General features: G+C 33.4%; 1 protein-coding gene and 8 non-coding genes across 9 annotated transcripts; 4 read left to right on the forward strand and 5 right to left on the reverse strand.

Annotated features, from left to right (window-relative positions):
- Nucleotides 1-7943: 7943 nt before the first annotated feature.
- On the forward strand, nucleotides 7944-8015 carry Trnap-ugg. Its single transcript has one exon. It is a non-coding gene; the product is annotated as a tRNA-Pro (tRNA).
- Nucleotides 8016-13427: 5412 nt separating this feature from the next.
- Nucleotides 13428-13499, forward strand: Trnap-ugg. Its single transcript has one exon. It is a non-coding gene; the product is annotated as a tRNA-Pro (tRNA).
- A 1594-nt stretch (nucleotides 13500-15093) lies between these two features.
- Trnap-ugg lies at nucleotides 15094-15165 on the reverse strand. Its single transcript has one exon. It is a non-coding gene; the product is annotated as a tRNA-Pro (tRNA).
- Nucleotides 15166-16167: 1002 nt separating this feature from the next.
- Nucleotides 16168-16239, reverse strand: Trnap-ugg. The gene has a single exon. It is a non-coding gene; the product is annotated as a tRNA-Pro (tRNA).
- Nucleotides 16240-17259: 1020 nt separating this feature from the next.
- Trnap-ugg lies at nucleotides 17260-17331 on the reverse strand. Its single transcript has one exon. It is a non-coding gene; the product is annotated as a tRNA-Pro (tRNA).
- Nucleotides 17332-18974: 1643 nt separating this feature from the next.
- Trnap-ugg lies at nucleotides 18975-19046 on the reverse strand. Its single transcript has one exon. It is a non-coding gene; the product is annotated as a tRNA-Pro (tRNA).
- A 6029-nt stretch (nucleotides 19047-25075) lies between these two features.
- Nucleotides 25076-25147, reverse strand: Trnap-ugg. Its single transcript has one exon. It is a non-coding gene; the product is annotated as a tRNA-Pro (tRNA).
- A 1901-nt stretch (nucleotides 25148-27048) lies between these two features.
- Trnap-ugg lies at nucleotides 27049-27120 on the forward strand. Its single transcript has one exon. It is a non-coding gene; the product is annotated as a tRNA-Pro (tRNA).
- Nucleotides 27121-38816: 11696 nt separating this feature from the next.
- LOC125067075 (homeobox protein dve-1) lies at nucleotides 38817-116075 on the forward strand. Its single transcript, XM_047675458.1, has 6 exons — nucleotides 38817-39005; nucleotides 76961-77141; nucleotides 108694-108882; nucleotides 109153-109382; nucleotides 112936-113757; nucleotides 114009-116075. Exons 1-6 carry the CDS (start codon nucleotides 38916-38918, stop codon nucleotides 114672-114674), a joined length of 2178 nt encoding a protein of 725 aa, XP_047531414.1. The 5' UTR covers nucleotides 38817-38915; the 3' UTR covers nucleotides 114675-116075.
- The last annotated feature ends 28104 nt before the right edge of the window (nucleotides 116076-144179 follow it).

The following is a 144179-nucleotide window of genomic DNA, read 5'->3' on the forward strand; positions in this document are numbered from 1 at the left end:
CGGTCTACTATTTCTGCAGTTAAGAAAATTTAACTTTTTGGGAATTGTTACAGGCTTCGGACCACAGCTCATCCTTCAAAAACGGTGAACCCATTCGATCGCGGAGACGAACTAAACGAAAGCTTTCCTTTGAACAGTCGCAGAATAAGGAAAAGTTGAGAAGTATCCAGGGGGACGCGACCACAACCCCACCTGGGTCTCAAAAAATATCGCATAAACGAGCAGAAGGGCCCGCCTCCTCAGCCGCGAAATTTCAGCCATACTTCCAAACCTATAATCCCTCATAATCACCTTTACAAAGCAAAGATTAAAAACGATTCTCGCCCCAGCCTCCCCTCTCCTCGCTGCTTTTATATGCGAGACGGCGAAAAGTAAGATTAAATCATTATTTTTCTTAAGCTCCTCTCGTTTTTTCTCCGCTCTAGTGGAAGTTTTTTGCTTGGACTTTTGATGCGGACGATCAAAGACTTGTGTTCAAATTTACATAACATTCTTAAATAAATTGCGGGGAGGTTGGGGTGGCGCAATTTAACACGAATCGCCCGGTGTATAAACTTATTAATGCGAATACCGCGATTGATGGTTAATGTACTATTAATTTATTCTGAGGATTACTCGAATGTTAGCGCGAAATTTAAAACATCGCTTTCACGCTTGTCAGATCTTGACAAATCGCATATAAAAAAAAACACGAGAAACGAATAATTCATAATTAAGAAAGATTTAAAATTCGATCTCGGGATTTATTTAATAATTAGATTTTAGACAAAGAAATATTTTGTCGATATCTTTCTTAATTAATGATTTTAAAGTTGAGCAACATCGGAGGAGACTGTGATTATTAATACTGCTTTAATGATGTTTCTTAATTAATGAACAAACGTTTTTGGGTACTAATTTGTTTTTGACTTACTATCAGAAATAGTATTCGATACAGGCTCAACACTAGAGCAACAGGGTATTTAATTTCTTAGATTCCAAGTAGTCGGGCACTAATTTTCTCGTTAGCAATCATTAAAAGAAAACCTATGAATATATATCTAGTCGTAATGTTCAAACGACATTTTACAAGAATATAAAGTGATCGCTGGGTCGTTCCATCAATTCAATTACATGCGTTTTTAATTAAATACAATTAATTACAATTACAGTTATTATCCTGCATCAATTCCAACAAATACTATTACCAACTTTTTCATCATCCATTTCACCCTTTAGGAGTTTAATATTGAAAAAATCATTCTTAGTACTTAATTTCATTCCATAACGAATTCCTGTGCAAACTTACCTGATCTGTCTGTGGCTAAGGCTCTGCGTTGTATTACAGTCAGTCATGTTAAAATTTTATAAAGTTGACAAGAAGTCGTTGTTTTCTATTGCAATCGGGCATTAACCCGGTTTTACCTTTTACGAGATTGTTTATAACTTATCTTACTTAAGCTGAACTTAGTATTTAGTTAAATCTAAGCCCCGCTAAGTTGTTTGCCTCAAGTGGTTGTTTGATTGTTTTAGGCGCAGGTAGCAAAGCCCGTGTGAAATATGTCGCTACTTACTTAAGCCAAGTTTACACTGGTGAGCTTAAGTTTTACTACTTGGAAACGTGTGTATCGTGAACTATTTGGTAACAGGATGTAAGCATACGAGCCGATTCATTTCCTCGTAAAGTTGCAATTCATTGAGAAGAGTGTTTATCTTGTGTGTAATTTTATTCTTAATTATTTCTTTTCCGAAAGCCCAAGGTTCTATGCCCATAAAAAGTCATTGATTTTATCTAATGACAAAATTTCATTAGCAGCCTGGTGTTTGAAATTTGCAGTGTTTACAATTACTTGTATCGGAAAGGACGTTAAGTCGTTGGTCCTGCGCCTGAATTCTTTATTTCTTTCCGGTCATGTCGGATTTGATGTCACGTTGGCTTGTAAGTTAGGAGCAGATCATCGTCGTTAATACCACCGTCCTTATTCCGACCAAGCAGCTTCAACACATTTGGTTTTCATCCATCACGTCCCGATGAAGAAAATCTTCTTCGCGGCTGTAGACACATTTATTTATTTATTCAAACATCATACAAAAGTAACAATAGTTATAATATATAAAACATATGAAAAGAAAGTTAATTGCAATTCCAATTACAAATTGCGACTTGAAATAGTTTGCTACGGCCACAACCAGAAGAATAACAGTTTATTTTATAATATAAAACCTTTTTGAACGTAAATTCGAACTAACGAAATAACTACTAACTTATAAAAGCAGAAACTTTGAATTCCCGGGTTGAACTCGATCATCGATTAAGATTTACCACATCGGTGATACAAATTATAATTACTTGTTATATATATATATATAGTCTTTATTATAATTGTATACTTAACTAGATTTTTACGTTGCCCGCGGCTTTGTTTGCTTTTTAGGGGTTGGTCGTCAGATGTAAGGCATAAAAAGTTGCCTTTATACTTCCTTGGAGTTCAAGCTTGCCTCATACCGTCTTATCAAACCATTTAATCAAATTGGTTTCAGTGGTTTCGCCGTGAGCAACAGACAGATAGATAGAACTACTTTGACATTTATGATATTAGTATATATTATTAATTATCAGATCATATTATGTTATTAAAAATATATATAGTCTTAATTATATAATATTGATATTTAATTATTATAAATTCGTTGATTCTATCTTGTTTTTAATATTTATAAAATGATTGTTTAATTATCAATGAGCATGTCGATGTAGTTTATTATGTTCAAATTATATAGTAATTTTGTTGTATCTACTTATTCGAAAATAATTGGCCTATTATTATAGTAATGTGTTTTTTTAATGTAACTATTTATATAATGTGTTTTTTTAAATATATGACATTCATATTATAAATGTTTTAAGTACGGGGAAATGGATCGCCCGATCTAAGTGTTCACCACTGTGTGAAGTTTAAACCTTTACTTACATAACCAATAATCCACGCACTTTGCGAACTGTTAGGTGTCTTGTACCAGTGGTTACATTGACCCACACAAACTGTAACACTAAATACTAAGTACCTATTGCCTTTTAGCGGTAGGATACAATATAATCAGTAGGTTGTACCTAACAAGACGAACTTGAACATTCGTTGTACCGATTACAAAAAAAAAAATAACAACTACATAAAGAATAGTTTCTTAGTATTATTAAATTATTTTATGAGTTAATTATATTATATTAATTCATCATCTGATTGTGATGATAATTTTGTGTATTCAAAATGGTGGCCTGGTCCAAAAGAACGAGTGATTAATCTTTGTATGTTTATTCTTCGATAAAAACTTTATTTTTATTATTATCAATTAAATAAAACAATGACTTTAATACGTTGGAAAAAAGGCAGTATAAGTAATTATATATATTTATTGATTGCACAATTTAATAAAAATCATGCTCTCCTAGCAACTGAAGCGGCTGCTCTCTATATATTCGATGAGAAAAACGAACCGTATTGATTTACACGGACGACACAAAAAAATAAATAAAACGAACTCGTCTCGCATAAAACTTACCCCGTATCAGTCCCAGGGGAGTTTTAATTTACGAAGTTATGATCGTCAATTGCCAATAAGTAAACACTGGCAAAGTCGGAGTATTTAACTTAATTTTTGAGCTTCCAGCCAGGGTTAATTGGGATAGCGGAATGTCGTTATAAAAGAAGCACTTAAACAGAACGAACAACGGCACTCGACTGGCTCAAAATAAACTTATCTACGACGGGCAAGGGTTAAAATTATATGAAAGGAACGTTCGGTAAATCAGGTGGGCGCCACGAGGGTTGATAGATGATTCAATCAGGCGCTACTGTACCGATAATAATGTTACTTAATGAATTTTTGAATGCAGGATGCCGGCGTTTCCCGAGGCGCTGTCACATGACGGCACGCGGCTTCAACTGCTGATAATAACATTAATGATAATTTATTTATATATTAAAATCCAGTAGACCATATTTTCCTATGATATGATATGTGGACTAATTAATATTTCTTAAAGTAAATAATACCTAGTCGGAATCAAGATATTATGACGTAACTTTTTAAGAATAATTCAAATTGAAAAAGTGGCTCGATTTAAGTATTTGTTGTAAACGTCTGTATTCCGATTGATGATGTTTTAAATATATATTTTTCTAAGAACGAAAAGGTCTTTCGGAACCATTAATAAGTATTATTAAAACTTTTAAAAAGCAATTACAAACGGAATGGAAATTCACTATTGTTTGCACAACAATGATTTCTTTTATTCCTTAAATATAATGCAAAATTCATTAAAAGTATTCTTAGCAGAGGCCTCAAAGAATTAACATAATAAATCTGCGGCGCCATCAATCAAATGGGTCAGATGACTTCTTTTAAAGGGCTTCATAAGCCCTCACTTTCATCTGTACTTCTCCAAAGTAGCAATAATTACATTGTCCTCAATATGAGTTAGGTTAGATTAACTAATGATATACTCCGGGTTTGTCTTATTTATGTATGTAAAATTAACGATTTAATGTGTACCTTTTATTAAAAGTATGAAATTTTATCGTCATCGTTCTCATGTAAACATAGTATATCAATATTGAGCAACATATAGGGCTTATTATGCCTCTCGGCATATATATGCCCTGATGTTAAAAAAAATTATAAAACATCATTTTACTTTAAAAATTGAATATAGTTTATATTAAATGTAAAACAAATACCAGTTCAGAATGTAGGTGGAGTTCCCGTTATCCCCTCCATCAATAATAATAATAATCATTTACATATATTTTATTGTTCAATTATTAAATTTCTATTCGTTAGACTGCATTACTGTAAAAAAGTATTGACAGCTTACGAAACAGAAAGATTATTACAAAAGACTCACTGTGACACACTCTTAATTTTGGTCAAGTTATTTGTACTCTTACTAATGCTTCGAATTAATCGTACATATATATAATATTGTGATAAAGAGAAGAGAGGAGAGGAGCCAAGTAACTAGTTTTTTTTTTTAAATATATTCTGCTTCAAATGAAGGTCAAGGAATATTTCTTAACTTAACGCTTTTTGTGTTTAATATAATTTTGTATAGAATTTTATGCCACATTTTTACTCTTAAATATAGATTGAAATTAAATTGAAACTTAAATATATATTTAAACTTAGATATAGTTAAATAATGTCCTTAAAACTTAGGTATATATAATTTAGATATAGGCTATGTGTATACTTTAGTTGTAAACTTAACATCTTGCGTGAAGATTATTAGTGCCAATTTTTTTCCGCTGATAACCTGTGACGTCATGTAGATTTCCTTTCTTAATTCTGAGGAACTTACGTTGCATTGACGCAAGAAATGCGATCACTAGTCACTCCAATAAAGGTTAAAATACTTTTTCAGCGCTGCAACATACAACAAATTATGTGTAAAAATTTTCTTTCCTCGTCCTCCACCTTGTGTTGAGTGCATTGTTTTCTAGTTTTAGCAAACGTATCTTAATTTTATCATAATAATATGGGTGAATTGTTATTCAAACTGGCTTATTACGAGCTTTGTGTACTAGATGTTTTTATATACTAGATCGGTAGATGAAGGAAATATAAGTTTTACGATGTGTGGATAAGTGTTTGTGTTAAAGAATTAAACTGTTCCCCAATACTGGTACTATTTATAATATCATAAGGGCACTTTAAATTTTATTCTTCGTGTGACAGTACTGAATTAAATGTAAAGCTGCCATCGGTTTAGAGTGTACGAGTTGTTGTGTGTAGAAGTTAGTATTTTTAATTTAATAAAAAAAATATTATTTTTATTGTAGAATAATAATATGCATAATTCGGTAAAGGGTTTTTCCCTTTACCGAATTATGCATATTATTCATTTATTTCACAATATATTTCAAAATACATGATATTAAATTACCAAAAAACAAAATATGAATAAGTATCACATTACGGCAATAGAATTTAATGTTTTGAAGGATTAAAATAAATTTCATTAATAATTTGTCATTGAATAAAAAATAACGAATTTCATGTAGCGATACTTATTATTACTTAAGAATAACTGCGAATTGTTATTCGATAACATAATACGAGTATAGGTAACCGAAATAGATTTATATATATTTATCTTTAATAACCACATAATTGTACTTACGCAATTAGTACAAACTGTACTTAATATTTGCAGGTGTTAAAATGTTAAGCAATGAAATACTAAAATAAATAATAAAACGCCTGATAAAACTAATTTACAATTTTTGTTTCGTCAATATTTTCTCTGAAATTACCTACAGGTAATGTCTGAAGGATATTTATACAAACATTTTAAGTATGCAGATGGCAAAATGTTCGTGTATTCAATTCTTGTATAATAAAACGAACAGATTAAATCTCAGAGCGCCGTTTCGCATCAAAAATTATTTAAACCGGTCGTAGCTTATAAATACGACAGATTTTTGTTTCTCAAAAGTCCTTATGACAAAAGAAAACTTGATATAGCACAGACGAAGTATCAAGACTATTCAAAATAACAGTTCGAGAATGATGCAAAATTATGAACGCCACAAAGACGGAGAGACCGAAGAATCATTTAAGCTTCGGAGTTTTCCGTTTGGCGCGGGTTCATTTATGTAGTTTTAATTCCACCATTCCTTAGCTGCGAGCTGGGATCTTATTTCATTAGCTGGCCGCGACTGTGCTAGTCATTTAGCTAGAAAGCCAACATAATAAGGATGTAACCACATTAATTAAAAACGCGACCGGTATTATATATACTTGTGTATTGTTTTAATAACTATATGGTAACGACACGATAAGTGATTTCGTCACGCTGATAAACATTTGACGATATGGAAAATATTTAATAATGTGTGTTTTTTATTCGATTATTATCCATTATTAAAATAACACTTTGAATAGGGATAACTTAACATTATTATAATTATTTAATATAGTGGTTTATGCGGATTAACTCATACCGCTTAGTTGAATTTATGTTTGATTGAATTTAAATAATATATAGTGTCTATTACTTAGACACTGGAGTCCGATACCGAACTCAATAAAACAAAATTTGCTTCAAAAACTAGTATAATATCTTCTTGTAATCTAGTACAGCTTGTATCGTTAGTTAATAAGATGGCTTATAAGTAAGTAAAAAAAAACAAAAGAAGGAAAACAACACTCTCTTTGACACATTCTTTTTTTATAAAAATGTTGTAAAAAAAGGTTGATTATATAGAAAATAAAGCTATTTAAAATTAAATCAATGATCTGTATTATAAATACAGATAAATTAGTTGTCGTAGGCGCGAACATATAGGTATAATATAAACACAAATTAAATACAAAATAGAATACGTAAAGAGCAAACAGAGTCTTAGAGCAAGTTAGGCAGTAACTAAGAAGAATATATTTATGTTATTAAACATTTAACCGCTAGGAATAAAGTCGTAGAGTAAAAGGAGAAATTAGATAATGGTGTAAACTAAACTAAGCTAGATGAGCGACACCATTACTAGTAGAGGTTAGAATCAGGCAATGTCATGTTTATTTTGAACTTTTTTTTATATTTAATATTCACCCTTTGGTATTTCTAATTTAATTAGTTATATAATAATATTGAATATAAATATATATAATATATCATAAACGTTTACTTAGTAAGTATTTAGTATATTTGAAATAGCTACTAAATTTTTTGCCATATTCGAAAGCTAAAGTTCTCAGCTAAGCATTATGATAATAAAGATTTTAAATACAAATCTTAAAATTACAATTCGAGTTTTTTAATAATGAATTAAAGTGGTTCAAGTTTATAAAATATTTACGAAGTAAAGATTATATTATCACAAATAAAATTTTATTATATTATTGATACGTCATAAAAAAAAAACTTAAAATGTATCTAAATTATATTTTCTTCACTCTCGTCAGCCGGCTCGTTGGTCTAGGGGTATGATTCTCGCTTTGGGTGCGAGAGGTCCCGGGTTCAAATCCCGGACGAGCCCGACTTTTTTAAAATTTATTTATTATATAATACATACAAGAAAAATAGATTTAAAATTATCATTCTAAAGATTAGTTCTACAAGTAATTATGTAGCTCACGCGCACAATAATTTTTTGTATTGAGCGCGAAGGATTGTACATATGTGTGCAGTGTGTTTACGGATACGTCTCTTTGTACTTGTGTTTGTGAACGTTTCCTCGCATAGCGTGTTAACAAATAATGATATCTGATTAACTTTTTATTAAATTAATTCCAGACTTTATTATATATAATTAAAATACTATAACTAATATTTAATCTGGGCGAGTTAAAAGCATTTTTTATATTAGTTTTTTTTTTTACTTACAACTAGTTGTCACAAGCGGTTTCGCTCGTGTTTAAGGAGTTGATTGTCAGGTGTTAGGTATAAAAAGTAAACTATGTCCTTCCTTCAAGGAAGGGTTCAAGCTTCATACCCAATACGATTTAGTTGTTTGGTCGTGAAAGCGTAACAGACGTACAGACAGAGTTACTTTCGCATTTATAATATTAAGATAGATAAATATATCTTTAACTTTTAAAATCTCTATCTTACTAAAACAATACCCTTATGTTATCTTAACTAAAAATACGATAACGTTGTACGACTGGATGACAGACTCGTTCTTTTCGGTCTCCTAACGTTCATTAAAATAATGTTGCCATAATATTTCACTTTAATATTATAAGAATTCTTAATTTGAAAATCATATGAATTCTATATATGTGTTTGTGTAAATGAAAAAAATTTAACCATTGAGTGGTATTTTTGACAGAAGTGACAGCTATTAAATAATAAAGTTGATGCCTCAGAAAGACTGTTAATACGTGTTTAATCCGAGCGCGATGAGAGTGATATGTGACGTTTTGGAATGGAAGCAAGCGCAGTCTGCTCGGTAGTGTCTTGTTCGTTAGTGTGGATTTGTTAATGCATTATTTTATAGACATATAGTACTATTATATTAATAATTAATTTAATAATAGGTAGAAAGTTAATTGTTAAATAAAAGTGTCACGAAATATTTCTTGCTGTTGTATATAAAAAAAAAAACATACGTAAAACACCTTTATGAGTGAGATGGTAAAGAGATTATGCAGGACTGTCGGTCGTTGTTGGTAAAGATTAATATGATAAGCGACATTATATTTGGATTACAATTAACGTTGCTAAGTTTTTTATAATATTATTAAAACGAAAGACTATTTATTAATTGCAGATTTCGACGAAGCGCTGCAAACTTTATTAATTCTACTCGTAGGTTAAAACAGAACACACTCAGAACAGTTTCAGCAATCGATGTCTACTTATTTTATTAAATAGTAATTTATAATTAAAAAAAATTTTACTTTATTAGTAGGCGGGCAGGAAAATTTGTCAGCCGATGGTAAGAGGTCATCGCTGCCCATAGGTATTAGTACTGTGATAAGTTTACCCTTGAGAGCTATGTTCCTTGTGCCTGTAATTACAATGAATCACGCACCCTATAAATTCAAAACCTCGGAACACATCAAAACTTAACACTGCTGTCCTACTGCAAGTAAACGTTCAACGTCAGTTTCAAGACTGACTGACTGAAAATGATACTTTTTTAAAGTCTTCCCATATTTCATGTAAAAACCTGGACCTGGTCCGGTTACATATTTATACAAGACAAATAGTTTAAAAAAACGGTTGCAATATACCCAATTAGATTTCTTCAAAGGCATGCAGGTTTCCTCACGTTGCCATTCACCGCAGAGTACGTGATTATTTGTTAACCACTCATTTAAGGTCATAGAAACTTTAGCTTACTTGCTCCGATTTCATTAAAAGACGTCGGTGATCTTATTAATATTATTCAATCGAATATCACCGTTGAAAATTATCTCGATGAAAAATATAATGAGAGGATGGTACCTACCCAGAGTTTGCACCAAGCCCTAACACCAAGCGTTGTTGCACAAATATTAATGCAACAAAGCTAAGTGTTAGCAGTGATATAGCACAAACCACAATGAAGATATTACTTAAACTAACAATGGGATTCTTATAATATTAAATCAATTAATAATTACTGCGTAAGTAATTACTAAACAACGATAACCGTGTACTAAGTAAGCTTGTACTATATTTTTATGCAATTTATATTATTATAACAATTGAAAGTATGTAATAGTAAAAAGATTAATTATTAATTATCAATATCTTATAAGAAATAATACAAAGAGGATAGCCAATAGAGAATAGTGTTGCCAGCATAAACATCACATTGGGTTCGGGATCCAACGCTGATTTTCAGAATAAGTATATCAAAAACTGACACCTACAAAGGACCATGACAACTGCTTAAATACTAACTGAACAAAATCATTTTTTTATTCCACAGAATGATACTTCTAAATTCGTTCATATTTAAGTCCATAAACATAATTCGTTATTGGTTACTATTGGAAATTAAAATTGGATGTTAAAATAGTAAAATCAACAGATATCAATTGAAAGGACCTAGAAATGATAATGGCCGACTCACGGTGACACGCTATTTCGATCGACGCGTATATGTGGTTGTCGACAATATTGCTTTAATTGACATTAATTCTGAACTTAGTTACAAAGTCACGTCATATTAAATAATAAAGTTTATATATCAATGTTTAAGCAATCATACGATCAAAGTTTGATCTCTTTTTTATATGTTCTTTAAAGGCATACGGCATATACCCTAAAAATCTCTCTCAAAGTTAACGTTGCTCATCACTAATAAAAATGGCTTCGAAGTCATAACGTCGCTCATGTGGTACTAATAAAACTGGTTTTTAATATAAATAAAGCTAATTCTAAATCCGAAGTCGAAGTTCCCCCTAAAATTGATTCAGAAATTGTATACTATATCAAAATAATATTAAGGACGAAGTTCTCTAGGTGTTTCTGACACGATTGAAGTTGATGATTCAAACCGACACAATATAATTTACAAGTAAGTTTCGCTCAAATATAAATATTAATGTTTAAAATAATAACCTAGTAATTGTGTTTTCAGTTTCGGAGTAAAGAGGGGGAATAAAAACAAGGCAAGAGCTACGCCGAGTTTCTCGGAGATACGCCCGCGAAATTTACGATTGTAAATAGGGCATTTCATTTGTTTACTTATGGCCGAGTAATTCGTTGAATCCGTATAATTACTGGCATTAAGATGATTCTGTTCCCCCGAACAAAAGCATGCCAACTTAGGTATTTTAAGTAGGTAATGTTAAAACATTCAAATGTCCGAATGCAAAGTCGAGTTTGAAAGTGGCTGTAAATTGTGTTTTGGACTGTCATTAAGAGGTTCCTTCGAAATTTTAACAGAACTCTGGTCTATATTTTGTACATAAGTTTGCGAATAATTTAATTTATTTTATGGTGTATTGTAACGTGTTTTATGTAAACAAATATTGTTCCGCTAAACATCCGTACCTTATATTGATGTAAGCTTCGATTTGAAGGTTGATTAAGACAAAGTAATTAAACTATAGGCCAAAACGCGTAACTTCTTAGCATTTATCGTTGGCATATCTTTAGCAGTGTTAAGAATAGTTTCTATTTTTGTTGATATCTATAAGCCTTTATCGCACTTACATTCATTCTGGATTAAAAAATATGGCGGAAATATTAATGCTCTCCAAATTATTCCAATTATTTCGTCAAATCGCTCATCATAATTTATTTTATTTAAAACACATAGATATGAATCAAAGAAGGCAGACAACCTTTAGGCTAAACAGAAATGTATTAAATTCATAAAATTGTGTTTAAGTTTACATATAATTATTTAGGTCTACTACAATAGTTCTGTGTTCTGTTTGTGTATTTATATTCTTTGAGTTTATTTTTTATTCCCTTCGGTTTTCAATCTTTCGAACGACGTGGCCTACATAATATATACATATACATTCAATAAGCTCACGCTCCAACCTACTATCAGTGTTTTCAACTGTTGGGAATTTTAAATTCATTAAGTATTTGAATATAAAACATCAGAAAACATTCTGATTATTGATCGTAGTTGATTCGATTATGCGCCGAATTCACTTTAATTCGACATGAAGACTCTTTTGTCAGTGTCAGAAGGAGGAAACAGTTACTTACGTTACTGTTGCTTTTAGTAAATTCAAAGCAAAAACCACTAATGCTTAGTTTTATTTATAGTTAAAAAACCCAGTAGTACTATTCTGTAAAAAACTTATGTAACATTCGTGAATTGTTGACAACAGAATTACGGTGATAAGTTATTGTAGTACGTGTAAATTTAATTTATAATGATTAAAATCCATAAATATAATCACTCTCGTATTCTGTGATTTTTAAGTTTCTTCTTACGTAATAGCTTTACAATAACAATAAAATAATAGTATAATTATCGTATGATTTAGCCATAAAAATATTTACTTCATTTAAATATCGAATTTATCTAAATCTTCATATTAATTCCCACCAGATCATTATATTTAAAACCTCCTTCGCCAAGTTTCCGACATTAGTTGAACGGAATCGTTTGCGATTGATAGGAAGTGAAGCGATCCTTCAGAGGAAAAATGTACCGGCTAATGATTTGCTAACGACGATGTTTATATTTTAATGCATCGAGGACACAGATTATTTCCTTTGAGGGTTTTGATCGAGATGTTACAGGATTCGTTCGGGTCGTCGCGTTCCATTTATAAAATACAGACGTTTTTTAAATACATTTTAAGGACCTCAATTTTGTTGAGTACTGTTATTGATAAAAAAATACTCTGCCATTTAAAAAGAAGTATAGAGTATTTGAAAATTAGAATTTTGGCAAAATATTTCGAGATTTGTTTCTTAATTTTTCTCTTTTAGTATAATTTGTTGCCCATGAACACAATTAGTATAAGGTGTAGTGTCTTGAATTTTTTTAAATGAGATTAATTATATTGTCTTGCTTTGTAAGATATGAGCGCTAAAATAATAGTATTCACTATAGATTATTTATAATAAAAAGAAAACCGGTTTCAGAAATTTGTCAGCAACGTTAACAACAGAGTATATGAGCATATTGGTTGAATAAGCTTTGAATCTTTTCAATAAGACGAGAGCGGAGGCCGTTGCCCAACAGTGTCACATTAATGGCCTGTTTTTGTTACTCCTAGCTAGGTTGAAATTAGATTAATACCTACTTCTTAATCCCGAACTGATCTGAACCTGACTCCTTACCCAGTGATAAAATATTATAATATGTCTGCAAATAGTCAAGCACTTGTCTAAACACACGTTTACGAAATTGTAAATCAGAACTGTTGAAGCTAATTTGAACCTTATTACTATTATATTTACGTATCGAATTAATATCAATATGTGAATGTACTTTCGAAAAATGTTATCAAGCCTTATTTCTTTATTTTAGTCAAGCGGCTCGTTGGTCTAGGGGTATGATTCTCGCTTTGGGTGCGAGAGGTCCCGGGTTCAAATCCCGGACGAGCCCTCTTTTGTAATCAAGGAATAAATTTGTCACACTAAAAAATCTAAAAAATGATATGGAATTGAACTGTATATAACTAAAAAGACGTCTGTATATAGAAAAGATTTAACTAAATTTTCGTATAATGTATTTTTGTCTTTAAGTTGCTAGTGTGTCTTTGTGTTAAAATAATGCACAAGCATTGGCGTTTTTTAAATATGTTAATTGTGCAATTAGTAATTCATTAACATCACCTTTGAGAAATCTCAGTTCAATTGATAAAAACAAAACACAACGTTGACCTTAGATTATTTATACTTATAATAAAATTGGAGTGTCTGTTTGTAATATTATATATAGTAAAAAAACATTTTTACTAAATGCATATGTATGTATACAAGGTACATATACCAAAATAACATTTTTTACAACTTTTGTCTGTCTGTTTGTTCCGGCTAATGTCTGGAACGGCTGAACCGATTTCGACGGGACTTTCACTGGCAGATAGCGGATGTAATAAGGAGTAGTTTAGGCTACTTTTATTAGAATTATATATAGAATAAAAATAAAATCACGCTACAATATCCAAATAACTTAAATTCAAACAAACACGCCAAACGTCATACTACTTTACTAGAGTGCGTGTACATAGTGGCCAAAAGTTAGCCACAATTTTTTAGACCCCCGACACAAGAATGTCCTCCGATGCACAGTATAGAAATAAAAAATCTTTACATTACATTTATTTTTAGAAGTGTTGAGTACGGAATATTTCTCTAGATTCCTAAACGTTATGAATATATAATATTAAATAATTTCTAGTATTATATAAGATTTTAAATTAACATGGTTATTTTTTTTACTAACAGTATTTAAAACGGGATATTTACCATGTTTTTTATTTTTATTTGTTGGAGCTCGATATTTCGACATTATCTACGAATGTCTTGTTCACGAGATATATATTGGAATAGAGATATTTTTAAAATAAATTGTCATGCTTGGAATCGGTTTGACTTAATTTGGTACATCGATATTTTTCCTTGAATTTCATTAACGTTTGCCAAAATTTTTGTTGGCAATTTTTGTTTTTTAATATTTTATTATATTCGTATACAAATTCAGAAAATTATATCTAGACGTTTAAATTTGTTTCAAGTCATTAAATATACCTGAAAAATATATTATTATTTTATTATAAGACATATAAGAATAAAATAATGCGGTCAATTATAATAGATAATAATTAATAATGATGTAGAGTAGCGATTCGAAATGAGCAATCAAACAAGTTTCAAGGCATTTTTGTCAGACTAAAGACACAACCTTTTCATATGCTTGCCTTTTTTAAGTCTAGAATAATTACGTTTTATTATGATTGATTTTCTGAGTCGTGCATTCAGGGTCAATAATAAACGTCTAAAATAAAACACCAAACTCGGTAAGTGAGCTTATAGACTGTCGTCATGTATCAAACCGTATTAAAATACTTTAAATTTATAATAACAGCCTAACTTTTCACGTAGATAGAGATAAATTTAAAATTGGAATATGTATTTTAAGACTCTTTAAATTGACAGAGCTATTTCTGAACTGTGTACAACTTATAAAAAAAGTCGGGCTCGTCCGGGATTTGAACCCGGGACCTCTCGCACCCAAAGCGAGAATCATACCCCTAGACCAACGAGCCGCGTGACTAAGATCAAGAATATAAGGCTTAATAATAAGGCAATTAGACACATGCGTGCATTAACACAAGTGTTTTTAAATTATATAATACATAATTAATATGACATAGTTATTTATTTCAAAGTTGGTTTAGAATATATTTACGTACATATACATATACATACACATAACCTCATCATCATCAGCCAATTGCATTTCTCTATAGGACATAGGCTTCTTCCAAGGTCTGAAGCATCCATTAGTCGACCTCCCGCAAAAACGGACCTAATTATAATATACTATTTATGGTTTTTTAAAACCACTCCAAAGTTATGAATTGTGAGGTCAGTGTTCCAAATAAGGTTGCAAAATTGTCATTGCAATCGGCCATCTAACATTATGATACCAGAGGTAAAACGTGGATATATGAAGAGCATATTAAACTATTAAGTAATCAGTTTGCGCTCTGTGCAAGCCCGTCTGGGTTTGTACCACCCACATCACATATTCTACCGTCAAAAAATAATACTTAGTGTTTTTATATTCCGGTTTACAGGGTGAGTGAGCTAGTGTATATAGGCACAAGGGACATGACATTTTCGTACCCAAGGCTGGTGGCGAATAGGCGATGTAAGGAGTAAGGACTGGTTAATATTTCTAACAGCGCCATTGTACATGTGTAGTGGTGACTATTTACTATCAGGTGGTTCATTTGCATGTCCACATACCTTTATCATAAAAAAATAATGATAATCTCAAGTAATCAATAAATTTACATGAACTATTTCATTTTATGGAAATTAAAGGGGGTAAATATTTAATCACACAAAGTAAGACCAAGTTTTTGCTTTTTCAATGACGCACAGACAGACAGTAAAACAATTTAACAACATACCAGACAAAAAACATTTTACTAAAAGAAAATGGATTCGTATATTACTCTAACTATATATAGTATGAAGTATCACCATGTCATTTATTTTGATTATCTAGTGTGATAAATTTAATCCTAGACTACAAAAGAGGGCTCGTCCGGGATTTGAACCCGGGACCTCTCGCACCCAAAGCGAGAATCATACCCCTAGACCAACGAGCCGCTTGACTGGAACCAAGAAATAAAGCTTAATAACATTTATAGAAAGTATATATTCTCATATTAACATGAATTTGATGCGTTAACATGATATTAATAAGGCTTAAATTAGCTTCAACATTTCTGATTTATAATTTCTTTACAGTGTGTTTAGATAAGTGCTTAACTATTTGCAGACAGCATATTACCTATATCGTATTACTGGGTAAAAATCAGGTTCAAATCAGTTCGGGATTTAAAAGCAGGTATAATTAGATGTTATTCTCAATCCAGCTAGAAATTGCAATAACAGTAACTGCCCGTAAATATCAGCTGTAGGTCTCAGTTGCATGATCCCTTTCTTATCCAGAAGGTTTGAAGTTTATTCGACCACGCCGCTCTAATGCGGCTTACCAACCCGATACGTATACACCTTTGCCAGATATTCATTCCACGCATGTAGTCTTCCTGTTAATGTCTTCTTTTCGACTACGAAATTATTACATATTGTAGAACAAAACCACTCCTCGCAACGCCTGTCTGTCTGTCGGTCAGAACGCGATAAACTCAAAAACTACCGGATGGATTTTCACATGGTTCTCTCTATTGGACGCAGTGATTTATGAGGAACATTTAGGTGTAAATTCAATTGTTTTTGTGTTAATTCACTGATTAAATTAAATTAAATTTCCATGTAATTTTATTGGTAACAAAAGCATTCCTGCGTCCTTACAAATTTTAGCTCCTGTTAAATGCTTAAAACGTTATAAATATTTAATCAGGGTTTACTTAAAGCTTCCTTAAATCAGGATTAAAAATAACTAACCTAACACGTTCGAGGACGATAGAGAGGAGGAAACAACTCTTGGACGTAAGAATGAAGTAGGTCGTAAGTACAAAATTATGTAATTAATGTGGCTACCATTTTCAATCGTATCTTTTATTATCGATCAGTGATTACGATCGAATATAATATAAATATATACCGACGTATAACAAAATCTGTTCCATAATAATATAAGAGTTCTTGCTAAACAAAAAGTCGGGCTCGTCCGGGATTTGAACCCGGGACCTCTCGCACCCAAAGCGAGAATCATACCCCTAGACCAACGAGCCGGATGACTAAGTTGTGAGAAGATACGGACTAATTTGGCGTAAATTAATAATTAATTAATTGTTAGTGTCTGTTTGAATAGCTGTTTTATAACGTACTAGTTTCCATCCGCATGTGAGAGATGGCGGTATGCAAGTGTTAGGTCTCTTATTTAAGGGATGAAAAGTACTACAAGACTGTGTGCTGTTTCAGACTATAATCTATCTCTGTGCCGAATTTAATACAGATCCGTTCAGCCGCTCTGGCGTGATTTCATTCATTAACTAAACTGAAATGTGTGCATGACGCAAATCACACTTTTGCTGAATGCTTATAACTGAATACATCCAACAACGAACTCGGGCTTACATGTGTGTTTTTGTAATGAAGATTATAATATATTTATCTTTTGTTTAAAAACTCAGTCACTGATGACATGTTTTTCATCTGGTGCTTGGCTGGGTAGCAGTTCCTTCTTAATTTCAATCCATTGAGGGTTTCTTATTTGTTACAATTTTTTCTCCATAGCCATTCTGTCCGTGCCTTTGCGGTATTTAATCTAAAATTTGTGTTTTTCTATTTTTGTGTGCCTGTATGTTTTAATTACCAAGCAGCATCACAATTTAAGTTTAAGGTTTAATAATAATTATTATTTACTTTGACGGATGAATATATGCTTTCGTAGAGTGGTATTCATTTGTGTACAACAGTTCTTCTGATATGGTGGACCTGAGATTTGCACCTAAAGTGATTGTCTCTGTCAATGTATTGGAGTTGATTGACGTCTTCGATGAGTAAGATCTCGTGAGCTTTGATAAATTGCTATAACATCAGGATGACTCCAAAGTGGTTCATGAGTGCCTAACGAGTGTAAAGCGTTTACACTCTTTTGGACTTGTTCTTTTAATATCATTCGCGAGGATCGACGCTATTGTACATATTTGGTTCGCCGTGCCCGTTCCCGCTGGTGATCTATCTCTTAAGATTTCTTTTTTAATCCATTGAGGGTTAAAATTTACAGATAAATATTATGAATAGATCTGTGCGGCTATATTTTCTAAAATAGGACAGCGACTCTTGCGCATATTTTTACATGTGTCTTGCTGGCAGGTGAATTTGAAAACCTCAATGCTTAGCGATGATACAAGCCTTCCTGCCACGAGATGGCTCAGTGGCAGGAATGCTTGTATCTTAACTGATGATTTTGGGTTCAAACCAAGGTAAGCACCACTGAATTTTGATGTGCTTAATTTGTGGAATAATCTTTTGCTCGGAGATGTGAGAAAAATTCGTTAGGAACCCTGCTTTTTTATTATTATTTAATGCACGGGTGAAATAACAATTTTGTATGTATAGTACTGCGAAAATTAAATTATGTGTTAAAATTAAATTATCTGTTAAAAGTTCAATGTAGTAATTATACGAGGTGAATTTATTTACTAAATTATCAACTTTATTTTTCGATTATTTAGCTGTGCCTTTGGGTTGTCGCTATTTTTTTTTTTTTTTTTAGACGACCGCCGTATCCAATAGAAATAAAAAAAAAATGAGTTTTATCGAGACTAACGAAAGGTAATTTATTTTTATATACGTACATATAGTACCAACTCCATATCATTTAATTTGATTATCAAGTTTAGAAAATTCAATCCTAGACTTCAAAAGAGGGCTCGTCCGGGATTTGAACCCGGGACCTCTCGCACCCAAAGCGAGAATCATACCCCTAGACCAACGAGCCGCTTGACTGTTAACTGGAAATCAAGCTTAACACCGTTTATTGAAAGTATACAATCTCTTACTTTGATACATAAGTATAATATTAATAAGGTTTAAATTAGCTTCAGCATTTCTGATTTATAATTTCTTTATCGTGTGTTTAGACAAGTGCTTAACTATTTGCAAACAGAATATTAATTATATTGTATCACTGGTTAAAACTCAGGTTCATCCCACACATGTGGTTTCCTCCTCCTAATATCTTCTTTCCGATAACGAAATTATTAGGTATATATCAGTACCTATGTATATTGTACAAAAAGTCCCATAATATATTACACAACAAAAACACAACAAACACTCAATTCACTGCCCGCGCCGCCTCTTTTCTGTCCGACTGTCTGAACTCAAAAACTACCAGACGAATTTTTATATGGTTGTTATTTCTATTGGACACAGTGATTTATGCGGAAGATTTAAGTGTCAAATCAATTAATTGTGTTAATTGGCTGAATTCGGTAGCTAGATAATAAATAGCACAAATAAAAAATATTTGTTGCTTGTTTGAATTAGAATCTGCGCTCGTCAATTAAGTTCCACGTGTTGCATCTACTGAGTCATTATACCTTTTAGGTTGGAGTAGGTACACCACAATTTGGAAGTACATTTTTCAAAATTTTTTCTCCATTTCTTGTCGTAAAAATCTGAAAAAAATACCTCACTCAGTTCTCACTATTGCGCGATTGTGGGGCCCTCTGCTCTGCATCCGTTGACATTTCAATCTCCCGGATCGGCCTATCCGTTCGAGAGTTATCGGTCGAAAACCGAAAAATTGTGATGCGGCCCAGATACGAGAGGTCGCTCTTAAATCCTCCAACTTGAAAGGAGGGTTTATTAAAAAGCTAAAGGACGCAGCGACCTCTCTGGAGGGTGTGGTCGAGGCCCTCGCATCTCGGACGGAGGCCGAGGAGAGCAGGAGGCTCCGGGCGGATAACAACCGCCTGCACAGGGAGGTTGAAAACCTCAAGGCGGAGCTAAAGGCCCACCGCCGTGAGTACGCGGAGATGCGTACCACGGTGGCAGCGGCGACCGAGGCGGCCAACACCCCGCGAGGCGCTCCTTCGATGGAGGAGCTCAAGGACTTCATCGTCAGGTCGATCGGCGCGGCGATGAAGGACCAATTGGCGGGCCTGGAGGAGCGCCTCCCTGCGAGGATGCAGCGACCTCCCTCCGCGGCAGATAAACCGCAAGAGGTGACGCTGTCTCACGCGCCGGCGGCCCGTCAGCCGGCGATACCGAAAAAGGCCAGGAAAACGGCCCCACCAGTGGCACAATCGCCGACCGCAGGCCCTCCATGTGCGACGGTAAGCGCCCCGGTTGCACCGGCGACGTCCCAGACACCACCGAACAAGGAAACGTCCTGGTCCACGGTGGTGAAGAAGGGCAGGAAGGGGAGCAAGACCACCCCTTCCGCCGACGCTACGGCCGCAAAGGCGCCGCCGAAGACGCCCCAGCCAGCCAAATCGAAGCTGGCCACCCCTCGCTCGGCTGCAATCGTTCTCACGTTGCAGCCGGAAGCAGTAGGAAAGGGCGTCACCTACGCGCAGGTCCTGGAGAGAGCGGAGCAAAGTGTCAAGCTCCAGGACCTAGGAATCAGCGGTGGGCTGAAGGTGCGACGCACGGCGACCGGAGCCAGGGCTCTCGAGCTGCCGAAAGCCCAAGCGGAGCAGGCCGATAGGTTGGCGGCGAAGCTACGCACAGTGCTCGACGGGGTCGCTGACGTAGTGCGCCCGGTCAAGAAGGCCGACCTGAAGGTGACGGGGCTCGACGACTCCGTCACCTTGGAGAAACTGGCCGCGGCGATCGCGCGCGCCGGTGACTGCTCCTCTATGCGCTGCTACAAGTGTATGGGCCTGGGCCATACACGGGCGCTCTGCCCGTCGAAGGCGGAGAGGGGAGGCCTGTGCTACCGCTGTGGCTCGGACGGCCACAAGTCAGCGGAATGCACGGCCAAGATGCGCTGCGCGGTCTGCGCGGAGGCCGGCAAGCCTTCAGGGCACCTGATGGGGGCCAGGGATTGCAACCCCCCCATCACGAAGGGTAAAGCGGTCCAAGGAACCAGGACCGCCCCGCGCGAGGAAAGCCGCCAGGCTACGGAGGAAGCTCAGAAGAATCAAGTATGCCAGCACACCTGAGCTTCCTACAATCGAACGTGAACCACTCCGCCGGAGCGCAGGACCTTCTGCTGCAGTCCATGGCGGAGTGGCAGGTAGACCTGGCGGTGGCCTGCGAGCCCTACTTCGTCCCTCCCCTACCTCACTGGCTGGGGGACTCGGACGACACCGTGGCGGTTCTCACGAGGAGCGGAACGGGCCCCCCCCTCTCACTCATCGAGAGGGGCTCGGGCTACGTAGTGGCGGGGTGGGGGGAGTACGTCGTCGTCGGTACGTACTTCTCCCCTAATCGCAGCCTGGCTGAGTTCGAGACTTACCTCGGCTTAGTCAGAGCTGCGGTGGCCAGGCAGTCGCCGAAACCGATACTGGTTCTCGGCGACTTAAACGCAAAGTCGCGTGCCTGGGGCAACCCCGCCACGAATCCGCGAGGGAGGGCCGTCCAGGTGTGGGCCCTGCTCTCCGACCTGTCCCTTCTCAACAGGGGGCAGGTTCACACCTGCGTGCGACATCAGGGGGTTCCGTGGTGGACGTTTCGTTCGCCACCCCCGTCGTTGCACGCAGAGTGGTCGACTGGAGAGTGGAGGAGGAGGTGGAGACTCTATCGGATCACCGGTACATCCGATTCGAGATCTCCACCTCTCGCAGGCCGGCGGAACCCCAGAGGGTGCCGACTACGCTGCCGAGGTGGTCTCTCGGCCAGGTCGATCGAGAGCTGGTCAAGGAGGCCGCCATCGTGCAGCGGTGGGGTTCCGCGGAGAGGACGGAGGGCGCCAGCGCAGAGGAGCTGGCGGGCCGCATGCGCAGTTCGCTCAAGGAGGTCTGCGATGCGGCCATGCCTCGGACCCGGCGCAGGGTTCCGCGCCGGCACGTCTATTGGTGGTCGCCCGAAATCGCCGACCTTCGGGCGACGTGCTGCCGGGCGCGGAGGGCCTACGTCCGCTGTCGAAGGCGCAACGGCCTCGACACGGACCTGGAGGGACAGATGCTGGACGCTTATCGCCAGTTGAAAAAAGATCTGCAGCTGGCGATAAGCAAGGCCAAGGAGAAGGCCAGGGAGGAGCTTCTGGCGGGTCTCAATCGAGACCCGTGGGGGCGCCCGTACCGCGGCGTACGCGGAAAGTTCCGCACTCAAGGCGCCCCCGTCACTGAGACGCTGCCGCCGGAACTCCTCCTGCGCCTGGTCGGGGAACTCTTTCCCCATCCAGGCGAGCATGTCCCTCCGCAGATGGCCCCCCGCTCCGTGATCGAAGACGCAGTGGCTCCACCACTGATCACGGAGCGGGAGATGGAGATGGCCCTCGGCCACTTGAGGGCCAAGAACACGGCGCCGGGTCCGGACGGGGTTCCAGGGCGTGTTCTGTGCGACGCCCTGGAATTCCTGGGTGCAAGGCTTCGGGAGCTGTTCGACGAGTGCCTGTGCAGCGGGCAGTTTCCGAAGCCTTGGAAGGAAGGAAAGTTGGTCCTGTTGCCGAAGGAAGGTCGGCCGATGGATTCCCCTTCGGCATACAGGCCAATAGTGCTGCTGAACGAGACGGGCAAACTCTTCGAGAAGGTCCTCGCAGCCCGTCTCGTTCAGCACCTCGAGGAGGTCGGTCCGGGTCTCTCAGAGGCTCAGTACGGGTTCAGGGCGGGCAGGTCGACGGTCGACGCCCTGGACGCCCTGAAGACTCGGACGACGGAAGCGGTGGCCCGGGGGCAAGTCGTCCTGGCGGTGTCGCTCGACGTGGCGAACGCCTTCAACAGTCTCCCTTTCGAGACGATACGGGAGGCACTCCGATACCATGGGGTGCCGACCTATCTCAGGAGGCTGCTGGAGGCGTACCTCCAGGACAGGGAGGTCCTCTGGGCGGGGGTCGATGGGAGGCTGGTCCGGCGTCGGGTAGGCTGCGGCGTTCCACAGGGGTCGGTTCTCGGCCCAATCCTGTGGAACGTCGGTTTCGACTGGCTCCTGCTAGCTCCCGTCCTTCCCGGGATGGGGGTGTTGTGCTACGCTGACGACACCCTCGTCACGGCGACTGGGCGGGACTTTCGGGAGGCGGCACGCCTCGCCGAGGTCGGAACGGCTCTCACCGTGGACCGTATGGGAATGCTGGGCTTGAGGGTCTCCATATCCAAAACGGAGGCCCTCCTGTTCCACGGTCCACGGCAAGGACCCCCACGAGGGGCGAGTATCACCGTCCGGGGGACGGTGATCAAGGTGCAGGCCCAGATGAAGTATCTGGGCCTCATCCTGGACGGTCGATGGAGCTTCGGGCAGCATTTTGTCCATCTCGGCCCGAGGCTCATCAACGCCGCCGCCGCTCTCGGCCGCCTCCTTCCGAATGTGGGGGGGCCGGGATCGCTATGCCGGCGTCTATATTCCGGTGTAGTGAGGTCGATGGCGCTGTACGGTGCCCCGATCTGGGTCGACGCCCTCACCGCTGACAACCGGGCCCTGCTGCGTAAGCCGCAGAGGGTCATAGCGGTGAGAGGCATCAGAGGGTACCGTACGGTGTCGTGGGCTGCGGCGACACTTCTCGCGGGCGATCCGCCCTGGGAGCTCCAGGCGGAGGTGCTCGCGGAAGTGTACCGGTTCCGGGTCGAGGCGAGGAACCGCGGCGACCGTCCAGGGTCAGCGGAGGTCGGGCGGATCAGGGCTCTAGCCCAGCGAGCCCTGATCGCCCGATGGCAGGAGGATCTGGGGTCACCCACGGCGGGCCTGGCGACAGTGGAGGCGATCCGGCCCCACTTGAGTCGCTGGGTCGAGAGAAAGAAGGGCACACTCACCTTCAGGATGACGCAGGTACTTACCGGGCACGGATGCTTCGGTAAGTACCTGCACGGGATAGCGCGGCGGGAGGTGTCACCCTCCTGCCACGAGTGTGGTGCGCCAGTCGACACGGCGCACCACACCCTGAGTGAGTGTGCTGCGTGGGGGCCCCAGAGGCACACCCTTGCGGCGACTATGGGCGGAGACCTCTCGCTGCCGAGCATCGTCAACGAAATGCTCGGTAGTGAGACGTGTTGGTCGGAGATGCGCTCCTTCTGCGAAAGCGTAATGTCGCAGAAGGAAGCCGCGGAGCGGGAGCGGGAAGAGGATGCCGCTGCAGACCCGCTCCGCCGAAGACGACCGGGGAGGAGGAAGAAGCGCTACGCGCACCTTCTCCCCCCGCCTCAATAGGCGTCGCAGGGACTAGGGGGGGTCTCAGTACCCCGAGAACGCCCTCTAGGTGTTGGAGGCCCGCATAGGCGGGCCGACCGTCAGGGCGTCACGGTAGCATGCGCAAGCGATCCCGTGGCGCCCGCCGAAAGACGGAGAGGGTACCGCTGGTTTTTTAGTGGGTAAACCCGGCGTACCTGGGCGCACTCGACGTCCAGGGCTCCGGGGAGTCCCACACACCCCCCCACCTTCCATCACGTGGGGGAAGCGCGTAACGCGTTTTTCCAGCGAGAAAAAAAAAAAAAAAAAAGGTACACCACAATTTCCATGTATTTTGATTGCATTTTTATTTTTATTTGCAAAAGTGTTCCTACGTCCTTACAACTTTCAGCTCCTGAAAAGTGCTTACAGCATTGTGTAATTTAAAATAGGCTTAGTTTAAAGTTTTCCTAAGCATGTATTAAAAGAAAAATATTTTTATTTTCTTAAGCTTCTTGGCTTCAAGAGGTTTATTTGGCTGTGAGAGTAACGTTACCTATGCGAGGAGTTCCTATACTCTTCGAAAGAATACTAAAGTAGGTATTAAGTACAAAATGATGCAATTAGTATGGCTATAATTTATATTTTAATGGTATCTTCTATTATCGATCAGTGATTGCGATTAAATATAACATATATGCTGACGTGTAGTAAAATCTGTTAAATAACCATATAAGAGTTCTTGCTAAGCAAAAACACGGGCTCGTCCGGGATTTGAACCCGGGACCTCTCGCACCCAAAGCGAGAATCATACCCCTAGACCAACGAGCCGGTTGACTAACATAGACAAAGTAATAAATCGATTATAAGTCAAATTTATGTGTGCTACGACTTCAAACATTCGAATATGGAATGTAAGTTATATAAAGATACGGACTAATTTAGCGTAAATTAAAAATTAATTATTAGTGTCTGTTTGATTAGCTGTTTTATAAGGTACTAGTTTCCGTCTGCGTTTTTAGGTATCGGTGACAAATAAACAGGAAGCGCACCTGATGCAAATTGACTACGAACGCCCATGGATATCTGCAACACCCTATTCTCCTGGGGTTTGCAGATTCGTTGCCGGCCTTTTAGAAAGGTGTGTGTTTCTTGAAGATTCCCAAGTCTTATCGGTTCGGAAAAACTGCCGGCGAAAGCTGGTTCCACAGAATGGTTGTGCGAGGCAGTAAATGCCTGAATAATCGCGTTTTTGTTGATTTTTGGACATCTTGGTGGCGCGGATGAAACTTGGAATTTAGATGAGATGTCCGAAGATGAAATTCAGCTGCCGGGATTAATCCAAACAAACAATTCCACTTGAAAAATTCGATAGATATAGCAGAGTGATCCACCATATCTGCGCAAAGCCAAAGGATCAAGCAGGTCAGAAAGGGCTGATCGTCGATAATTCTGCGTTGAATACGCTCAAATGGAAAGAAGCTGGTACTGCAGAGCACCCGTCCAGAGGTAAGAAGAGCTACTCTATATGGGGCCGAGTTTACGCCTTTTATAGTTTTAGGCGTTTCGCCGACGTGAAGTACTGTCCTGCTGAGCACACCAAGCTTTTTTGATGCCAATTTAATTTTTCCTCCAATTGACCGCGAAACTGAACGAGGTTGAATTTGAATGGTATTTTTTTAGTGGTTAACGCTCATACTTGTGTCTTTTTGGGGTTAAATTAGAATAAGCTTAGACGGCCCCAGACCATGACTTTGTTTAACAAATACACGATTTCAGACACAAGTTTGTTTCAGTTTTCGTCGACGATTTTTCTGAGATTTATTAGCACGGTCGGTGTATAAGATGTCTATGGAGTCTTCTACATAGCAGTGAATGTTGCTGATTTGCAACAAGTCAAAAAACAGAGTGGGTAGAAGAACGCAGAATCAAGGAACACCAGAATTGACAAATTTTAAGTCAGAGCATGATAATGATAATCTCCTCTAGGTACCGCGGTATATTGGAGTTTATAATGAACTTTATTACCTTGGAGAACAAGGAGGTGATGGCTATATGCCTATAATAGGACATGTCTGAGCGTGTGAGGGATGTGGTATTCCAATTTTAGGCACATTATTTACAGGATAAAAAGTAACGTGTGTGCTATTCCAGGGGTGTATACAGCCAGGTCAATATATATCTCTGTAACAAAATTAATTGAGATCCGTTCAGCCGTTCTGGCGTGACTGATTAACAGACATTAAAATATAACCATAACGCAATATACTCGAAATTGAATTGAAATTATTTTAATAAAAATAGCGACCAAGATGAAACACGAGAAATAAATAGACGGACTGAAAACAAAAAGTTTCAGAGAGGGACAAAATATTCCCACATGGAACCCATCTTATTAATATTATAAATGTGAAAGTTTGGTTGAATAGATGTGTGTGTGTGTGCATTAAATCCTGTACAGAGATAGGTTATAATCTGGAATAGCACATACATTACTTATTATCTCATAAATAAGGGGCCTAACACCTGCATACCGCCATCTCTCACAAGTGGACGGAACCTAGTACCTTATAAAACAGCTAATCAAACAGACACTAATAATTAATTATTAATTTACGCTAAATTAGTCCGTATCTTCATATAACTTACATTCCACATTCGAATGTTTGAAGTCGTAGCTTACATAAATTTGACTTATAATCGATTTATTACTTTGTCTATGTTAGTCAACCGGCTCGTTGGTCTAGGGGTATGATTCTCGCTTTGGGTGCGAGAGGTCCCGGGTTCAAATCCCGGACGAGCCCTTTTTTAAGACCTTACCTTTTTATATGTTGCTATATTACACGACGTCATACATAGACAATTTAATCTTTGTTTTGCATATTAAGTATACATAGTAAAGTAAGTCTCTGGAAATGTCCCACTGCTGGGCTTATGCCTCTTCTCCTTAAGGAGGTTCGGAGCCTATATCACCACGCTACTCCAATTTTGATTTAGTGAATATGCGTGGCAGAATTTAATTCATTCACGAATTTCACATTATCTTTCAAGCAACATTACAGAGGAACTATAAACACATTTTTGTTTATAGTCTATATAATATTTATACTCACGACGAACACTTTAAAATTCAGTGAAATTAGGAATTTTTGAACCAGCAATCTTTGGTTAAAATTCACATGTTCTAACCAGTGCGCCATCGGTTCTTAAATGTACATATTTAGATTTAAACGAGAAAATTCTTATTGCGAACGTATCGGTTCATAGCATCGTATATGGAAATTATTCAAGGCCCACATCTGCGCCCGCTACGCTTTTGAAAATAATAAAGTCCCGTTTAAACGCAATTCGTATGAGATACAACGAATGAGGCGTAATAAAATGTATTAGGAAACGTATCGAATAGAAATATACGCTCTGACGAATACGTTCGTCGTTCGAGATAATTCAAGTACGTAATTTGTAATTTATGTTAAGTTTTATTTATTGAGAGGTGGAATTTTTTTGTTTTTTTTTTTTACTGTTATTTGTTTGGTAAGCAAACACGTACACGTACAATAATAGATGTATTACTAACTTTAAATCCTATAATATATATGTAACACCCTGTCTTAACGCAACTGGTGACAGAAGAGCTGGTTCATTTTTCGCGTAGAGGATTGCCATTGCTATTCAACGAGGAAATACTTCATCCTGGCCTTTGTACACGTCATTATTTGTACAGTAGTAGTATTTCTAGATCTAGAAAATCTAGATCGCGATATTGTAAATTGTCGAAAAACTGTGAAATGTGATTCAACTTACAATAAAAGGTATTAAATTTAGATATCTTATACCGAAAAATAATGCTTTAGTTTGTAAGCAGTGTGTTATGGTTCACAATCCTTAGACAGTTTATATCACACCATACCATATTTTGCAAATGAAAATAGTATTATACTATCGTTTAATGGATTTGAATTGTTCTTATTGATGTCATGTTTCCTTTTAGTCTATGTAGTGAGGTACCTACGTAAAAATTGAGAAGAAATATGAATAGTATCAATTTATTTTTTTATCATATTATATGTGTGTGTGTATGTGTATGTATATATATGTATATGTATATATGTACATTGTATAAGTATTGTATAGATATTTGTATGCAAGTGTAGTTATAATACCGCCTTAGCACCACCTTTTTTTTTTTTTTTTTTTTTTTTTCTCGCTGGAAAAACGCGTTACGCGCTTCCCCCACGTGATGGAAGGTGGGGGGGGTGTGTGGGACTCCCCGGAGCCCTGGACGCCGAGTGCGCCCAGGTACGCCGGGTTTACCCACTAAAAAACCAGCGGTACCCTCTCCGTCTTTCGGCGGGCGCCACGGGATCGCTTGCGCATGCTACCGTGACGCCCTGACGGTCGGCCCGCCTATGCGGGCCTCCAACACCTAGAGGGGGTTCTCGGGGTACTGAGACCCCCCCTAGTCCCTGCGACGCCTATTGAGGCGGGGGGAGAAGGTGCGCGTAGCGCGCCTTAGCACCACCTACCCAACTTCCATACAACCTCTCTCTTTATTGGGTTGTCTGGAAGAAATGGCTACTTAGCCATAAGGCCGCCCGTTGTATTCTACAATAATATCTAAATTTTTCTTGTAACATATTTTAATCTGTATCTTGTGGTGTACAATAAAGTATAAATAAATAAATAAATATTGGTAGACGGACGAGCATATATGTTCCACTTGATGGTAAGTGGTCACAACCGCTCATAGACAATGGCGCTGTAAGAAATATTAACCATTCCTTATGCCAATCGCCAATGTGAAACCTACTTTGGGAACTAAGATGTTATGTGTAAGGTTTAGACGGCGCTAGCCATGTAAGCGTACGAAAACTTTTTTTTTTTTTATAAAACAGCGTCATAGTGCAGCCTTTATGTATTAAATGATATACACAAACCTTCGTTTATCGCTCTTTCTGGTGTAAACCGCATCTAAATCTTGTGACTGGATTAGGAGAAGTTAACAGAGATACAGAAAGAAAAAGAAAGCGACATTGTTTTATATTATTTATGTAATTAGTAAAGAGAAATATCGAAGAAGTAGTGGTGTCTACGTCGTGTGATGCGAGACAGAGACAACCATATGGGGAACCGCTCGCTGTCACTGCAGTTTTACTACAGATCGCATAATTACCATTGTCTCGTAAGTCGATCCTTTTACTTCGTGTTTGGTTAGGATGCGTGTCCCCGCACCTGTCTTATATCCCTCGGTTATTAGTGTTTTATTTTCGCTTGGTTGTAAGTTATGTACAAAGCTTTGAGATTATAGTTGGTATATTTTAACGCTTCCTTTTCCATTTTAGGAGCTACTTAGCTGGTTTAAACAATTGTATTTCCGTTAGATATTTATTGAGCAAAACAAAAATTATAAACGGCAATCAATATGAAACAAATTACACATTAACAGCCTGTAAATTTTTGTTGGGCTGAGGCCTCCTCTACCTTTAAGTAGATTTTACCTACGACACATGTAGGTTTCCTCACGACATTTTTCTTCACTTTGCGCGGGCTTGACCCCGCAATTATTGGTTAAGGTACACGCGTTTTAACTACTAGGCCATCTCGGCTCTTGACAATGTGTCAAACGGTATCAATTAGCGTGTACTTACCTAAAAAAACGAGTCAAGCCGCGTGCCACATCAACAATTATTACTATCGTGTACAACTACAAATATAATTAAAATTGGAAATTATATATACATTTGAAATGAGAACGTGACATGACAACGACAATGTTGTCTCAAATTGTTTGTCGAGAAGTTACACAGTAATTTTATATCCAGTCGATGTTATGAAATTTTAAAGTCAAAATAATATATATCAAATCTATTTATTTAATATATCAAATTTATTTAATTAATTCTATTTAAGTATAGATCTTAGATAGGTAATATAAATATTATTTGCAAGTAACAATTTCAAGTAAGCTTTTTTCGATAATACGATATCTTCAAAATACTCTCTAGTGCAAACATTGCGTGGGTTCAGATAATATCATAGACGGAGGCTATACTGTTCCGCGAAGTCGTAATCCCTCGTCAAACGGAAACATTATGGAGTTGTATTAATTTTAGATTCGCGCGGTCATTTCTTATTTGCTTAAGGGTGAGTTGGGTTGGGATCAACACTGAATGCAACTCGGCCACGGTCAAAAAGCAAGTCATATTTCCATAGACATAAAAATCAATAGAGATACCTACCCATTTATTTTTATATTAGGTTTTAATATTTTGATTAACCTCATTATATTTATTTCCTATTGAATATGAATAGAAATAAATAAAAGTTTTTTTATTGTTTATCAATTCACGTCGCGTACAAAAACCAAACTGGAGAACCGAGCAGATTGATAGAACATTATCCAAACCTTCTTACGTTTAAACTTTCGACCTTCAGAGGAGGAAAATTCATCGTCCGTCATTGGTACATTAACAGGAATTTCTTTTACTTTTTAAGTAATGTAGTGTATTGTAATAATTTAATATAAATAGAGTATATCAACATAACAATACCTTTAAAATCTACTGACTCCTCTAAAACTTGCTAACTCGCGATATTACCTGTAAATGCAGGTATTCACGCGGGGCGAATTTCCCGGAATCCAGTGATGATCCGAAGTATTCAGCCATCGCTCTGCGTTAAATTTTGAAAATCCAAGTCGAATTAATATTTTACTACAAAGTAATAAGGCTTCAAATTAATTGTAATTTTATCAGGAGATATAACGTTTATATTCTGAGAAAATCATAGTTACCTCGATAAGATTGATCGAGTGGGGTAAGACGACTAGATAATCTGGTAGGAAAAAATCAATGACTTGTCAAATTCGTCGCATTCTAAATTTGATTTTTGGTTTAGGCGTCGATGTTAGTTACAGATTCTAACGCGTAAAGTGACTTACTAATTTGAAAAGGATTTTGAATTCGAAATTTGAATCTTAAAAATAATAATTATATCTTTGCTTTAAAACTGTATTGTTTTACGTAAAATAAAACTGTTAATTTTGTTCAAGAAACAAAAGAAAACATAAACAACACCAGGTAAATATTGTTGCAGATTATAAAAAGTAGCGACGATTGTTCGACAAAGCTTCAATTGTCGTTACATTGGATTTGTGTACTTAAAAGTATAATCTTTCTAAATTGTTTACAAACAATATAAGGAGATTACCTTTTTGAAGATAAAAGCGGCTATCATAGCAAGAGGCGAAATCTTTTTGATATTTCGGCATTCTTGTTTAATAAAACATGTAATAAAGGTACAAGCGTCATTAAATACAACTCTTATAAATAAATATGAATTAGTTTGAATCGTAAGTGTATAGTAAATATATATAAAATGATTTGCTTATAAAAATAAAAGATAGGTATACAGACAAAGCTATAGAGAACAAACGAAGCTAGTATTCATATTTTATTCCAATTTAGGGCTTTGTTTGATTTGTAGTTTAAAACAGTTAGACCTTGGAGTAATAGTGCAAAAACCTTTATTGGTAGTATAACACTCTGTCTCATTGGCTCCACTGGTGACAGGAGGGATGCTTCTAGAAGATCTGATATACGATTCAACTGGAAAATGCTATTTTTGCCACCATTCCACGCGGACACGATTTGTAATACAAAATAGTAGGAAAAATTAATAAACCTCCCCATATCAATTGAAATTTGTCGACTAACCATTCTCGTGGAATCGTCGTAGTACTTATCCGAACTAAACAGCCATATATGTAATTTTTCATAATGTTTAAAGTAGAGTTGATTTTAGAATTCCATATTTACAAAAGTTTAAACCAATTAAATAATTTCCTTGAAAAGCAACTATTTACTCTACAGAAACACCAGCACAGGTAAAATTCGAATTTGAGTGACGTAACATTAATAATAATCCTAAAATCTCACCATCGATGATCTCCAATTCACAGCGGGTTGCGATATAGTCGAATCTTATCTATTTCGTCTAAGCTTTATACTCTATTACGTTGTAGTAAGGTTGAGAATACATTGCATAATTGCAGATCAGTATGAATACCAGCGATAGTTATCCGTTTTGGCGTTTTTTGGATTATTGATGATTATACGATTACTCGACGTTATGTTCGTTTTTGCTTACGTTCTAAATTTAAACCTTACCCACGCTGTAGAGATTTACAATTTTTTATTATCTAAGCCTATATTGATATTCAAATGCAAAAGTAGCTCTGTTGGGTCATCTGTCTGTTACGCGTTAACGGCTAAGCCACTGAAGCAAATTTGGTATGAAGCAAGCTTGAACCCCAAAGAAGGACATAGGCTTGTTTTATATATAAGGTTTCAATATTATTAATAAAAAAAGCAAAGTGAAGTTTTTAAATAAATAAGTGGCTCTAGCAAAAAAAACTGAAGATATACGATTTAGAAGAAAATAATGGTGACACAGACAAAAACAGAAAGCGATTTTGTTGTACTATTCATAGACAATTGAGAATAGAACAAATTCAAATTAAAAAAAAAATATAGGTACTTTATTAAAGTATGGTTAACAAGCACTTTTGAATCGTCATTTTTCAGAACTACTTATATTAAGTTAAGATACCTACCACCGGTTCGGAATTAAGATTCTACCGGCAAGAAACTCAATCGTTACTCTTTTTAAACATCTAAAATACAAAGTTATGTTAGTTAAATATCATTATATATAATATATCCTGTCAATAGGTATCATCTTTTAGTATCTAATAATCTTGTGTTGAATCATATGCTTTTTTATTCTATTTTTTAAAGCAGAGTTAATATCTAGATGGATATAATTAAATACCTACATATAATACCTAAGTAGTCAAGATATATACTCTATATGTAAACACAATAGTCATTATATTCAATATAGTTTCTTGCTTTATAATACAAAATAAATACGTATCCTACTTGTATTCGCCGTGTTTCATAAATAGTCAATATTCAGATCAGTTGAGAGCGTCTATCATGTCGTAAGAATTAATCTTCCATCGTATTACTTTGCCAAGATAACAAATTCCTATCGGAGGGAGGCCTCCTGCCTCCCACTTCGCCTCCTCATTAAGGCAAGGTCACATTAGAAATTCGTTTAAAATATTACTTTGTTTAAAAATCTTTAAATTTGGTACGCCCATAGACGTTATACAAATAAGTTTAGTTTAGTTTAGTAATTGTGTCTAGGGTTGGTAGGTACTGTACTGTGAAAGTGTTAGAAACATACGTTGGTATTTAAAAAATCAGCCAATACACATTTATGAAGAGGTGACTCACTATAAAGTAGAGTAGGTACTGTAGGTTTTTGTGTGTACTTTTGCTGTAAGGAACTAGAATGTTGATTAATTTAAATTGTAATGAGCAACACCGAACGCGCACCTGTTACCAGCAGATATCAGCTAATGAATACGATTTTGTAATGTTTTAATTTGAAACTTAATCGTTATTTCAGGAATTAATTAATTAATACACTATTCAATATACAGGTATGTTGATACGTATACTTTATTTTATTTAGATTAATTTATTGATATATAATAATATGTTCGTCGGATATATGTTATTAATTGTAGTTTAAAGCAAACTGTATCGCATGGTAGGTTAATATTGGAGGGAGGGTGGTCACCCACTCGTTCACGGTAAAGCGCTCTCCTTACGTGGAGATTAGAATAAGTCTGTTCAGTAACTAGCTAAGGTAATGTATTTTTCTTTTACAATTAAATTTACTTCATGAATTTATAAGAAAAATAATTGAGTTTATTTATTAACTTAAGTAATCTAAAACGTTATATTATTGTGTAATGTTTAATTTGCGAGTCTATTCACGAACAATTTGTCTACTTGAAACGCTTTATTTCAAACGTATTTGCTTATAATTATATCCGCCTTAATATTAATATCACAACAGCGAAGGTCGTTATTATTACGAATATCTTAATATTTAAGTCGGGATCACATTTTGAATATAATTAAAATCTTAATTCTTAGTTTTATATTTATAATCGTATGTCGTGTTGGCATGCGTCGATTTCGACGGCTGTATGTGGTTCGCATGTCGTGTGACGTCACAAACCAGAGTTACCGGTGCTTATCTGTGACGGCCGGATGAGCGTGCTGCGTCTCTGATAGATAACGGCACAATGAGCCAAGTCTGCCGGTGGTCGCCGCATCGACCGGTGGGCGTGGCGCGACCCCGCCCCCCGCCAGACAGAGAGCACCTAATCTACCGGATAAAGGATAAACCTAACCCGAACACACCCGTATTGGAGGAGGCTTTGCCGAATGCCGACGCCTAGCGATCGCTATTGGTATCTCGGATATAGGCGGATTAGGATATGTAAGAAAATTATATGTAAAATCCGCTTTCAGCGCTTCAGGAGGTGTGAGGTTGGTTCGTTTTTGAATTTACTAGCGCTTTCGATTTATAAGGAACTTCAACGTTTGTGTTAAACGTAGTACGTGAGATTACAAATTGATCTTCATTATAAATAACTGTTTAAGTATTCATATCATTTAAGTATAATTATAGTAAATAAAATGAGAATACAACTTTTGTAACACTTAATACCTATATTTTGTGTGCAATTTATAATTCAAGCCTTTGTATCTATATTTAAATTATGTAAAAAAAAAAGTCGGAGGAAAGGAGTTATCTGTGACGTCACAATGCTTACCTTACTTAATTTAGTCTACACTCATGTTTTATTTTATACACAGTTTGGCTACTGGAATCAATCTCATAATCAAAATTCGATATAATTTTTTTATGATATTCTTAACTATTACCTCCGTAGGTACCTATCTATATTATTCTAAAATATACCTTAACCACATCTTTACTATCTTTATTAAGTACATTAGACCGACTTATTGCGATCAGGGTTGGGTGAGCTCAATTTAGCATGTCGTTGTCCTCCTGACCGATTTCTGTTACGGTGGTCATTCCCAATGGAGAATGGAGACCAGACCTCCATCTAATGCAACGTTAGGATGACAATCTGACGCGAACGAAGAGAGCTCAGGGCTTTCCTAATTTACAGAGTCACGAGAGTGTAACACAGCCAACTTCTTAACTACGCTGGTAATAATTTCTTGACAGAGGATACCAATATATTGTATTCACTACCTTAAAAAACGATTTTGCATAATTTATACAATTAGGTAGTACTTAGATATAGCTACTGATTGGTAAATTGATAATAGTGTATCTATAAAAGAAGGAAGGATATATATACCTATGTTGTTTACTAATATTATTAGCTGATTTTGGATAATGAATGTATAATTCTTTGATATATCAACTTGAGAAAGGTAGCTAACTGCTTTAATCGTGTTAGGAGTTCAAGTTTAACTCCACGTGTCGACGTGAACTGATTCAATCTCCATATGTCATTGGCCTCCGTATCAACTATTATATAAAATCTTTGGTTTCGCTTACAAAAACATGACAATGGGAAAACCGGAGGATGCGCGTGAATTAGCATTGATCTACTGCTTAAGGGAGCTAAGCGGGCTGTTCTTAAAGAGTACACGAGAACCTTAAATCAATGACATAAGACATAAAATTGCATGTAAATTTAAAAATAATAACAATACTAAGTGTGTGAGTAAATATTTTACTAAAATAGAAATCGGGAGTCGCTAAATAGATAAAAGATTTCGTTCATATGATAATTGGGTACAGTTATACGAGATGTGTTCATACAATTAGGCGACTTGTGTTTTTCAATCGTGAGTCAATTGATTTTTTATACCTATCACTGTGACGTTTTTCTTTTGAACGGAAAATATATTGCCAACGTCACATAGGCAATGGATTGGTTAAAAATTTTGTATATTTTATTAATCAATGTTGAAACAATGCAACGTAACAGTTGATATCTAAAACAGTATTTTAAATACAATATAATTATTTTTTAAAACACAGGTTCGCCCTATCAATATTAAAAAATATATATATATTGACTCGAAACATAAGAACAATTAGGTCCAGCTGGACGGACGATACCTTGCCATTATTACAATAAAAAAAACTTAAATGTCAAAAAGAACGTCAGTAATTTTTAACATAACTTTGACATGACGATACGACGTTGTTGTCATTGGCAATACGACCGTTTTATTGTTTGTGTATAACATATACCTACCTATCGAAGGAAGGAAATTGATATATCAAAACTATTTTTACAACTTTTTACTCTTGTAGAAAGAGATAGAGCATTTTTTTCTGTTAAATTACTTAAATCGTTTATGCCTACTGTAACATTGTTTATTTAACGCTATTTAATTTATTGTATAAAAATAAATTATTTATGTTTGTTAGTTCGTTTACATTTTCCAATAGATCATATACCTATTCGTAAATAATCCTTATTTATTACCCACACCCTTTAGGTAAGTGTGTCTTTCAATAAAATTTTAAATCACCTCCAACGCACAGTTTTTGCTGAAATTATTAACACTGGTGTTGTTCACAGCATAATCCAGTACAGTACAATATTTGTAGATATATAAAATTGTATTTTTTTAAAGGTGAGCCCCAAATAAAGCGCTCCAAAAAAAAATTATATGTTTTTTTTTTTTAAATAATAACTTTATAAAATTTTGGCGAACGCTGGTAATTGTATTCTTAGAAATAATATTTATAAAATGTCTCTTTGCTAAAATGTCGAAATTTCATTAATGAGAAATCCAATATTCTAATTTTAAATCAATACGTAATCATCTTCAACTATCTTCAATTTAAAAATATAATATAACGATCTACGTTCCTTAAACTTTGACAGCAACAATACAATTCCAATATTAAAATAATTAAAAAAAAATACAAAAAACTAAAATACAGATTGGATTCTAGAACGTTATGTTATTATAATTTTATTAAGACATCATTTCATTTATATCTCCTTCATTTTTTAATTCTCTTTTTGCATGTCTCATCCTTCACACACCCATCTATCTATTTCTAATTTCTCTCTTTGTTCTTGTTTTACAGTTATTCACAGTAATACGTAAAACTAATCATGGATATTCATTACAACTACTATCTATCTACAGAACATGCTATATACGAGAAAAATCTCAAATTTTTCGTTTTAGTGGCAGATGACGATCGCTCGTTTGATATAAGTAAATAATCTAATTGTTTTGCATTTTTCTTTTTAGTAGGTTTATACGTATATATAATTTAAAAAAACTATTACGCAACTATTTAAATATAGTATCCATTTTTAGTAGAAACGTATTATACTAAAAAGTGCTTATAGCAGTACATTTCTTAAATATACAAATTCATTTCGTAATATTTCTCATAAATCATGTTAGGAAAATACATAAAGCACTGACTATCAAGTAGATACATCCACTCGTTCATTCATTCGTTCATCATTCAATCGCTCCGATACTTCACAGAACCCAAGTTGTACATTGTTTTATCCACAAAGAATGTCGGTCGATACAAAGCTCCAATGCCCTACTTACTGGACCAACACATAAATGTATCTCCTGAGGTACCTCTTACCTATATATTATTAGATTAGATATTATTTAAAGCGTTTCATGACGTATTGTTACGATTTATTCTGTTAAACCTTTTGACCAGGTCAAAATAAAAAAATATGTATCCCTTTAAAATATACTCTCAATTACGAAACATATGGAGCAAGCAAATATGTGTGTGAGTGTTCTTTTATTAAAATATTTTCCTATTTTATATTGCAATGTAGGTATAACATAAAACGAAAAGATATATTTTAATAAAAATCGTTGGAAGTATTTAAGTATTAAGTCGAACATTACAATTTGTCAAAGCCAGCAGTTAATATCGTGAAAGCTATAGAAATTAAGATAAAATGCCGCTTGCCGGAAGGTAATTCTGCTTAAACGGCCACGTACAAAATTATAGGAAGCCGTGACAATTTTTTCTTACATCGCAGAGTCTGAAAGCCGCCGTGATTTATTTAATGAATAAAAATGCCTTCTAACATCGGCCATTCGCTAGGATATTGCAATTAGCTACTTTTATAGCTTTTTAAATTGCTAAATTGGGACTATATTCACGACCTAATTAACTGTCGAATGCCCGCAGCGTCGCACCCGACGAACGTCAATGCGTTTAAGAAATTATTGTAATCACCGATACGGCGATAATATCAATCATAACAATGAGCGTATTGTCTCATACGTAACGAGATCCGACGTAAAGACGCCTATCTCGGAGCATAATCACGTAACAAGATAACGCCTAACACCCTCTCGGCACAACAAATTAAATATCAGTGTAGCAATCTCTGAATTACAAGTGTAAATAATCCGAAGGACGCCCAACCACCACCGTGGGCTGGGCTTTGGGTGAAAAAAAACTCGTTAAAATAGCGGCTTAAAAAGAAAAGCGCTGAAACGGGAGGCTCGGGTGGTATCGGTTTTTCTCGACGCGGGCGGTTCGCTGGGCGGGGCCGAGCGCCAGTAGCGCGCCGCCGGCCGGCTGGAGCGAACGTGTTGAGTTGTTGACTCTGCTCGCCGTGTCGGGCACATGTGTGAAATTTCGGTATGTTGATGTCGTGAATCGTAACAAGATGGACTTTCAGAGTGCTATGGAGACGTTCGCGGAAGCATGGGCAGCGGCCAATAGCGCCAAGTCGGAAGCTCCGAGCGATCTTTCACAGGTCAGTTTTTTTATATCCCTATTATTAATTTCTAAAAAAAAATCGCCGGTAATTTAATAATACTGAGAACTCTTTATGTTAAGATAACTTATGAAAATATTTATAAAATATTATAGAGAGTGTTTAGTAATAGAAAGGAATCTGTTAGTTGAATGTCATAATTATATTGACTAAGTTGTTTTGTTGCTAATTAGGAATTATAAACAATGAAGTAATAAGATGTATATTATAGATGCAGTTTGTCTAATTGTTCTACTCGGACAATAAGTCCTATTGCCAAGTTCATCTTGATAACCAAAATTAGCATAAATATAATGAAACACTTACATACATAATTGAATTATTAATTTGAACAGTATTGATCGATTTTTGGACAAGGTCACTTTAATAAATATTATCGGACAAAATTTGGTGCTTGAATATTTATTAAAAGTGACGTATACGTTTAGTTACGTTAAATTAACGATTATTAACATAATAAGGCAAATCGTTCTAAATTCGAATTCATTTATTTTGTTCATTACAAGTAACATTTTATATCTATAAAATATTGTATTAAAGACTACTTCGCTTGTTTTTGAATTGGAATCGATTCTTATTTGTTTTAATTTTAATAAATATTAAACAATAAATAAGGCCTTGACGCCTTTGATAGTAAATTAAAAAATATATTATGCTAATATATATATATATATCTATATATCTATATATCTATATATTATACATTGTTAACTGAATGACAAATGAATGGATTTGAATGAAGTTTTGTATAATATATTGTTTTCAATGAATTTGATTTATTGTTTTGGTTATTTTTTATTGTAACATTAAATATTTTAACTGTCACAGCCGTTGATAGTGAATCTAATTTCATACAGTTAACTAGTTTATCATCGGAAGTCGTTAGGTAATCCATATTAAAGCATTTTCGAAGAGGACAGAGTAGTTAATTATCATTAAAACGATAAATATTTCTAAACGGCACTATGTTTGTTATTTTTTTTTTGCATTTTGCGATAAGAAATTTAAATATTATTCACATATTATCATTTATATTTTGATATTGTCAAAAATGTTAATGTATTATTTATATTTTCAAAGAAGGAAACTTTGATGGTGCTTATATTATAAATTTGAATTTATATTATCTCGTTCGAAAATCATTGATAAGCAGTTTAAAACTTATAATCTAGTCAACTCAACTAATACTGAAGACAAGGCCGAATAGTGCAATACATGAACACCTTCCTCAAGAAAAAAAAAAAACAATCTAAATTTAAATTTTTATGGTGGACTGCGAGTTTTTATTTTTCTTATCAATCTTTTAATCTAATAAGTAATTTATATTAATACAAGCATTTACCGTTAAACATAAAATTATGAAATAACATTTATTAAAAAAATATTGCACTTCATAATTATTACACAATACAATAACTTTTTAATATTATTGTATTGTATGTGATGTGCATTACGTTAATGATAAAATATTTGCAGTAATGCCATATAAGTTAGGCTTAATAACACGAATTAGAGATAAACCTGAACAAAGAAGTATATAATGATACAAAATAAAAATGTATAGTATATTAGCGAATTTAATTAGTTTATAGGCAAAAAAAGTAGACGACATCTTTTATTTTTTTAGGTATAACAGTGCTCATGTACTCGGTACCTAACAGTAGAATTAGTGGCTAGGCTAGTATATAGGCCTTAGGTAGTAGATTCCAAATGTTTTTGTAGGAGAAATTCACAGTTAGGACGTTGCGGCGCGTTGAATTGCGCGTAAAGCTGTCCTGTCTTGATGGGGTGATCAAGGGTGTCACTGTATCAGCTTGCCGTTCCATCAGATTATAATTTTTAGGGAATACAGAGATGTGTTGCACACATATACCTAAGATATTTTGCGCAGTTAGTCAGTCCTTACGACTGTCCTCTACAGACATTTCGGCTACGAGGACAACATCCTCATATACCATGGGATGTATGCCACAATTGAATACTCCTAAGAATCAAGACGAAGGGAGTGATGGCTTGAGCTTAGTATTATTTTCTAAAAAAAAATGTTTTTTTTTGTGTCCTATGGTTCAATAATTATTTAATGCGGAAATTAAATTACTTTAACAAATACATGAATGGAATAAATTAGACGATGACTATACATAAGTATTTTCTTGATTAATGTTGTCTTCTCGTCAGAATTCGGTATTTTTTATGAATCTCTGGAGTAATTTATATTAACATTAGTAGTTAACACGTATTAATTACACTAATTTCCACTACGAAATGCAATTTTAATGGGACATGGTTCTATAATAAGCTATCAGCATTTTTATTTGAATTCAAAATATCTTTAACAGAAAGGCCTTTGCCAAGTAATTGAATCAATTATAAACGGAACATTACTCCTTTTAAATGGTGGATATGGCTTATCATCTAGAACTAAATTTAAGTCGTTTCAACCGTGCTTAGAAATCCTTCTAAGCACGGTTTTATTTAGTTCTAGTATATCCATACTTGAATGTTGTTAAAAAAAAAAACTAAATTAAAACCGATTTACGGCTATGCGGTATTACAATTATTAGATATTTACCCACCAAACAAAATTAATTTGCTATTTTTTTTTGTATTACAATAAAACTTACTTATATTAATTACGTTCAAGAATTTTTAACATTTTTATTTTGTACCTTAGTTAATTGTATTAAATAATTTATAATTATAAGCAAGTACAATGTCAAGCAAAAGTAGCAAATATAATTAGATAATTACGTTTACAGTATTTTTAATAGATAGATAAATTAATCATTTATTCAAAGAACTACTAACTACTAAAATAATCTTTAATCGATACTAGTTTCGCTGTTGTTTTGCGTGAAATGAATTAGATATACAGGTTACTCGCGTCTCTTGGAAGTCGTTTCGTATTTATTGTAATAATAATACTAACGATTTTATTAAACTTTTTAAATAACATTTCCCGCCAGTCATGCAACTAAGATATTTTTTTTGACATAATTGATGCTTCAGACTTTAGGCTTTGCAGCCAAACATGTTTAGTACGCTTCTATGATATTTCATCAGCGGTTTCCGAACGTTATCGCTCTTTATATGTAAAGGCGATAACGTTTCAATATGAAAAGTATAATTTATTTAAAATGACTACGATTTTTTTCAGGTGATATTATATCGAATTGCGTTATAGTATTTAATTTACTTCTTTTATTTCGTTTTACCTTGTGTGTGTACTTATGTATGTGTGTGTATATTGCATATCCTGCAATTGCACGTTAAACCAGTTTGAGACAACGGATTGAGCTGAAATTTTGCACTTTTCGGTACAGGTGACAATACAACATCATACTTTATTCGTTTTAGTGCACAGATAAATACTTTAACTTTTGTTATATTTTTTTTTAATGTCACGAGTAAATATACGCTACTGAAACATTATTTTAAATAAATAAAAAAAAGCGTATTTATTAGTTTTTTTTGCTTATAAGCTCATATAAGCTTTCAATACAATTAAATATCGTTAATGAATAACATTTAATACGTTTTTAATAGAGATGTCTTTTGTTTTGAAAATGGAAGTAGTCACTTTTTTTTTCGTAAATAGTTAAGGTTGTATAAACCGCATTCTTCAGCCAAAGAAATATAACAATAACATTAATTAGCTTCTATCTGAGTAACGGCGTCGGAAGTAAATGGTTTATGACATTAGTAAATTATTTATCGGTTATACTAGGAATTATTTGCAAACACGATTTTTAATAATGTTAATATTCTTAATAATTGTTTTTATAGTTTGTGCTTAATTAGGTACCTACTTGTTAAGTTGTTGGACAAAGGAATTGACTTCAATTCAAATAAAAAAAAATTACAGTAATTACAGGTCTTATTGTTAGCCGCATTTCAAAATCGTATTTACGTTTTTTTTTTTTTTTTAATAATATGAACGCAAAGATATATCAAATATTATAACTATCCATAAGTTACGTCTACCTACAAAAAAAAACATAATATTTAACATATATATATATAATAAAATGTTAAATAAATAAATAAATGTTATTGTGCAATAACGCAGCGGGTGAAATTACTTTTGAGTTATCATATGCGAGACGAAACAAGCATCACGTATTTATATACACATCTACATATGTATAAAAACACACATGCACATGCTTTAGTTCTACACATAATCGAATTCTGGCCATATTCTGTATTGCTATAATCTATAAATGAAGAAAAAATCATAATAGCGTTCGACTTCAACCGATTTGGCGATACCTAGTGTTTATAAATATTCACCATTGCGCTAATCCATTATCGCGGATTATGGTTCCGAGCGATAACTCAGAACTACCTATTACTGATAGTGGCCACCCGGAATATATAGTTTGAAATAATAAAATGCATTCACATTTAAACGCCGCTGAAATATTGAAGGATAAAATTTGTTACGATTTTTTTGTAAAATATAATCGTAATTATAATCTGGGTAGTTACTTCCGGGTACGAATTTATTGATTTTCAAAATTTTATATTAAAATTGACACATTATTGGCATACATGATAATATCATGTACTGGCAGTTAAAAAGTCCTGACAGGGGATCATAGTTTGAATGATATCATGTATTTATTGTATTTTGTCTGTATAATATATATTCAGAAACATAGAACGTCTAAAGTGAACATTACTTATTGAACACCGTTACGGAAGTTTGACGATGACTCGGATAATTTTAATCGAGAAAAAAAAAACCTCGACAAATTACATCTCCAGGTAGTTACATAGAAAGTGGGCGCGTGCCAAACTAGTACTACAAAAACTCGAGTTTACAGTGGATAAATCCGTGCAATTACACACGTACGACACTGTCAGGTGAAATATTGCGTGGTTCAATTTGCCTTGGATTCGGGCACAAAGCACGGGTTCAGATCTAATTATGCGCCACGCGCGCCAGTTTCTTTGTGATAATATAATCGATCTATATTTGACGCGGATCATTTTTTTATGGTTTTCAAGTGAAGTATCATATTTTTTGCGTCTCACAGCAATAAGTTGTCTTGCTCTTATTGCCTCAAAGTCGATTGACTTAAAGATATTGTAATATTCTGTTTTTGCAGACATGGCCAAAACCATCAGTTAAGACTGGGCATGAATGTTTGAATCGAACTGTGTAATAGACATGAAAAGATTAATCTATATTTTGATTAACAAATCGATTTCATTATAGGTAAGTCTATTTGTCGGTCGAGTAGCCTTGTCGTTAGACACGCGCTGCGCTCCGCGGCTGCGCTGGGCCGGCTGCCGCTTGCGTCGCCGCTAATGGGCTCCATCTCGCGGATAATGCGGCGACACCGTTACCTTTCTCAAATCACGTACACTATTGTAATATCCAATCGGCCAGAAATGAGATTGCGGCTAACAAGTTATTTACATTGACGTTTTAATATGTTGAGTGACTGAAAAAACTATTTAAAAAGGTAATTATAAAGTGGTGTCCGTAATAGCCACCGTACGCGCCGGCATGCCGCCTTTGTGACGCAGCTAAACCCTCGAGATTAATTTTGGCGGTACAATGAACGGCTCATAGTTAAAATACATGCTTCGATAAATATAAGTTGCGATATCGGTTTGTCAATTCTAAAGTTTCGAAAGCGTTCGCGCAAAGGTCCCAGCTGAGACGATAGGATCTTTATTGCGCCTCGTTTTTTGGAAAAATGATTAATATAAGGGATCGGTGCGGACGGATAAGTAGTTGAGATTGACGAAATGATGCGAGGTCTGTGACCGGGTGAGGCTGGCACAGCGGGGCGGGAGGGCGAAGCGAAAAGCCGCGAGGCTGCATTGCGCGAGCGTGCCCAAAAACTAACCATAATTTACGGACTACTTGCTGGACGGCTGCCGACGACACGCGCGGAACTTTTTTACTGTGCCCTGATCCTGTTACAAAGTAAATTTCTCACGAACATCAGAAGCACATCTTTGAGGAATTGCGCGTTAATGATGTTCGAAAATTAAGAGCAACCACGATTCGTTACTGATAAATTTTCGAGCAAATTTGCCTTAAGTATAGTTGATTTCCCGAACGATCTTGAACCCTGTTACGTCTCGTAAAATTATTAAATATGAGGAGTATAAGGCTTTTTAAATAATGACGAAAGATAAGGAGTTGGAAAAAACGGTGTGTTGCGCGGATGTGGAATTTCGGTAGCCCACGGCTAACCAGGGTTGGACTGAAAGAAGAAAATATAAATCAGTTATGAATATCTTGATTATAATTTAACATTAGAGTAACATAGATATAAATTATGAATATTAAATATGGTCATAATATGTTACTTGAAAATATCTTATCAAAACGTCATAAATCTAACATCACATATTTTTGATGTTTACGCGTTTCATACTCGTAATTAATTGTAAATCTTTCTGATACATATTTTTAATCTGCAATATCAATATCAGACATTATGATATCAATTATGCAGAGTTCGTCCCAATGTAAACTGTATTGATGTTAAGGGTGCGTGCAAACGTAATGCGATTGTTCACTTTTAGCATGTTGACGTGAGAGGATCTCCAGCTTTAGGCGATCATGATATCTTCGTTACTTTAAAATATAACCATAACATACACACATCGCCTTTAAGACGGTCGATGCCTCGCTATGACAAGAAATAATCACGTGTAATCGTCTGGCTTCACATTAACCTAAAAAATAAAATGTGTAACACTTCTTAAAATATTCATCAAAATGTAGACAGGTACCTACAGCAGCAATATATTGCCTTTCTCCAGGGTAAGGCGACGTGCAATCTAGCGATTACGTGCCTTTTTTGCCCCCCTCATTATGCAGATTCTGGCGAAAAAGGAATAAATTTAATAACATGCATTCGTGCGCATGCGTTATCGAACGCACTTGCTTCTGATAATCTGCGCGCGCGCCGCCCGCAATTACAGTGGGAGGGAGGGGGGAACGCCTGAACACGGTGCGGCGAACCAAAAGCCAATTCGATTTTTAATTTACCTTTCGCAATTCCTAGCAGTTTTGCAATCTTTGTTCACTTAAATACTTATTACTTAATCCGCTCTATTAAATTCCTTTGTAATAGTAAAACTTATTTGTCAGTCGGTTAGGAAAAATAAAGACCGAGCTGTTAATTTGAATGGCACACTTTCAGTTAATATCAACATTGCTCAAGTGACATTAAATTATAAAATAATATCAATTTTATTTTCCATCGGCACGTAATGATTTAATATAGGCTGTACATAACATTTATTTAAAAGTTTACGGTAGATGAGAGGGAATGATGAGATGAAGATCGGTTAAGCATACCTAATTTGGGATTTCCTCAATCGGCTTATTTAACTACTGTTCAGATACTTAGTCTACCCTCCCGATAAGTTCCGGATCGCGTAAGGAGATGCATGTGTCAGCCCTGCGGTACCATAATAAGGATAATCTTCGCACCTGAGAAGTGCAATTAATAATGGACGAGCTTACGTACTCAAGATCTGCGCAAATACTGTTAAGATTATCATAAGGGTGAAGGAATTACAACGTTTGCGGAATCTAATGGGTTGGTACCTGTTCTCGGGAGCTGCGTCGGTTAATTGTTAATGTATTCATTTTAAGCCTATACAACGTTAATTCGAATGATATTTCATCGATTCTGTATTTAAAATAACTCGATTCATTAAAGAGTAATTAATGAATCGAAGCTAATGCTACCAACCGCGGTCGAACTCCTTGGGGAGCTGCGAAAGAACGTCATATATTTTCGAAGAGCAAGCGTGGTATGTTACACTGGTCCGATTGGTTTTGTCAACCACTCTTGAATCTGGGAGACGAACGTGTGAGGCGCGTTGGCACGTCGCGGGCGCAGGGGTGTCGTGGATCAAGTCGACCAAAAACTGGCCCCCGTGTCTTAGCCTTGAATGGCTTAGCCCTCTGGTCACGAGCAAATAGCTGACGTGGCCTGCGGCCAGCCGCGCCCTGCATACATAATGTGTACGCATAAGAACTACAGCGATATGGAGTCGTTTCGAAAAAATTTAACTATCATTATTGATAACAACATATAAAATCTATTAAATAACATTTTAAGCTAATTATTTATTAAAGTGGTGAATTTTCTATAATTGTTAGTGTCGTAATTGCCTGTTCTGAGTTTCTGAAAAATTAAAAAAAGAAACATATATTAAGTTGCACGCAAAGCATGATGTTTTTACTAGCAATATCGTATCTATTATTTGCGTAAAATATTAACTATAAAATAAACTATTAACTAAAGTAATAAATATGTATAATTGCTGATAAAATAATTTAGTCTAAGGTCAAACAATAATCAAGATTTATGATTTTAATACAATATTATATTGTGCTTCTCCGGTGAAAGGATGTGAATATTTTTTTCACAACTACATCTGACATTAACCCTTGAGAATACTTTTGATAGTGGATTGGTTCCCCATGTGTGGTTGAGGAGCTTAAGGGCTCGGGTGATGATAGCGGATCTCTGTTAATCTGCTCTTCCACCAACACGTAAATAAGTAGCTCTTTCCAACTCAAACCCAAACATATATATATATATATAAAGAATGTACATCAGAAAGTGTCCTTTGAGTTTTTGTCGTATCGTATGACTGTCTCATACGGCTGAGTTACAAAATTGTACCCCCCACGTTTGTAAGAGAAGGTCCGCGACAGAAAGCTAGTTTTTGTATAAACATTTTAATAATAACCGCATTAAAATCTTTTGGATAACATATCTTGTTTTGCACACATATCTAAGCAAGCGTTTCATATATTTTTCATTTGAACATTACACGGTTAGTTTTTCTCGACTTACATTAAAATGTGAACCGACTACCTGACAATTGTCCCCAATCACCTTTGAATTCGGTCACTACGTATTAAGAGAACAATATATCTCGTCGCAAAACGTCTCCATAGCTGCCCGCGTGCCAGTAATGGAGTATTTCGTATTTGTTTCATTTTTTGTTTTTTGCCGGTTCGATTACTCGAACGCGATCTCCACATCATTCTCCGCGAAATTCGGGAGCGTCTCAACAGCCAGCCTTCAGATATTAATTATTGATTGACGATAAAGTATGCGTAAATATTGTATGCTGGCTATGATTATAAACCACTTTTTCCATTACGAGGCAACATGATACGGCGCGTTGGTGAGCGTGAGAGTATTAGAGTTTGGAATTGTTTTTGTTTTAAATGTGTTTTTATGGTAGCATTAAGGTACGAATATACTGTTCTTTTATAACTACAAAAGGTTTTGATAAACATCTATAAGATACACAATGGCACGGCAGGGTGGTTAATTGCTAAAATCGCCTCTCATAAGAGCTCACCGTCAGCTGTCGTCTGCGCCAGCGCAGCCTGAAGAGTGCGTACACCGCTTCAATGCCCTATTTAATCCATATTTAGCGAAAATTTATAAAGCTAACCACAGTTACTTCGAACTTATTGAATTAAATTCGGCTTGTATTCAATTATATATTAAGTCAATGCATGTTACGTAATTTTCTTTTATTATTACTAAGACTAAATCTAAATAAATTTATTGTATATTTTAAATTCAATTAAATTCTATAATTATGTGTGAATTATTAAACTTTATGAATTTTAAAATCGTTATTAATATTAAATATACTTATAATTTCTATTAATGTCAATTTTTCATATTATATATTGAGTATGGAGTTTGCATGGTATATAATAATAATTATTGCCATATATTCTCTCGAAATATATGGCAATAATCTTAATGTGATAATAATAAAGGCACGCTATAAAACGAGGGATCAAAATTTGTTTCGTTCATAGTTATCGCGGTGGCACACCAAGTGTGTATTGTGGCTAAAACAATAGGTCCTCAGTGGTGCTTCAGCTTAATTTTTGAGTGCGAGTTAGTATTTGAATTGGTTTTAATCGTGGGATAAACAATGGGGAGTCGGCGACGCCCAGCCCATGTGCGCCTGCGCCGTTACCGCTCGTTGAATTAATTTGTATTGTGAAATTAAACGTAGACTTTAAGTATAATTGAATACGGGTGTAATGCTTAATTGTCTAGCAGTATGCTTTATTAATTTTTAAATTTCGAATACAAAAATAATTATTTGTCCGTTATTGTTATGTTACCTTTTAGTATTAAGCAAACAAATTTTAATTATTTATTTACACTAGTAATATCAATAATTGAAAAACAATCATGTGATGCGATATTATAAGAACGCGCATACGTTAACGGCAATAACTATTAATGGATTGCAGGAACCATTTTTATAGATTAACGTTTTAATAAAAAAAAAATATAGAGTGCATCGGTAAGTATGTAAATTGTGAGTAAACGAGTTATCCCGAGGGTAGGGGTGAGTGATGCGAAACGCGTGAGCAATCATTGCGATCGACGACTCCTGCGCAGGGAAATGACGGAAACGCACACACGCGCAGACATAGCGTGCACACACATCCGACAGCTAGCGATAAGTTAAAGCCGATATTATTAATCCATTGTTAAAAACATTTCTATGCAAATCAATTTATACATCACTAACGATACGTATTCAACTAGCGTTTTTGAGTTTTTATTCACATTCATTAAGACGGGAAATGTTATGCAATGAATTTGATTAGTACTTATAAAAAAAATACAAATAATTGTACATGTTTCAGTATCACATATTATTTTTCCATATCATCGCGACATTGTTCGATATAATTATCATATTTAAGATACGACTTTTGGTCTTTTTAAACTATCATGTATTTCGGAAATTAAAAAACAAAAAAGTCTGTATGATTATGTTTAGATTTTAAAATTAAATATTAGCTGTACTGAGAGTATTTATATGTTACATCGATTTACTTTTTTTCATATTGTAGCATGATCTGACTATCAACGTACAAATAATATTTCCCATACTTATATTATTGGAGTCCATAAATATAATAAGCACTATCAAAGATAGAATAATTTCTCTAATCTCAAAACGTACATAACTACATATATTTATTTATCAAAATAATGATGTTACGAACTTGTCGATGGGGTACAATTAAAGATAGAAGAAACAGATATTCCTTAAGACGTTAAACATTACAAAACAAAGGCCTCCCAAACAAATTCAAAGTAAATATGTGTTATAGTTTAACCTGCGCATTGCCAGTGAGTCAGTCAGTCGATAGGAGCTGGCATTGTATATATGTAGCTATAGGTAGGGATTGTCGGCATCGAAACATTCGCAACAGAAAATACGTAAATCGTATACGTAACACTTTCGAAGAATATTTCGGTATTCGACTATGAATTATTTTGAAACACGATAAGATCTATGCGAAAGTGGACGACATGTGTGCTGATAAAAAAAAATGTGTCTGTACACTTGTCACGCACTCATTGTAAAGAATTACTTTCGAGCATTAAATAATCGTTTCGTAAAGGAAGTCGTGAATTCATATTCGGCATAACGACTGTCTCGACGCACGCACGATATATTTACCTAATTTATGTTTTACTTAACCGCCCTCTGTTATATTTAATAGAAGACAGAATCAAAACAATGTTTCGCCCGACCATCCGATATCGGTCTTTCAAAGCGTTAATGTAATTTCAAGTGAACGTGTAAATAGCGTCACGAGCCGTGAGCACGGAGCGATAAGCTTTCAAAAAATATTATCTAGTACGTAAAAAAATACGTAATTGCTGTATTGCGTTAGAAATCGCACACGTTTACGCACGCATCGGAATTAAGTAATTAATGCCGCCCTGGACGTATCGGCCGACGATCTGCGGTGCGCTCTCATCGAACGTATAACAATCAGCAATCAAAACTCCGTTAGCTGTGAAAACAGTAGCCGCGATTATTATAATTTGTGGGCAGATCGTTGTGAAACTCGTCACACTCGCGCCCTTGTTTATCGATCTATCGGCGGATGCGTCCGTGATTACCATCGCTGAGCTGACCGTTACACGGCGTAAGTTTTTCGCGTAAAAAAGCACAATTATAATAATGGTCGTCCTAGTATGGGATACTGACTTGTTTATGCAAATAATCGTACTAATTAAGAAGGAAATTATTTTCATTGTAGTTTGCATGTTGTATGTCGTGGAAAAAACGATGCGGTTGATTCCCGATGGGGGCTCGGTTCGTTGTCATTGGCATACGTAATTGGCAAGGTTGACTGATCTATTGACGGTTGGGAAACAAGAAGGCATACGTCTATTATCGCCGATTGACTAGCAGATAGAAAAAAACTGTTATTTCGATATCGATAAATTGAATAAATAATTCCGCAGATCTTGATGCGCCTTTATAAAGTTCTTAGTTCGTTACGCATTATAAGTCCCTTGTTTGTCGAACTCCTTTTGAAAGCGGCTTAAAAGAGAATAGGGCAGGGAATTGAAGTAAAGGGTTCAACAGAATGCCATATCGCCAGCTTAATCTTAGCGAGCAAATTAGGATTAATTGAACTTTTTCCTTTTAATTCTGAGAGTCTTTATGCTTCGCGCGTAATTCGTTCAACATGTCACTCGAGGAATTTTATGGAGATGATATAACGGATTTTATGTTTTTTTTAAACAAATATATTGCATGATTAGAATCAATAACATATAAATAAAATGCTAATAAGATCATGGCGCCATCCTTGATAAGATGATTATTAAATTTGGCAACCTCCATTAGCACGATTTTGTTACTTATTGATCCAACTATTAGCATTATATTATAATTAGTCTTAGATAATGTAAAATAGTTTATTTCATCGTTAAATTAAATGCATGTATGAATAAATAGATATATCACTATTCGAGATTCTTTTTGATTGATATTTATGAAACAACAGGTTCCTTATTTGTATTTTGGAAAAACTACAGCCATAATTGTCAAGAATTTCTTTGAATATATTTGCACGGCGGTTTTTAATGTGATTTTTTATTGGCTTATTTTAAATAATGAAATTTTGACAAATATACGTTAATTTCATTTATTATTATCTACTGTTTATAATGGTTTAAAAAAAAAATTCTTAAAAGAAATATGTTTAAGGTCATTAATTTTTATGACTTTAAGAAAATACTTTATTTAACCTAAAAATATAATAATAATAGCAACTCTATATAAATTTAGAACGCAAAGTGCGTTCCGAACTGAATTAAGGGGTGAGGGGTTAGGTATCTATAACCCGATGGCGGTTAGGGGCTCTCAGGTGTGACGGACGGAAACCCACTATCATTAACCTACCCACATGTACGCACCCCCACATGCAAACGCTTTGTTTACGCGAAATGTACTCGTGTGCGTGGGGACGGATTAGGCGTAACTTTTTTTTTGTTTATTTCTAAACGGTGCCTTAGGGTTGACGCTTATCCAGATTATAAATAAAATACAATATAAATTGTCATAATTGACACAATCAAAAGAAATGTTGAAAATGTTGTAGAGCTATAAATTTTTTTGAATTTATTTATTGGCTTGTAGCAGACGCATATAATTTGCTTTTTTATTGCGTTGTATAAAATAAAGTACCCATTTCATTCAATTTATTTACATAAATACATTTAACAAACTCAAATTCTCTGCTCTAAAGATGATCAAAATTGCGATTATTATTTTCATTCAATCATTTATCAACCTCGTATCAATACTTTTCATTCGCAATATCCACGATCAAGTTGTTCCATCGAGTGCACTTCGATGACCGAATAACTTGAATAATTTCAAGATTTGATTGTTAATATACCTTTTATCTGATATTAGATCTGCAGCCACTAGACCACCGAGGCAGTTTTCAAGTAAACATGATAATAATAATTAGCCTAAATATTCAAAGGTCAAATAGATACTTTGTGTTGAATAAAAAAATTGTATCGAAAATATATTTATTAAAAATTAATGATGTAAGTTCCGCCCTGTACGGCGAGTGGCGACACAGACGGATACACATGGTGGACAGTGAGGTAAAGCACTAAAGCTCCCAATAATCGTATGCGGGTTACGAGTTTTCATAATTCGTTTTAATGTTTATAAATATTTTGGAATCTTAACTAGAAAAACAACCATCAGTATCTGCCCGCGGTTTCTCCGGTGAGGCCCAGTGTCTTTTCTGTACCTCTGATTACATATTGGCAAAAATACCTTAATACAACACTTAGTAAGAAGTGTTATACAGAATTAACTTAGATCTATACCGAAGGCGTCACTATTGTCGCTCTGAATAGTGAGATTCGGTCTATAGGCTCAGAAAGCTAGATCTTAGGTCTTGTATACAATATAACAAGGAATTCAGAGCCACGAGGTTATTTAATAAACTTTCTCGGAATAAAAGTAATCGTGTTCATATCAATATTAAAAACATGTCGAAACGTCGGTTATTACGTTGAATATTTTCTCTTGACTATCTATATTTGAATCACGTGGGAATTTAAGCGTTATCGTCACATTCAGTTTGAATGAGGGTTAGCTAAAAAATGCGATTGAAGAGTTGACAGGATGTGGTCAAAGCTACACAATTATCAACGGTAAGAACTGCAAAACTCGTACATATAAGCAAAAATACCAGTTTAGTATTTAGTTTTAATCCATATTTTAAAGATCACTTATTGTCATTTATGATGGAATAAATACAGCTTATTATTGCAACTCAACAGACAGTCTGACGTATAACCTAATTAGCGGACCACCTCGTGAAGTGCACTTGCGATACAAGAGGGGTTAAAGTTATACTGTGTCGCAAAAATAAATATTCAAACTAGATTATGCTCTTTGATTATTTATACATCTAGATATACGACGAAGCTGAGAACGAGTCGAAAAAAATTGTAGCCAACAGTTGGCTACTAAATACACGCACACTAGTAGAGTAGTATGTCGTTTGGCGAGTGTCTAGTGTAGCTGACAGGCACACCATGATAATAAAGTCGGTTAGTTTGTTATTGTTCTTTTGTTGTGAATATTAGAAAATTGAACTATATATAGAAAATTGGTCAAAATAAATTAGCGTAAAAATTAAAAAACATGTCCTAGTTATTCTGTAAGAATAAAGAAGGTGATGGATTTAACTTATGAAACAATAGCAAAATATTTCACAACGCGTAAAAATAATATATTTATCAACATTGATATATTGGCGAAAGACTTTTATTTTTTAGCCATTGTTTTAGGTTCTGCTGATAATAATAAAAGTTTGATTTATGCAACATTTAATTCATAGACCAAAAGTAATATTGGTTTGTAGTAGACGCGAAATCTTAGCCTGAGATGTTTACGCTCGAAAAACAATAAAAAATAACCGTTCACAAGTTATAACTAAAAATATCGTTTCAAATCGTTATCGTTAAAAAAACTGTTTTTAACTATGACGTAACTAATTTCTGTGACGCCGATTAAAATGACAGTTTGCAATCGATTCGCTGGACAAAATACTTTTGTCCTTTATAAAAAATGATGCCTTCCAAAATGTATAAAGTCTGTAATAAAATTAAAAAAGTGGGCTGATCATCAAAATACGTTACGATATAATTTTTATTAATCGCTACAATGTCTGGTGCGCAATGTTATAATAAATAGGTGAAAAAACTCGTATAATATTAAATTTACTCACGGTCAAAGCGACAAGGTGTAATTGTACACGCATCTATGCACTTGCAAGGTGCGCGTAATTGGTGGCCGTCATCGATATCAGTGTAATTACAGTTTATTCAGAGCTAATTTTCACTTATGACTACATTATCGTGCAACACAGTAGCCTTTTAATTGGTTTGTTTGGTTATTAGGTAATGTAGCATATTTAGATTAAAAAACATAACTAGCGGCCCCGCCCCGACTTCGCACGAGTGAAATTTTTTATTGGCTCACTATTAGTCGCTATTAGAAGTTCTAGTAGGCTATAAACGCTTTTAAGTTTTCTGAAAATTTCCGATGTTCGCTGCATTTTTCTTAATTTTTCTTTCCGTAAGAAGCTTCTACGAAGTATTAGAAAACTTAGGAAAAAAAAGATGAATGAAATCGGTGAAGTCGTGCACAAGTTATGGCGTGACCAAGGAAAACAGGGATTCGTTTTTATATATATAATTGTTTGAATAAAACATCTTTAATGTTTTCCATATTAATCTCGATATAGGACATAATATATTTGATAAATGTATTAATGTGTGATTTGGATGATGTTTAATGAAACTCGGTTGTTTTACTCATATATACGAGTATTTCATCCCATGATACGAATCAAACGATACGATTCAAAGGTATTATCAAACTATATTACCATATACATATATATCAACATGAAAGAGCGATCAAATCAGATCGTAAAAAAATCCTCTCTATCTCCAGTTACGTTCAATTTTATCAACATCTTATTAAGCAATGTCTTCGAATAGATCAGTTTTACGAGCTGGTATTTTTTATGATGAAACTTGTAATGAACTGTTTTCTTATGTCTAAAAAGGAAATAAAACCTAAACCTTTTTGAGGAGTCCATTGATGTGTAACCTACTTCATTTATGAGAGACACTTTCAAGGAAAAAAGGTGCGATACAACATAATAAACGAAGTAATACGACCAAAAAGTACGATGGACCTTTTTTAGCATTTTTTACTTGAAAAGAAGTTATAGTCACAATAATTATTACTAATGCCTTTGAGAATAATGTAAATTTAGCTATCGATCATTTTAAAGTTTTGCCAGAAAAATATATTATAAGTCATTATATATATATGCAATATTATTATATTTCCTTTTTATGAATGAAATCAATTTGAAATTAGTTTTTTATTGTCTGGTTGTTTATCATTAAAATCTGTGATTTGCAGAAAACACATCCACATTTTCTTTTTTTTATATAAAAATTATATATAAACGACGGGTTTATATATAAACCTACCAGCAACTAGATCCTCTTAAAATTTGATGACTTAATCATCAAACAAATCAAATTCCAAGTAGCATCTTAAATCCTTGGTATCGTTAAAATCTACAATTCGTAAACTTGGTCGTGTACCACAACACAACTTCAATAATTAATTATTACTTATTAATCCTTAAATACGACGATGTTATCATTGTAATCTCAGCCGCGTCTATTGTCCAGCCCTTTGACACAGCAATTTAACTGCTAATTCCCTGACATCAGCACCGGTATAGCCGATAGCATAAGTGCCTATATTTAGAATCTCTGCGACTGATTAATGAATGTTTTAGAGCTGGCTATGGCTAAGGCGGGCCAATTGACATTGTAACCCCAGCCTAGAAATTTATCTCTCGCTGTTATTGTAATGTGTTTTGTCAAGTCATTTGTCTTCCATCAAACATTTTAAATGTGTTAATATGATATTTTGTTTGTAGTAAGTTTCGAATATATTCTGTAGCTTTAAAATAAGTATTGTTTTACTGATAGTACCTAGGTCCCTTGCACGACTGTATGGGTCCACTCATTCAATAGTTATTGTAAATTAATCATTTGTGTTATTGCTGTATTCCGATTTGAAGGGTGAATGAGCCAGTTTAGAGTATGAGTTAGTTTAGTTTTGGACCGCAGTTAGCGGCCTATTGGCGGTGTAAGATGTTAACACGACAGCCTTCCTAAAAACATCAGAATAAAGAACATAATCATCTAAGTACTCCTGAATGGCGGCGCGTTGATATTAGGTTGGTTTTAATTGTCAATTATATATCCACGAAGACAGTAAAATAACATCTTAAAATAACGACTTAAGTAAAATAATAATAGATTTGTAACATGTTTTCATTGTTAAAATTTAAACAAATTACCAATTTTTATTTTTGACGACCTCCATATTTGATTAGTGTGTACACCGGTTTTCATACGCCACTCCGAGGTCCCGGGTTCGATTCCCGGCCGAGTCGATGTAGAAAAAGTTCATTAGTTTTCTATATTGTCTTGGATCTGGGTGTTTGTGGTACCGTCGTTACTTCTGATTTTACATAACACAAGTGCTATAGCTACTTACTTTGGGATCAGAGTAATGTATGTGATGTTGTCCAATATTTATTTATAATTTTTAGCGCGCTACAATTTAGACTATGAAACAGTTTCTCGTATAAATAATATTTCACGAGTATATAATTGTGCTGTTAACTTGTTGAGCTTTTGTAAATTGTTGATCAAAATTTAGTTTCGCGTCCGATTATTCTGTAAGTCAGGGTCCCAGACGTGCTTTGTGACTTTATGTTATATTTAGTAATGAAGCTATCTTTGTCCCTGTCTCGTTTAGGACAATAGTTTACGCCGGACAGCTATCGTAGCGGAAGCGATAGCGGTAATAGCGGTGTATCGCAGGATAGATTCTGTTATCGCCTCTACATGGGAATTTATACGTATTGAATACGTTGCGGTCACAGCTCGGTGTGATATCGCTTGCATTTTTCATAGACATTTTGGTTTTAAATAAGATTCTTTTCGAAACGAAATTTATTGTTACTTTTCTAGGAATCATACGTTAATGACTCAGTGTTATAAACACTTGATTTAAAACCATACAGTTCACAATGAAGAATAAAATGAATTACTTTATTTAAAGACCACATTCATGTTTAAATTAATTGTCAGTTGTTTAGTGTTGGTTAAAAACGATCAATTATGGTAAACCTACAGACAACAACTCAACTGCATATCAAAGCTCGTAGTAAAGTTCAACGCTCAAAGTGCATAATCGTAGTAATCGGCCGGAGCCAAATGTCATCGACCCATTTATCTCATCCGCCATCCCTTTTACAATTACAACAACAAATGAGTAAGAGTGCACCGATATGCGTGCGCGCATCGATACGATGCAGAGGAATAAAATCCTGTGTGAACGAACTCTAATCTCTGTTTTGTGGCAGCATCCAGACCCGAGATGCGCACGCACTGATAGATCGTCAATGAATCACGACGATCCTAGTGACAGACGTTATTTAGAAACAATACGATATACCGTACAATAAAACAACAACAGACTTGCATATAATACCAATCTACGTCTGTTACTAGGTTGTTGCTATGATATTTAATTTAAAAAAATAAAATAACATTCGATTTTTAAATTATATATTTATTTAAAGTACACATGAGAATAATAAAGAAAAATGTTTAGCACTAATTATTTTGTAATAAAAGTTATTTCGTGTCGTATCTTATAACGGTGTTTTTATGTCTATTTAATTTTCCAATACTAATAAGATAAACCCTGACACAGGGCCGGACCGTAAGTTTAAGGGGCCCTGGGCTAACACTACGTAGGGGCCCACCTAAGACATATCTGAACGTAGACTTGAATTAAATTAATTTAATGCAGCTTGAATTAATTGCAGGTCTCGCAGGGCTGCAAACCATGCGATCTGTTTAATTTAATAAAGTTATGGATTATTTCGCATTAGTCAATTTTTGACTTTGACTTGACTTAGCTGGGGCCCCCTTGAATACACGGGGCCCTGGGCTGAAGCCCAAAAAGCCATGTGGTAGATCCGGCCCTGCCCTGACAATATTCCGTTATGTTATAGTTATCAACTAGCACCGAAAAGTTGATGAAAATAAATACCTTCTTATACGTAGTATATTTTTCGTATTCATATTGTTTTATGTATTTTAACATTAAAAACATAGAATTTATGGATGATTAAATGTAATTTAAAGGTGATAGATTTTATTATTCTTTTATTTTACTTAACTTTAAAAATGATTTTTGATCATTAATTCGTTTCTTATCAATATTGTATATTTATCTCGTTATTTTATAATGTATGATAATTATTCGCGTCCTATTTTGATTTAAATATTTGGTAATACTATACGGAGTCGCTAGCCGTCGCGACGACGCACCTTCTAAAGGATATGTTTCTAAATTATGAGAAAATTTATTAAAACCAATTATATAATTAAATCAATATCATGACGTTTGTTACTATGCGCCTTTTGCATTTGTACATACATAAGTATCAATATGTCTTGAAATACTTCTCTGGTCTTTAGACGTAGTATCTGCTTAAGATGCATTCTTACAAATAATTTTCTCTTAAAACTTAAAAATGACACTTTCCAACATTTGAATTAATAATACAAATTTGAAATGTTTATATTGTGAAGCGTCGGGTTTAACTACAACCAATTTATATCTCGAGTTAAGCCATAAATTTAAGATCAGGTAGATTCTTTACAAATTGTTCCGAGATGTTACCGTTAAAGTGATGATCCTGTTTGCTAGTACATTGTCCGCAAAGATTTTACGTAATGTGATAGACAATACCGCCCCGAGATGTTGTATTCATTGTTACGGTAATAAAGTCCAGGTATTCGCTACCTCACTTACAGGAAAGATCCCCTTAATTGCCTTAACAGAATACCTCTGTTTTGATTCCCCGACACGTTTGAAGCTTGAAACAAAAACCCTGATTGTATGGTTTCCATCTTAAAACCAGATATTTTGAATTGCAGTACGACAATTACTGTCGGTACGAAATTGTGAGTGGTTTTGATTTCATTTTTAAACGACACGACGATTAAAATAGCAAGAGAACTATATGTGTTTTTCTATTCTCGTTATGAATAATTAACATGTATGAATATTACATGTTGCGTTATCGTTACCGTTGCAGCGGATTATTGAATGTAGTGCAACATAGTTTCAAGCTTTAGCTTGTTACAAATTTCTTTGAACCTAATATTCCGTCATTTGAAGGGCAGACGCACACGTCATTTCAACGCCGTATTCAATCCGTATGCACTTTACTTAGAAACTGAACTGTCGAATAATAAGTGCATTGTGTGACCGTATACGTATCACACGGATTAGTGAGGGGAATACTTAATATCGATAATTTGAACCGATAATATATTTTGTATGTATCGTAATATTTAAATTTAATTGCTTGTCACATTACTGTGCTGATAAAATACAATCGTGTGTATAAATTTATACCGCACGTTATAGGCACTGTTATACACGTGTTGGTTCTATTGTCTTGTTATTGGTCGTAATTGTAGAGTTGATCATCTCGGCGGCTCCTTAATCTGCCCAATAACGGTCTATGATACCTATTATCGGGGTCCTGATCGAGGTCAACGACTCTATGTGAGCATATCGACACATCGACAGCGGCGGCGGAGCGCGCGCCACGCACTTCCGACGCGACGGATTTGCCGGAATCGGCGCGGGCGCATCAAAAGAGGTTGCAAAATTCGGACGGAGGCGCGCGCGCGTGAATCCATTTGAATATTATTTTTTCGTGCCGACATGGGAATGGGTACTGTACGAACCGTCTAACGTGATCGCTCGCAAAATTTTGTCGCAACACTGTTTCATTTACGAGTAATAATAATGGGATGAAAATCTTGAGAATTTTATACCACGTAATCTCGATTCGCTTTAAGGCAACTTTATGGTTTTGAAAACCGTGCATGACAATATTAATTGCATAACTCGATGCGTTCTGTATAAAAAGTTGCAATTTCGTTACGAAAAAATGTCGTCTTATAATTAAAAATGATATTTTTTTGGCCGGATTCGCTGCATCCAAATTTCGGCAAGCTCGAAGCCCACACGGGCTTTCTTGCTACTTACATCTCACGTTTTTGAGTAGCCGTAATATTTAAATTGCCGACATAGCTCCTGCGGGCATACCTTGCATGGGAATGCGCACTGGCGGTCGTCAAAACTCGCTTTTACCGAATGCGATGTGCGTTGTCCAAACGCATCAGTGCTGACATCTCCTTCTCTGTCTAACCCGGAGCCAATGAACTGCGTGGACAAAGAGGCGCTAATGGAAAGTATGGCTACTTTTACTGGACGCTTCTTACATCAGCAAACGCATCCCGCCTAAAATTTTGCATGGATGTGTCGCGCATGCGAAAATGTAGTCTGCGGCGCTCGGCCGCCGCGGCGGGGCGCAGCGGCGCAGGCGCACGTACGCGACATTACCTGTCGATGCATATTAATTGAGGAGGAAGTTTTGTCAACAATATCTAATGTGTTCAGCGGTCCGTCCGCGGCCCCATTGATAGCTTTTTTGTTCTCGTTGCGTTTCAAAAGTTCCTGCGCCGTCATCTAGACGGTCCTTATAAAATATTGCAATATTGCATAATTTATGACATACGCCGTGAAAACAATCAGAATGATTATTCAATGCATCGGTTCGCTCCATCGTCGTATCGTATCTGTCGTTTGTACGGAACGGTTTAACTGGGTTATTTCATTTAATCGCATGCCACTCGAGTGTTAATTGGAGATAATCATCGGGCGCATAAATAATCTTCTCATAGATTATGGACAGTTAATGCTTTGAGTGGAGATATCTAGAGTGGTTCATATCTAGATATCTGTAAAATCCATGAATTGATATCATCTTTCCACTATTGATATCCAAGTAGGTAAAGTCGAGGTCGACCGTTCCTTGTTTATACGTAAATAGATTATTAATTAATGAGATTGACATGATTTGCAATTTCATAAAAGTTTTATTATAAAAAGGGCCTATTTCGATATACTATAAATGTTGCTATCGATACTTCAAATAATACTAGGTCATGACGTGACGAATGTTCTAATTTTTTAGATTCCAACTCCGTTATTGATAAGGTAAAGCTGTGATTATCATTACGATAATATATTAATGCTGAATGCATTTGTTAAATATAATGGAATTTAATTATACGTCATTAGATATATATAATGTGAAACATTTATCGACGATTGCAAATTGCATTTTAATTGAAAAAAAATGTAAGCTATTTTTTTATTTAAAAAATTTCACTTAATTTGTTTTTAATTGAAACATTTAAAATGAAATATTTCTGCTTTTTTTAATTCAATTAATTGCGTGGTGACTGCTCGTTTTTAATGCATCCTAAAAATGAATTAAAATATAACCGTTTTGTATAATTACGCAAAGAAATTATTGTATTTCGTTTTCGTAAAAAAATCATATGTATATACATATATTATATGAGTTATTTTTTTATGCAAAATAATGAAATCACCATTTTTACATTAATTATTGAAATATATAAATTATTTAAAAAAATAATAAATTTGTATTTTTTTTTTAGTATAAATTAGCGGTATTTTTATATGAGGATATGAAGTTGGCACGTGTTTGTTTGAATATATTTAATCTAATATCATGTGACGTAACAAATAAATTATTGTTTACATTTTAAGCCGAAGGATATTGTAGTTAATAGGTACTTTTATATCGTCAGTATATTTGTTATTAATAACTATTAATAAAATGGTTCTTTTTTGATTGATGAAGAAAGTTTTATTAAATATGTATAATAATGTAATAAAAAAGTAAATAAAAAAAAAACACATTTTTTTTTGTTTCATTTATGCGGGCAACATTACTAACAAATATTAGGATTATTGTTTATTTTGTACTAATATATTATAAAAATTAAAATGTATTTATAATTTTAAAAAAAATTATCTACAGCTTAAACATACGAAAGAGGTCGCAGATAGTTAAAGTAAATATTTATCTTAAAGTCATGGTATAATTTTTGCGATACATTTATATCCAAATAAATTTAAGTAAATGATATATTTTTTTTAATTACTTTGTATTAAACTAGCTGGAAGTCATTCAAAATATGCCTCAACAGCGGGATTTCTTCACATATTTTGCATTAAGATTAATTACTTTTATCGTACACTTTAATTTTATTTTACACTTTATTTAAAACTTCGACACAAAAGTACTGGTATTAATATTGCTTATTTAAATTTTAGTTCTACAAAAAAGTAACTTATTTTACTATCAACGACTCTTCTTGTTTTTTTTTGACGAGCTCCTCGACATTTTATTGAAGTCGAAAACAGGCTGCTTTAAATGCATAATATTTAGTGATTGACATCGATGAAAAATTTCAGAAATTTTGAGTGTCAAATAAACTATTATTGAATATAAAATATATGATTGTATTCATTTTTCGAAATAAAAAATCTTAAAGCACCTACCTAATTTTATGTGAATGTTATTTTACAGGGTATTAAAATACATAAAAATGTATGATATTTATACTTAAATATAAATATTCAATTCAATTTTTCATTCAAAACTATTATCTTAGTTTTCAAGGGACATATAATCGTAGTTCCGAAGATTGGTGGCGAATTCGTATAAGCAATGGTTACTTGCTCGTCCGCCAATATATTTTATACTTAAATAAACGTTGCCAGCTATGACCATAACTCCGTTTGCAAAGACAAAAACAGCTGAATTAGATAAGCTTATCTTTGTATTAAATAATATATAAGCAAATGAGTATATTATCATATATGACCATTTAAATAATCCCTTCGATTAATATTCATCACTATATATATATTTTGATCGTCATTAAAACGGTCGCTATGAAAGAGATTTATTTTTTATTGCTCGAATGTATTATTAATTTTTATGTTAATATTTGATCTTTAATTCAGCACGTGAAACCGATCAAACTATATCATACAAGATTAGAATTATGGACAAAATTTCCTTGAGAATATGTAGATGAGGTATGTAGAGATTTAGATTTAGCGATATTACATATTTATTTGACTTCAACTTGTGCCTGAGTATTAAAAATTTTTTTTTTATATATTATTGTCTATTTTTTTCCTTAAACAGTTAAATCTTACATTGGAAAGAGACAACACACTTAAACGCATTAATTTGTAATGCATGACGTATTTTAATTATAGTGATAAAAAAAAAAACATTGATAATAAAAAAATCATACATTACTTTATTTCGTCAAAGTAGGTGTGTTTGTTTGGTCGTTACAATTTGCGATACATTTGTAATAAAATATAAGCAATGAATTTTGTTTTTGGTAGATATAAAAGATTTAAATTTGTATTCAACATTTTACACACACCTAAAATGTTAAAGATTTGATTTGGAGGCGATTAATTCACTAACTTTAAAACCTGTCCATAGATTCTTATACCATTTTGAATTTAATCTGTAAATATTTTCGATAGACTATTTTTCTTAACTAATAAAGTACCATGCTTTGACTATATCCAAGTACACCTGCAATTATGTGTAAAATATTAACCTAAGGCTCTGTAACACGTCATATAATTTTTTTTTCTGGTAATTGAATAAAAAGAAAAATTAGGATTATTTCTGCTTAAACACTTCCCTCATATACTGACCTTTTTATAATTTTAAAATCATAAAAGGTTTCGAAATGAAAATCAATACATCGTTTTTTCTAATACAATTGTTTCAGACTTGTAATAATAATAACCCTTTGTGGAATCCCTATCTTAATCCACTCCAATAAATAAATATCAATCTATCTATATAATCAATTGAAAACGATAACTCGACTTTATATAGCAGTTACGTGTGTAAATAAGAGAAAACTTCTCTCTCTTTCACTCTGATTGTATAATTCTTCTATCTCTTTCTATTTCATCGATTTCAATAACAAGACATTAAAAAATATATTAACCGTGAACGTTTAGCTAAAAATTGTCTGGCAATGGAGTATTTAAATTATGGTGATCTTCAGGATACATTCGGAATTTGATTTGCGCAATGTCGCCTATTAGAATAGTTGTCCTAATCCAGTATGAAAAATTAAAAAAAGGAATTATCTGCGGGTAGAAAGAAATAAAAAAAAAATCTATTTTTTTTTTTAATTCTATATGTAATGTATTATGATATATCATTTTTAAAAACACCAAACAAGGAACGAGTCTAATCTAAGAAGTTCATTGTACAGAAAATTCCATTCAATAAAATAAAATGAATTAAACCTAACGACTAATTCAATTTTGTCTTAATTTTGATTTAGTGAATTTCTCAAGAAATCAATTTAGTGTTTGATATGCAACACAACAGATAAAAAATACATTTAAGTTAATTACTCCTTAGAAATATGATATAAAAATGTTATTGAAACCCATCGTATTATGCTTAATCTGAATTTTCGTATTAAAAAAATACCCGATTGAAAGGAAGTTCGTGATAAGGCACGGGTAGATTATCCGCCTGACAGATAACCGGCCGATAATGTCTTAATTAACAGCGCTATCAGCTGAGCCGCGGATTACTATGATTGCAGCAGAGATTTTCCGTTTATTGTCGGTATTCGTGCATTGTTCAAACAGATTATGTGATTAGAGTTTCGTTATTTTCGAAGCGATGTAAGATTAGATTGCTTCATCGATAATATTTTTGAGTGATGCGCACGCAGCTATCGGCAGAAATAATAAATTCGTGTGTAGTTTTTAATTTTTATCGTAAGATTCAATTTTTATATGATTTAATTATTATTTATTATTGTAGCATTGTCTTAGTTTATAAGTTAATTTTGAGCTGTGATTGACATCACTATTGTAATTCGTTATTGATCAGTGTAGAAATTCAACAAAATATAATAATGTTTTTAATATGATAAAGGCTCATTGGTATATTATTCTTTTTTTTTTTAAGTACTAAAATATAGTAATAAACAAAATGAAACGAATATATTTGTATGCGATCGCTAATACGAGTGCATAAGGATTTATTTAGAAGATTTTTTTAAAGTTCTGCGATGAAATTAAACCTTAAATTTACGGACCTACGTCCGTGTAATCGAACTACAAAGAATACAAGTGTCAATAAATACATTCTATTTATAAAACCTTTTTTATTCGATTTAGAACTCTCCGACCTATTTTTTCGAATTTCGAATTACACATCGAATTGACAATCGACCAGCAAGTAATAATAATATGTAGATATATATCGAAGACACTCGTCAAAATGGTCAATTGACTAGATTGTAGTAGAAACCTGTTGAAAAATCCTGTTAGTACTTATCTATTAAAAATTAACAATTGTCTATGTTATTTTCCATTCGTCAAACGTTCACTTATGACGTATACGCGCTCATTTAATTTACACGTATTTTTGTCAATTCTGCAAACGAAGTCGTCTATAGGTTAGCGACTTTATCGAAGCTCGCTGATCTGACAATCGAAGTAAAGAAACAAACACGTCATGGCTAAACACATTAAGTAATTTGGAATACTCCAATGATAACTGTAAACTTGGTCAAATCGTACAGAGTGATGCAACAAAGCAAGAGATCTAATATTTATTGCTCACACGTTAGCGAAAGCCGAACAAATTGAGTTAGCACTTCCAGGCCTCAACCATTTGTTTCCAATTTAGAGGGCCGTTCGACAATATACCCGCCTGTGTTTATCCCGTCCAAAAATAGTGCAAATGACACTAATTACACCCATGTAGCGGGCCCGTGCTAATGCCTTGCTCATACCGCCCCGATTTCGAATAAGGCTTAGAGTATCTAATGAACTCAAACTTTGAATATCTAGTTTAAGACTTTTAATTATGACAACCGTATCAGATAAAAGAAAAATATCATTCATTAATTCATTAATTCATTCTTTACTTTTTTTTATTAACTGTGATCTGTCAAAGTTTAATGTGTTTATTATATTATATATTTTATTCGAAGGATTTATATTAGGATCATATGTTAAGGCCACTGTTCTCTTAATTCAAGATTAACATAACTGGCATAATAAATAAATATTCCACACGTGTAGATTTCATTTATAAGCCGGAAATGATTATTTGAAAATAATTCCATTATTAATGTGAAATTATATATTTGTAACATTGATATTTTATAATTTCTACATTTTTAAATTGTTTTCAATTGTCCTTCTTGTTACAATTATAACCCTAAGTTCACTAAAGTATTGTGATTTAAAGTGATGTAATATGTAAACCGTGATAAGATCATTTCCGTTGTAAATATTTATTTTCATATATCGAATGTGGGAACTGAGAATAGAACATCGACATTTGAGCGATAATAATTAAACATATGGGATTCTAATTCTTCTTATAATTAATAGTAATAAAAAAAAAAAAAACAATTGAATAACTATAATCAGAATGATTACCATAGAATAGTTTACCCAATTGTAATTTAAATCATTTTGCATCAAGTTTTCAAGTTCGTTAAGTCACTGCATCATTCTTAGGGTTAACTATTCAATATTATTACGGAAGCACGTGTAAATACTTTAACTGTCATTAATTAAATTAATGATTTATCTTATATAAAATCATAAATATACAATATATCGTCAAACTAGATTTTAGAGAATATTTCAGGTCTCTATGTTGGCTTGCTGTAACTGTATGGATTGCTTTATTTCTAGTGCTATTTTTTTAAACTGTAACTCTGAAATAAATTTATATAAAAAAGTTCATGTTGATTATTTTCATCCTGATTTTAGTGCTAAAAATTTATTGCTCAGTTTCTTGCGTATCCTATTCAGTGTAAATCATATTACTAAATGGAACTGGTCTAGTTTAATTAAACTAATAGACTTGTAAAAGGAAAAAGTACATGTAAGACGTTTCTTAGAAAAATACGTGGCTATCGCGGGACGACCGGCAGATGTGAATCATCGAAATTTATTGTTTTTGTTGTAATTTATAAACTATATTTATATTATAAATGCGAAAGTAAGGATGTCTGTCTGTTACGCTTTCACGGTCAAATCAATGAGCCGGATTTGATTATATTTGGTATGAATCAAGCTTGAACCCCAAGGAAAAACATAGGGCATAACGGCAGTATCTGTCTGTGTAGTTTGCTGTCATGAATCATACATCAGTCACAGAATATACAAATAAATAGATCGTTGTGATATGTTGGATTAAATTGTTATACAGTTTTTAATCCGATTCTAAAATAAGATACTTTTTAGATATCACATTCTGCATAGATAAACATGTTACGACAACCTCCGTGGTCGAGTAGTGTGTACACCGGTTTTCATGGGTACGCCATTGCGATATCCCGGGTTCGATTCCAGGCCGAGTATGTTTGTATGTGATTTTCAAAAACACAAGTGCTTTAGTTATTTACACTGGGATCAGAGTAATGTATGTGATGTTGTCCAATATTTATATTTATTTATTACTATGAACTTCATCGATTATTTAAGAATCTTAATAATATAATCGAACTCAAATTACATAACTTTATTAACAGTCATTGATCGTACGTAAAATAAAATCTGTCCGTTTGTCGGTTATTTTGTCCCACTGCCTTATAGTATTCCACTCGCTACCTACTCGTACTACGACGGATGTTTGACAAGCCGTTCTAAGTATGCCCTTGGAATAATGAGGAAAGCCCACGACAGGTACGATTCGCATAGGAATAGACATTCGGAATACGTAACTGTTGTTTTGTGAGAAAGTTTTCAGATGTTTACATTCGAGTAACTTTTTTATTTTATATATATATTTTTTTAAATAATATATTGCCTGAAAAAGGTGTGAATATTCTTTATTTAAAATGTTAAAAAAAAAATTGACATATGACCGACACTAGAATGACGGTACGCGGGAAACCATTAATCTTGTAATTTTTATTTTCTTATTCTGCCATTCGTGGCTAGGATACTAGGACAAAACTTTGAAATTATTTTAATGTCATCGGTCAGAATTTTATTAATTTTATCATTTTTGAAATTTGTGAAGACACATATGTATATGTCTATGTAACGGAAATGTGTCAAGCTAATAAAACATAAAGAAAACATATAGAACTGAAATTGCAAGATGGATAGACTATGGATTGTTACTGAAGATTGATGTTAGAAAATTTAATTCGCTTTAGATCAGTGCAGTTGAATAAACTCCAAAACGTATCTCTAAGTCGTGAGACTACTTCCAGCAGTTACTCTTACATATATTAAAAAACTAAAATAATTATAATGAAAGGACATTCAACCTATTATAAAATATGCCGCAACGTCAACAAGAGCTAGTAGGAAGATATTAAGCCCTTAAATCGACAAGGTTAAGTAAATCTCTAAATACTCTTTCTAGGATTAAATTATGTGACTCGGCTACCGCATCGGGAGCCTCAGCAAACAATACGTTGAACATTATACGTACTGTGATATTAGAAACAGTTTATATTGACAAAACGCTATGAACTTTAAAATGAAAGGTCGTTTACCTTTTAAGAAATACTAGTGTTCCCATTGGTTGAAATTTCTACCATAGTCAAAAAAATTAAGGAAAACGAATGTGTATGAATTTGTATGATACGAATACCTAGGTACTTATTTTACTACACTTGTTTACAATTTTCACTACCAATTAAAAAAAGGTAATTTTACATACAGATGAGAAAAAGGTACTGAACTGATGCAAAGGCATCAGTTTTTTGGGGTTTGGTAGCTAGTCTAGAACAAAGGTTCTGGATTAGCTACCAAAGTCGGTATCGCACGAGTGGAATAAAGATCAAAATATAACGGTCATGTCATATACATCTCTATTGGTCAACATATTTTGGCCAATTTACACAAAACGTTAAGGAATTATACACCTAAATCTTCCTCATGATCATTCCATCCACTAGGGAAAACTGTAAAAAAAACAGTTTTGAGTTTATCGCGAACACACACGGCGGGGTGGTTATCTTATAATATGCAGTAATTAATACTTAATATGAAAAAAACGAATTTAAATAAGGATATAATCTATGTGAACAAGAGTATGTCAATTCACCTAATGGGTCTTGCAGTCCAGTCCTTAACAGTATGGTTTCGAAATCGATCTGGACAAATTGACGAAATCTCTTACCAACCTCTTGTCAACGTGTTGACATGTCTATCGTGTTGGGAACTTTAGCACACAAGACAATACATCAAAATACATCTGTAGAACTATTCTGAAAGAATAAACTCAATTCTCACCGCAGCACACGAGCGTAAAATTCAAAATGCGGCATTGATGATTGATTATAATAATTATAAAATTCATAGAATACACGTACCAAAATTTCATACGACGTGAATTGTTAAAGAATCGCTCTGCTGACGAGATATTTTTCCTCATAAATGTGATTGTATGGTTAAATATTTTATTGTTTCGGATATGAACGATTTGTGTCTTCGTTATCTTTGTCTAATTAAGTGACTACGATATATATTTATATTAAATTAAATCAATGTTACCATATTTAAATACGTTGTCATATTTGATTTGACATTCGAAAGACACAATTTTACTCCTTCCTAATTCCTCCCTAAACATAATTTATTGTTATATTTCAAATTATATATATACATGTTTTATTAGCAGTATATAGTACAAATTATATGTATATCAGTTTTAAGAACAAGAATATATTTATTATTATATAATGAAGCTTACTTAATACGTACATACCGATATTTTCGCTTAGATTATTTTTTTATTAAATAAACAATTTCTACGAAATTAAGCTAATCTATATAATATATGTAACTAATATTTAGTTAGTGACACAAAATATGATGAGATTTGACAGGTTATCGCTTTTATTTCTATTAGTTCAACAATTGCGTAATATTTCATAAAAAAATTTGCTTTTAAATATAACCATCGAGTTTATCGAATATTATCCGTAAAGCCGCGATCTTTGATGGAAAAAAAAATAGGGTCACGTCCATGGCACTTGTGACGACGAGAGCTCAATAGAGATAACTCACTAATGTAAACTATTAAATCGTACGCTAATAAAAACACAAATCCCCATTTAGAACTGTTTTGCAGACCCACGATCATGACGTCACACATGAAGGATCTGGCAATGTGTCAATTTCTCTAGTTGTTAAAAAATATTCTACCTATATACTTACAAGGTAAATAAGCTTATATAAAGTAATAAAAAAATCTCTTAAAAATAAAATATGGCCATATTAAAAAGTCATTGTTAAAAATATATAGGTACATATAACAAAACATTGTTACATATAAAAATAAAATCTATTTAATTGATGATTAATACAGCTTTTATAAAAAGCCGGTCAAATAGTCATTCACTATTGGGTATGGTTTATTTGCCATCCAAAATTGTTTGGGTTAAGATTTATGTGCTACCAAACATACAAGCAGCAAAATCATTGCAGTTTCGTCGAGTAAAAATATTCATCAAAACAATACTTTGTATCTTTAGTGATGCTAGTGATTTGTTTTTCTTATCGCGACTATCTGGCAACTGTATGAAGACGTATAATTATTGCAATGAACACTTCTATTCTATGTCACCACGTGTAGATGACGGATATTAAAATTCATACAAATATTTTTTTATGTAACAATTATAGTATTTGATATCGTAAGTTTTATTAACATACAGATATATATATACAAATCTTCTAGGCTTATAGACTATATTACATATAAAGCTAAACCAGACTTAATCTAGATTTTAGAGGGTAAAAAACCAGACGCCAAGCGTAGAGTGTTACCTCATGTAATATTGGACCATCAGTGAGCCGTCCCAGAAGGTTTCTTATAAAAAATGTTTAGGAAAGAAAATAGTAACAACATTGTTTGCTCCCGGGTTCCTGTTGTGCATAAGATTGGGCTGGGTAGAGCTACAACCGATTACTGCAAAATCTAGATGGAATAAGTCACTTCAGATAAAAAACTTTTTTTTTTTAAATTATCATAATATCATAGATAACATTATCAAAATAAAACCTCTATTAAAAATAAAAATACTTTTATAAAACTTCTCATTAATGATGTAACTTTATAATATATTGCTTGATTTAAACCAATACAAAATACACAAATAAAATTATCAGGAAACAGTTGAACTACATCAATGAATATTTTTAATATCCGATTTTTTTTTTAAGCTTTTTATCTTTCGGACAATTCTATTATCAATCCTGTTACTATGTAAACAAATTAACGATTATATTATTAACGGATACGAGATGCGCTTACGATTTCGTTAGTTTGGACTTTGGTTACCCAGATAAACGATTTTGACTTCTTCTAAGACCTCTATCCTTCCTCGTATCAATATATATATTGAACTAGTCGTCGCTCACTGTTTCACTCGTGTTTTAGGGGTTGGTTGTCAGGCGTTATATTTAATTCCTAGGAGTTCAGACTTACCTGATATTAAATTTAATCAAATTCAGTTCAGTGGGTGGCCGAGCAACAGACACACAGACTGAGTTACTTTCTAATTTATAATATGAATGAATAAATAGGCAAAAATAAAACAATTCAGTACTTTTCCCCCTCGGTTTGGCTGTCGTATTATATATTTATTTATTATTTAGCACAGAGATATATTATAGTCTGAAATAGCACATAGAGTACTTTTTAAACACCTGCACCGCCGACCCCGCATACACGTGGGCGAAGTCGGCTGGTAACTAGTACCTAATTCGATGAAAATAAGAATAGAAAAAAAAAATGTTATTTCATATGTTTCCTTTTTATGGCCTAGAATTTCGCCCACACTTTGGACATTCGTTAAATATGTCTAAAAATGTATATCACACGTCATTAATGAACAAACACTTAATATCGATCCACACAGATCGATTCTCAATGAAACACACAAGTTATTGTACACATCATATAGACACGATTCATTATTTAATTTAACAATATGTATATATTAATTAGGTATGTGCGTTTTAAAACGTGGAAAAATCTCGAGTCCCGTACGTTGACAGCTCAAGAATTAAAAGATAAGCTTACATGATATACAAATACGAGGTATTTCTAAACGTTATCTCGTACAAATAAATGGGACATAAATTAATCGCGGCTCACAGATAGACAAAACGACTAATGCCATAGTAAATGTTACTATCGTGTTTTGGTGCCTTATATGTCACCATTACGTTGCTTGTGTTCATCAGATAAGCTGGAAATGTTTTGATCTGTATGCCTTGAGATTTGCTTCAGTTACTGTGACTGGTATTAATGACAATAAAGCAATTCAGCTACTTAGAAGTATTATCTCGTTTGTACATTATTTTTTTTTTCCTATTTGAATATTCAAGAGATGACTACGGGAAAGGCGATTATTATTGCTACGTATACGTACGTATAGGTATTCTTTTAATAATAATTGTGAGCAATTTACATATCTATCTCAAGACTGTCGTTTTTAGTATATAACGCTGGTAGCATTTCGTGCGAGATTCTCTGGGAGGGTACTATTCTCATAATGTTTATTCTTTCGCGAATCATCGACGTTAATTATGTTATGATTCGATTTTAATAAACCAATTAAAAAGATACCTAGAGAGCCATACAGTCAGTAGCATTTTAGGCCCCTTGACAATTGGATTCCTGGGCACGTATCCCATGTATCCGTATGGTTGAAACGACACTGCTCATCAATCCTCCTTGAATTATGAAAATGATTTAAAATAAAGTTTATAATAAATAAAATAAAAAAATATATATATAATGTCTGTTGTAATCATTTAAAATTCTAAATCAATTTAAAGTTGTTAATAGACAGTGTAAAATTAACTTTATATTATAATAATATCATTCGAAGATAAGTTGACAAATAATTAAACATGTATTATTACTAATGTGATCTTACATGACATTCATAGATTATGGTAACTGACAGTAGTTGAGCTTTATTTGTCTAGCGACTGTTAGGAAGACTTTGTTTAAATACCTATATACACGTTGCAGTCAAAACTCATTATCGGTCAAAATTAGTTATGACTACATAGGCAATAATGCTTTTGACTTAATATAAAGATTAGGTCAGTTTTGTTTCTGTAATATGGGATACCCACTGTATATAACTTTGCATCCCAACAAAAAAAAAAACAGTATAAAATGTATTCTTACTTATACTTTTAAAAAGTTATTAAAACTATAATACAATATTTAAAGATATTTTTTTACCTAACGTTTCAGTTGTGAACTAAGCTTTTAATTATTTTTTTTACAATTAAACTTAAATATTTATGCAGTCGATACATGAAAAGTTTCATTATATGTACATTACACACACACACACAAATAAACGAACACACACGAACATAGGTATCTATATAATATATTAACTTTTGAGACGACGATGGCACGGCCAGTTATGGTTTTTTTTAAATGATTTCTTATCGCCTTTGTAATGAACAAACTGTATTTTTATACAGAAATAATCAGTTAAGCATATCTTAAATTGAAACTTATATTTGAAATAAATCAAACGAGTATGTTCATACAATATGTTGTGGGAAATGAGTTTTCCTTATGTTACCATTTAATAGAAACAATTGTGAGTAATAAATATCTTGATTTTTAAAACAGTATTTACTTAAGGGTCATTTAAAAATATATATTCGTTTCATTCATTGAATTAAATTTTACGCAACTAATTATATTAATTTAAGTATTATTATTAATTTTTTTATTCATTGTTTTATTAAGTATGTGTATTATAAAATGACGGGCAAGAAACACATATTTATATATATTTTTACATATACATATAAATATATATTTTTCATAGTCATTAATATACTTGTATATTAAAAGAATATATATGAAAAAATTAAATATTATTGTCAGCTCATGTGCTGCATCAGCTCAGTGGATAGAACACTTACATGTAACACGAAGGCCGCCGGTTTCATTCCGCATACGAGGAAACTTCTCCGCAGCGGTGATTATATAAATTTGAATCCACAAATCATATAACATAATTAGGAATAGAAAATATTAAAAAATATATAAAATATATATATAATAAAATTTTATATTATATAAATTATCCCATTTAAAAATGCTTATTTTTATGTTCAAAGCCGATATTGAATTAATGGAAATTCGTCATATGAATTTCGTGTGTCGTCAATTTAATAAAAATTTTATATTGCTATACCGTAATAAGTTGTATATATATAATTAAAATATGTATCATTTATTCTATATGTTTATAGCAGAATTAATATCTACCAAAATATATATGCCGATCACATTAAATATTAGCATTTAATACTTAACTCCAACGAGCTTAAGATTAATAAGCATGCAAATTACTTGTTTAGCGGGTGTTTAGTTAAACAGTTCCTCTCTTTCTGTCACCATTGCTGTGACATTTGAAAGAAGCAAACATCGTCGTTTAACTAATCACACTTAAACAACATTTATAGATAAAGCGTATTTAATTTCTATATTAAGGTAATTTTAATAATTGCCCTTCGTCTAAGTAAAGCAATAATGATAAAATTAAATCAATAATATTAAGTAAATAATTCCCACGTTACATATTCGTAAATAAACACTGATTTCCGGAAATTTATTATCTGTGATTTATATTGTAATATTTATATTGTTAAATGAAGGATAATTACATCGGCTGATTAGAAAATTTTAAGTAAAAATTACCGTGGGAACATAAACTTAGTGTAAATATTAATAAATATTCCAAGAATCATTATATCAAATAATAACATTTCATAATTTATTCAGTGCTTAAGGCCCTTCTGATTTGGCACCCACCCTTTTACTAGTCATACTGCCAAAAATACTCTGTGCATCACTATTTGGTATAAGAACGAAAATCCGTTCCGCTTCTGATTTTCTTCCGGTCGTATTAGATTAGCCATTCCATCTGATTCTTGGTATGATGAGATATAGCAGTATAACCCGTGCGCTTGACTGAAAATGGTCGCTGTTGCTGAAATCAGTTAGGAGGACGGCGTTTCGTTTTAAATGGTAAGCAAGCTCGTGCAACTATAAGCACAAGAATTTTAAATATTAGAGCCAAAATATGACGGCGAGTTTAAGAAGTAGTATTATTGTGCGTTACAATTACACGTTCAAGTATTTGCACGTCACTACTAAACAAATGTATATAAAAATAGTGATATATTTTTATTAAATAACACATTAAATCAAACAGCTTACTATACTTTAAATAATCATGTGTGATATTGAAGCTGTAAGCGTTTTACTTATCATTGATTAGTCAATAACAGAATACGAATCGCTCGAAATAAATCGTAAGTTCGGCGAACGTGTCCTCTGTAATTGTGCCCAGCAGCCGTGATTGCAGCAGAGTTAACACATAATACATTACAGTTTGTGTCACAACACAATCAGGCTCGGGGACGAATCAGGCGCCGAGCAGTAATCTGGGTTAACAGGGGTCAAACGGCATCACAAATTCCAATACCATATTAGACAGATCTGTGGCGCGAATCGACAATTCTATGATGCTTATTGGCTTCCTCGTCGCTATACTTGTACGAAGGGTTATTTTTACAAGCAATAATCGTTTGTTACAATGTAATAGAAATACAGATAATAAATGACATATATGAAAATAATTGAATAAAAAAAAATATGTCTCGATATTTTACAAAATCAGAGCCGTATATATTACAAGGAACAAAATTGCAAATGATAGAGTAGGTATTATATATATTTTAATTACAATAAAAATAGCACATTATACTATTAAATTTAATAAAAAAAATACAGATTATAAATTAAAAGAAAATTAACCAGTAATTAAACGCTGTTTTATCTGTATTTTGAATACGTCATAAAGTTTTTATTTATGTCAGTGTTTGCATGTTAACCTTATTAAATGCGAAGATTCGCCATGTAGCGGTCAAGACGTAGGCCAACAAGCGTAATCAGTGCGACTCGTGAGCGGTTTGCTACACTGACGCAATGAACAAGTGTCCAATTTGAATCTCCATTTGATCTCCATTTGTTTTAAGTGGTTCGACTTTTGTTAGATTAGATACCGTGAAAGATATTGATCATCTTGATTTCATTCATTTATTCTTATATTTGACGCCATTTTTGATTATTAATATTGTGTAATATGAGTACATACAATACTCGTAGCCATGAATATAACTATTTAGTAATTTTTACTATATGCTTAACTTTAAACTTTTTATTAAATTAACATAATTCTTCTGGTTATTTCTTAAATTTCTTTTACGTTATGTTCATTTAACTATCATATATTCATATTATTTTAACTTAACAATTAATTTATTTACATTCTTAAATTGTTTTAATAAATTACTATCACAAGGTTAAGAACAAAACATTCAATTATAATAAAAAAAAAAAATTTTTACAGACTTTATCATCAGACTTGCGACGTAGTAAGACGCCACCGCGGCGATCGCCCGAAGAACGTGCAGTGCCGCGCCCGCCCTCCGCCCCGGTGCACCACGACCGGCCCACAACCACACCACACAATCCTCACCTATCACCTAAAAAAGAAGCCTTCAATAATCTCCTTAATAAAGGAATTTCAGGTGAGTGTAGGATACATAAGTTTTATTTTATACTTCTAAATGAACTACTATTTTTACGTTGATATTTTATATAGACATAAACTTTTCTTATAAAATTCCATTGTAATTTGTCGAAAGTCGATTTAAACTCATTTCGTCGTTGATTTATGTAATTTATATCGTAAAAAGGAATCACTTTCTGTTAAATTTCAAAACTTATTCACTATTTGACTATGGTTCAGAGTTTTTGAGAGAAAGGATTTTGGTTTTGCCGTGAAATGGCTAAGTTGATAAAAGTGGTCTATGAACACGAACGAAGAATCACGCTGACCAAACCGCATTGTTGCAATGTTCAATTCCAAACTATTTAAATGAATAAGAACCCCAGCTGATAATATTATTCGGTGATGGTGATGAATTATTTCCTTCACAATCGATTCGAGCTCTTGAGCCCTTTTAAATTTTTATTGCATGTATCGATTAAAAATAAGTCACGCTGTAAATGACTGGAATTCATAAATCGAAGGTGCTGAAATTAATATCACAATCGGCACACGCAACGAGCCACAAAAAGGTATACAGTTCAGTGCCGGTTTTGTAGCTTCCGGTCACTTGTTTTATTCGACTGAATAAAACAAAAACGTTTTTGGATTGAATTTTAAGTAGTTTTTTAAACAACTGCTTTTATTAAATATATTTCACAAGTTTTAGTCTTGGCTTCGCTCTCAAGTATTATTCCGCTATGCAAGCCCATATTACTTTTACATTTACATTTTATTGAGCATAAATAAAACGATTTTGATTGCTGAGCAAAAGTTTCCTAATCTCAATTTTATTGAAGGTTGAGCTTATTGAGCTTAGTACACCATTCTGCTACAATGTGGATTAGTACACATGTATCAGGAAATTAATAAATACATAAACTTTGTTTTAGTCCACTTTATTCTATCTAATGGATTATCTCTGATCTTTAAATGTAAGTTAAATTATACAGTTAAGACACACAAATATAAGTTAAAATACGTTGTCAAAAAATTGTCTTGAAGCATCGTACCCAAGACGCTAGCTCTATTAACTCCCTGAATCGCAAGTGTCATTCGCCGAGCTAAGTAAGCGCCAGCTCCTGGACTGCCAGAAGTGCCAGTTCCTTAAAATACCCCTTTTATTACTCTTTTAACATTTAATGACCACGTGACACATTAAATTGTACAAAAATATTTTTGTTGTTATTTAAATCAATGTCAATAGTAACTAAACTAAATAATTTTTACAACACGAGATACGATTACGAAAGTTATCCGTGAATCAATTACAACGTCAGATTAACGCTAAGATGAGCTCGGTCCCGACAAAGGGGTCCGCGCGTGACTTCGAATAAACGATTTCATTGTACACACAGATTGTGCTTGGAACTCGGAATGTATTTCATTTTTTGGCGGGATAGAAATATATAACGGTTAATCTCGGCTATAACTTATTAATATTCAGATATAACTATATATAATTAGATGTTGGTATATTTTTATGAGATATATATATAAGACTACATCAAAGTTAACGAGTATTATTAAAGTCGGTATTAAAAGTTTTATTTTATTATCATTAACTTTGTTGTAGCTCGCCTCTAGATGGCGCTGTAGTATATCAACTTCTATACCGTTCAAGCGAACGCCGTAACTATTGGTATATTTGTTATATGTACACAGGTAGGACAGCGTTTAAGGGATTTTGCTAATATAATAATATTTAAGAGAATTAGGAAATATATGCATATACCTATATAACATTGTTACCGATGTAAAAACCGGAAGCGGTAACCGTCCGTCTTTTTAATGATGAGACATTAATAAAAATACACGCTTTTAAAACACATTATAATCTAGAAATGATAAATAAATTAATTATCTCTATAAAAATTCATAGTTTTAAAAAATCGGTAATAAATATACCTATGATCTGCCTGCATCCGCTAACGCTCAGCTCAATGAATCCTCGAAGCTGGTTTACAGTTTCAGACAAATGTCAGATACACCTAATACCTATAAATGGTACATAGTTAGACAATACTGTGTCTTCTTCTTTCGACTGCAAATTAATGAAGAAAGAATGAGAGGGATAAGTATTTAACTAACACCCACTAGACAACGTTTATAAGTAAGGCCGTTAATGGACACATTCATATTTCACAACCAGTTTAACGTCGCATCGCGCGTGAAATTCAAAATGACATGAATCTATCAACTTCCATAGAACACTGCCCTTTAATTCCCATTTATCCCCTTCGTAATAATTTTCCTTTCATTCTCCTCTCTTTATGAATCATAATCTCTAAATCTCCGTCAATATCGCGTCCTTTTCTTTTTAATGTAAATCCAACTAGTGTTGTCTCGCTCCAGTTCTTTTACCCCTTAAATCTAATCCGGGACATCCCGTCTGCCCGGTAAGGCGCTCAAAGCGTAAGCCGGCAAACACACGCAGTAGGCACTCGCTGCATTATACATCAATTCATTCGCGGTTCACATACCTTCAACGATGACGTTAAGTTTATTTTATAATGTTTAATGAATTACTGCTATGTCAAATGTATGACTTATATTCAACTGACAAGTTTTTTTTTTAATTGTTTTGATAGGTGACTAAAGCGTAAATTAAAAAGCATTATCCTTTAAGTAATTAAATAATTGGAATTAGAAATTAATATACCACAATAATGCGTTGGCAGAACTAATAGGCAATCGTTATCTTTTAATTTTAATGTGTAATCATTGATTTATTACTTATCACAGATAAAGGCATATATATTTAAGTAATATTATTTTATCGAATACGATAGTTAAAATTACAATTGCATTTGTTTGAACTTAAGATAGGATTTTACCGTAGCCTTTCACAGCAAATCCCTTCCATTGGAACACGCTTTTTGTATTTTATCAAGATGATCATTTCCATTGAGAAAACGCGTATGCAAAAAGTATAGTGTTTTCTCACATAATTATAATTGCATTTAGTCACACGCAATGGTGTTCTTCAGACGCATTCCGATGTAGATTTTTTGATATAATTTTTTTTTTACATTTAAAAATATACATTTAACGCTTGTCATCTTCTTAGCGCTATGTATAGGCCCCATTTGTCCTGAATAACGCGAGTTAATATCATTAAATATATCCTCACACAGGTATTAACATCACCTGGCTAATATGAACGTATGATTTTGATTCTTATGCCTCAGGTATAAGCGCTGAAATCGAATCGTAGCGACAATATTGTGCGTAAAACATCGTGAACGTCAAAGAAACGGTGGCGACTTAATGCCGAACGGCTCTAATCGGGTGTTATAAATCATTATTAATTTCAAGTCTCTGGCCGATCCGCGATTAGCTATTGCACAATGCCCTCGGATTATACGTCGGAGATGTATCTTTTGTCAATTCATATCTGGGTACCGTCAGAATAATCAATAAAAAACATCGAAACTAATCCGTAATCTTATTTAAATTTTTTACCATTTCTGTATTATTTCTCAAAAATAGGAAGATTAAATATACATCAGGATATAATGCAAATTAGGCTTATTTTTAATTCAGTAGGATTATATCATACTTGTACATAATAATACTCACCAAATTTTTGTTATCGTATTACAAAATATAAGCGATAGCTAAATAAATATGTATTAATTGTTATACTAACCTCACGTCTCTATTTTAACTACGATTTGATTATCATAATAATCGTGTTATGATAAAATTTGTGTTTTTTTTTTTAATTTTATATTAAGGATTGACAACTTAGCACGGGCCATAGACTTTTGAATAATGTATTTTATTTCTAACAAAATTAGTATAATCATAATTCATTCTTCAATGCGACATCCTTATTATTATTATTTTTCATTTATCCGCTGACTCTACATTATGAAGCCGGTTTTATAAAGATAAGCCGATTTATTTCCTCTACGTCTCGTTTTAGTTAACATATCTATGAATAAGTTAAATATTGCTATTTTTTTTATTTAATATATAAGATATACCTATTTAGTTTATATTTAGTTGTTATACAAGTTTAGAATAATTACATTAAACACACGTGTAACTAAACTAGATCTTTTTATCACTACATAGTATAAAACAAAGTCGCTTCCCGCTGTCTGTCTGTCCCTATGTATGCTTAGATCTTTGAAATTAATACAAAACGGATTTTGTTGCGATTTTTTTTAATAGATAGAGTGATTCAAGAGAAAGGTTTATATGTATACTTTATAAATAACATGATGTCGTAAATAAACACATTTTTTGCGCTTTCATTGAAACTGAAACGCTGGCTGAACCCTACGAGATAGATCAACATAATGTACTACAGTATTGCACACCTTAAAAAGGTCTAAAAGTCCGCAACGGTCTATCTCTCAGGGATAACCCACAATAACCTATTTTTATCCTTTACTTTTTATACGAGAAAGGCTATTTACGAAGCGATTTTAAGTAATATAGCATCAATCCTTATCCAATAAGTACACTGTGCATTTAATATACATCAATATGGCTCTTTACAGCATGTAATTTATATGAATATTTTTTATATTATTTAAAATACAGGGACATAGCTGTTTGTATTGTCTAATGACAAAACAAATGATTCTGTAGGATATTTAGTATCAGTAGTGCACCAGTTTGAAGCCGAGCGCAAACTGTAGTACGCTAGTAGATAATAATATATTCTACTAATAAATTGTTTAATATGGATAAGTCAAAGCATAAATAAATATTAAACCTTTTAACCCTATCAAAAATAGTATTCATTTCCTCGTCAAGTATACCTATATAGAGCAATATAATTTCCCATAACATAAGTAAAGAAAATATTTTTAAAATTTTTATTAAGCTTTTACAGTTTATATCCCGTCTCATAAACGTATGTTTTTATTATAATTGCTTAGAATTTAAATTATTTAAAATTTATAATACATCTGAATTTATTTGTATTAAATTTCAAACAACACGAGAATGTTTTTAATTTTAATATTTTTTCGTGACATTCAGTTTGTCTAGAATTAATAATCGATATAATTATAATAATGTTGTTGATCCTTCGTTTAGAAATATATATACATATACAATTCCGTTGTGCGTCTGTTCGTAATTGTACATTAAGCCAGTTATTTTTTAATTCTCCTTCTAATTATAACTCGTGACGTATTAATCTCTCATTGGTTTAAAAATATCTCGGAACGGGCAGCTATGTTAATACATGTATATATCTGAGTATTTTTCTTCAGGGATATCAATTTAAATCGTTGATTTTATTACTTTAATTTTATTATGATTTTCGAAACTTCCACTACGATAATTTTTATTAACATAGATTAAAAAAACGTTTTTAGATAATTAAAGAAATACTTGATTTTTTTTTAATCAATATTCATAATCTAAATTTGTCTTTTTTATATTTATTTAATTATATATTATATACAGATTTAAATTCCGCTCAAAATATTATCAATAACAAAATATTCCGTTCAGTACACGAGGCTTTTACAAACATTGGTAATTGTTAAAAAAAGACATTTATTAAAGCATCAGTAACGATCTATAAACGCAATCAAAGACTTGTCCAAAAGCGTGCTAATTTATCATATATTGGGGTGGATCTTGAATGCAGTGAGGTGGGGTGAGGGTAGTTCTGTTTTATCTCCGGGCGACACGAGGTTGATCCGGCCCGGATGATCCGGATAATCGTGCTTCCCGTCCCAGTACGTGTATCGATTTATTCCACACCTACTCAGGTCCTTTTTCCATTCAATTCGGCATGTGATTTAAAAACGAACCCGGCCGCGCTCATTATTCGTTAAATCCATATCATTGATTACTTATGTAGATATATAAATATTCCTAACGTTATTTAATTTTTATTTTAAAGTAAAACATAGTAAATGAAACATTACTTTCATTAGTACAAAATTATAAACTATATAAGTATGTATGCTAGCGATGTATAACAAACTATAGAACTATTAATTATTTGTGACACACAGTCGATTCATCAATCGTCATGACGATTTTGTGAATTAAGCTTGTAAATTGCAAAGTATACTATTAATTTTATTTTTTCTAATACCTTAAACATACATTTTAATCTACCGGATATTATGATTTTATATCTTAAAACGTTGTATGCGAATATCCGTAATATTCTCGACCCCGGGATACAATCCAGATCCGACGGTCGAGTAATCCGACTTAGGCCTGATCCGAGCGATGTATGTGTGCGTCACTTACTTACTGATCCGCGTACACTGTGTACGTGTGCGTGTACTTGTCTGATCAACAAATGTAGTGTATGTACGAGTAGTGTGAATGTGTGTTACATTTGTGTTATACGGGTGTTGACAAAAACATCTGTGCATCTGATCTGATATCTCTTTATTCTTTTTAAGCTCCGATCGAAATTTAGTACATTTTGAACAACTTTTAGATTTTATTTTGAATTGTACGTATTTTAGTTCTTTACAAATTTTTATTATGCTCTTGTTTCTAGTTTTTTACTAGAATCAATGTGTAATATTATACTTGCGTGCTTCGTTTAGATTATATTAGGCACATAGAACATTATACATCGTGTTTTTATTTATTTGGAAGTATTTCTGCTTTAAAGTTAATTAAAACGAATTGCAGCTTAGACAACTATTATTTCATAGTTTTGTATGTATAGTTTAAGTAATACTTTTGATTAATATTTTTTTGTTCTGGCTTTTATTTGTTGATTAATATTATGCTGGCACATCGCCGTCTAACTGTCGTCCACGTCTAAGCCGAGGCGCGATCTTATATGAGCCGATGTCAGAGCGGACGTGATTCGGAGCCTAAGATTTTTTAATTTTCTACTATTTATTGTTGACCCCCCCCCCTGTAATGGTAGTACAGCCACCAATCGTTACTCAATCAGATAATTAGTTATTGTTATGAAAATAATGTTTGATTATTTTATACTTGATACTAAAATTTCAAAAGTAATGATGACATTTTCATCATCATCATCGTGAAAACATCGTCGCTTACAATTATACTCCATTATTTTTTAATTATATTAAATCCTTCTTTATCGCGACCCCTAGAAACGGCTAACATTTGCCGCGGCCTAACTGAATGTCTTCCGACAAGAATAATAATTAGTTCAATGTCACGTATAAACTTGAAATATTAAATGTGATTAAAAAAAAATTAACATTATAATCGAGGTCATTCGTCGACAAATAAACGATATGATATTCGGGATTCTATTATCTAGAAAGGCGATTACGATAAATCCAAGGCAAGTTATTCAACTAAATCCGGATTCGAGTAATCCCGTCGGAGATGTATCCCCGGCCGGTGGGCAGCGGTTGGCGTCTAATCCTCTGATCCGGATCAAGAGCTCTACTTAGCTCGTGTGTTCTATCCTTTTCTCGGCCATGCCCACATGTGTGCTCTGCTTTACTTAGTTTATGTCGAGCTCTCCTTTGTTAGATATGAGGTTTTATTTCGCGGCCACTACTGACTAGAAATAAGCGGTTAAAACCAAAGTTATCAAGATTTTTGTCTTATTTCAAAATTTATATTTATCGTATCAGTTGTATAAAAATCAAATGGATAATTATAAAATCTGTTCTGAATTCAAATGAAAATTTTACTGTTATGCAAGTAAAATGAATATTTTATTAATAATAGGTATTCACTTAACTATCTGTTGATATTAACTGCTTATAAAGATGTATGGTTAGTTTTTTTTTCGAATGTACTAGTTATCAGTCTGCTATGCCAATAGAAGCTCTATTGAATTATGTTAGAGTATTAAATCGCATGTGGATCTTGTCTTCCCAACACGGACAGTGTTAGTCAAATAAAGGATAATCCCCATGGATCAACCCTTCGGTAATGCCAGCAGGATAAGCAGGCTTACCGCATTAAAAATGCGAATCATATTTTGTTTTTCACGCATAAAAATTATACAAACGTTTTTAAATACTTTCATAAACTCTTACAGTAGCTAGGCTGTACGGCTGTGGATCATTGCTCCCGGGTACGAACCCCGAATAACGAATTGGGTTTTTGTAAAGAAAATCTCAATAGCTGTTTGGATCCAAATTGGCAGTAATTTGACTGAGCAATCCGGTTCCACAGAGCGCTTAAAGCCGTAAGCACTGCGTCTGAAGTCTGAACTCCCTGTGGTCGTGTCGTTTTGTCGTCCCTTGAGAAAACGGATATGTGTTCATGCACGCACTTTGGTTACGCACGCGTTATGGTTTATCACCATTTAGAATAGCGAGATGAAGCTTGGGCCAGGGTACTGATTTTATAAACATAACAAAACGTTAATTTTAGTCATTGTGGTAAAAATATTTTATAGTAATAATGTAAAAAACATCTGTCCCTATCGTTTAAAATATCATTATGTATCTTAAATTAACCGTGATATTGTGAAATTCGTGTCAAACTAAATCTACGATAAAATAAACATTAAAAGAAAATATTGTTTGATTTTACATAATATTTTGTCAAAATCTTTAATATTCTAAAATCATATGCGACGAATTCATTAAAATATGTCGCAGTATCAATTTCTTTTTGTCATAATTCGTATGAAATGTTCGCATATTAATATCGAGATTATACTTTAGTATTAACTCAATGGATATTAAGATAAAGGTTAAGAATATTTAAAAGGCACGGAGGGTAGCTCCTTCATCAATCATTGAGAGATTATCTCTTGCACAGCCCAATTTGAGGCATGCATTCAGCTTAACTCACACATTCTCATAGGATTAAGCAACGTGTCACAGCCTATAAGCAGTATTTTCACGAGTAACAATAAATGCTCAAATCCAATAACTAAGAACTATATCGATCTATTTGATTATAGATATAGCTGTTAGATTTATGTAAGTTGTGTTTGCCTTGTAATGCTGAACTACTGGTATCAATATTTTGAAAAAAAAAAGTATTTCCTAAAAATAAAATGAAACACGTAAACACATATAATTTTGCGACTGTGTATTGTTTACTTAGAGCAATCCTTACTATTGTAACTCGATGTTTGAACTTTTGCGAGTTCCAATGATTATTAATGATAATTCCGAAAGAGGCCTTATTTGATTATCGCCTTTATAACTATAATTATAAGTTTTAAATTATAATACACTTCATATAGTATATATGTCCGGAATATATCGGTTTAAAGCAGCGGCAACAACAGAGACGCAATCAGTTGAGCTTCTGATCAATCGATAAAAAATAAACAGTCATGTGGACGCTTACCCGAGACCGCTCGTACGGATCATCCGAACCATTTGTCAAGATCAAGCTTATACGGTGAGGTGCTTTGGGAATAAAATGAAAACTTGTTTTGATTTTAACGACGTAGGTATTTGATTTTTGAGGAAATGTATTCGTTCGCGAATTTGACTTAAATATTTTTTTATTTGTTAAATTATTATACTGATATTTGATGTGATATAATTATATTCAAAGATTTTTTTTTATTTTATTTCTTATAGAATTCTAAAGTAATAGCTAGTAAAACCTCGAGAGGAGAGGTTTTGTGTTTTTTTCACCACGTTGCTTCAGCCGGGTTTGAACCGGCAATTTTCAATGAAGATTCATATTATTGTAGGCAACGACTCGGTATTGTTAGTACATTTCGGTCGAATCAATTGGTCAATTTTATTTTGAAGCAATACTATTATTAATTGAAATGAAACGCCCCAAACCCTTTCAGTGTTAGTGTCAACACAATAAGGTATAATAATATTTATTAGTTTTAGGACTTTGTTTATTAATATTAATTCAACTTTTATATTAATTATTACATTATTAGTTTTCTTAGTCAGTGGTTTTAGAGACTTTTTTTACAATATTGTTATGGGCAATTATATGGACAAATGGACCACTTAATGGTAAGTGGACTCACCAGCAATAGATGTTAAACATGCTTTTACTTTAGCTGAATAATAATCGGTATTTCCTCCTAACTTGAGCCGATATCTCTGAAGTCGAACTATGAATACATTGGCTTAAAATAAGACATCTAAACTAGCTTAATAATTAATAAATTATATACAAATACATAATACAATTATTATTTTTTTTTTTAAATAAATTATAGAATTTAAAAAAAAGGATTTATATTTTGTTTCTATATATCGTAGTTATACATAGGCAGCGACATGTTTCTAAAAATAGTTGAATAAAATAAAATTAAAATTAATCAAAGTTCTATATATCCTGTACTTAAAATTACACGTGATTTTCTTATAATTTGTTTATAATAGAAATATAACTATTCATATATATTAAACGTTCAGATACCACCAATTTAATTAATTATTTTTATGTATAATAAATTTTTGAAGACGTAAAAAGACCATAGGAGTGAGCAAAGGGGCGATTGACGGCAACCCGTCTGGCTCCTGAGGCTTAAAAGCCGCCCTTAACAAAATCTTAATCCCTACAAAGGGTTAGGAATATTATCTTATTATACTCACAAGAAATACATAAACCTTTAATTCGCGCCCTAAAATATTGCCGTCCGTTTAATTTACTGTAGGAAGAAGATGCTGTGATATAAAAAAACCTTACTATATACATATATGGTACAAAGTAATGGCTAGTTACAGACTATTAACTTCAAACGGTAAATTATATAATTACTATTACATTATTAATTAAATACTTAGGCATTATATTTTCTACTCATTAAATAAATCAACGTTAAACTAAAGATTATTCGACAAAAAAAAAAAAAAAACTTTTGATAAATCCTGGGACACACTGAGAATTTTTGCTGTATCTATAAATACTTTTTGTATTTCTGTAAAGGTTTTACATTCCATGATTGTCTGGAATTATATTACTGGCAATGTTAGGATTGATTTATGATTTTTACAATGTAAATCTATACCTCTACGCCTATACTACATGGACCCTACCCTACCACGGAATTTCCATAACCGTGGTGACTACCCGTGGCTATCTGTCTAACATAGTAGAAAATTCTACTAGATTCTATGTGGCCTAACACTACAAAGACCTAAGTACAGCTTTTTAGTAAAATGTCAACTACAGTTTGTCATTTGCAAATCATTAAATATTAGTATTTTTTTTTTGTGCTAAAATGAAGTATTACGCAAAAGACACATGTTATATAAAACTGGCAACATCTGCTCACATAGTTTCTATTCGATTATTATCGAAAGTAAGGTTTACTGATATCGGTCCTTTTAGCACTAGGTCTTAGCATTAATTTGACACTTCGACGCTATTAATATTGGACAGGTGTAACCGATATCTCACATGGATGCAGAGATGGTTCAGTAGCAGATTAGCGCAGCTGCTTATGTCCCTCCGTCAGTGTAATCCGGTGACATGCAGAAACATAAATTTAGCTTCAATCGCGCCATCCAAAGCCCATTAATCGCGGATTCAGTGTGGACGCACCTTAAATGTATTCCTGAACGACAGGGTTGTACAGTTTAAGCTTTAAAAGCAATAAATAACATCATAATCATTATGAAAAATAACAGCCTGTAAAACTCCAACTTCAGGACAAATTTTACATTAAGAAAGTAATCTTTATTTAATAGTAATTTATTCTAGCTCCTGGGCTATCTTATACCCGCACAAAAAACATCGAATTAAATTAAAAATAAATACGATCTAAACCTTTGATTGATCTAATCTTCCGCCTAAATTAACGGAACATAAAGATCGACCTCTATATGAATCAGTTGAACGGTATTACGTAAAAGGTGCGTATTAGCTTATATATAAAACGTACCGATTAAATTTTTACAACCTTTTCAATTAATGTCGATCACAATTTTTAAATCAAATGGACATAAAGTGACAACACTCTTAACGAGCCTATAAGTATACGGTCGTAAAGATATATCATGTTTCGGCACTTGTATCTCATAGATGTTTGCATATAATTATATTTTAATGGGCTCAATATGTCTCACAGATAAAGATTTTATGGGCATAAAATATTAATCAAATTAAAACAGTTTATTAGTATCAACCCTAGGAGATAAACCCACAAGTAACATGCACACATCGGAGTACGACCACTACCGGTGTATCTCCTGAGATCTGATAAGATTCAAATAAGGGATTAGAGTGGGACGGGGATAGGATTTGCGGACAACACCTGCGTGTGTGAGTGAGATGCACGATGGGATTATCTCCCTACACACCGCGCCAAGTGGCCGTAACATATATATGTACGTGTGTTTATAAATAACGTACTTTTTGAATGTCCAGAGAGTCCGTTTAAAGGTAAGTTTTCAAGGAACATTTTAATATTTGGATCTGATAAAAAATATGTTTTTTTTTTCTGAATCATTTTAATTTTTGTTTAAAAATGGTGCCTCGTATCGCATTATAATATTTCAATATATGGAATGATGAAATTAAGTTCATTAGTTAATATGTTGAGGCTTTTAAACACCCAATACAACTTTAACTGTCAGACAAAGTCGAAAGAAGAGTATGAAATTCACATTAAACACCTAAAAATAATTTATTAATTCACGATTGTATGTAATTAAAAACTATACTAATACTTTAAATGGAAAAGTAATTGTCTGTCTGTCTGTTTGTTGCTCTTTCACGATCAAACGATTAAACAGAATTCGATGGAATTTAATAGAAAATAAGCTTAAACTCAAAGGAAGGACATGTGCTACTTTTTGTGCCTCCATCTGACGATCGCTTCTAAAACGCGAGCAAAGCCGCGGGCGACAATGAGTATATTACTATAATATAACGATATTTAGACCATTAAGGAAATTTAAAATAAGACTAAATGATCTTTGTTACCTGAAAAGAACACGTACTTTTTATAAATGATAAATTCTGTTTCAGATCGGTATCTTAATAAAACATGTTAACAAGATAATAATAATGAATAAGACTTAAAAGGTTATAAATAACAATATGTATAGTAGGTGAATATATCAGATGCTATGTTATAAAAGAGTCTCAATAATCAAATTCATTATTAAAATTTAATCCCCTTGAACTATTCTGTAAGAGCGATATCGAAACTCGTTGGTGAATTCGATATGTTTATGTCAAAAACCGATATTATAATACATTATATTACAGCAAAAATTAATGGTAATTGTCCTAATTATTGAATTATTCTCGTGTCAATAGTTTTTTTTTTTCAATAAACGAATTAATCGTCAAATTTGACATTTGTTACTGAACAACACTGGTTCGGAATTGAAATAAAAAAAATAAATGTCATCGATAATTTAAATATAGAAGCGCGTGCCTGCTTGTAAAATTTTAAACTGAATCCGGGCTAATTCTTTTTATGCTTTTTTACGTTCCACCGAACTAATCCAGCGACTTATCTTCGGTTTCCAGTTGTAAACCAAAAAAAATATGTGTACATATGAAAAAGTATTCTATTTGTAACAGTATAAGGTATAATTTAGAGCGTATGAGTTATTCGGGGGTGCGAATAGTCAATGAACCTCGCAATGGGTTACCCTAACCACGACCTACCGTAGGGTTAGGAGTATTGTCGAAGAGTGTACAAATGTTTTCCTTTTACTACTGTGTAAATATTGAAGGTTCTCGTGTTTTTACTCAGACATATAAATATTACATTATATATATAAATTTTCCGTACGTTCCGTTGTGATTGTAACTGAATTCCTCCTAAACGGTTGGACCGATTTTGATGAGATTTTTTGTGGGTAGTTTAGTGGATAGATTACGAATTTATGTTTATTACCTTCCAATTTTTTTTCGTATTTAATATGAAAAATAAAAAAGCGTATACATAGTAATATATACATCAATAGACTATAAAATCACATATATGTCATCATGTTACACGGTACAATTTAATTTAAAACTAATGTATATTATATTAGGAAGAACTGGCAAGAAAATAATTAGTCATCCTTAATACTCTTCTTCTTAATATCCAGTCAACCTGTACAGTATCTCATCGCACAAAAGCTATACATAAAAATTTGGCTTATAAATTGTTTTTGGAACTAATTAAGTTGCTTCTGGATTATCTTTAGTCTCATTTATATATAGCGAGAATATTATCTTTTTTATTGCTATTTAAAATTAATAAAGGTTAAGAATCTGATTTAATCTAATGTTTGCTCGTGCAAGGATTAATTCTGTCATCCAAATAACACGACCTCTCCTCTTAGTAGTTAGAAAAATAGTTATATAAGACTTACAGTGTATTAGTAGTGGTAGTATACAGTGAGATTGTTACCAAAAATAATAGATATTTTTGATGTTCTAATGATAATATAGAATGTATCACGTTAATCTATAAAATTTCCTGATCGGTTAGTTGTTACAATATTCTCACTTGTTATAATTAGATATCCAGGCATATATTAATCCTCAAAAACTACTAAAAAGATAGAACTCATAGTACGAATCTCAGATGACATGCCTGGATTAGTAAATGTTTATTCTAAATCTATAGAAGAATTTATGTGCGTTATAATTGTTAGTGTACGTACGTACGTTGTAAATAGTAATATAATAATAATATTTACATGTGTGCGTACATTAAAAATTAAGATACTCTCCCTTGGAAATAGTTAAGGTTTATTAGAACGTCCTCTACAGTATATGAATTATTCTCAACAAAAACGAAACTTCACGAGCCATAAAACAAATAAACAGCCGTCATTAGATTTTTTATATAAAATTTGTTTCATAAATATGGACAAGTATAACTATAGACCTCATTTTTATGTATATATTATAATGTGTAATTTATGTGAAATAAATAATAATAAATGTGAAGGTGGACTTCTCACTCATTTCGGTCACGGCGAACATTCACAAGAGAGCAGCTAATTGCGCAGTTGATGTATGTGAAACGGATGCACTCTGATGGAACGGTAATCTAATATGACCAGTAAAATCTGGACCATGATCAAGACCTATTCTACCTCCTGGCCGAGGGACGAGAGTGTAAACTTCCTAACTTCGAATTGCCGCTGAGAATTTCTAGCTAGAAAATCCTACAAATTTTTTATTGGGTCGACACTGAGTTTGAACCCAGAACGCTGGGCCCTTGAAAGCTAGCTACTAGCTTCTAATCAAGAAGTCATAAGTACCATTTAAGTGTATTACATAGGTAAATAAATATATAAATACGAGATATAGAGATTACATTAGCAGCCTGTAAATTTCTCACAGCTGGGCTAAGGCCTCCTCTCCTTTTGAGGAGAAAGCTTGGAGCATATTCAACCAAGCTGCTCCAATGCGGGTTGGTGGAATACACAAGTGGCAGAATTTCGTTGAAATTAGACATATGCGGTTTTCTCACGATGTTTTCCTTCACCACCACGACTTCAGCACGAGATGAATTATAAACACAAATTAAGCACATGCAAATTCATTCTTGCCTTGGTTTGAATCCGAAATCATCGGTTAAGAGGCACGCGTTCTAACCACTGGGCTCTCAGATATATAGATACAGAAATATCAAAGATTAATACTCAAATATTTCTTATACGAAAGCGGTATAGCGTCGACTTATCAAGGTAATTACACAGCCTTTTCATTGGTGGAATGTTTGCTTTTTGTTTACATCTACGCTCGAAATCGTTTGATGTATCTCTCATCGACTTATCCAATAACTTAATGCCACCATTGATTTTCTCTACCTTTGGTTTCTTTCAAGGTATTAGTCGAACGCCAATATTATCATATGTGATAAATTGGCTTTAGCTATTTTTGGGGTCGTGTGTTACTTGTAATGTTCAAGGAAAATACGTGGCAATTTTCGCTTTGATCTAGTGATAAATTCAGAATACTATTCTAAAGTAATTTCGCCTAACCAAACTTTTGGTTGGTTCTATTCTATATCATCGTCACTATTCTCTTAATATTTTTCCGATTGGGATTTAGGGTTGGTGCAATATATCCTTGCCCTCATCCTCAACCTTAAAACTCGCCCCTTTTTTATACATATTTACCTTCATACAGTTATATTTGAGTAAATATGTTTTACAAATGACATGTTTAATTTCCTTTATATCATTCCGTACACCGAGAATGGTTGTACATTTTCAAGCAAAAAAATATTTTTCATTACCAAACCAAACTTTTAGAGTCATCACTTATAAATATATGAAAATTACCGCTCAAAATGTATTACGTGTTTAAATAAAATAATCACTACTTCACCCTACATCCCCGCGCGCTTAAGCCAGATTTCAATAGAGTATAATCTCGCCCTAATGAATCTCCAATCCGGATTAGTGTACCCCTATAATGGCTGAACGTCGGCCGCTGCAAACGAGCGGATAAAGCTTAGAAAAACTCCAATTATTCTGATGCATCAGAGGGCAAACAATTTATTATCTCCTAAAGAGTTTCCATGTATAGGATGGAAACTGGAGAACACAGTAAAACGTTCTTAGAAGACGTACCATATTACGTGATTTACGCAAGCAGATAATTTTTATAACACCCTATATAAAGAAGACATTAAAATAAAAAAACATTTAGTGTACTAGCAAGTTGCAAGATTAAGCAGCCAGCCATTCCTCACTGATAATGTTTCACAGGTGGGTTGGTCTTCTTGTCATCATACAGATCGTTGGGACGCTAAGTTGGTTTTGACGTTATTGATGTAACCGTTTAACCGAAAAAATACCTGTCAGTTCTTACGACATCCATGGATTGAGATGGGGTGTGACTTGTATATTCGGACTTGAATCACATGAAAATGTATTTCATAATTAAAATGACTTATTATTTATTGCTTATATACGGTAAATTACTAAAAACTATTAAAAGGAGAGAGAGAAAGAAAAAATTTAAGATAGTAGTAATACGTTTTTTGTTATATGTTATGAAACAAAGCTTTATATATATATATATATATATATAATTGTGTATATCGTTAGATTGTAATCTATCTCGCGAGATTGTAAACTGCTGAAATATTGTGAACGGCGATTTAACTCAAAATAAAACGACAAAAATTTCGATAGTTTATGATATTTCGGATGGGGTAGGTTAGTGTTTTTGATTTAACTGAAAATACGCACTTCGATAGATTTTACGGTTATTGGTTACGGTTCACAATCTTTCGACAGTTCACAATCTGGCGAGATAGATTATTTATATATATGCTTATATGATATAATTAAAAAATACCTATATATTTATAATTAGTCGCTTATAATGCAATAATAATTTCAGAAGAAGTAAGAAGAGTTTTTAAAAATAAGACTACTTTTGTCTTTGTACTATTATTTATATATATTTATTGTGCATTTATCCGAAATGTAATTCGCTTTAAGGAATCGATAAACAATGAGTGACTATTCAGTTGTAATCGGAGGCCTAATCTTAATTTGAACATCTGATTCGATCTAATAAATTGTAAGGGCTGGACGACAGTAGGCTAATCCCATTGGCGGGCATTAGAACGGCTTTGTGCAGACAGATCGCGCTCGCACACCGAAATTACCTAGCAATTGGTAACCGAGTCGAATTGCCTACGGGCTCAGTCTAAATCGGCTGCAGACACTTTTATTGCTCGAGCGAAATCCCGATGACCCGGACTCCGGTCGGACCCGGCTCCGCTTTATCCCGGTCCTGTTTAATCCCGGATTTGACGTCGCTTAATCCCAACCCATGTCGGATATCGCGTCGACACAGGCGCTCTCCACACTCGTGTTATATATCGATTCTGGATTTTATTTCCACCTCCGCTGTACTCACATATCACTGTGTAAACAAACGGATCGCTTTTTCGTTTTCAATTTCGGTCTCATAAAGTAATAATGCAGTTTTATTATGATGAAATAATTCAATCTCGTCACAAGTAATCCGTAAGTATCATTGTGTCACGGGATTACGCGTCGTGAAATGCATCGCTTTCGGATATTTGAGCTCAATGATAATAAAATTGTATGCAAAAAATGAGCAGATTAATTTGTGTTTTCATTGGGTGGTGCGTTATGCGAAAAATTGAGTGCCCGGCGTACAAATGGAAATGATCGTTTCGTTACTTTATATTGTTGGATTGACATTCATAAATTAAATAATTCTTTTCAATACCAACGTTTAAAATTTAATTGATTATTTCATAACATAATATTGTAGAAAGTGTGAATTGTTGACTATTGCTATTTTATTACTTCATTTGTGTTCCATTGGATATAAAATAAGAACTACAGATGGTCGAGCTTTGTGCAGGTGGATCTGAGTGTGTATCTCGCAATAATACTTTTTATTGCTAAGCGAGTAAGGTCTTAGATCCCCTGCATATTGATGCATCGACGGTGTATGTATTTGTTTTTACTTCTTACAGTATTATCTCCACGTAACACGACAATCAAGGACAACCATTTTCTCATCTGCCTTCCTAAAATAAATTTAAATTAAGAACACTGGACTAACATAACAATCCCGCAAATATAAATATATTTAATACCTTATATAATAGCTTTTAGTTCGTGGAATACAAAATTATAACTTCATTTACGTTGCTCCTATAGATAAATGAATGATTGAAAAGATGTACTCACTGGTTGATATTAAATGATAGGTACATTTGCGAGGCGAGCCGCGCACACACGGGATTCTGGAAATTCATAATAATATTCCGTGTTTAGAAGCCAAAATTATATTTGATGGTAAAGTGAATAGTCGCCTATTCCCATTTTAATGAGGATTATAGTTTCTAGTGCATTTAGAGCACTTCGCGCGGTAAAATTAATTACTAAATCGGGTCTGTCTGCGTCGCGCCGCCCGCCCGCGTCTAAATACAGCGCGATTCAAAGCTTCGCTCTCACATTTGCACGCAATTTGCCTGTTCGCTAATCTAATCCTCTATTCCTTTCATAATACTCGTATCCCCTTAATGTATCGAATTATTAATATTTTTCAGTACAGCTTCCTTTGATCTTACTATGAACTTATTAGTTCCTTGTCAATATAATTACTAGGGTCGATTTCAAGATTACAATATCATAATTCGTTTATTAGATTCAGATTGTAATTCTTGATTTGCGATTATAATTACGTAAATGGAATTTTAAATATATATATTTTAATAATGGAAATAATAAATCACTAAGTTATATCATACGCGTTAATACAGTTACATAATTATCGGTCGTAAATTATAATCTGGCAATTATCGAAGCGTCCGTTGGTTCGCACCGAGATCAAAGTATACATTCAAATTTGTATCCAAAATCACTAATGACCTGCGCTCGCAACTAAACATTAGGACAATTTAGGCGATAATGCCTCTAAGTCCGCTTCTATACTGGGCGGTATTACCGCGCGATGTTAATTAGTCGCTCTGCGTGCCCGCGACCTAACAGGCTTTTAACTTTTCAAATGCGTTCATTAAGTGCATAGAGATTATTTGGTTGCCATTTCAACCGATATCGATTTAGAATTGTGTGGTTTTAGTGATGTGCCAGTCTATACGTTTATCTACTAAATTATTAAATGTTTCGACAGCAACGAATGGCGAATGCTAATCCGTGTTGATGGGTGCTATTTAATGTGTTTTGGTCGGCCATTACGCAACTCGGTTCTTTTTTATGTAAATCACGAATTTAGGATTAATTAGTAAATATGTTAATTTGGACATATTCATATATTACATATCGCACGAGGATTTTCTTCGGTATTCGATTCGAATTTTAAAATAATATTAATAATAGTCGTCGAAGACGAGGATTATCTATCATAAATATTATTTTTATTTATGTTGAATAAAATGACACCTACCAAACAACATTTTGCAAAGGCATTCCTATTCATTATATTTGAAGGAATAATTACTCATAGGTCATTGATTTTTATATACAACAAGTATGAACGATATGTTTTACATTACATACATTAGCCCTTTGAAGAGAAGGTTTTGGAGCATATTCGACCACGCAGCTCCAATGCGGGTTGGTAGAATAAACACGTGGCAAAATTTCGTTGAAATTAGACACATGCAGATTTCCTCACGATGTTTTACTTCTGATCTGATGAATTATAAACACAAGTTAAGCACATAAAAATTCAGTGGTGCCTGCCTGGGTTTGAATTCGAAATCATCGGTTAAGAAGAGTTCTAACGACTGGGCCATCTCGGCTCATGTTACATATCATGTTTAAATTAGCACAAAGTGATTCAATGTCTAGTAACACTATAAAGTATAAACTATTGTATACGGTCCGTGAAGGCAAAGTTCGGCACAAAATTGTTTCTAATCCAATATCCAGTCGTAAGCTTGCCTCACAATCGAGTTACCTCTCGATTACAGAGTTTACTTAACTTTTTGCTAAAAGCTTCTATGGTTGTATTCACCTAACACAATTTGCATAAATATTTAACGAATTAAAATCGATATTATTTTAAATTCAGAACTCTGTTGTTACCTCAATAATATATAAGCTTGTGTATTTTTTCGCACTGAAAAGGCAAAAATAGACGGCTTAAAAATTTTGGAATAAATTATTCTTTTGAGTGAAACTACTGTGAATGAAATATAACTATGAGAGAACGGTGAATGAGTGAAAGGTCTTGAGTAATTTTTAAACCATATATTATAAAAAAAAAAAACGAGTCATTGGCGCATAGGAAACAATGTCAACTATGAAAACATGATAGGTATTATGGATAAACCAAAATTATTATAAAGTTAGTCTTTGTGGAGAAGTCTAAGTAAGTAGAAACATGGATGAGAACCGAAGATTCTAATAAACCGCGGGTTCAAATACAGCAATATATACGTGTTCGTAATTTATCGCGCACTTTATATAATAAAAGTATATACATGTGAACGACCCATATTACAAAGCGTGGTTTAATACACTCGAAACATTTTTCTGAAGAAACAGCACAGCAGTGAAACATTAACAAGCTGTAATTTTTGTAAACACTAGATTAATTCGAATAACAATGAAAACACAGTAACTATTTCTAACAAGAAACAATGTAAGCAACGAAGACACAGCCAGTATTATGGATAGGTGTAGTTATCTAACAGTGTCTTGGGGGTAAAGCCGGCCTAATCCATGTCCGATCCGTAGAGCCGCAAGACGCCGCTTGTTGCTCGCCAGTGGGGCTTCACGAACTATAAACCTTACGATGTAGAAAAATTGTCGCACAATGATGTATTATGAACTTCTTAGTCTTATTGACAATTAAAAATATGAGATATTGAACCATAAATTTATTTGTAATAATAATTTAAACAACAGTTTGAAAGAATAATAATCACGCCCATCGTTGATCGTTGATTGGATTCATCAAATAAAAGAAACGAGTTAAAAACACAAAAAAATTATTGTATTGTCATTATCTAAGTAATATATAAAATATAAGCACAGAGAAGTAATTTTTAATAAATTAGTTTTGTAATGAAAATTAATTCGTAATTCTTCTGATTTATATTAAACCAATCAGCATCAAATATGTTCTTATCCTTATACGTGTTCCTGAGACAGGTTCACGCATCAAAGAAAATTATTTTTTTATAGAATTGAACACGATGATAAACATACATATCTTAGCCTAATATGTTTTACAGTTTTGATTGTAGAATTGGTTGTTTAAAAATTTTGCATTAAGATTCCATCTCCCCAAAGGCCTAACCACCGTTGGATTTAGTAAACCGCCCGACGCACATCGTTCCAGATTAATTATTTATGGCAGGCCCCCCACTGCCCGCAGGGTAGATTTAGCTCCCAGACGTTCTGCGATTTCTCTCATGCAAAGTACTCGTCTTAAACCAAAATTGACGGACAAAGTTAAATATTTGCGAATAGTATTTATGTATGGGTTATTAAAGTCGCTTTTCCTTTATCTGAATAATTTAAACGTCCTTTGTCTTCAATGTCCGGCGTAAAGATCCCAGGGTTTGCGATGACCACCTTGTCATGGCGAGCTTCGCTTTAAATCTACGTTGCATCTTTGCCTTAGGTAATCGCTTAAGCCCGGCTCGCCGGGGCTGCCGAATAATGAAAATCTATTCATAGTAGCGTTGATTAAATATTGTCTTGGTTCTACTTATGTTACCGGAAAATCGATAAAAGGTATACGCAGCCCTCCGTTAGGTATCGAGTTATGTGACGTTTTAATCCTTAAGGCGTAGCAAAGCACGTAATATGTAGAAACCTTCTTAACCTAACAGGATTATCGTGCAGAGGCACGCATTTCAGGGCCGGATCACTCGTCACCATGGGCTCGGCTAAGACACAGATTTTATTACACAAATGAGATTAATATACGAACGAACACGACGTAACGTAAATAGACTCTTAAACATACTCGTTCGTTAAACAAGGACAAGTCAAAGTCGAATACATTTGTGTCGAAGTCTTGTTCACGGGTACGTGGCATATTGAAAGATTTTCCGCTGCTCCAAGGAGCGTATGATACTTTTGCCATGACAATTAAAATGGAAACAGTGTTCCCTCAAAAAGGTTATTTGTTAAACGAAGACAATCGTCGCTCCGGGTGAAAACTGACAAACGATGTTACGATAGCGAACGTCTAAACCGAGCTTTTGAACTTCTTTGACGGGTAGAAGTCGATAAGCGAACCGTGGCGTATTGTGTTTGTAGCGATTTTAACAATAGCGTTCGTTTCGCGAGTTTTCACCCAGTCGTAAGTGGGTAAATGTGTTACCGATTGACGAGGGACGGGACAAAAGGCTGAACGACGCGACGCGTGTATTCACTGTAACTTACCGCAAGAGCAGCTAAGATAATGATGACGTTTCCTCGTACCAACCCCTGTTCATTGCTACCCGTAAATTAATTAGGCCGCTTGCAACTCTTGATATTAGATAGAAATTTAGAAGGAAGATTTTATTTTTTGAAATCCAATCTTGCGCGGCTTAATGCGTTTCTAATAAATTTATAAAGTCGTATGATAAATTTATTTATTAATCTTGTTCATCAGGTTTTCGAGATGATAAATTAAATTATCACCAAAATCTAACCAGGTCAGCGGAGGCATATTGCTTTATGTATGCTTTGGTCTTTGAGAAACTATCATTGATCTGAAACACCTAAAGAGTAGAACACATGAATCGCAATAATTGTAAAATTAATTTAGCTATTTAAAATTTTAATAAAATCTATTTAATAAATAAAATAATTGTTTACAAGCAGAAACTAATGAAATCCTATTAAAAAAATGTCAGTACCGAAATTTCAGTTTCACATCAATACATTTAGCTACGTGTCTTATTTACGCGTGTTACTTTCGTCCTTTGATAATCAGTTGTTGCGTATGTAGACAGACACACAAATGTAAATATACACCAAATTAAGTTACACACAAATAGGTCATTCAACAAAAGATGAAATGTTTCTTAATTAAAACCGCAAACGCTTGACAGCTTGTAACGCCTCCGTAATAATTGTTACAGTTATCTCGAGGGGTGATACAAGATTCAGTTGTCATGGCATCAGATAAATTGATAGGCTACTTTTGTAACGGAGATGAATTATTTTCATCCCCCTGATGTTTTGATTTTGAATATTTCCAAAATCGCAATATACACATAACATACTTAGGTTAATGTAGGTAAATTGAGTGTCATTAACTCTACTCGCGTGGTTTTTTTTCGTTAATTATCACCTGTTCATCTGGGCTTGAAACTATGTGTGTAAAATCTATGTTAATTGATATATTAATTAATTATTTTGCCACGACCACACAGATTAATTTCCTTAAGTACCGGAAGTAAAGCCTAGATGGACCATTGAAACTCGAATTTTAAGCAAAGGTTCCGGATTCAAATCTTGTCAAGCACCACTGAATATTCATGTGCTTAATTTGTGTTTATAATTCATCTCGTGCGCGCCACTGAAGGAAAACTACATGTGTTTGATAAAAATCTAGCGCAAGCTCCTTGGTAGTCCAGCAATAAAATATTAACAGAATATTCAAACCTACTATCGGAAGTAGATATTATTTAGTAGATGTAATTTAACAGCATATCATAAAATATTTTGCTTTAAAAGCAAATAAATAGGATATTAACGCGATAAAATGCTTATTTTTTTTTTTTTTGATAAAACTCGTTTTGACACCGTGCTTTTTAAGTATTTTCCTCAATAAAGACATATAATTATGTAGAATATATACGCTAGATTCAAAAATATCTGGTTTAGGCGCTAATCGCCCACGCGACAATCTGTGTTTTTTTTAAATCTTGCCTGTAATTGGTATTTTTGTAACGGGTTGTATAAAATATTTCTTTTAAAATAAAAAAATAAACAATTCGTTTTTTTACGAATGGTTAAATCGTCAAATGAATCTACTACTACCAGTCTTCAGATACTCTTTCTATCCTATATAGCCTATCCTTCGAAGACCTCAGTAGCTTCAGTAGCTACTGTCAATAGTGAGCTAATAGTGACTTCCGCATTCTGCTATAATAATTCTACTTTCGGCATTCGGATATCACATGAAAACTTAGATGTTTGTGTAAGTTAGATTATATTTTTCTAAATAACGTCTGTTTACTCTTGTTTAGGTATTCACGTTTATAAAATAATATTCTTAATATTATTTTATAAACGTGGATTTTGAAAGGCCATTGTTAAAATTATTCACCTGACGTTATTCACGTTTGACGACCTCCGTGGTCGAGTAGTGTGTACACCGGTTTTCATGGGTACGCCACTCCGAGGTCTCTGGTTCGATTCCCGGCCGAGTCGATGTAGAAAAAGTTCATTAGTTTTCTATGTTGTCTTGGGTCTGGGTGTTTGTGGTACCGTCTTTACTTCTGATTTTCCATAACACAAGTGCTTTAGTTACTCACATTGGGATCAGAGTAATGTATCTAATGTTGTAAAAACAAAAAAAAAAAAAACAAAATTCAATGTCTTGGATATTTTGGAAATATGAATTGCATAGAACAAATGGATTGCCTTCATAACATCACCGTTCCTTGGAATATTTTTCTCATGATTTGTTCTACAACATTATACCAGTAGATAAGATGATGGAGTGGATTGGTTTAGAAAAGTGAATGAATAGCGTGCACAAGGCACTAAAATGTTATATGTGTTGGCTAGTTTCACTAAAGAATGGTCGCAGTGGATTGAATCAGCCAGGAGATTGCTAAATTGAAAGAGAATAATTTAAATTCTCATTGTAATAAATAAGAATAAAATAAAACCTATTAAAAATATATATCATAAAATAAATGTGACTCTTTAATCTCTTAATATAAATAAATGGCTTTTGAAATGGGATACTACTAATTAGCAATTAAAATAAGTACACAAGAAAAGTATATCTGCCGTATATATATATTTAATAAACGAAAATTATATAACGAAAAAAAAAATCAACAGTTCCATAGACTATGACTATATCGAATAGGAAAAGATTAACGCCTTAAGCTACATTTATAAAATTGGATATCTTAATAATATTAAATTAAAAATTATAATTCAAACCGCTTGAACCTTCAGAAAATATTTGAGTGACGTCAGCGACAAAATCTAGTAATCAATTAAACAAATATCAAGTCAATCTGACCACTTCTTAATAATGTATAATGTTTATTCATGAAACGGCACGTGGACGCTATTAATATTTTAATATATATTATTCCGACACATACTAAATACTCGTTTTAAAGAAATAAATATATACAAAAGATTCCTTAATAGTTGAAGGACGATTGAAACGATTGTAAATATTACGGGCTACGGGCTATGTCCTAGTCGATAAATATCCGCTCAGACTTTTAATTATTGGATTTAGTTTGTTAATAATGAATTTAAACTCAGTAATAACCAGTTTTTACAAAATTGAATATATTTATTTTAAAAATTAAGCGCTTTAAAGGCGCTTCGTTCCGTGAACAAAATTTTAACACAGTTCTAGATACACGTAGAACTTAAATACGAATTTAACATAAAACAAAAAAAATATTTAGAGATTTTTATTAAAGGATATAATATGTTTTATCAGCTATCTTGTTTGGTTCTGTAGATTTTTATTCTAGAGCAAAAATATGAATATCGAAAATACAAATATTATCTCTTATATACTACGCAAAGGATTTTGTTGCTCTTTATATGTATACTACAGGCATATCATAGTAGGGAAAAGCAGAGAATTTCAACTTCACCATATGAGTGAGACCTATACAAGAGCCGGGATGAGTAGCTAGCTTTATACATAAGATCGACGTCGATATCAGTTTGAGATTAATACTATCGATCGATCACCGCGAAATTTTACACATATTATACGTATTTTTCCACCAATTTTTTATCATCCACCACTAGATGGCGCTGTACATAAAAAAAAATTCCGTTCAACTGATCGCCCTGATAATGGTTATACTTTTTTAGTCAAATTGTATTTTGGCAATTTGACTATAATTTATATAAAAACGTATTGCAAAGCATGCCAGGCGTTTGCTAGTAGATATATGAAAGTGACATGTCCGGATTACCTACGCACAGATTGACATAACTATGAAACATGAAAACATGAAGAGAAGACCTTCGTTTCATAATGGGCGCACTGAGAAATTTTGATTTTAATGGGGTTCCGCATCCCCAGAATCTTCGACTTAATCCAATCGATCCGTTCAAAGTGTCTTTCACTTTAACACATCAAGACAAATAATTATAATGGTAGGTATGTATTTAGGATGAGAACAATGCTAATGTTTTTTTAAATGAGGTCTAGCATTTTAAAAATTCGTTTCCAATCCTAATTTTGAAATATCAATTGGTTACGAAGAATATATGTGTATTTAAATATGAACATATGATATTAAATAATGCAGACAAGTCGTAGAAACTTGAAGCTTAGGTTTTTTAAGGGTATGAATGATGCAACGGTTAAGTAACTATCTGTATACTATTATACTCATATGTTATATTGTTTAGTTGAGAATTAGTCCGTCTGAGGGTCAGGTGAAAGTTTGGGGCTCTGAAAGGGGATTATTGGACGAGCTTAGGCATTAGCCATACGTCACTCTGCGCTTCCTTACTGAATTTAATAATGAAATTTGTTCTTGCCCTGTGAAAGCTTATCGTTTTATAATTAATTTAGTAAATTATATATTAACCAACTTTGTATCAGTTCTCTAGTGTTGTTCTGCAAATATTCAAAACCGATAATAGTACCGGAAATAGTAAAAACCGTTTAATGGTACACTATTTTGATTCACGTAATCTTCAAGTATTATAATTTATATTGCGAATGTCTTATATGACTTTTAACATTTCACGATCGCGTTCTGCGGTGAGTATCGAGTTTGAATATTTCTATTTGACGAATAGTGATGTTTCTAGTTTTCAAAATATTCTTAAATACGTAATTTAAATAAAACGAACGCGTTTCGGTCGTTAGTCTAGACATTTCAGTACCGGATTCAAATTATTATCAAACGACACCTAATATTTTATGTACGTTTTAAAACGTAATTTATTTAAACGCATTTTTTATATTATAGTGCGACAAGTCGAAAAAGTCGACACAGATGTGACATTCCTATTATGCTTGTATAACACATAATTTACACGAACAACACGTTCAGTTAGACACGAACGCACGCGATTACTCGTATTTGCTAGGCTTCAGCATCCGGCACGCCACGATTTATCCGCTAAGTAGATCATCGCTCACGAAAGCGACTCACGCGAATCCTATTGAATCCCTTGCTGTGTCATACACTCATATCTATTTTTTTTAATCTTGTTAACATAACGATATGTATTGAGTTGTATGATTTCGTAAAATGACTAATTTGTATGTCGTATACATTTAAACGAACTACAGATATTTTAATTATAATTATATACATATATACAAATAGCGTTTAGAATTATATCCATACAGACATGTAATCATTCATCACGATCATATATTTTTTCAAATATAAAAAATGCATATTTTTAATATAAATTGTTATCGTTTTTTAATCGATGAAATAAATTTGTTTATTAATTATTATTAATTAAATTTACACCCACGCCGACACCCTCATTTGCCAAAACTTGTCTTATGAATGTTAAAGTGTGCTTAGATTACACAATCGAAAGATTTTTATTATATGAAGTTTTTGTTAAATAACGATGCAATAAAGGCTCATTCGATACCATACACGTATGGACTCGGATTGATATTGACACCGACTACGTAGCTGTAAGCTCAGTATAGTCAATCCATTGAACCGAGATCCGAGATATATATTAAAATAATCCATTATCCACTTATGGTCATAATTTAATATTTACGGTTAATTAATGTACGTGCGATCAATTGTAAATTGATGCGGTAATTAAGAAGTTAGTATTCTTAGATTGTATAATTTATCTAATTTGATTTATGGCTAATATTGAGAGAGATTTGTATATGCTTATCAATATAATGAAGTATGATTGATAATTTATATATTTTTAAATAATTTGTCTTGCTGCGTTCGTGTTTAAGATTAACATACGGAACTTAAATACATTTCGAACGCGTTCATTAGTCCGAGTTAAAGATCGAGATATACCCACACCCCTCTCCGCCTTTAAAATTAATTTATCCTAGAAGAAACCTCTTCGAAATATAGGCTGTAAATTAGTTCTATTTCAAAGTTATCTGTTGACAAATAAAATAAATTGTGATATGAACTTAAAAAAAGAACAGCGAAAACAAACAATAAATGATTATCTAACTGAATTATTTTAATTAATATATATTTTTAATCTGTGTATATACAATATATATATATATATATATATACATATATATATATATATATATTGTTCGGATTCAGTACAACAAAATTGTGTGGAAAATTTCATATTTATTAAGTAAAACTGGTTTCAAATTCAGTTGCAAGATTTGACCCACACGTGGTAACGATGTGACGTTTATTTTACTTGTGACGTCAGCGTTCTAGTACTGATTTATGTGATTTATATTTTAAAGCTCTTACTTAAACCATTTTATTGTTTACGTCATTCATTTATTTTAAAATCACAAAGCGATTTTGTCATATTTAATAATTTTAATATCAATAGTTTTAAATATAATTCTATGTACGCTGTTATGTAAATAATAGACTCTCTATGAAATGTATATAATCGTCATGTACTTAAGACTATCTTCCCGTCAAGCCGTCAACGTACTTAGCAAACTTAATTCCCAAAGTCTACAGTTAAAATTCACACTACTCGTACGCTTCTTGACATCGTACCCTTTGTTAACTGAACTCTTTTCAAGAGCGCTTAGATCGGCTAAGCTTTCGCCCCCTCTCCCTCACTCGAGGGGAGCTAAGTATCTGTCGTTCTCTCTCTATCAACCTAATTGCTGTTTTATGTTAGCTAATGAACATCGTACTCGGCTTCGCAATTTACAGAACAAGTTCTTCAGGCGATTAGCGTCCTAGTTAGAAGTGTCTAATCTTGTCTATTAGAAGATGACTACATGTATATCGAGCAAGACGAATTTTCAGTTGTAAAGACTGCGTATGTACATACACACACGCACACACAAACACACACACACACACACACACACACACACACACATATATATATATATAAAGTTCGCAACTACCGCGAGTTTAGGCCTTGTAGGGGAATATCTAGACAAGAACAATCAATAACGTTTTATGTATCTGTCCGGACTTGAACCTAGAACCTTGGGATCTGCAACTTATAAGCTACAGGACCAAATATATCTGGATCATGTACTAACATATATATTATATATAATTAATGTATTAATTGTATATGATAAACACAAAATAATAATAAGTTGAAAATTAATGGTCGAAAATCCGTTATAATGATGAAATTTTTTATTTAGCGTTTTAGTTCGTCTTGTGAATATTATAATCTGCAAATATTTTATAATCATGATTAATTCAAATACAAATCAAGCACGAGATAATACGTTATGTTAATTCGCTAAACCAGTTAAAACATATTTAATTAATACTGAATTCAAGTTCTAGCTAAAATTTTTACGAGTTTTTTTTTTTAAAGTGATACCACTATTTTACTATGTCAGATGACTCAAGAAAGTATGCCGAAATGACTAAAGATACCAACATTACTTATTAAAACATTTTGTATCGAAATTAATAATCTACTTTCACATTTCTCATTAAATTAAAATTTCATTAAGCTTAAACTATTATTCGCCTTTGTCCGATTCGATGTATCTCCAGTTATTAATAAAGCCCAGAGAACCAAAGCCTGGGCTTAGTGACCACGGTCCGCGCCGTAGAGTCCACGACTAAATCTCACTAATCCGAGCGCAATATTACAGCATAGGTGCTAACCTCGAACAACCCCAGAAATCTCACCTAAACAACTTTCCGACTAAAACTATTGAAAGTTACTTTACACGATTACCATGCTACAGAAATTTAGACTATTTAAAAGGTTTACAACTTTCCCGACTAAGCACGCGTAGTTAAGAGATTAATGCGGCTGAAATATATAATATTCCAAAAGCCACCGTATTACCGAGCCGCCTGGATAGTCTTATGCAGATTCGATACTCGAATACCTATTGTTTCATATAAATATCTATGTTTAATAAAGTGACTGTAAATTTAAAAGTAACTCTGTCTGTCTGTCGCTGTTTTATAGTCAAACCGATGAATAGAATTTGATGAAATTTGGATTGAAGAAACCTTGAAAACCAAGGTATCTGACGATCAGACCCCAAAATGCGAGCGAAGTCGTAGGCGACAACTATTTGTTGGTAAATTCTCGTTTAGCCCGTCAGTGTGTTTCGAGTTTCATTGTGTTAGTTACTTGCCTAGAATGAACATTGTAATTATTATTTCCTTTTAGTTGCCTTGTAAAAATAGTCTACGAGGAAAGGGTTTCTCTTGAATTTTATGGTACACTTTAACTCATCTGAGTAAAAAAGAGCAGTGAGGCAAAAACTATTTAATATCGTGTTAAAGAAGCGTCTCACAAAGACGGATGGTAAGAGCATCGGCACAAAGCAATCTCGGGACGGCCGCGCCGACATAGAACAAGGATTAATTATTATTTTAACATTTCTCTCGGTTTTTTGCCGCGCTCGCAAGCAAGTCGAAAGCATTGCTTTTTCACTTGAAAAGTTGCTAAATAATTAAGACGCCTTCTTAACGACAACGTTTCGACGTCTACCGCTTAATTTTCTGATTTTTCAGTCAGCTACTAAGGGAGGAAGTTTTTCCTTTATATTATTTATAAATTCAAAAGAAAAGACCTCTTAAAATTCAATCAATTTTTTTTAAAAGACTTTTTCAAGATTTGGTGTGTTTTTTGGTGGCTTACCAAAGAGCCGCTACTATCTATTTGTCTGGGATCTGTACAATTTATAAGTCTATTTAAATAGAAAATAGTGTATTTGTGTAATATTTTAGGAAGAAATAACTAACAAACTAACTAACTTTCAAAAAATCTCCAGCATCTAACACACTTAACGAATAAAGCAAATTTATATTCAAATGGGAAAATCATTTTTTCAGTTAATATATCCTATGAATCAAAACTATAGTCATTATTTTTCTTCAGGTAAAACCCTGCCAGTTCACTGCGTAGTGGAAGCTGTTGCGTCTCTGGAAGAGGGCGCTTGGAGAAGACGAGCTGTTGTGGAGACGGACAGCTATGTGATTATCCCCGCTGCGACAGCCTTTCACGAACTCGTACCAGCTGCTATGATGAGGTTGGGATATCCTCATGAATTGGCTGCCTCTGCCAAGGGTACATAAATCTTTAATAATTATACAATAGTTAAATTGATATTAAAACAGCCTTAAAGAATACCTAATTAAATTTAACTCTAGCTATACCTCACTTGATACGCTCATACAAAATACTTGTGAATTGTCATTTTACAAGATAAACTAATTGCAAATATGTAACCGTCTTGACGAGTAAATTACTAGAACAGTCCTGCAAGAAAGTTAATCTTATTCAATTATTAATCATATATGATTATATTATTATATTAAAATATGTTATTGTTATCAGGATCAGTGGTCATAAACAATTGGAAGCCGCTTCCATTCGAGCGTATATCGGATGGACCACTAGCAACCGTCGGCGAAGTATTGGGAGAGCTGACAACAGTAGCAACTCTTCGAATCCAGTTGCTGAGACCTAGACCGACTCCTCTCCAGGACATCAAAGATAAGCTGCTGAGACTGCTGCTGGTACAGAGTAGACCTCTGTTAATGTCCACGGGGTGTCCCTTAGATGAGGTAAATTATTTAAAACTATTTTTGATCTATTGTGATAATATTGAGATTATTTAACTCTAATATGCATGGCTTTAAAATACCCAACATTATTTTAACGATTAAGCATTTAAACAATTTCAATTGGCATAGGCACCAAAAGTCTGTGCAGTTTATCGATCGGTCTCTCAATTTCAGTCAAGTCGAATGTGAGTAAAATTCAATTGTATATAAACTCAATAAGCAATGGCGCAAAACATATATTGTATGCCATACCCCATTTAACATTGAATATATTTACGCAGTCGTAATACTAAAACAAATATTTGCGAATAACGCGGTATGAAGCGTTAAAACTGGATTCTTGGCGACAAAGCGCGTTCGGTACACTGAGCTGAGCCAGATTCCCACTGTCCCGGCAATGTTACGTTCTTTAATACCTGAATGTAACCCCGACCCGTACACAATACACCCCTACTAAACCTCCCCCCTTATTACCGGGCAACTCATTGTTTTCAATATTTAAGCCCCTGAACTGCTAACTGAATGCTACCAATTGAAATATTTACAGTGGCTATAGGATTACTATTGTTGCTATGTTATTTAATAATTGTTTAATTGTTTTTATTAAAATATACGTGTATATATATTTAACAATTATTTTTTTTTAATTTAATATACATTTACCATTTTAATATTAGATAGTATTTTTTTAAGACGCTTCCTAATTAAAAATACGAATGTAGGTAATACTGTTTGTAATTTTATAAGCGCTTTGCCTTTAAGAAGAGCCTTATTTATACATTTCCATTCATTAGGCAAACATCTTATAAGCTTCATTTCGACTTTTAAGTATTTCTCAAAACATCACATAAACGTGCTCATCAGCTTGGATTTGAAGAACTCGCGATGAAGACAGATTATCAAACTCCCACTAAGTAGACATACAATTTAGGAGGTCGTTATAATTTGCGAGGTTACGTCTAAGTCCCTGCTAATAAGGATCATCAAACGAGGGAAGAATTAAGGAAGCATTTGTTTTGATGTTTAGGTATTTGCGTCTTTACGAAATTATGTTTAATAGAAATTTTCATGACAATGACGATTCGAGCTCATTTATATACTCCGGGATTTTGTTATTTAGTTATTTTGATAGCAAAATTATCAACTATACGATTAATAAACAGATTATTTAGACAACTATTTGTACATTATTGCGTTTATTTTATCAATTGTTTGTATCTAAAAATACGTTGTATAACGTGCATATATACCTTAATATTAATTTATATTAAATATGTATTTATATATTTTTTGTACATGTGTCGTGCATTTTTACAAGATTGAGATTTTTTAATCACGTACTATTTATGAAATACTAGTTTATTTTCTATGTATTCTATTGTATGAATACTAAGATCGTCGTCTTACTATCAGTATCGTAAGAAAGAGCAATTTATCGCGATGAGCGCCTTCCTCACACGCGGAATCTTCATACATAATAAATTTAATTGAATCTCAGACTCATCCGCGCTCCGGAATCTTATTATATTTTCTAAATATCCACCTTGTTGGAAAGGGTTGGAACGGAATCATATTAAGTGCGGAGGCGTATAGAATTGCAGATAAGCATACATTATATAAATAACTTACATTTATCTACTACGAAAGAATTTAAAAAAAAAAAATTCTTTCGTAGTAGGTTTTCAGTTTATGTCACTTTTAGAATCTTCTACTTGTCATCTTTTTTTTTAATACGTATCTCACTTATTCAGACGTTCTATATTCAATTATTTTTTATATATTTCGTTCTTAAATTATTATTATAAAAATATAATCATGTATTTTGAAGCGTAATATTATAAATCGCTTCCGCCATTAAATAAAAGCGCCTCGTTGTGTTGCCCCCGTCTTACTAACTTGAGTTAAAACGAAAGAGGGTTAAAAGGAGTTTTAGATGTACGAACTGCTTTTGATCTTATTATTGCTATAAAATAATGCCGTATAATCTTATTAAACGCGATGTTAGCTCTCAATGAGCGTTATATGTATTAATTCGTTTCAGGTTAACTCTTACATAAAAGTCTTTAAGATGCATTAAAAAAATATTAAAAACTTTTTTAACTGTATTCAATTTAAAAGGTATAAATGGAGTTACAATCAGTAAAGTCTCGAGTTAATGATCAAAAGGAGTCCCGTTGGGACTAGATAATCAAACACCTCGAACATCGAAGTTCGGTTAAACGGCAGATGAACTCGCTTCTATGATATTATGGTAATTTATTGCGCTTCAAGTTGCGCCACTTCGATTTTAATTCCGAATAAACTTTTAAGACGTTCGAGAAATACTTCACGGAAGGGGTATAAAGACGCCAATAAGAGATCACTTTTGAACCATAAATCTACTTAGGGATTTTTTATATTTCTACTAAACAGTAATTCCCTTTTCGAAAAATAGAAGCATTTCATTGCTTCGCGGATAGCGTAGCGTCGAAGTAGCGTATACAAATACTAGGACGCTAATATCAGATAACACTAAGTATATTGTCTTTTCATTTGTCCTTAGTAACTATATTTATAACGAGTTATGTTCGCAATAATATACCGAATTACGCAGGCAGATTACACGTGACAAACTTATCACACAGATGCCAGCTCTCGTAAATCGTGCGCGCAGCTCAAGCAGACAATATCTGAAAACAAATATGACCGCACTATTTAAAAAAATAAAACAAAGAACTGGATTAACGTATCACACGGGCTAGGCGCTAATGCCTCCGCGGTGACATGATTTATACGCACAATCTGGATGTGTAATACTTACAGTTTACTTGCTTTTGATTTGGCAATGGCTCGAGCTGACAACTCGCTTGACGATGTAATCACTGGCATTGTTCTATGTAATCTCATGATACGAGCAGTCACTTGCATAACTGCAGTATAAACAAACCGCGCGATAGTTATAATCTGACATCTGATTCCTTAATTTAATTATTTTCCGATAATTTAAATACTAATATTTATATTTTGCCAGGTTAAGTAACATTGCTCTGAATAGTAGATATACAATTAGATATAAACAAGTTCAAACACGATGTTCTTTTAACAGAAAAAAAAGATTTCTTCTCATCAAGCTTCTGTCGAAACATTTTAGTACAACCACTTAGCCCATATTGGTGTGCCGGCTCTTTGTTAAGGCTTGTGGGTGGATGCTAATTGCAAAGACGCCCTTCCCGCTCATTGTTTTAGAGCAAGCCATGATTGAAGTTTCGGCGGCGGCGAAGGAGTGATGTGCACTAACCACCGTGTAAACACCTTCCCGCATCAGAATCGCGTCGGTCGCTCGCGCATGACACATACATTAACAACCTTACCGGTCTAATATTTTCATAATCTAATGGCGATGTTCTGTGAAACAATGCTTCGTTCGTTTATTCAAACAATTATCTCTGTATCTGTAACTGGTTAGACTGACCTCTTTAAAATCGTCTAAAATTTTTATTTTTGTTTTGCTCGCTACACCTTTTTATTTTAGTCTGTATTATCTGAAGTTTAATTTTATAATTTTTTGTTGCAGGTGACACTTGCCCAGATTTGCCGAGGACAAGACAGATCCTCTGGTCCGCATAATTTTCATGAGCCGAGCGAAGAAACTCGCCGTAAATTTGAGTCCTGGTGGAGCGCACAAGTTTCACCGCGACCTCCGCCATTTAGTCCCAGACGCTATCCTTCTCCTGGTCCTAAAAACCGTTCCCCTACTTTAAATCCCCTTCCTGACCATTTACATCCAGCATTACAAACTGTTCAAAGTCAGTATCCAACCCAGAAAACTAGGATGAGGACTAGCTTTGATCCTGAACTAGAACTACCAAAGCTACAGCGCTGGTTTTCCGACAACCAGCATCCAAGCAGACAGCAGATTCAGCAATATGTACGAGAATTAAATAATTTAGAGTCGAGACGAGGGCGAAAACCCTTAGATGTTAATAATGTTGTTTATTGGTTTAAGAATGCTAGAGCAGCTCAAAAACGGGCAGAACTGCGCAATATTGGTGGTCTAGGACATCTTGGAGTTAATGGCTTTAACAGTAGAAGCCACAGTCCAACCAATGGATCAATAATGGTCGGTAATGACAATTACAGTTCTCACGATCATAATTCTATGAAGAGTCCAATGCAACTGACGGGAAGTCCTGGAAGGTACCCAATGTCAGTAATGTCGGAGGATAATTTATCCAATGCCGGCTCTGATTTAGAAGATGATGGTGGGGAATTAAATACAGATGATAGACCCGAGAGTCCCGATGCACCACTTTCTCTTATTACCACTAGGAAAAACAACCATCACGACAGGGAGGAAAACACTAAGGAATCCCCGAAGCCACCGGATATAATAAAGGTATTTAAAAATACTACATTTACTTAATAATCTTATATTTTTTCTCAATAATCCTAGATACTCTTTTACATGTGATCAGTTAGATATGATTAATTTATGGTATTGAGTATAAAATGTTACTACCACTACTACTACTACTGCCTATTTGGTACTACTAGTACCAAATGTGGGTTGTACTATTAAAGTCTTTTTTTAATTTATTTTACAAATGCTTCGTAAATCAATATTCTATATTCGTTATTGTCTTGCAGGTTCATGATATTAAGCAAGAACCAAGGGATCTGAGCAAATCTGAACATATGCCTTCTCCACAACGATCTCCAACTAAAAATAGTGATAGTTCACACAATAACAATAATAATAATACCGAAGAAGAAAATGGAGGTGGTGATGATCCAGATATCGCTTCTGATGATGAAGTTGTTCAAGAACGGCACTACAGACCCTCATCGCCTCATCTCGATCGCTTACCTTTTCCAATGGTGCCAAATCATCCAATGTTTGGCCATGGCATAATGTACATGAGTCAATATATGAGTGGTTTTCCTGGTGTAGGTGGTGTTCCCGGAGAAGGCGCCAGTGGATTAAACTTGGCCTTAGCTGGGGCATCCGATGAGCGGCGCAAACGCAACCGTACATTTATCGATCCAGTATCTGAGGTTCCTGTCTTGGAACAGTGGTTTTCAATGAACACACATCCTTCGCACAACTTAATACTCAAATATACCGAAGAATTAAACAGGATGCCCTATAGGCAGAAATTTCCGAGACTTGAGTCGAAAAACGTGCAGTTTTGGTTTAAAAATCGTCGAGCAAAGTGTAAGCGATTGAAGATGTCGTTATACGAACCAACATCTCCTGGACACTATTCACATCCTGGACACCCCCATGCCATTGCCGAAAGGAAGTTGGTTTGAACAATTCATCATATCTCAACGATACCGAACGAAACAGTTCCAACCTTGTCATCGTTTGGGTTCAAAGAATGTTTTGTGTTTCTGGAAGCAAAATTTAAGACGAAAGACTGACTATGAATCGTTTATGGTATAAAAAGTGCCATTCTAGTGTATATTGTGGCGGCGAGAGTGCATCAAAGCATAAAGGTTCTAAAAAGGCTATAAGAATAATTCTTCCAAGACGTAATGATATAGATTCGCTTCATAAATAAAATATTTTAAAGCTATATAAATAAGTCGATAAATACGTTATAAATATTATTATTCTTCGCTTCTAATAGTTTCACAATATAGTAGATGAATCTCAAATGTACTTTTAGTACAGTTGTTTTGTACATTAGTAATGTAATCTTTAAGTTTTATTTATTAAATATTACGATATTATTACGTATGAACTGTAAATTTTAGCAAACATTGAAATGGAGAACCCAAAGTTTCCATTGGTTATTACGTAACATGTAAAAATTAAATTTAATAAAGCAATGTTCTAATATTAATAATATGAGTCATTAAGGTATATAGGATAATAAAATATTGCACATACATTATGAGAATAATCGAACTCTTTTTTGCTCATAGGGGCTCTAAAGGTTTATTGTATGTATTTACGTAGACGTTATTATAATGTAAGTGATATTAATAATGTATAATTATAACGCACATTCCTCTATCACATGATTATGTAGTACTCAATCCAAAGATTGATTATATAAAATAAAAATAGGATATTACCAAACTTACAATGGTATTGTTTGATAAATGAACGGATCGATGCAAGAATAATTTCGGATAATTCAATTAGATAAATTGTTGAAAAAGTTACACGGATTTGTTTTTATTTGCATAAATCATTTATCACAGATTTGTAAACATACGTTTTTGTTCTTGCGTAACCGATTTGTCTGACTAGTTTATATTACAAAAAAATTAATGCGTATTTTAGTTCGTGGATTGAGTTGGAACTTTGTCTCGTTGATTGTACTTGCATAAATGTTTCTCGCATAGTACTATCAACGTACAATAGATGGCGCGACTCGTATTGTATAAACATTGACAGAGGCAACGCCGAGCATTAGGTAGATTTGTATAAAAATACAATGTTACAGTATTTACGCATTTACATATTGAGGCTGTTTTTACTTACGGTTTCTTATTTGTATTGTTTTATAGTTTTTAAACACATCACTAGTGGTAACCGCTATAAAATGTTTTGTTGTTTCGATGTTATGCTTGTTTTGTGAAGCTGTGATGATATTTCCAAATAATGTAAATATTTTATTAATGTTAAATTAAGGTTTTTATCATAAAGCTACGTCACTAGGCTCACATGAAAATTAAGCATTTACTGCTTATATATTGAGAATAATTGGCTAAATGTTTATTCCATTCAATTATATAAACAAAAATTTAATGAATATAGTATCTACGATATTTAACATATGTCTTTTATTGCGATACTATCCCGAATCGTTAAAAAAAACACAAATTATTAAATTATTTGTTTTGTTACAAATAAACCAACGAGTTATATACTTTTTTACATTAAGCACAATACGTGTTAAAAATATATAATACAAAATAATTAACAAATATGTTCAATAACAACTATAGCTCAATAGTCACACTCGTAAATATATATTTATAAGGAGCTATTATGACACCGCCACAGGTAAAGGCGCCAAACTTATAACACTTCCCATTAATCGTGAGGGTTAGAAGAAAACATTGGCGATATAAATATTTGTAAAGTGGGCAACGGTTATTCTGTTTATTAGTGGATTTTCACTAAGCTACTCAAATTGGTAGGAGGACAAGCAAATGTGTCACCTGTTAGGTTTAGGTGGGTTTAGGTTAGTGATCATTGTCTCTTAATAGACGTTGGTGCCTTTAGATATATTAACCATTCCTTACAACACGAATGCACCTGCAACTTTGAGAACTATAGATTTTTAATCCCTACCTGTAAGTACACTGGCTCACTCACCCTTTGAATCGAACACGGCGGTAGAATATGTGACGAGTGAGCGGTACCCACTCAGATGGATGTGTCTTACCACCAAGTATACTAGAGAAACATGCAGAATATCATTCAACTGTTTCCCTTACGATATATTCATTCACCGAGCACAACATTTTCAAAATCAATTTAAGAATTGACAGTCGTCAATAATAAAACTTAATTTACGATATTTCGTATATTAATTACTTTAAGTTAAATAGCATATATATTGTAATACGGTTATAAATATTATAGCAACTATCGATGTACAAATAACATAACATGTGTCAATAGTTATCGAACCTGCAACAGCAGACAGCGGAAGAGGCGACGGGAACCCAAATCACCTGTCAAACTGCAAGTATTCGTAATCGCAACCGATATCTGCAGACGTCTTTGTCGCCAGTGAATGACCGCCTTTATCACGTCTCGGTATTTCGGTTTAAGTTTGGATTGAGATGTCTTACTTTGCTAGGAATAGATCAAAATTAGCCGATGTATACCAAGTATAGATAGTGAAATTCAATAAATATTTTACCAAAACAAGTTTTCTTATAACATATGCAATTAAAATTGACAAAATTGAATAAACTCTCACGTACAATATTTGAAATAAAGCTTTAATAGAAATAAAGAACCTCATATTGACATACATCTTACATTACAATTAATTTAAAAAAGCAAAATATTTTTAGCATAAGAGATTGTGTAGAAGGGGTCATCAGTGCTTTTCTATAAGAAGTAACTTCGAAACTCACTCATGAATGTTGAAAACGCGCCTGTCGTTTAAATATAATAATTGTTAAAACCCATGACACAAAACAGAACTTTCTGATATTTCATGATCGTGTTCTACGGTGAGTTTCGAGTCTGTTTTTACAGAATAGCTCTATAGCTTAGAGCTGAAAAACACAGCATTGGATCTTCAGGCGATCTCTTTACCAACAAAAAACTACAATAAATTTACACTTTAATAACACCTAATAAGAAAATATGACTCAAGTATATTGTAAGTAAAATTAACTCCATTCTTTTTTCAAAAAGAAAGATAAACTTTATTATTAGTATTTACTACTAATTAAATTGTAGAATAATAATAATTGTTATTAAACGCCTCAAACAATATCTTTTCAAATAATTTATTTTTAAACATTTGATATTAAATTACAACAGGCGTTTCGAAATTTCCTGCAATGAGCGTTAGTGCTATTTTATTCTGAAAGGCATATTTTTCAATATCAACTATTTGTTTCATAAATATATAACGAAGTAACTACTTTAAGTAAGTGTACTTTGAAGTAAGTAATCTAGAAAATTTTCTTATCGTTCAAAGAATAATACAATTGAAAGATTGATTTTAAAATACGTTTTAATTAGATTACATATTTATGGTTCACCTGTAATGTAATTTATGTGACATATCTCTATACATAATTGGAGCTACAGATTGTTGTTACCATATTAATATTGTGGAGGTATTAAGTTTTAATCTAAACAAACTGCCGCGGCGAGAGGAGCTGCGTATTTATGTTAGTTAACCATGGATTATGATGTTCCGTAATGAAGTAATTTATTATACGCTAAGTAATATAAATACTAACGTCTTCGTAGATATTGTAGGGAAGAAACACTGTATAAATTATTCAAAGTTGATACATTTACTTGGTGGTTGGGCCCGTCTGGGAAGGTACTACCCACCCATGACATACTCTACCATCAAATAGAAATACTAAGTATTATAACTAATGTACCTTGTGATAGGTGGTTAATATCTTTTAAACTCACTCATCCGCCCTTCAAACCGGAACACAGCAATACTAAATATTGTTGTTTGACGGAAGTAATTTTTTTTTAGTGGTTTTTTATTTTATTTTATCTCGCTCGACGAACGCGTAACGCGTTTTTAATTGAAATAACCAAAAGAGATTTTCGCCGCTAGGAAACTGTCTGAACATGCCTCTGTAACCCCCACGCAGCAAACTCAGTCAGGGTGTCGTACGTCGTGTTCCCTAGCGTACCACACTCGTGGCAAGAGTGTGAAACTTTCCACCGCGCTATTCTGTGCAGGTACTTGCCGAAGAAGAAGTGGGTGGTACCTACCCTATCTATCTAATATATAATATAATAATACGCTTTTAATTATCTTATTTCATTTTCTGAGATATACAGGTGTTCTTAGCCGGCGCAAAATTAATTACAGCATTTCATAAAGACATACACTAGTTCTTATGATCTGAGCAAAAATTTCATAATATCCTCATAAATCATAATACAATACTGGGTACTAAATTAAGTCGAGAGTACAGTTTTTGTACCCAAGTAAAATATTTTTGTCTATGTAACATTTCTACTAAAATTACCTATATAAATACGTTACTTATATCAATCATTGTGATATCTTTGCTTTTATATTTAATTTATTATGTCATCTAATCTTGCAAGTTAAATTAGACCCTCTCCCCTTTATCTTATAGTTTAATGTCGAATTTAATTTAATTATCCTTCTATAGTTTCGAGAGTATTTCTTAATAAAATTATAAAAAACAATTAGGAGCTAAAACTATTTACAGTATTAAAAGGTTTGTAATTAAACAGAGTTATTAACCAAAGTGTCATCTAGCCAGCGGACGTCCAAGTGGTCCGTACATTGCACAATAAAACTCTTAAGCCCTCCTGCTTGGAAGATTTACTCAAGCGACTTAATACACCGTCGTATCGCGTAAAGCAACTATCTGACTACGCAGCTAGCGAAGAGTTTCTGGACAAAGATTTTCTTAAACAAAATAATTTATATCACCTTAAATATCTTTGTAGCTATTGATAAAAATTAAATCTTAACAAAGATTTTACTGGTCACCAAACTTTAAAAATTATACAATACAATATATAAATATTTTCATTTGCATGTCTGTATGTATTACAAGTGATATGAGCAGGTCACACGATATTTGTTCCACAATGGATCATGAGACAGATTGCAAACTCAAGTCAATCACGTATAAACTCACTTGTTGCCCCAAACTCGTAATCTTCTGTTTAGTCAAGTGTTTTATGAATTGGTCATCTCAAACAAAAAAGATACACCTACTGTACCAATCAATAATAACTGCATATAAAGTTATATAGAACATTCTGTATAATAATGAATTATGTAATATCTCATAGTATTATATCGCTAGAGACACGTGGAGGTACAGCTTTTGAAGCTAACTGTCGGCCGGCCCAAACCTTAGTTATGATATAACAAGGAATCGGCTAAGCCGAGTCTTACAGGAGACTTTATTAATTGACATGACATTTTTACCCTCGATGTAAACCAACAAGGGATGTTTATACAAAATATTAAAAAATGACAGTATCTATAACAGAATATTTTCGTTCAAATATTATTATAAGAATAAGTTAAGAATACTTGCATGTGTAGTGAAGTTTACTTAATAAATCTCGAACACTGACTGACCGTTTCGTCATATGACAATCTAAGCCGATGAGCCTTGAGGAACACAATTTTGTACAACAAACCTTTTAGAAAGGGGTGGATAACTCATTTTATGATATACTTAAGTTTAAATGTACCCCTGATGGTAGTTTATCACCACTAGACATTGGCACTGTAAAAAATAGAAACCTTTCCTTACGTCGCCAATGCGCCACCAACCTTAGTAGCTAAGATGTTATGTCCCTTGTGCCTGCAGTTACACTGCCTCCCTCAGCCTTTAAACCGGAACACAACAATACTAAGTTTTGCTTTTTGTTGTCTAAGTAGAACTTTGTCATTTTGTAACGTGAAAGTTCCGTATATATTTATTTTTTATTTTTTAACGCCCAGCTAACTCATCCCGGAAACAAAAGAGGTCTTAGTCGAAATAGGATTGTGAAAAATCGAATATAAAAGTCGTATGATTCCAAAGATGTCTGATGGAAATCCCTAACTGCGCCAGTTTGCTATGAATGTTCTAACAATATGTAAAATTAACTTTGAGCAAGTAAACGATCCTCCATTAACCACGGTAGCACGCGCAAGTGATCTCTGGTTCTTAGTGGGGTTGATGAGTCCCACATTCTCCCCCCCCCACTTTATATTGTAAAAACGCGTAAATGCCTTTATAAAAAATAATATACGTCACTTATGTCTGATATTAATAATAATATTTAACACTGTTACTAAGTCACATCACATGACAGCTAGCGTTCGAAATAGAGACTCTATTTACTTACTTATATATTTTCTTGTTTTAGGTAATCTTATAAATAAAAAGTAATGCTTGTTTTCGTTCGTATTCCAAGCACGTGTCGTTTATCCGATTAAATTGAAGCTTCCTACATTTTTGTATGACATATAATTTCTTGCTCATTATGAAATAGACTTGCTAAGAGTAAACTACCATATGATTAAAATAATTTTTGTAACGTTACCGATAAACTCATCGTCTAAAAAAATTTATCGATTACCTAAATTATAACTTTACTAATACTCAGATTTAGTTTAACACGTTCATTTTGTTATTATTATTTTGTTTATTATTAAATATACTTACAAAAATATTTCATTACCACAAGAATGAATACCTTATATTAGACCTTAATTATCCACAAATAAAAATTATAAGTAAAGACTGTACAAAACATGACGAAGTGGAAGAATGTTAGTATAATTTCCCCGTTGAATCGGGATTTCGATCCTCAGGGCAAAAAATGAACCAGCCCTCCTGTCATCAGTGAAGGCAATAAAGTGAGATGTTATACTGTTAAATTATTTAAGGCATATTATATTAAAATTATTCACAAAAAAACTAGAAATTATAACCATCATACAAAACTTCAACCATTAACAATTATTATAGCAATTGTTTTTTTTATAACGAACCGGATATCTCATTAAGGGTATGTATATAAAAGATTGTTATATGGATGGTATATCACATGAGATCAGAGCTTTTCCTTTAATAAGGCTATGCAGGCGGCCATAACTCAGACTTGATCTCACATTGACTTAAGAAGATGAACTGCCGAGAATGTGTGGCGTTCATATTCCGACCCTGCAATAACTGTGTGTACCTATTTGTTAAGGAGTACAATTAAAAAAAAAACCCTAAATTAAAGTTTATTAAATAATCTTAGTATTATTTTGGCATAAAACGCGTTTTATAGTCATTTATATGTCTGCACTTGTTTTCCCTTCGATTAGTAATGTCTGTGATAATCAAAGTTTTGTTTTTTAATTGTGGAACAGTGAAGGAGCCTGGTATCCTAAGCAATTTTAGTTCAAACCAGAAAATGTTTACTTAGAATTTACTACATTAATTTACCAAAACCAACGTGTATTAGAGAAGCGCCATGGAATAGGCAGCAACACTTCTATCCTTGAAATCATCGTCAATTAAAAGACTGACTTTTTTTAATTAAATTAATTGTATTAAGAATATAAATACATATATACTCATTTTAAATCGTCTCCACAGTTTTACAGTATACTAGTTCTCGAACACGGCTTCACCTGGGCGTTAATGTGTGTCAAATCAAAAAAAAAAAAGGATCCATCGAAATGACATTTTGATCTACACTTACATAAAGAAAACTAAAATACTTTTTGCCTGTTAAAAAAAACATGTTTTGAAAAACACAATAGCAGCACGAATAGATAAGATATCTTCTCAGTCTAGGAGTTCATTTTCTCTCTTTTTATAATTGCAATTGATGTTCACTATTTATTTTTAAATTAAAAAAGTAAAATCAATTTTGATATTTATATTTCAATTTTATTCTAATATTCTTATGAGCCGAGATGGCCCAGTGGTTAGAACGCGTTCATCTTAACCGATGATTTCTGGTTCAAACCCAGGCAGGCACCACTGAATTTTCATGTGCTTAATTTGTGTTTATAATTCATCTCGTGCTCGGCGGTGAAGCAAAACATCGTGAGGAAACCTGCATGTGTCTAATTTCAACGAAATTCTGCCACATGTGTATTCCACCAACCCGCATTGGAGCAGCGTGGTGGAATATGCTCCAAACCTTCTCCTCAAAGGAGAGGAGGCCTTTAGCCCAGCAGTGGGAAATTTACAGGCTGCTAATGATTAAAAAAAAATGCTAATGCTAATATTTTTTCTAAAAATGAAAAAGAAAATGTTCCGTTTCAAGTTGAACCAAAAGCAAGTTTCCTCAGTGCCCCTAGTACGTACGTTGATTGTCGCGGGTCGCTCGGTGCTCAGCCGCCGGTCGGTGTAATCTCAAATCTCCCGCCGCCAATTTATTTTCATTAGCGATCATCCTCGGTTAATTTTATTCCCTACTTACCCGGAGGATCGGAAGATTTCGGGTTAAGTTCGGATGGAAATGGCTGCTGTACCGGTAATTAATTTATCAACCTAACTTATTTGCTTCATATTTGAAGTTAATAATAAATATTTATTTTATAACAATATATATTCTTTTATAAATATTAATGTCTTAGTATAATTATTATATAATTGGTTATTAATAAAAAAGTAAATAATTATGCGCTTCATCATTCTGTGCAACGTAATGAAAAATCTCATAAAGAGGACAAAAATATTAATCGCCAATCAAAGAAATAAAATCTGCGAAGAGACAGCGTTTTCAAATTTTATGATATATTTTTTAAAAAAACAGAAGCCATCTCCATACCCTCATTCTCTCCTCACCTCATCCGAACCGCAGTATCTGCGAGATGCTTAATTCATTTCCACGGGATAATATTATTTTTTTACTCCCCCACTTTTTGTGAGGTTCAACCTCGACTTATTTTTTATTCATTGCATTCGGAGCCAATCGGGGATATTCAATTATCCGTCTTTATCATTTATTCGAGAGCGATCGGAGCTTAATCAAGACGAAATTCGGTTTGTCGTTTTTACCGCAACGATAAACAATAATAAAACATTATGTGGACTGAAAAAACTTGGAAATGATTTCAATTTTTGTATTATAGAATCGTGTGATGGAAAAATAAATAAAAAAAGATTAAAAAAAGCGTATTCGTAACGGGACGCTTACAAGATGAGAAAAATCGAAATTGATAATTATTATTGAAAAAATATATATAATTAAAGAAAATTAGTACATAAATACACACTTAGGTTATTTTGTATATAAACGAAGTTTAAGCATACGCGTCACGCACACAAGTGGAAGAGAGAGCAGCGCCGATTAAAAAAGTATTATGGCTTAAGAGCGCCTTGCGCGCGTTTGCCGTCACGGTCTACGATTCGGTAACCCCACAGCAGGCCAATAAATCATACACAGCAAAATATTTCCGCGTTCTAAAAATAAATCATTTAAACAAAAGCCTTAGTTTCTACTAATTTAATTTAATTTTAATTTTAATTTAGTCAAATAATACGTATTACATTAAATGCAAAATATAATAACTATTTTGTACTCAAAGCAAACATGAAACATGTGACGTTATCTCAAAACGGGACAAAAGCACGTGCATTTTATTCGCATCTAAATCTGTGTTCGAATTAATTTGTTGCGACGCGAAATTAACGCATGAGTAACGCCGCACACCCTGACATCTCGCTAAATCACACTTATGCATCCTGAGTGTATATAGAGATGATATTACTATGTTAACGTCATAATTCACGTGGAATTTTGTTATTTACATTACAAATTTTTAAAATTTTTAATTCAAATCTTTAAAAAATATGTATTTGCAATATTTATAAACAAAAGAGACAATGACGAAATATATTTTTACATTAACCGTATGCTAATATTTAAATATAGCAAAAATGTAGTTCTTAACAATAAACAGTTAAACACATAGATACTCCAATATTTGTTTAAAAACCCGTTGCTTGCAGGGAAACTAAGGTTATCTTTTGTTATTATTTATATATTTTGTTAATCTTACTAAATATATATATTTATTTACATATCTTGAAGATGAATTGATACACAAATATTTATACAAAAATAATGTTAAACGTGTATTAGCAGCTCTCGGTAGATGTAAATAATTTCCTCACATCGTGTTCACCGCGGCCTCAGGTGAAAAGATCCCACGCTCACCCACCGTCTGCGCCGCTAGCTTAGCAGTTTACTCTTCCTCTGACATGTATACAGTATTGTCTGAGCTGACGGGATCAACGGGCATCAAATGTAAGGATAGTTTTCATATGTACTCGTATAGCGCAACCCATCGTATAGGATAAGGATATCTATTATTTACAAATGCTCCATTAAAATTTAACTTAAAGATTTTTTAGGAAGCTCGAAAGCTATGACAGATTTTGATTTCATTTCATTGTAAACTGCAAGTCTATATCATCTACATTTGGCGCCTAAATGATGAAATATCTCTTAAATGTTTTATTTTAATATTAAATGTATATTACATTAGTCCAGTTAGAATCTTTACGTTTTCATATTTTTTTTATTATACAGCCGTAGTACCGCTCTCTTGCCGGCCAGTTTTCCGTTCTCTAAAATTAATTCTTTGTTAAATCTTAACAATTATAGTAAATTGAAATCAAGAATCGTCTTTAATTTTCCTCACATCTACGGCTGAAGCTCTTTAAAATGAGACTATAACCGATTTTTTATATGCAGATATCCATAATCACTGAGACAAAAATCGGCTTACGCTATTAATATATAAGATTGCGTTGAAATATTATCTTAATATAAAGTGTAAGAAATGACAGTTGGTAAGTGCTTGGAATCAACGAAGAAGTCGTTATCGTAGAGTTCAATGCAAACTTTTCGAAATCAATTTGAATTTAAAATATTCAGATTGTAGTGTTGCCAGGCAATAAAATGCACAAATTTTTTTTTTTTTTAATTATTTGATAACAATGACACGAACAGCACGTTTGTGGAGAAATAAAAGGAAATGTTTGGTCTGATTCTACTACGCTGCTCCAATACGGGTTAAACGATTACACCGGTATACGTGTACCAGATGGCAGTTTGTTTTCATGTGTTCTAACCATTTCAACATCCAGGATCCACATTAATATGTGCATAATTATCATATGATGCATTTTTTCGGTTTATAGAAAATTATACAGTACTTGTTTAGTCTTCAATTTGATACCCAGAATCTTACTAGTACTTAATATATACGAAGTTTTAACGAAATAATGAAGAGTTGTTATGATATCCTGAAAATCTGTGAATGACGTTTTCACTGGTTGGATTGAAAAAGTATTTATATATACATTTCAACTTTATAAATTAATAATAAAAATCGGGTAATAAATAAAAGTGACGAATATTACGATTCAATACGGTTTTTTTTTTCCTAATAATAAATAAATTAATACTATTCACTGTATCGTATAATATGATCTAAATCTATTAATATAAAGTGCATAATAACTTAAACAAGTTCCATTATCTAACATTTAATTTTACAATAAAAAACACGTAATAATAAAAATAATTAATTATCAAAATCTCAACCAACAACGAAATGAAAATTAAAACACCCATTGTTATAACGCTTGAGTGGTCCCTTTAAGCACAAACAAGTTAATACTTAACGAGCACTCGTCAAAATCGTTTAATTACATCCCCCAGGACGGCTAAGCGTGGAGGGGCGAGCTAATCAACTGTGTTAGAATGGACGTTTAGATAGATAACAGCTAGAAGCGTTTATACGAAACGACCACGTCAGGAAATTACTTCTTTAAAAAAATGGTCAAGTGAGAATCGGTCTTGTTATATATATGATTTGATTTGATATATTTTTTATATTATTATAAATTTTCATTCTTATAATTACATTATAAATTTATTTCTGTATGATTGTACGTGTAACTCTCAATCGTCTGTCTAAATCAATATCATAAGAACGTTTATAAGTAAATACTTTAAAAAGCAATTCTTGAGACAAATTTTCTTTATTTAATATTCATAATTGAATTCATAATTTATTTTGATGACAGTGCAATGGTTGGTTTGCCATCAGATCTTTTTGTCGTAATCCGTCGTGCAATATATATATATATTCTTTTCGTTTCATAGTGTTTACGGAACCCTAATGCCACCCCCTCACAATTTTAACAGAGAGGTGTCAACTGTAACACGATTATCGTTTCTAATTCGACGTCTCTCACCACACCGCATTGAACAATTAGAAGATAATTTTTACGAACTTTTTCTAAATTAAAACGTCTGCTTTGAATCGACTCGATTGTTCCAAGATTTGAAAGAAGGAGAGGGGAGGACGTTCTCTTTTGTTTATTAATTTAAACAAAAATGTTTGATAAATATCTTGATGTATAAAATTTGATTGAAGTTTTTACTTTTTATTTTATTTTCGGGAAACAAACATTACAATCGAACAGAAATATTAAAAAACGTTAAAATAACACATAAACAAACCAAGTTTCCAATATTTAATATAAATACTATCTTTAATATAAGTGCATTAGTAAATATTAAACAATATAGGTATAATTACTGTATTTAAAAATAACTATAATAAAATGTACGAATTACGAAAATTTTCTAATGACAAGTTTTCTATATTTTTATTGATATTATTTGGCAATAATAGTAAAAGATAAGTATATCAATTTACACTGCGTACAGTAAATTGTGTTCAGAGTGTAAGTGTATCCATCAATGGTCATTAAATTCCAGATAAAAGTGCAGCGGAAAAAGCGCTATCGTGTCAAATACGAAAATACACTCTACGGAAATGTAGAGTCGTAGCTAAGACGGTTTATGCTACAGATAACGTAAATATATTTGGAATTATTTTGCTCATGCACAGATACGAAATCCCTAAATAGCTATTACATCGTTCACGAACAATATAACTAATGAATTAAATGCATAGATTATTAATAAATAATATCAATTGATTAGATGACTTTTAATTAAAATGAGTTTACTATGAAGCCCTGCCCGCGTCATCTATCACTACAAATTACTAAAATATCACTTTATTATTGAGTTTTAGGAGCCGTTTTGTTCTGGTTTCAATTGGTGTTATAAGAGGCGACGCTAAATTTTATTAAACACTGGTTGTGTTCAGGCAAATAAATGAATTTAAGAATTCTAAAACTATCGTATCGATTGTGACATTCTGCTACCCTTGAGGGTAGCAGAGTTAAAGACGGCAATTTTATAATTGCTTGCCCTTATGGCCTCGCGAATGATTTAAGGCTAATTAGGATGTTGTCTACAACACATTTTAACACAAGTAAGCTACTCCGATAAATATTATAAATAAATACTCTTGTCCGTAAATAATTTAAGTGAAAAACTTCTGTTGCCTATCTGTTAAGAAATAAGTGCCGCTTCGAAGTGAGTTGTAAAGTCTTCCTATAACATAGAAAATTCAATAAAAAGCTAAAAGCCAATCTTATCTCGGCGAAAGGAAATTAAGAAACAGCGACGGGCATCTGACACGGTCGCTCTTTACAGATCTTGTGTATAGTTACAGTACGCTTCAAGTTGAAAATGTGTCGATAGAATTTAATTATTTTTCATTTCAAGCATATAACTAATTGTACTCACAATACTTGGGTGTTACTTTTGAGAACCAAGAGGGTTTAGAACACTTGAATTTTAAGCGAAGATATTTGGTTCAAACAAGATCCGAGGCAATGTGTTTTTAATTTATTTATTGTTCAATAGCAAAGCAAAACATCCTGAGGAAACTGCGTCGAATGAAAATCTGACATATAGGTATTCACTAAGGGAGGATGCTCAAGCCATCATAACTGGAGCCTCAGCTCTGCAGTGGAACTTTATGAGACTGTTACTTAACTTTTGCTTATTGAAAAAAACCCATGATTTTATTAAAAAAAAAAAGTGCCATTACATTACATACAAAGTATTTTCTTGACATGCTTTATTGTTACATATAAGCTTATTTTATACAAGTACATATAAAATTTTAATTACTAATAATATTAAGGTCAGCATTTAAAGGGGCTTTCGTTCGAATAATTAGAAAAAAAAACATATTTGAGCATCGAGCGCATCACTAAACATTTTTAAAGATAGAGTGTTGAATGCGAGAGAGACACGACGTCGTGTTTCGTCGAATCGTTGAAATAATTCCGTGACGGGGAAGACGCCGGAAACGCAGCCTTATCTCTGAGAATACTCGCTTGTTATATTTTTTAAACAACTCCTTTTTATTTGTATCTACCTCCACCACCCTCGAGTTACCACATGAATAGAGACGCACTTAATGGGACTTTCAGTTCCTAAGTCATCACGCTCTTTAACAATACAACGAGATAAGTAAGGTCGGTGTGGATAATAAACGATGAAAATATGTGGTTTTTTTTTAAGGGAAATGTTAAAGATGTTTCGTCATAAGCACCGAAACTTTATGAGCCTTAAATTTTGTGCATCTTTTTGAAGTATAAAAAAATAATTTAATTGAAAGATATTATTTACTACATAACGTTCAATATTGGATGAGATACTTAATCCTCTTTCAATGAAGATGTTTTAAATATTTTATTTTAATTAAGATACAATTATTTACTTTTGAATAAACAACAATGCAACAAGGCATTATTTTAAATAGTATATTTTTAGAGATAATCAAATAATATTAGCTAATAATGTCCACTTCATTAAATATTGATAATGTTTAATTTGTATTTGGTATATCGTTTAAAGTAACTGGTCACACAGATGACTTATTTGTCTTAAATTGTTTGATACAAAAAAAAAAAATGACTTAAAAAGATAATACACAATATAAATGTGTTTATTTAATTTTAAATGTAATATTGGTATATTTAAAAGTTAATATATATAATCTGTGGCATATCCAAAAATATTTCAAGATAAAACCACATAATTCAAACATAGAGATAGTATATAGTCTTCTGGGTACAGTTTATCCGTTATCACGGACAATGCATTGCCAGTAACAATATCATTACGGGGGCTATTCAACATTTTTATTATTGCGTTACTATTGTCTTATGGCGCGACGGTGGCAGATAACGACGGTGACACACGGTTCTCTAATATGGCGAATCGATTATTTTTTAATATACATTTATGTATTCATTTTAGACGATAATGTTAAAAAATATGTATACAACCATAACTTAATAATGTTCGCTTTTAAAGTACAATTAAATATCTTAAAATATACCTGCGATGTGACCGGACTGGCTCGACTCGTAATAATCCAAATTAACCGAGCGTGGCAAGCCTTCGTGCGTTGTCGAAGGTATAAGGGTCCTATCATCTTGGAGGGGAGATAAATCTGGTTTTCGAACTTCTGCGGGGTATAAAGACGAAGCATGGACTGAACAGCACTCCAGAGTAAATCCTGCTCATCGACTTGACCTTTAGAATTTTCGGGAACTGTTCTAAAAAAACTCAGAAAAATAATTATAAACAAGATATTTAAAAATAGAATACAATTATTGTTCATCATTCTTAAGAGACTTGTGTGAAGCGCATTACTCTCAACTGAGATACGTTGCAGATTTATACCGGTAATGTTTGTTGTTTCACCTTCGGAATAATGCCGCGAGATTTATGAATAACCGCCTCTGTTTGGATGATTGTTGTGATAAAGCATTCTATGACAAATTTCTCGGGACATTTAATTTGTGTGGGCTCCTTCTTAATCTGTTCTTGTGTTACCAAATGCTTATCTTGATCTTGAAATATTTGACATAACAATATAATATTTTGTCTTCTTAGATTAAATGAGATGTATATCGAATTATACCTTAAGTTATAATCAGAGTTAATATTATTGATTAATAATATCTCTACAACAAATATATAAAATTGAAGTATATCTGTGATTTCAAAATAACTGCCTCTTTCTAAATTAATATGGTTAATTGCATGTTACCAAAACAACATTTTTTTAAGACTGCCGCTGCTATCTGTTAATTTAAATATTAAAAAGATTTTCGTCACAAACTGACGCTTTCACGCTGTTGAAGCCGCGGGTTCCGCTAGTATTACAATAAATACTATATGATTTATTGTGTTACTAAAAAAATAACAATAAAAAATAATTAAAATGATATAAACTTTACTAAAGGAGGTCTAGGTTATACCATATATTTTTCTTGAACTAATAATATATTGTTTTAGGAAAATTAGGAAAATCTTGCTTACAAGAATGACTAATTTGATATTTGAATTATTTTTATCAAATAGCTGCCTATTTTAATGGAATTTGTCTAGTATTTTTAACGATATTATAATTAATTAAATTAATTTATTTAAAGAAAACATCTGATGCCTTCTGTAAGATGAACTTGTACAAACAGTAGTATTGACGGATATAAGTAACATTAGATTACAAATCGAAATACCTTTTTCTGTCACGCCACTAAGAGCTTCAGAAATTTTCATAAACAATTTCCAACACGAAACCATATCTATAGTTACAATTATGCAAACACAGGGACCCACGGGAGCTTCATGCTCACAGAAGATACCATTAATCATTATCTAAATTAATTTCGAACGTTTAACAAAATCTCCTCTTAGTTTCTTAAAGTCACAATAAAGAGGATCGCGGTGCGACGGCCATAACTCATCTGAACGTAAGATTACTGATCTTTAATCCCCCTTGGTTTCTCTAAAAGTTAAGATTTACGACCGAAGGAATTACCGCGCCCTCGGTATAAGCTGGAGTCAATGAAAAAACTTCGCATGCATATATAGTTACGATGAAGTTAGGGGGATTTATTTTAATGTGTTTTTTTTAAACATTCATAAAAATAACAGCCAGTTAATGTCCCAGTGCTGGGCAAATACCTCTTCTTCACTTAATGATAAGCTTTGATCCTCCCCATCGTCCTCTACTAAATTACACGTTATTTTTACACAACTTTAGTTCAAAGCGAGACCTTTCCACAGCAGCGAATTCCCAGGCAATTTTCTCCTTGACCATCGAGAACAAGATAAATTTTAACGCACTGATTCAAAAGTTGCTAAGATCTAATTTTTCTGTACATACTTTGTATATAAATATTTATATTTTTGCTTATTAATGTTGATTTATTATCAAATTAAGCGCAGCTGATTGTATTCCATAGTATTGATGAAGTTGACAATTTTGGTATAATTGCCTTTAATTGTATACGAAAAATCTATATCTACATCTTATCTATACTCTCTATTCTATCTATACATATAATAAAATTGGAGTGTCTGTTTGTAATATTAAAATAACCGCTTATTACTAAATGCATATGCATATATACACGGTACATATACCAAAATAACATTTTTACAATTTTGTCTGTCTGTCTCTCTTGAAGGGCTGGACTGATTTTGACGGGACTTTCACTGGCAGATGGCTGATGTAATAAGGAGTAACTTAGGCTACAACGATAGCTTTTTTGGTAAATTCAAACGCGCACGAAGTCGCGGGCACAGCTAATAGTTATATAAAATCATTTACATCATAATTGAAACCTATTATAATGTTATTACTACGACTTACTTACGAATATTTAGGGAATAATTAACAATAATGTATTTTTCTTTCAAGTATCAAATCAATCAAATCACAGTATGAAATCTTTGTTTAACTTAAAACTTAATAAGCAACATCCATATACCATATACGATATACCGTAGTATTGGAGTATTATGGATTCTTTCTCTCATTCGAATGTATCTTGTTTCAGAGTTAACTGAAGGAATATTTATAGCCGTAACTTTATTTAATATCGGGTTTGCGCGCACGAAACTTTTAAGCTACGCAGAGCTTTAGCCGTGTAATATCCATTTTGATGGGAAGACTTGATGAAAATATTTATGCTTTATATTTTCGAAGAAATCGTTACATTATTAGATATTTTATTTATTTTATACTAGCCGAACTCTGTGTATCCACTTTGAATTCAGTTTGCGACGAGAATGCTTCATACTACTCAATGGGTTAAAAAATGTAGCATATGTCCATCCGTCCTTGGAGTTAAAGCTTGTTTTATACCAAAATTTAATCAGAATTCGTTCGAAGTGGTATAGCCGTAAAAGTATAACACACAAACGGACAGAGGCCATACAGTTACCATAGCATTTATAATATGTATTAGTATTAGATAAAAGTTTGTCAAAACACACACACACGTATAATACACATACAGATACTATGAATTACACGTTATGGGCGTTATTTTAATATTTCGTTATTTTCACGGATACGATATTCGACCGCTGTTTAATATAATATATTTATTTTGACTAGTTGACACTGTGGCATTACACGCGCGAAATTTATATTTTTTTACTTATAACACACAATGTAAGGGATTGATTCGAGAAGTAGCCTTTATCCTTCTCCGGGATTCAAACTATTTCCGCACCAAATTTCATCTAAATCGGTTAAGCGGCTTAAGCGTGAAGAGCTATGAGACAGAGTTACTTTGGCAATTAAATTATTTTACTATATGTATAAACAACAAGTCAAGGTTTCCTTTTAGAGAAATCCTATAAGGTAGTTATGTTTTTTTATTGTTTTACTATCATATGCAACCTTGTTTGGATGATATTAACGATTCAGAACTTTCGTATAGCATGTCCATAATATTTCCTGAGCGATTTAATTGTGACAGAGCAACATATACATATACAGTATACACAGTACTATTTAAAATATTAGTAATAATTTTATCAACGAATAGGAGTATGTTCATGCGAGAACAATTTCAGAAACGTCTTAAATTTTATTAAAACGATTTTATCACAGCTGCAACAACTTTCGAAATATCTCAATGAAACTCTCCAACAAAGGTGTAATTGAAAGATTGGAAATTCCCAAGCAAGCACATATTTCAAAAAGGCGCTCTTCTTGCCCGGATAATATAAGAAGATAGAGGACAGAGTCGGATATAAAATATGGGGTCCTTTCATGAATCTTATTAAGATATCCTACGAAAAATGAGTGAGAGAGAGATATCGTATTTAACATAAGTGGAACAAGGACAGCATACAATACTTGGTTTACGTATATTAAAATAATACGGTTAAAGAGGTGTGCGTTCCTCGGATGGGAATTTATCGTCTCTATGAATATGATTTTCTTTAAGGAGTGGATGTAGTTCCCATAAGAGGTATTTAGTGTCAAAGGGCTATTATTCTTGCGAGCTTGTGAGTAAATATTCAACGTTTTAGCATAATGCCATCTCCTTATATCGTCTACCTATTAACAATTTATATGAACCCAAATCCCTATTAAATATAAACTTTCAATATAGTTAGTACTGTGGTAAGGTAGTGTAATGTATTTTTGTTAAAACTCACATATTATGTTTTTACTTCAACATACTTGACTCAGTACTATTAACATATATTCAAGAATATTTTCATATCATATAAGAAGTCCAATAACACAATAACAAATGAAATAAAGTAATTTTATTTTTAAATTTTATTTTGTACAATTAATAATTGAATATTACCTTGGAAGTTAAACATATCATTAAATTTAGATTTTGAGTTTGAATTTTATTTATTAAGAGTCGTTTCCAGTTCTCAATATTCCAGGTACGAAGGCAGATATGTAGGCAGGGCGCCATAATTCATGACTTTCTTTCAGAACTGCAACACACGCTATCTCGGCTACATGCAAAATAACTTCGGATACGTTTAGCGAAAACCGATAATAAACTTTCACGTGCTGCCAGAAATATGAATTTTAATTTCAGCGACAGCTCGAACGTTGCGGCTTTTGTGTGATCGTAATTATTCGATACCGATATGTATTAATCGATTCCTTTACTATTTATATTCGATTATCGTTACGTTATAGATAGTTGTAATTTCTGGAATTACCAATATATTACAGATGAAGTCAGTTCATTAATAATATGTTATCTTCGTTATATCCTAAAAGGAATCCTTAGCTGGACATTGGCCTCTCCAAAAATCGCCACAACTTCTAGTTTTCCTTGTCATACACATCCAGTCGGTTTCTTCTAGCTAAAGAAGGTGCCGAGGATCTAACTGGACTCTTAATCGTCTTTAATTAGGTCGATAATAAATACAAAAGATCTGACACATTATATGTTAACGTTGTTATGTTTGATCTTGTTTTGTAAATGAATAGGCTCGACCATAGATATTAAGAGCATTTCATAAAAAAAAAATTACTCTGTGTAGGTGGACTCATCCTAGCAATATTGAAACTTATATGCTTATTGCCTCATGATATTGACTACACTAATGGCTTAGGATTAGAAGAGGCAAACTTAGTCATTCATATTGTACTGAGTGTATATCCAAATACAAAGTAATAGCTTATAAATGACCCACTGCTGGGCTAAAGCCTTCTCTCGCTTAGAGGAGAAAGTTTTGAAGCGAATTCTACCATGCTTCTTAAATACGGGTTGTTAGTTACACATGTGGCAGATTTCATTAAAATAATTCACCCATTGCTTCCGCCGGAAACGAAATGAATTATAAAGACAAATAAGATACTATGGTAAATCATATCTCATAATATTTTTTGACATATATTATATGGAGAGATTAGTAAACTAAAGAAAACGTGTCTCTTTATTTAAGGAGAAATATTAAGAGCTTCGTAGACCACGCTGCAATGCTTAGAATGTGGATATTTGGTACGAGAAGAATAACGCTAATTAAACAAGGTTTGAATCAGAGACTTGCAATTAAAATACCCCGCCCTTGTCCACGTCAGTCAAAAACCATCACCATAGTATTTTAATTATTATATTGCCGCAAAATTATTTATACATATAATAATTTACTTTATTAAATTAAGTAAAGTCTATGTACGATTTTCAAGTATCATATTTTTAAAATATTAAAAGTCATATAACAGTAAATTTCAATGAACGTTGCAGACCAGACGCCGAAATCTCATAGCTAATGTTTCCCAAGACAAATCTATCATCATTTCCTTAACCTTATTCCGCATAATGTGTTCTTCAAGACGTTCTTATCATTCAATTTCTGCGATATGAAGGAGGGATGGGGGACGATATGCAAAAATTACCCATCGCCGTTTATCCCCGCATAAATAACATTAGCGATAGCGTGCGTGAGAGTGTTTTTGTAATAACCTTATAAATAATAATTCATTGTGCCGTAGATTACTGTTAGTAGGATGAAAGATGCCGCAACCCTCGCGGGTGGAATACGCAGCCAATTAAAGAGACATGGGTTCAATTCTAAACAAGTATCAATCAACTATTTCCTTTGTCTTAGTGTAAAATAAAAGCTGTTAGTACTAACTGCAAACTTAACCTGAGTACTGATGTCACTAATTATATAAATATATTTTATTTCAAATGATATTAGTAAGGTTGACGAGCAAATGGGCAAATAAATAGGAAGTGGTCACATAAAAACCCCAATCTAACTATGAAATCTAAGATGTTGGTTGATGTGCTCGTAAATACTAAAACGGCTATACAAAGCTTATTAACTTCTTGGTGATAGAACTGACGTTTCAGTGATGCCCATCTAGACCTGCGATCTATACTATAGTAATATTATAAATGTGTAAGTAACTATGATCGTCTGTCTGTCGCTCTTTCACTGCCAAACCAATTTGTTACGAAGTAAACTTGAACTCCAAGGAAGGACATAGGCTACTTTTGCCTAAAACATAACAACCAGCGAAAACGCGAGCGAAGCCACGGGCGACAACTAGTTAGATATATTGGTAAAAGATCAGAGCATAATAACATTGCAATCTACACACTGAAACACAACAATAAAAATCAATCATATAAATTTACATACATAAACCACAAGATTTCCATTACTGTAAGTGAAGGCAATATAAATGTCGTTAAGAATTCTCACACACACACATTAAAAAAATGAATAAATAATTGTAATAGAAATAAATCCTTTTTAATGTTAAACCTAATTAATACTTACTCACTTCTACTTTTATTAGACTGAAAGTTAATAATAGTATAAATGATTTACTCTAAACTCTGTCACGCCATCCAATTTAAACTTTCTGTTACTTACACACACGTTAACGTTCTTATACAGTTTTCATCTCGAGTTAAAGTAAATGCACAAACAATATAAATATTCATTAAAATTATCGCATAAAGCGGTCGGAAAGCGTAAGCTCAAAGGAAGCGTATAAAGCAAAATTTCTATGTCTTTAACTTAGAGAAATAAGTTAATCAGAAATGGTAGAGGGTATTTATTATATCTAGACAAGCAAGCGTTGTTATGCCGCTTAAAACCAGCTACCATCTACTAGTTCGCTACCTATGGTACGTTAAGAAACTTCTTACTTTAGTAGTTTTTATACCTCAAAATGCAGGTCAAGCTGATCTTTAGACTCATGCCTCCGGTCACGGTCGGATCACGGCCTTATCAAATTATAACAGAGCAAATAGAAAATGCAAGTATTCTTGCACAGATTTGAGCACTGTACTGTTTCGAATGAAATTTTTTGTAATTTAGACATAGTAATACTTTTTTATGGTACGGAAAATTTTTTTATTGACAATATACCACTTCTAGAATACTCACTGTTCTAAGCATTTATCCCCTTCGGCAATAACAAGAGATACGGCAAAATATGAGAGCCATTATTCAACGGTGCTTTGTCAATGTTTATGTGATGAATTCATATTGGTCGGGTTATAGTGATTGAAGCATTTTTAAGTACGATTCGTTAGTACAACAGCGAATCAATGTCAAGTCGACGATTTTTTAATTTACTATCATTCTTTAAACTGCATGTAGGAAAGCAAATTGATGCGTTATATTTGTGCCTTTTCCAATAAACACATTGGTAGCTATTTAAATGAAACGAATTTCGTGTGCGTTCAGATGTCTTAATACAAACACACTCAAACGTATCTAAGTAAAATTTAATGGATATGGTAATAAAAGATTAAAATTATTTGGAGTAGAAGATCAATTAATTTCTGTTTATTACACTTAATATGTGATGTACGATCGACGATAACTTTTTTTTTGCATTACCTTGATCTCGAACTGACTGCTTTTTTATCTTCTTAGTAGTAATTGAAAGAGCACACACACAAGCGTGAAAAGGGCATTATCCCAGTTAAGTCCGAATATAAAATACTTTCTAATAATTCCAATATATTTCTATTTATTGGACCAAATTATGTTTTTTTTTTTAAAGTATTAAATTTCCCTTTGATTGTTGCCACTGGCAAGCGATTAAAAAATTAATCATAAGATAAGAGGAATTTAATTAAAGTCATGATATTCAAATAGCTCGTAAAAACAACGCCAAGAAAAGTTTAAGGGTTTCCATTGCAACGGAATAAATTAAGATATATTATCAATTTGATTAATAATCGTTAATTTATAGCTTATTTAATAAAATAATACAACACCTGGTAACATATATTCTTAAATAACGATCCTTTACGAACATAAAACATTAGATTACATTTATCACAGGTAATTCAGCAATAATTAAAAATTTTAGCGGCGCGAGCGCTTCTCTTCTGCCTCTCAGTTAATCGTTACCCCATTTGATAGATGGCGTATATCTCATATGGTAGAACCTTCTCGAATTACCGAGCAACAAATATACTTTAGAGACGCTGAGGAAAGTTATTGCGCATTAAAGAGACAAGGTTCCAAGATGGTAGCGTAGATTGGAGTATTAGGAAGCGTTTACACGGGCGGCACGTAACGTAATAAATAATATAGTAATCAGTGCGATTCCTTACATCCCGTCTCTTATTAGGCGAGAACCAACATTCAACATTCGCTAATGCCAAGGCTTAGTAGCACATGTGGGACGGAAAGATTCCGCGAGAATTTATTGCTCATTGGCTTATGAATCATAAATAAGGAAGGGCTAATTAGAATTGCTATGCAGTATTACGCGCGCGTGATATACTTTAGTGGAAGACTAGACGCCGGCTATAATTTCCTTTAAAGGCATATTTCATGATTCCTGCTATGTCTTTTAAAGGAGAATATCTCTACAGTCTGATGATGATTATCTTTTAAGATCGCTTTTATTGAAGCTTGTACTGGGTACGAATGGGTTAGGCTTTAGTTAAGAAGTTATTGTTGAGGATGGGAGTAAGTTGGCAGCGATTCTCCCGTGCCTTAGAATGCATTCAAATTCGTGCGTCTGATCTCTTTCCGGTCCCGTCGGATATTCCGTCTCGTCATATAGATGTATGATTATATTGGGAATATTTATTACATTAATAATTTTATTTTTACATGACTATGTTGTACCTAAATAAACTTACTTGATTACATTATATTGGTTGTAAAAAACACGTAAAAATTATTTGTGCTTTATTGGATATATACAAAAATTTAAATTATTTATTTATCAATAGACACTTTTTTGTTCTATATATATAGATATAATTTGATATTTTTAATGTAATCATGATTTAATAAGGTTACATTAAAAAACGCACTTGTTTATAATTTTAAGCATTTTTTATTTCTCATAGAGAATGAAAATCTGCAATGAGATTTGGCTGCTGATTTCCTAAAGACAATAAAAATTGCTAATGTATGTATTTGCGCACATGGTTATACGAGTTCGATTGAAGTATAATAAGGTAGAAAAGCTATCTTGATCTACCTAGATCTACTTTAAGAATTGCTATTCTGAAATAACATGACTAATAAGGGCACTTTATATTAAATATTTGAAATATTTTTTGACTAAAGAGTATACATACCGTGCTGATAATACGGACAAATTATGAAGTTTTAACAAGTTCGCCAAATAAATCTCGTGTGTGCGGTTATCGTAGCGTCGCATAGATGATGAGTGTTGCCCGATATTTTGTATTAGCTTATTATATTTATTTAATTTCAGAGGTGGTAGCTTCCATGACAGTTTGAGTTATTTTAAATGCACTGACCACTTCATCAATTATTATATATACTTCCGCCATTTATCAAAACATTGTAATGTCACTTGCTCAAATTTTTACCTGCTGCGAGGATAAGTGAGCCGGTGTAATTTCAAGCACAGGGACATCATCTCAGATCCTACTAACGTTTTTCGGCTGAATATTAAACACAATACCTTGGGGCACATTTGACCGTCTGCCTTCCTTATTGCTATAAATAAATTATAAAGGATACACCAAATTCTTTTTACAAAAAAAAAATATTTTGGATTTTTTTCTTATTTAAGGTTATTCGCAGGAGACTGGCAACATCACGTATAACGTATAAATGTTTGTATAAAGAACGGAAAGTAAAGTTGGCGCAATAAATTAATTGGCGTCTAAGTTGCGAGTAAGGCGTGCGGGATTCGCCAAGTTTGGACTATTAATTTGGTTCTTATGCCGACAAATAACCGGGATACGTGTATTATATTGATTTTGAATATAATTAAACGCTGCCTTCATGATTTAGTATCATTTTGAATATATCAGTGTGATATTATTAAATCGTATTCGAGAACAGTTTTGCTAATTTAATAATATAACGAAAAATTGCTTGTTAAAACATATACTTAATAAATAAAATTTCTTTATTATGTACTAATTATGGCCCGTGGGCTGTCAGGCGTTAGTTGTTAAAAATAGCCTGTCTTTACTTGGGGTTCCATCTTGCTTCATACTAAATTTCATCAAACTCCGATCAGTGGTTTGGCCGTGATAGAGTAACAGACAGACAGATAGACAGACAGACAGAGTTATTTCCCATTTATAATATTAGTATAGATTCGTTTTTTATGTTTCATCCGACATTCAAGTTTCCTCACAACATTTTACTTTACCGCCAGAGACGAAATAAATTATACACGTAATAATTCAGAGATACTTGTCCGAGGTTGAACCCTTGTTCTTCTGTCCGGATCCACGTGGACCGGTTCATGTTTTCACTGAAATCTCTCAGCCATCCTCCATCTGCCATCTCAGTTCTACATCCTCATTGTAAAAATTTTTATTGGAAATAGGTAATTATAAATTCCAATACCTTATGCAGAAGCTCTACGCTTACATATTGATTATCAAAGTTAAATTTACCGCCGATTCAGAAAAGAAAATACAACCTAAAAAGAAACGATACCAGAAATTCTAATTTTGGTAGCACATTTTATATTTTATATGAATTTGTGTAAATGTTTAGAATTTTCAATTTGGTCATAATATACAATAGCTCGTCTTATTGCTTATTCAAGTGACAGCAATAAAATAGAAAGAGAGAGCGCACCCGTGCTTGTACCCACTTGTGCACCAAAATATGTCCTGCGTAGTAAGTCTCCCATGAGACTGCTGTGGCCGAAATCGGCTGGACGGCATTTATTCTGTTATTCGTAACAAAAAAGGATTTTATGATGAACTTATCAATAATTTTCGTAATATTTCGTTATATTTTTTTTGCCCACGGCATCGGATTTGCGATTGAACGGGGAAATGCTGCTAGTATAATAACCGCCAATCCGCGCGAATCATGATTTGTACAGTAAACATTTTTATTTATATCTACTATGTGATTAAATCCTTAAATTATTTCTTCATTAATCAATAAATTCAATCAGTAGAACGCCGATTAACCGAATCACCAATTATCCGAATCGGTCCTAAGTGTAATATAAAAAATTAAAACCAAGTAATTTTTATATTTTTACGATTTATGCTAAGGCCCGATGGGGCTGTAACTTCTCTGATCAAAATGTTGAAGTGAGCGTTATTGTGCAACTGTGTTTGTTATACGTAATAAAATTTATTCTATGTGTGACAGTTCATTTTTCTTTATGTACCAGTGTATGTCCGATTATCCGAATTTTCGATTATCCGAATCGACCCGGTTCTAATTAATTCGGATAGTCGGCGTTCTACTGTAATCAAGACGATACATCCAGAAGAAGATTCACTACCAATATTTTAAATATAACAACAGGAAATTCAGTCATAAATTAAACTTTATTTAAAATTGAGATGTTTTATTAATATAATAAACGTCCTCTGTGCGTATTCAAGTGATTACCATAAAATAAATATATTACTATGCCACAGTAATACCTGTCCTCCCCAGGTATTACAACTAAATTATTTCGATACGGATTGATTCATTATTAATGACACGAGAAACTTTCTAAACGGAATGTTTTCATCAATTTAACCATTAAATTGTAAATGAGCGTAATAAATTCACATTAGTGATTAAAACGGCTCATAATTTCTCTATCTTTTAGCAATATCGGAGGTGCCGTTTGTTTTATGTGTTACTGAAAACCCTTAATAAATTATAAGTAACTTTAGTTATTGGAAGCTTAGAGAAAATTTTGTTTAGTGTTTTGTTAAATAAATAATTGTTTTTTTGGTATTCTTGTAATGTATATTTACACTATAATAGGTGCAATCTCAAGATGCATTATTCTATATATTATTAGTCCATTTTTTTCCGACAGCTCGTTTATTGAGTAAGGCTATAAACTATGTAATGCCATGCTACAACTTATGGGGGTGGAACAGTAACGCTTAACACGTTGAACCGCACGGACCCATTCATAATAAATAGTTTCTTACCCTTTGATAATAAAATGTTATATATTTTGATAAAGATTTATAGTTTATAACTAATCTACCTTTTATAGATAACTAACATTATGTATCTGTTATACTTTTGACATTCGCTTGGAAAGCTCCCGGGTCGTCCATTACGACGATCATTATCTTCGACTACGAATACTATGACGTAAAACACGTCACAAAATTGTTACATCGTATAGCTAATGTCCATCATTATACTTTAAGCTATAATCATGTGAAAATTATATTTAAATAGGAGTAGTTTTGAGCAAGTATGGAATAAAATAAAAAAAATATAATTTAATAATATTATTTATATTATTAATACTGGTGTAATAAGAATGTGTAATATGTCTGTCAATAGAAATTGTGTTAGGATTGACAATAACGAGACAAAATTGACAAGTCATAATATTGTCAATAATTAAAACAATTAACAAAACTCTGTTATTATATTTAAATATATATGTATATATATTTCTCTACCAATAAGATTCAAAAATAGAACATAATCAACTATACTTCTTTGGTAACTATGAAGTTTGAATTTGAAAACGTTTTCGTTGAACAACAAGGATTTAAAAATAAGCCAACGCTTAGCACGTGGCATTCAGTGGGCGGTTCTACGCCGGCTCATCCCCCACCTGTTGGTGATCCGGCTGATCCGCCCCCGCGCGGATATGCCCGGATATAGCTATATGCGGATATACGGATTCGTCGCTTATATCCGATCGCCACGCCTACAGCGTAGCGTTACGAAAGAATCTGAACTTTCTTAGATGTAATGAAGTTATTTTCGACAAAGGCCCGAGTGACTTTAGTATATTATGCGTTTCTAGTATTTTAATATGTGAACTCGATCACTATGCGATCCTATGTGTCCAAATAAAAAAAAAATAATGTACTAAAAAGGCTATGTGTTAATTGCAATTAGTAGATTTGTAAATGAACACATTTTATATGATAGGAAACGATCGTAGCCTAGCTTTTGAAAATTATAAACAATTACAATTTTCGAATTTCGAATCGAGGGAATAATTTTACTTTGTTTATTAATAAGTAATATTTTTATGTTGAATAAGAGATTTTCAATTTGAATAATAAACTACTTTGATATAATGAGAGAGACTCGTGGATGATGAAAATGGTAAGTATATATGTGTGTTTAAGCTTTAAGTTTTGTTATCGTAATTAATTTGTTCACAGCAGTAGGTTTAACTCGAAAATTATACACAAACATACATACTGCATATGTATATATATTAAAAATGTAATTTGTACTTTACTGACATACCCTGTAATTAAAATGGTGCAAAAGAGTGATTACTGAGTTTTTTGGTTCTGCTCAGTAGAATCTATCTTCCGAACCAGTGGAATACATGAACATACAAAAGCTTTTATGAGTCTACTTGTATAAAGAATATTTTGATTTTGTTTGATTTTTGATTTTATATAGCTATTAATCCTTGTGTACATAGTAGTTTATTGTTTGTAGGAAATGTTTTAACCTTCTTTAATTAGTCGCTTTATACACTACTTTTTAACACTACAGAATAACCTTAGCACTAATTTAATATACTAATAAATTTCATAGACAGCCTTAAATTCGCACAAAGGGTCGAAATGGAATCTAAGTAACCCCGCACCTTTAAGACGAAGTTCAACCGACGACAACTAAACTGCTAATTGGCAAATCGAATTACAACGGGGAATCGAACCCCCGATCCAGCACTTAACAGTAACAGATCCTTTTAACGGTTTAGTTGAGATCCCTTGTGAGACGATATTCAGCAATTAAGATATGAGAACGGGTAAGATTCGACCTTTTGTTTGAATGTCTAGTTTGTTAAAGCTGATACCTTAAAGTTGTTAAATTTAAATGTTGTGTTTGTTAAAGTTTAATGTTGTGAATTAAATTTTGTTGTTGATTGATATTTGTTTATGTCTGAGTAGACCATGTCTGAGGAAAACATGAAAATGATTTAAAGAGATTCATGTTTAATTTATGCTTTAAAC

The sequence above is a fragment of the Vanessa atalanta genome, chromosome 1 (assembly GCF_905147765.1).
Source record: "Vanessa atalanta chromosome 1, ilVanAtal1.2, whole genome shotgun sequence".
Classification (NCBI taxonomy): Eukaryota; Metazoa; Arthropoda; class Insecta; order Lepidoptera; family Nymphalidae; genus Vanessa; species Vanessa atalanta.

What these genes read in the sequence shown, in the direction of transcription:
- LOC125067075 (XM_047675458.1), top strand. Translation starts at nt 38,916, where the DNA reads ATGGACTTTCAGAGTGCTATGGAGACGTTCGCGGAAGCATGGGCAGCG. An exon ending in CCTTAATAAAGGAATTTCAG is followed by an intron (nt 77,142 to 108,693) that starts GTGAGTGTAGGA and finishes ATTTTTCTTCAG; the next exon opens with GTAAAACCCTGCCAGTTCAC. An exon ending in CGGGGTGTCCCTTAGATGAG is followed by an intron (nt 109,383 to 112,935) that starts GTAAATTATTTA and finishes TTTTTGTTGCAG; the next exon opens with GTGACACTTGCCCAGATTTG.